We start from the raw sequence: 122,144 nt of genomic DNA, 5'->3' as shown, positions 1-122,144 counted from the left end.
TATGCATTAATGTATTAACTTTGTATGCTATGTGTATGAAATGCTATATTGTCTATTACAATATAAGTGTATGAATAATGTATTAGTGTTGTATGTCGTATATTTTTTAATATTATTAAAAGTATTAAAGCTGTATATTTTATGTTCTGATTTTGATGTTTATGAATTAATGTATTGGTACTGTTTGAGTAGTAGTTTATAGTTTAAAAGTCATAAATTATTATTTTTTAAAAAAAATTAAATATGTAGTAATATTGTATGCATTGCGTATGAACTGATGTACAATTTTTGTATGCTTTGTGTATGAATTGAATTGAATGTCCATTTAATATACCAGTATATATATGATTTTATATGACATTATATAGTATGATAAATGTATTAATTTAATTTACCAATTTTATAGGAGAAGAAGATACAAATACATTTCTCTTCATGTATTAACATGAATGTGTTTGCGGATCTGTTGACCTTCCTAGGTCAAGACAAGTTTCAACAATTCTTATAAGAAACACCGTTTGAATTTTTTTATGATTTGCATGACATAAAAATCTAATGTCAGATGTTATGACATATATTTATTCTTGAAACTAAAAATGACAGGGATGACATGTTTGTTATGAATGTAAATGGTACAAAGTTACATCTTGGGTTAAAAGAATTTGTTGCTGTAACCGGTCTAAAATGTGGACCAATTTTTGATATTGTATCTGTACCTATCAAAATAATTCATACAAACTTCATACGCATTTAATATATCATTCACTGACATATACACTATTTCAATTAAACAAAAAGAATATAGTTTCTATACAAAATTAATACAAAATATATATTATAATTTCAACAGAAATATATATTGTGAGTTTAACAAAATATAGATTTTCATACACAATTAATACAAGTTCTTATAAATTTCATACACAATTAATACAATTTTCATACTTCACCAATACACAAAATTATATCTTCTTACTTTTTGAATATTATCTGAGCAGGTTTTACCATTAAATACAATTTTTATATAATTTTCAGACATTATTCATACATTTGTAATACTTCACCTATACAAAGAATTATATCTAATTATTATTTGTCTAGTTAATAAATGTACGTTTTTCTATTTTCTTCACAAATCAAATAATTTAATTACACGCGAATCTTCAATTTAATTACAACTCAAATACATTTATATTTACTTATTGTTTTTCAAAATGTCATACGTAACTTGATTGTTTATCCAAAAAAAGAACATACAAAGTATATTTTAGATCTAACAATAATTTAAAAAAATCGAACACTTTTATACATGTACAAAACAATAAATATAATTAAAACCAACAATTCATAATTAAAACAACAAATCATAACAAAAATCAATATGATGAATTCCATTTTCCACCATGTTTTATTAATATCGACACATTGTTCTCCATCAAATCAAATCAAATTGTTTTCAACGCCAAAATTTATTCAACTACTAATAAAAAATGAAAATAAAATCTGCAAATCTCAAAAAGATTGTGAAATTTTGGAAAGCAAAATGACATGTACGTTCATGCCAATTTGGTAGAGCTTTTCAAGAAATTAAATCAAAAATTAATATCATTTAAACTAATTTGAGAGAATTAAGGCAACTAACTAATCTAAAAAAATTTAAAATCCCTTAAAACGTGCTAATTTATTAACAGTAATTAATAATTATATTTAATTTATTTAATAAAAGATCCCATTTTCCATTATTAATTTGTCCGTTTTTTTAATTTATTTTTTATTTTAACAACTCTTTTTAATAATTTAAAATTAACATTATATATTTTTTTTAAATGCTATAACTTGAGATATTAAATGTTATACAATGAAATTCAAACTCTAGTGCTATAACTTGAGAATATTACTATAAAAAAATGCTATATACCTAATTTACACTTATATACAATTTTCCCTTTAATGAATTAGGTTTCTTAGAAAGAGGAAACAGACGAATAGTGAAATTGAAATTGCGTTTCTTGATTATTGATATGCAATTTAATGGCATTAACAATTTAATAATGCATAATTGTGCCTATTAACTTAGCTTTATTTTATATTTTTGCCCACAAGTAGATACTTAAACTTATATAAATAAATAAATACAAGTCTTATTGGCACAATACATGTGTAGGACATAAATTGCTATGTAGAATATCACACAGAACGTGTGTGTCTATTAGTCCAAATTTATATAAATTTAAGTCTCTACTTATGCACACCCAAAAATATTGAGAAAGGCAAATGAGATGAATTGTTTGCCTTTTAACAACTAACAACAAAAAATTGATAATTGCCAAATAATCTTTAAAATGAAATGACGTAATCCATATAAATATTTTTAGCTTGGCTTCAATTGATAACTATGTCCTTCAACTTTGAGTGCACAATAAACACTTAAATTTGTATACAGTTGAATAAATAGACACAATTATTTCACATGACATAATACATGTAGGAGTCAGTAGGACGCCACGTATGACACAAAATCGTAATGTATGGTGTCATGTAGGACGAATGTGTCTATTTGTTCAATGTTATACAGTTTAAGTGTACTTGTGCACACCAAAAATTAAAGATCATAGTTGTCAAAATCAAGTTAAGTGTCAAAATTAAAGATCATAGTTGTCAAAATCAAGTTAAGTGTCAAAATTAAGATCATAGTTGTCAACAGGGGTGTACATAATCGGGTTAGTTCGGATTTTTTAAATATCAAACCAAATCATTCGTGTAAAACTTTTAAATTATAAACCAAACCAAAATAATGAAATTTGGATTTTTTTGGATTTTTCAATCTCAGGTTGGTTTGAGTTTTTCAAATACCAAACCAAACCATTATGTCAAATTTTAAATTTACAAATCAAACCAAACTAATAAACTTCAAATTTTTCCTGATTTTTAGATTTTCGGTAAGTTTGCATACAAACATATAACTAACTTGTGCTCCAAATATATCTTTAGTCAACAAAAATACAATTATCTAAGATGTTTCTTAAAAAAAATAACACAAAATATGAGATAAGCATTAATGACACGAAAGTATTCAATAAAAAATAATAATGAAAACATCGTACAAAATAAATATTGTAAAGTCATAACGAAAATAATCATAATTTAAAAGTAAATTATGCTAAATTAAGTTTAATAAGTATTATTACATTACTTTATATTTAAGAAAAAATAAAATTAGATTATGTATTTTAATTGTCTAAATTAATGTAAAACCAAAGAACAAATATTTAACATCATTGTCATTCTTAGCTTTGAATTGATTTTCTTTTTGCATTAGAACTAGTTTAATTTTGATTTAAGTTTTATTATAATCATCAACATCTATGAACTATAATCATTATTGAACCATTCCGAATTCTAAGTTTTAACCTTGAAATAATATATTAAATAATAAAAACTATGAAATAGTATAAGAAATATTTTTAAATGATTTCGAAGTAAATAATGTTATTTATAAAATAAAAATTTTAAATTACATATATAATGTCGGGTTGATTTAGTCTTGTTGATTTTTTTTAGTTAAAATCAGATCATCCCAAATATAGTTGATCTTTTTTTCAATACCAAACTAAGTCAAACCAAATCATTAGTCGAGTTTTTTTTTTTTTTAACTCAATTTGTGATTTGATTCAATTTTTTACAACCTTGGTTATTAAAATTGAGTTGTGTCATATTATATGAAATGAAATCATTAGCCTCCTTCACATTTACTAGCTTTTCCCACACTCAATTAATATTTGTAGTAATTATTGTTTATGTATTTTAAAGAATAATTTTCTTTAAAAAAACATATAAGAGTAATGAGCAAAATGAATAAAGTTATCTCAAGAACACCTATAGTGCTACAAAAGTTCTATTTTCAGACACGATTAACTAAAAAGTTGTTTATATCGATGTCATTTTCTATATTAGAGTTTATTTATACGTTCTAGAAAAAATCACTACAACTTGAAAGCATGATAACATAAAATCTAAGTTATCATTATATCAATATAATAATAAATATGTTTTAAAGCAAAATAATAATAATTAAAAAAAAAGTTAACTTCTGAGGCATGCGTTTTTTATGTTTGAAACTTGTGCTCCTAGATTCTAGAATTTATGCCCTATGAATCTACATCTTCAATTTGTGCACCGAAATGTGTTTGATATGTCCCATCCCCAGACTCACCCTAATTTTTTTTTGAAAACATCATTAGCAGTGACAAGTAAAAATGAAATCTAATTTTAGAATAATGGATAATTAAAAGTAAACAAAGAAAAGTATTTAGACATATATAATTTTGGCATAATATATAAATATGCTCATTAACCTGACTTCAGTTGATATTTATACTTTTCAACTTTGAATGTACATAAGTAGACACACGTGTCTTATGTGACATAATACACTTAGAATGTCATGTAGACACAGAATCGCCATGTAGAACGTGTGTCTTGTAGGACGAATGCGACTATTTGTTTAATTTATACAAATTTAAATGTCTATTTGTGCACACCCAAAGATCATAGTTAACCGTTAGAAGTCAAATTAAGCATCATGGTTACTTAATTGAATGTTCATTCTACTTCTTTGTACAAAATTTTTCATAGGTGTAGTGTTTATATAATGGGTAAAATAGTCCTTCAATAATTAAGAGATATTTTGGTAATTTTGCTTTTCAATTTAGTTTTTTCCCACTTTTACAATGGTATGATAGGGTGATAATATGATATAAAGGTCAAATGCTCATTTAGGAATTTGACACATGATTTTGGTAGGTACCACTGAGCGAGCTCCGAGCTAGCGTTGAGTATTAGGGGTATGTTTATAATGTACAATTGGACGTCTAAGATGAAGTTTAACGGAACTAAACCCTACACATGAATCTCAAGATGTTTTGTCATTGTCCATCTTGAACGAGTCCCTAAATAATCTTTTAAAACAGAGATCTAGATTAGGAGTGTTATTTGTAGTTTTGATGATTTGACAAACTTAGGGACCTCATAAAGGTACCGGATTTTCTACTTGAGTATTGCAGGTGTATTGTTCGAAGTATTGCAGATGAAACAAAACTCAGGGACCTAATGGAGGTACCAGGCTCTCATGATGATGAGCCAGTCAACAGCCAGCTGGAGATGGTGCAGAAAGTAGGTGCACACTTCCCGATGGCGTCAGAAAGTGTGACCCTTCCAGCCAATGACAAAGAAGTTTAGGAAAGTGACTTGCCTATACAAAAGGCACTTTCCTAAACACTTTTCTTTAGTTTTTGCAACTTGACAAACACTTTTCAAGAACTCTTGCAAAGACTAACACAAAGCATATGCAGAATCATTCCTAGGACAACAGCAACATCTGAAGCCTTTCGTCTAGTTGTCTAGGAATTTATTCACTTGTTCTTAAATTGTAAACCACTCCTAAATCTATAAAGGAATTGGTGTGTTGTGTTAAAAGTCTAGGTTGTCCAGGTGGGATAGCTTAGTGGGTAGAGTGTTTTTCTACTTAGGCTTGTTGAGCAATAGAGGTCTATTGCTTAACGGTAAGATTGATAACTCTTTCTTACGTTTGGTGTAATCGTGTTTCGCTTTTGCTTTTGAAGATTAGTGAAAACGATTGAAAATCCTGTGAGACAGGTCGTGGTTTTACTCCCTTAAGCAAGGAGGTTTCCACGTAAAATCATTGTGTTGATTTTATTGCATTTAACTTTCTGGTAATTTTCTGAGTTAAAGTAAGGGACCTGGTCCATTACTCGTTAAGTAAATGCATTCATTCTATCAAGTGGTATCAGAGCAGGCACTACCTATTTGGTTAACACCAAGGAAGTGATTTTGTTCTAAGAATGACAGCTCCACTTAACCTCGAAGAAGGTCAGTCATCACACAGACCTCCTCGTTTCAATGGACACTTCTACAGTTGGTGGAAAGTTAGAATGCACGACTATCTCATGGCTGAAGATAGCGAGTTATGGGATATTATACTTGATGGACCCTTTGTTCCAATGATGGAAGTAAAGGATGGAGAAAGGACCATTACTGTTCCAAAGCCCAGGCATAAATATGATGATGCTGACAGGAAAAAGATTGAAAAGGGTTTCAAAGCTAAAACTCTTCTGGTCTGTGGGATAGGACCTGATGAGTACAACAGAGTGTCAGCCTGTGAGTCTGCTAAAGAAATTTGGGATTGCTTGTTGACTGCACATGAAGGAACTAAGCAAGTCAAAGAATCTAAGATTGACATGCTTACCTCAAAATATGAGAATTTCAAAATGAAGGAAGGAGAAACAATACATGACATGTTCACCAAGTTTTCTTCTATTACAAATGAGTTGCGAAGTTTGGGTGAACCTATAAGCATGACCAAACAAGTCAGGAAAGTGCTTCGAATTCTTCCAAAGTCTTGGGAGAGCAAAGTTGATGCCATTACTGAAGCTAAAGACTTGAAGGTGCTGACCATGGATGCCTTGATTGGCAATCTTAAAACACATGAGATGAATCGAAACTATGATTTGGCAAAAAGGGAAATCAAGAAGGACAAATCTTTGATGTTGAAGTATAAATCGGATGAAGATTCAAGTGATGATGATGATATGGCATATCTCATCAGTAGATTTCAAAAGATTGTGAAAAAGAACAAAATGTATAAAAGAGGGACAAATGGGACTCGAAATGCTGCTCAAGGAGATACTTGCTACAAGTGTGGAAAATTTGGACACTTCATCAGAGAGTGTCCTTTGCTCAAGACTGAAAACAAGGAACATCAAAAACACAGGGGTGACAAAGAAAATAGAAGGGACCTGGTACTTGGAAACAGAGATCGTAAAGCTGCTGCTGATATGGTTGTCAAAAGAGCTCTGGCTGCATGGGGGGATTCTTTTAGTGACTCAGAAGATCCTGATGAGCCAAAAGATGTGTCGATGGTTGCTGTGCACGAGGAGGAAACCGTCTTCAATGAAATGTTTGCTCTCATGGCACACAAAGACAATGAGGAAGAAGACAATCAGGTAACTCTTTTTGACATGAAAATTGACCTGGATAAAAAATTGAGGACCTTGGCAAAAGTCATATTAGATTCTGTGATAGAGTTAACATCTGAAAGAGATACCATGATTGCTGAACTTGAAATTTTAACTGAAAACAAAGGTCAATTTGAAGACATAATGTCAAGAATGGTGTCTCTAGAGTTAAAAAACTCTAAACTTAAGAACCAGTTGTGTCAGATTACTGAAGAAGCTGAAAATCTGAATGGAAAGCCAAATAGTCTGCAAGCTGAAATTCAAGAGAAATTGAAAAACTCTGAAAAAAATCTTAGTTTGTCACTTGAAAAGAATAACAAATTAGAACAGGATGTTGTGAAACTTAAGAAAGAGCTTGAAAATTCTTTTAAGTGGACCAAATCCTCAAAGTTGCTGTCAAATGTGACAAATCAGAGTAATTTCAATAAGAAAGGACTAGGAAGTCTGAACATAAGTCCTCCTTATAATCCTCATAGTAAGTATGTGTTTGTGTCCGATAATTTGTTGTGTCTGCATTGTGGTAAGAATGGACATTTGAAGAATGAGTGTGTTAGCTGGAGAAACTCATGTGAAAGATATTCTAGGTATGCTGAAAAACAAAATGTACCAAATGAGAGACTTGGTTCTACAGAATCTGTCTCAACTCACAGATTTTCAAAGAAAAAATCTGTTCCTGCTCCTAGGTCCTTTGTTAGAAAGATTCAAAGTCTACCATATTGGGCCAAGTACAATCTGATCACTCCTTTGTCTGCCTACTGGGAACTCAAGCTGAAATGAGTTCCCAAGCTTAACAAGTGATTTTTGGTACAGGTGAGTGAGAGGAGCAGCAGTCAATGTTGGTATATGGATAGTGGCTGCTCTAAACATATGACTGGTGATGTAAAAAACTTTCTCTCACTCAAGACCCTCCAAGGTGGAGGTGTCTCATTTGGTGATGGCAAGAAGGGGTACATTTTGGGAGTTGGCAAAGTAGGAAGATCCCTTGAAGATTCAATTGACAATGTTTACCATGTAGATGGGTTGAAGTACAGCTTACTAAGTGTGTCACAAATATGTGACAAAGGAAATGAGGTCAAATTTACTTCTGAAAAATGCACTGTGGTGAGTTTAACTACAAACAAGGTAATTCTTACTGCACACAGAAGTAAAAATATGTATGTGGCAAACTTGGAAATCTCTCATGGAGATGTCTTAACATGTCTCAGTGCTCAAAATGAAAATGCTGATCTCTGGCATCGTAGGCTGGGACATGTGAGTTCATCTTTATTGAATAAGTTGATTTCAAAGGACCAGGTCCGAGGGTTGCCCAAAATGAGGTTTGCTGAAAATAAAATATGTGAAGCTTGTGTTAAAGGAAAACAAATCAGATCATCATTCAAGCCCAAGAATCAGGTTACATCATCAAGAACCTTAGAGTTGCTTCACATGGACCTCTGTGGACCCTTGAAGGTTCAAAGCAGAAATGGAAAGAAGTACATCTTGGTGATTGTTGATGACTATTCAAGATACACCTGGACGAGATTTTTGAGATCAAAGGCAGAGACAGCTGATGAACTGGTGGTATTCTTCAAAATGATTCAAACCAAATTGAATCAAGTTGTTTGCAGCATTAGATCTGATCATGGCACAGAGTTTGAAAACTCAACATTGGATAGATTCTGTATTGAAAATGGTACAAGCCACAACTTCTCTGCTCCAAGAACTCCTCAACAAAATGGAGTGGTGGAGAGAAAGAACAGAACCTTGGTGAACATTTCTAGAACTATGATTATTGAATCAAATCTTCCTCAAAGTTTCTGGGCTGAAGCTGTTAACACAGCATGTCATGTAACCAACAGGTGTCTAATAAGAGCTGTGTTGAACAAGACTCCATACGAACTGCTCAACAACAGGAAGCCAATGCTGAACTATCTTAGAGCTTTTGGATGCAGATGTTTTGTGCTGAATAATGGGAAGGATGATCTGCGAAAATTTGACCCTAGAAGTGATGAAGGGGTATTTGTTGGATATTCTTCATCCAGCAAATCCTACAGAATATTCAACAAACGAACACAATGCATTGAAGAAAGCATTCATGTTATTTTTGATGAAAATGGAAGCTTGAAGAATGATGGATCAAATGATGATGATGATGTGTTCAAAATGCTAAAATTCAAGAAAATTGAAGATGCTGAAACTGATGCAGATCAACAACTCAAAAATGATTGTGATGATCAGAGTCCCAGTCTACCTGAAGAGGATGCTGAGGTTGAACAGGATGATAGGGTACCTGGTACTACTCAACACTCCAGCCAGAGTACATCAGACTTACCAGATAATGATGTTGCTCCTGACGAAGAAGATCATGATGATCTGCCAAATCAGTCTGCTGCAAGGTCAGGATGGAAGCATAGTTCATCACATCCTCTTGATAATCTCATTTCTCCCTTGAATTCTGGAATTCAAACTAGATCAAAAACAAGAAATCTAGTTGCATTCTCAACATTTATATCATCCATTGAGCCTAAGAATGTTAAAGAAGCATTAGGTGATGCAGACTGGATCAATTCTATGCAAGAAGAACTTCATCAGTTTGAAAGAAGTAAAGTATGGTACCTGGTTCCTCGATCTGAAGACAGAACAATAATAGGAACCAGGTGGGTATTCAGAAACAAACTTGATGAAAATGGAGCTATTACTAGAAATAAATCCAGGCTGGTGGTGCAAGGATACAATCAAGAAGAAGGAATTGACTATGAGGAGACTTTTGCACCTGTTGCCAGAATGGAAGCTATTAGAATCTTAATAGCTTTTGCTGCTTTTATGGGGTTCAAGCTGTATCAAATGGATGTAAAGAGTGCATTTCTGAATGGAGATCTCAAGGAGGAGGTGTATGTCAAGCAACCTCCTGGTTTCGAAGATGCAGAGCTACCAAATCATGTGTTCAGATTGAATAAGACATTATATGGTTTGAAGCAAGCTCCAAGATCTTGGTATGAAAGATTGTCTAAGTTTCTGCTGAAGAATGGTTTCAAAAGGGGCAAGATAGACAACACTTTGTTCTTACTAAAAAGAGAACAAGAATTGCTTATCATTCAAGTTTATGTGGATGACATAATTTTTGGAGCCACTTCAGAACATCTCTGTGAAGAATTCTCATCACTGATGGGAAGGGAGTTTGAAATGAGCATGATGGGTGAGTTGACATTCTTCCTGGGGATACAAATCAAGCAATCATCAAATGAAATTTCAATATGCCAGGAGAAGTACATCAAAGAGTTGCTGAAGAAATTCAATATGTTTGATTCCAAACCTATTGACACTCCTATGGGAACAAATTCCAAGATGATAGTAGAAGAATCTGATCCTCGTGTGAATCAGACAATGTACAGAGGAATCATTGGCTCCTTGCTATATCTGACTGCTAGCAGGCCTGATATTGTTTACAGTGTTGGAATGTGTGTCAGGTTTCAAGCATGTCCTCGTGATTCACATCTGAAGGCTGCAAAACGCATTCTCAGATACCTGAAGAAAACAGGGGACTTGGTTCTCTTTTATCCTGCAGGTGATACTTTTGATCTGGTTGCCTTTGCAGATGCTGATTTTGCAGGTTATCAAGTTGACAGGAAAAGCACCTCTGGAATGGCTCATTTCCTTGGATCATCACTTGTCTCTTGGGGCACTAGGAAGCAGAACTCTGTAGCTCTCTCAACTGCTGAAGCTGAATATGTAGCTGCTGCAGCTTGTTGTTCTCAATTGCTGTGGATCAGGCAACACTTAGGAGATTTTGGAATCCATATCAAAACAATTCCTCTCATGTGTGACAACACTAGTGCTGTGAATATGGGCAAGAATCCAGTTCAGCATAAAAGAACAAAGCACATTGATGTCAGACATCATTTTTTGAGAGATCATGTTGAGAAAGGTAATATTGTGCTTACATACTGTCCAACAGAGGAACAGATTGCAGACATCTTCACCAAGGCTCAGCAAGGATCAATTTGAGAAAAATAGATTAAAATTGGGAATGTTGATTCCCAAGTGATGCTTTTAGCTTCCAACAGTAGAACTCCCTTGATGGTTAGAATTGCAGTGCAGGTATCCTTTGTGTGAATTTTAAATATCTGAACAAGATCAATCTTTGTATCTTTTGTAGGTATACTCTCAATAGGGACCTGCTCAGCAAAAGAAGAGGCTAGAACAATCAAGGAATGAAGTTAAACTCTATCATGGTACCTGGTGCCTCTGTCCAGGTTAGCATTTATACATTAAATTTTAAACTAAAATTTTGACCGTTGAAAAAAGCCACGTGTCAGTCATCGGTTACTCTGACCGATAAGTCCAATCGTTTCTCTCTCAAACGACGCATCTACTCAAGGACCTGGCACCTTTTCACTTCGTATTAAAAGGGAGTCTTTTCTTCTTGAAACTCTCATCCGTCTTTTAAACTTTATCTCTCTCCTCTATCATTAAACTTCTCTCATTCAAAGACAAATCTGTCTTCTTCTTCTTCTTTCTGTTCCTTCAACGACCCCTTCTAGTATCACAAACATGTCTTCTTCTTCATCTTCTTCCAAGAAAATGTTGGATGCCCTTAGTGAGATTGAGCCTCTAGCATTCTACTCTCCAACAACTGCTCAAGCCAGACTTCCTCCCCCATCCAGTTCTCCTCAAAATACTCCGGATAACCCTTTCTTCTCCATAGATCTAAACACTTCTGCAGTGCCCACTGGACCTGGTCCATGTGAAGACATGTTGCCTGACAACATGTTTGAAGGAGATTTACCAAAACATAGGGCTTCCGAGTCTAATATTCTGGCAGCGAGTGAGGAACTCGTGATTGAAAGTCTGGCAATGATGCGAGAAGAGGCCAGAGTAGAAAACACTGATGTTCTGAAAGGAGAAGAGGTCAGGCCTTCTCAACCCATTTTCGATAAAACCCCCGATTTGGGGCGGTATTCTTCTTCCTCTTCATCTGAATCTTCAAATGAGGAAGTACCATTAAAATGGAAGGTTGAGAGTCGAAAAGGGAAAGAAAAGGTCGTGGAGGAGACTCCTAAGAGACGACCTAATGCAAGGTCTGCTGCACAAAAATTGATGGTAGATGCCTTGAAGGCAAGCGCACGCTCTGCTGCTGCAGTCAGAAGTGCACGAACCTTCAAGGTATCAAATTTTAAGATACCTAAAGAAAAATTGGTTGAGTTGTCTGGGGAAGAGGTTGAAAAGAAAAATAACAAGAAGAAGTCAGAAAAGAAAAGGGAAAGGGTTACAAAGAAGGTTGAAAAGTCACAGTCAAAAGGGAAGAGATCTGAGAAAAAGAGAAAGCGGACACAGGGACCTGGTCCTCAAGCCAGGAAAGTTGAGAATGTCAACTTGCAGGAGGTAGTCGACAGTCTGAGGAAACAAGCAGTTCTCGCTGGAAGAGTGTTTGATATGGGGATTATTACTCTTCCGGGCATGGACTCTCTGCATGACATGATAGAGATCCAGTCTTGGCTGCACCTGTTCAACAAAAAATCCCCCATCCTCCATGAAGAAGAGGTTCGTGAATTCTATTATAATGTTTAATTTCTGGAAGATGGGAGTCTCCTCACACGTGTGAACAATGTTGCTATTTCTTTAAATGAGGAGGTGTTGGGCAAAATCCTCAGAGTGCCTACAGAGGGGACCCGATCCGTGCAGGGAAAAACTTGCTCTTCAGAATTTGCATCTCTGATTTCTAAGACTCCCACAACCAAGGTTGCTGGGATTTATAAGAAAATTATGAAGAGTGACTATCAGCTGGTCTTCGAGTTTGTCAACAAAGTGATTCTCCCTCGCACTGAAAAGAGAACACTTGCTACTGCTGCTGACTTGTACGTCATGGAGATGCTGTGCAGCTTTGAGGCTCTGTGCCTTCCTAGTCTCATGATTGAACACATTCACAAAACAGTGATTGAGAGGAAAGGAGTACATGGAATGGGGTATGGATACTTTCTCACTAAAGTATTCAAGCACTTTCAGATTCCTCTTGGTGTTGGCAAGGTGGGGACAGTTAAACAAACTATCTCTGAGCATACCTTGTTTGAATGTGAATGTATCGAAGGCAGAGGCTTACCAAAAAGCAAGATGGCTCAACTTCTTGAGGACCTGGATCAGCTTAAACATGAGACTGAAGAACTCACTGTGCGTTTGAGTAGTAAAGAGGCTGAAATTGCTGTACTCAAAGCAGAGCTGCTTACTGCACAAAGTGAGGGACCTGGTTCTTCAGCTGTACAAGCACTGGAGAGAGAGAACAATGAGTTGAAGGCGACGATAACTGCCCTGCAAGAAAAGGCCATCAAGGATAATGATGCTGCCAATGCACGACTCACTCTTGTTATCCAGTCTCTATCCAAAACTCCTCCCTCTTCCTAAACTGTGATCTATCCTTCCCTGTGTCTTTTTTTTGTTGTGTGGCTAATCATCGTGTTAATGGATTTTTAGTTTGTTTTTAATGTATTTATGTTATAATGGCATGTTGGTTTCTTTATTCCTTTGCTGTTCTTTCTATGTTTTTTTGTGAATGCTTCTCCTCTACTGTGTTGGTTGCTGATTCGCTCTGATCCTGTTCAGTATTTATGTTGGCTCAATGGTTTACTGCATATCTTTTTTATGATGCCAAAAGGGGAAAGTAAACTGTAAGTAGCTAAATAAGGGAGATCATACATTAAGGGGGAACATACATTAAGAGGGAATATACAGAAAGGGGGAATACAAAGTCAGGGGGAAATACAAAGTCAGGGGGAACGATTTTGATATCATTGTTTGTCATCATCAAAAAGGGGGAAAATGTTATTTGTAGTTTTAATGATTTGACAAACTTAGGGACCTCATAAAGGTACCGGGTTTTCTACTTGAGTATTGCAGGTGTATTGTTCGAAATATTGCAGATGAAACAAAACTCAGGGACCTAATGGAGGTACCAGGCTCTCATGATGATGAGCCAGTCAACAGCCAGCTGGAGATGGTGCAGAAAGTAGGTGCACACTTCCCGATGGCGTCAGAAAGTGTGACCCTTCCAGCCAATGACAAAGAAGTTTAGGAAAGTGACTTGCCTATACAAAAGGCACTTTCCTAAACACTTTTCTTTAGTTTTTGCAACTTGACAAACACTTTTCAAGAACTCTTGCAAAGACTAACACAAAGCATATGCAGAATCATTCCTAGGACAACAGCAACATCTGAAGCCTTTCGTCTAGTTGTCTAGGAATTTATTCTCTTGTTCTCAAATTGTAAACCACTCCTAAATCTATAAAGGAATTGGTGTGTTGTGTTAAAAGTCTAGGTTGTCCAGGTGGGATAGCTTAGTGGGTAGAGTGTTTTTCTACTTAGGCTTGTTGAGCAATAGAGGTCTATTGCTTAACGGTAAGATTGATAACTCTTTCTTACGTTTGGTGTAATCGTGTTTCGCTTTTGCTTTTGAAGATTAGTGAAAACGATTGAAAATCCTGTGAGACAGGTCGTGGTTTTACTCCCTTAAGTAAGGAGGTTTCCACGTAAAATCATTGTGTTGATTTTATTGCATTTAACTTTCTGGTAATTTTCTGAGTTAAAGTAAGGGACCTGGTCCATTACTCGTTAAGTAAAGGCATTCATTCTATCAAGGAGGACAACAACAACACTTAAATGTAACATGACTCTCAAAGAAAGCAGACACAGGAATGTTAATACCACTCTATGCTTTTTTATTGTTTATTACTTCAGGCACTTTGTCAAGGTCAAGCACATATTGCTTTTCGCTCTGCCACCTCATTCCAACAAGCGGTGCTTGATCTCGAGTTTTACCCCACTCTAATTATATTTGTTTAAATTATATAAAAATATTTTTTATTTACGTACTAAATACGAGAAAATAAATAATAAACTATTTAATTTTCGAACATGGAACAGAGACTCTACGTGTTTGACTGTTTCTTCTTGAAATAATTCCACAGTACATGGCCCACGATAGTACCTTGAGTCTTGACAGTCATGTACATATTAGAAGACTTGTGAATCTTTCTAAGTCTACCCGTATTTTACAAGTTGAGAACTAAACGCCACTGACTTGCAAAGATTGGCTATAATTCATGACAATATAAATACAAGTATAACCATGCACAACTTCATCACAAACCAAAAACAATCTTTTAATTATTAGCAAATGATGATAGTTCCCACAATTTTTAATTTCCTTCAGTGTATTACATTCTTATATCTTTTCGCGGTTACATTTGCTACCACTGAGGAAGCAACTGCTCTTCTAAAATGGAAAGCAACTTTCCAAAACCAGAACAATTCTTTATTGGCTTCGTGGACGCTAAGTGGACCTGCTGGTACCAATAGCATTGGAGCGGCGAGTTCTAATGCATGTGAGGACTGGTATGGAGTTACATGTTCTAACGGTAGGGTATACATGTTGAATATGACAAATGCTGGTATCAATGGCACACTGTATGATTTTCCATTTTCATCACTCCCTTTTCTTGGTTATCTTGATCTTAGCATCAACAACTTCTCTGGCACTATCCCACCTGAAATAGGAAAGCTCACTAATCTTGGCTATCTTGACTTGTCCTTCAATCAGATTTCGGGCATAATCCCACCACAAATCGGCTCATTAACAAAGCTTGAGACCCTCCACATCTTTAACAGCCAATTATATGGTTCCATTCCGGAGGAAATAGGTCACCTAAGGTCTTTGACTGAGCTAGCTTTGAATTCTAACTCTCTTAGTGGTTCAATTCCTGCTTCATTGGGGACTTTGGACAAATTGTCTTATTTGCATCTGTATGAGAACCATCTTTCTGGTTCCATTCCAGCAGAAATAGGGAAACTTGTCAATCTCCTTCAACTTTTTCTTGATTCAAACAAGTTAACTGGTCATATTCCTCCAGAAATTGGAAAACTTGTCAATCTCCTTCAACTTTTTCTTGATTCAAACCAATTAACTGGTCACATTCCTACTTCTTTTGGCAATTTGAGAAACTTGCAAACTTTGTTTCTCCGTGTCAACAAACTTTCTGGTTCTATACCAAAAGAACTTGCATATTTGGACAACTTGGTTGTGATAGAAATGGATGAAAATCAGTTTTCAGGCCATTTGCCTGACAATCTTTGCCAAGGTGGGAAACTTGAGAACTTCACAGTGAATAGTAACAAGCTGACAGGGCCAATACCAAGAAGCTTGAGCAACTGCTCCAGTTTCAAAAGGGTTCGCTTCAATAACAACAGCTTTACTGGGAATTTATCTGAAGCTTTTGGCATCCATCCCGAGCTGAAGTTCATTGATTTGAGCGACAATGATTTTCATGGCGAACTCAGCAGCAACTGGGGGAAATACAAGAATTTGACTACTTTTTGGATAGCCAGAAATAACATTAGCGGTAGCATACCACCAGAGATTGGAAACATCAAAGGTCTTTTGGGACTTGATCTTTCAGCAAATCATTTGGTTGGGCAAATACCAGAGGAATTTGGAAAATTAACCTCTCTGGTTGAGCTCTCATTGAAAAACAACCAAATTTCTGGCAATATACCTCAGGAACTTGGGTCACTGACAAATTTAGACTCCCTTGATCTATCAGACAATAGATTGAATGGGTCGATCCCAACGTTTTTAGGAGATTACCAACACCTGTTTCACTTGAACCTCAGTTGTAACAAGTTTGGCCAGAAAATTCCAAAGGAGATAGGGGTATAACTCATCTTAATGTACTTGATTTGAGCCATAATCTTCTGGTTGGAGAAATACCCCCAGTTAACCAATTTGAAGTACTTGGTGAACTTGAATCTGTCCCACAACAGCCTTTCTGGCCACATTCCTGAAGAATTTGATAGTTTGACTGGTTTGCAGGATGTTGTATTGTCATACAACGAGTTGGAAGGGCCAATCCCTAATAATAATGCTTTTATGAATGCCTCATTAGAAGGTAATAAAGGTCTTTGTGGCAATGTGACTGGATTCCAACCTTGCGAAAGGCCATCTTCTATGGTGAAGAAGCACTCAATGGCGAAGGGACATAAACTCATCCTCATCACTGTACTTCCTATTCTGGGAGCATTAGTGCTGCTTTGTGCTTTCGCTGGTTCTCTCTTTATGTGTGACCAAAGAAGAAGAGTTGGAGACGTTGAAAGACGGGATTCCATTGACAAAGATGATGGTCTGCTTTCAATATCCTCATTACATGGAAATTCATTATACTGGGATATCTTAATAGCCACAGAGGAGTTTGATGCAACATTTTGCATTGGGAAAGGAGGGTTTGGAAGTGTTTACAAGGTAAATCTTCCATCATTGGGAAATGTAGCTGTGAAGCGACTTCATTCTTCACTTGAGATTAAGCATCACAAGAGCTTCATGAATGAGGTAAGCACATTGACAGGGATTAAGCATCGGAACATTGTGAGACTCTATGGCTTTTGTTCTAATGCACAACACTCGTTCTTGGTTTACGAGTATGTGGAGAGGGGGAGTTTGTCTAGTATTTTGAGCAACGAAGTAGAGTCCAAGAAATTGGATTGGCTTACAAGGGTGAATATCATCAAAGGTGTTGCTTATGCTTTATCTTACATGCACCATGATTGCTCACCACCAATTGTTCATCGGGACATGTCAAGCAGTAATGTTTTGCTTGACTCCGAGTTTGAAGCTCGTGTTTCAGATTTTGGCATAGCTAAGATTCTGAAGCCAGACTCATCCAATTGTACTGCACTTGCAGGCACATATGGCTATGTAGCACCAGGTAAGATCTAACTTCTTATCCTTTTTTTAGTTCATGAACTATATCTGCACACTACACTATATATTGTTTCCATCTCATTTGCAACTTTATTGTTTCAGAGCTTGCCTACACATTGAAGGTGACGGAGATGTGTGACGTCTACAGCTTTGGAGTATTAGCATTGGAGGTAATCAAAGGAAAGCATCTTGGGGAATACCTTGCTCTTCTAGCAAATCCATCAACAAGAGATGTGCAGCTAAGCGATTTGCTAGATGAACGCCTTCCACATCCTGAGGATGAAGTAAAAGAGTTTTTGGTTTTTATCGTCAAGCTAGCAATCTCGTGTTTGGTTGAAAATCCAAAATCAAGGCCAACAATGCACTTCATTTCTCATATGTTATCAATGGATCCACCCAATCATCAGATTCCATGAAAGTGGGATTCCTCGAGATGTAAGGTGCCCTAGTATGGAAAAGGTTATGCTCGGCACCAAGTGGTTGTGAAGTAGTAACAAGTTTGTTGATCAGAACTTCCATAGCAAAACATTATTAAGACTTGCTTTTTGTATTGTTGAGTTGCTTATATAGATTACTTATTTTAACTTGAAAGATTCAGAGCCTCCGTACTAGAATATATACAAATTAATAGTATACTATATACTGATGTTAAGTAATAAAAGCAAGTTCCATGTTTTATGAGTACTACTGATGTTAATTTAAATAGTGAAAAATCTTGAACTGTGAATGCTTCTATAATTTGAAACACTTTGTAAGTTAAGTGTCAATTGATTGGACACTCTGGTTCACCCCACTAAGCACCAAAGCATAGCTGCATTCCCTGATGTTAAGAACTTGCCACAAAAGCAGCATCACATTGATAATAATTGTCTAATAACAACATCTTTTTGAAGTTGATCAAACCACATTTCACTGTTAGACATTTTGCTGATCCCTATAGAAACTAATTGACAATAATAACTATAGAAAGCTAAAGCCTTCAATTAAGATTCCAAACACGAGCACCATATTGGCAATGAAATCCTCAAGCATGAAATCCCACTCTCGAGTTGAACAAGTAGAAACATGTGTCTAGCGTGGGAATTTGTGTACTACTAGGATGTATGTGTCTACTTATTCAATTTTATACTAGCTTAAGTATCTCTTCATGTCTATCTAAAGTTAGAGGATATAAATATCTAAAGTTATCCTTTAAGGCCAAATCATTAATTTTGTGTACTATTACATATTGCATGACACCATCTCTATGGTGAGCATCTCCTTCAAGGAGAAAATTATATTATTATCGTCATGATCAAAATCATTACGAGCAAGACGTCTTTTTGCTTTACTTTTGTTGTACCATAGGTACACAACCAATGACAAATTTGTATTGCCACATAATAATGACCACAATCCTTATAGGCAAGAACCATTTCTTTCTTTTGCCCTTTCGGTAGTTCACAATAAACATACCATAGTGACGTATAAAACGTACAATATAATTAGCTATTTCTGTCAAATAAAATTTATTTCCTCTCAAATCTCCCGTAGAGATGAGAAATGACATATATCATTTTTCTCAAACCTTCCATAGAGGTGAGTTGTGGCATATATCCAACATATAATGATTTTATCACATCTGGACCAATTCTCTTATAGAATGGTCGAGTATTCACGATACTCATCACAAGTCACATTGTCTTCAAGGAATGAACTAATTATTTATATGTACTTCATAAATTTGCATTATAAGCAAATTGTCATGGCTTTAAAATTCATCATATTTCCATAACACACCTCAACATCACTTTGAAAGATCAAGTGTACCATTACTTTATCTTCTTGTATCATGATAGAGGATTTATAAACTTGTCAAATTATTGGGTTGACAACATTCACAAGTCTAATGACATTTCATACCATTTGGATAATAAAAATTGCCTTCACATTTTGAAGGATTATTTGAAGAACTTATAGTGTTCTTCCTTCTATCATTACCACAATGATGACTATTATAATTTTGTCCCTCCACGCCCTTATTCATATAATTAATTATTTGTCATCTTTCAGACTAATCATTCACTGCTACCACATTCATATGATTGAATGGAGCAAGTCAACAGACGGATTTCAGAGTTATCACATGTTGCTACCACATTCTTTTAAAGGAATGGAGCAAATTCAATCTGATGAATTTCAAGATATTTCATCAAAAATATATTATTTTTCTTAGTCATTATTTTATCATCGCTATGGTGCATTGGCTAGAACTCAATGTCTTACCCATATAAGGCGTGTTACGCCATAATTCTATGGGACTTGAACCCAATCACAGTGCATCAAAACTCTAATTGATGTCTTACCCTTTTGGTGCGATAGAACTTGAATCTATCGTCTTATCCTCAAATATTTTTCATTATGGTGCATCCGGACTTTAACCTGATGTCTTACCCTTTTGGTGCGATGAAACTTGAATGCATCGTCTTACCTTTAACCAACGGTATAATAAATCGAAGTACAACATGATTTATTCTTTGAGTTTTTCAAATCAATCAAAATAATATTCAAACTCATGCTATTAAAAATTTATAGTTTCTTCCATTTAAGAAGTTTTGTATAGCATGTCATATTCAACCAATAGTAGTATATGTCTTCGGTTCCTGATAATTTATAAGTGACTGATACTATTTTATTCTAACTAATAAAATATTTTAGAAAATACATACCTGATTTTATGCATATAATACTTTGATCTTCATAACGAGATTAATCAAAATATGAGCTAAAGAAAACAAGAACTCACTCTCAATTAGATAGAGACTCGTGCTGATAACGTGTTATAAAATCAAGCGCATAGAATATAATTATAAAGAGAAGAAGACAAGAGAAGTAGATAGAAGAAGAGTAATTTTCTTCTTATTCAAGTGTATGTAAGTCTCATCTGTATTTCATACAATAGTGAATGAACAACCCTATTTATAGGTTGAGAAATCACTCCAAAAGTCATCATATTAAGTACCATAATAAATAAATACATTCTTATACAAAAAAGTTCATGTATAAACCAAATGGTCATCCATTATTCAATGGATTTATAACAGTGATAGATATTTTTACCACATTAATGATTTAGGTTTCTTAGAAAGAGGAAAAAGATGAATAGCGAAATTGTGTTTCTTGATTATTGAATTGTAATTTTAATGGCATTAATAATTTAATAATGTGTAATTGTGCCTTTTAACTTAGCTTTATTTCATATTTTTGTCCACAATTTTGGATGTACACAATTAGACACTTAAACTTAAATTAATAAATATAACAGTCTTATTGGCACAATACACGTAGAATATAAATTGATATGTAGAATGTCATATAGAACATGTGTGTCTATTAGTTCAAATTTATAAAATTTAAGTTTCTATTTGTGCACATCCAAAAATATTGAGAAAGGCAAATGAGATTAACTATTTCCCTTTTAACAACTAATTAACAACATAAAAATTGATAATTGTCAAAATAATCATTAAAATGAAATGGCATAGTACATAAAAATATTCTTAACTTGGTTTCAACCGATTATTATGTCCTCCAACTTTGAGTGTGTACAAGTAAGCATTTAAATTTGTATAAAATTAAAAGACACACTTATCCTAAATGACATTATACATATAGGACGTCACGTATGACACAAAATCATAAAGTATGGTGTCATGTTGGACGAATGTGCCTATTTATTTAATTTTATACAGTTTAAGTGTACTTGTGTACCCCCAAAATTAAAGATCATAATTATCAAAATTAAGATCATGGTTATCAAAAATCAAGTTATGTGTCTCATAATTATCAAAATTAAGATCATGGTTATCAAAATCAAGTTATGTGTTATATTTATATATGACATAATACATATATTGGACCCTAAACTTGGTTTGAAATTTTAACTTTAACCTCCAACTTTCATAATGCACAAACAAACACTTTAACTATCCAACTTTTAAATAAAAAAACACATGAATATTACATGATAAAATGCACAAAGGACAAAAAATGACATGTAGGACATGTATATCTATTGTTCAACTTTATGTAAATTTAAGTATCTACTTTTCCACACCCAAAATTAAAAGGCATAAGTGTAATTCAAAATCAAGCTAAAGGACATAATTATATATGGTGACTTCATATATTATGTCAAATGAAATCATTAGCCTCCTTCACATTTACTAGCCTATCCCACCCTCAATTAATATTTGTAGTAATTATTGTTTATGTATTTTTAAAGAAGATTTTTTTTTAAAAAAAAAAATATAAGAGTAATGACAAAAATGAATTAAGTTATCTCAAGAACATATATAGTGCTACAAAAGTTCTATTCTTAAGGATTTCAGACACGATTAACTAAAAAATTATTTATATCAATGTCATTTTCTATAAGAGTTTATTTATATGTTTTAGAAAAAAACACTACAACTTGAAAAAACATGATAATATAAATCTAAGTATGATTACATCAATATAATAATAAAAATATGTTTCAAAGCAAAATAATAATTAAAAAAAAAAGTTAACGTCTAAGGCGTGCGTTTTTAATGTTCGGAATTTATGCCTCAGATTCTAAGATTTACGTCCTATGAATCTACACCTCCAATTTGTGCCCCGGAATTGTTTGGTATGTCCCGTCCCGAGACTCACTCCCAATACGTTTATGAAAACATCGATTAAAAATGACAAGTAAAAATGAAAATCTAATTTTAGAATTATGGATAAGTAAAAGTAAACAAAGAGAAGTATTTAGACATATTATTTTGGCATAATATATAAATATGCCCATTAACTTTGAGTGTACAAAAGTAAACAATTAAATTTATATAAAATTGAACAAGTAGACACATGTTTTCTATGTGACATAATACACTTAAGATGTCATGTAGACACGAAATCGCCATGTAGAACGTCACGTAGGACGAATATGTTTATTTATTTAATTTATACAAATTTAAGTGTCTACTTATGCACACTAAAGATCATAGTTAACCGTTAGAAGTCAAATTAAGCATCATGGTTACTTAATTGAATGTTCATTTCTACTTCTTTGTACAAAATTATTCATAGGTGTAGTGTTTATATAATGGGTAAAATAGTCCTTCAATAATTAAGAGATATTTTGGTAATTTTGCTTCTCAATTTAGTTTTTTCCCACTTTTACAATGGTATGATAGGGTGATAATATGATATAAAGGTCAAAATGCTCATTTAGGAATTTGACACATGATTTTGGTAGGTACCACTGAGCGAGCTCCGAGCTAGCGTTGAGTATTAGGGGTATGTTTATAATGCACAATTGGACGTCTAAGATGAAGTTTAACGGAACTAAACCCTACACATGAATCTCAAGATGTTTTGTCATTGTCCATCTTGAACGAGTCCCTAAATAATCTTTTAAAACAGAGATCTAGATCAGGAGGACAACAACAGCACTTAAATGTAACATGACTCTCAAAGAAAGTAGACACAGGAATGTTAATTCCACTCTATGCTTTTTTATTGTTTATTACTTCAGGCACTTTGTCAAGGTCAAGCACATATTGCTTTTCGCTCTGCCACCTCATTCCAAAGAGCTCGTAACGAGTAGGTGCTCGATCTCGAGTTTTACCCCACTCTAATTATATTTGTTTAGATTATATAAAAATACTTTTTATTTATGTACTAAATACGAGAAAATAAATAATAAACTATTTAATTTTCGAACATGGAACAGAGACTCTACGTGTTTGACTGTTTCTTCTTGAAATAATTCCACACTACATGGCCCACGATAGTACCTTGAGTCTTGACAGTCATTTACATATTAGAAGACTTGTGAATCTTTCTAAGTCTACCCGTATTTTACAAGTTGAGAACTAAACGCCACTGACTTGCAAAGATTGGCTATAATTCATTACAATATAAATACAAGTATAACCATGCACAACTTCATCACAAACCAAAAACAATCTTTTAATTATTAGCAAATGATGATAGTTCCCACAATTTTTAATTTCCTTCAGTGTGTTATATTCTTATATCTTTTCGCGGTTACATTTGCTACCACTGAGGAAGCAACTGCTCTTCTAAAATGGAAAGCATCTTTCCAAAACCAGAACAATTCTTTATTGGCTTCGTGGACGCTAAGTGGACCTGCTGGTACCAATAGCATTGGAGCGGCGAGTTATAATGCATGCGAGGACTGGTATGGAGTTACATGTTCTAACGGTAGGGTATACATGTTGAATATGACAAATGCTGGTATCAATGGCACACTGTATGATTTTCCATTTTCATCACTCCCTTTTCTTGGTTATCTTGATCTTAGCATCAACAACTTCTCTGGCACTATCCCACCTGAAATAGGAAAGCTCACTAATCTTGGCTATCTTGACTTGTCCTTCAATCAGATTTCGGGCATAATCCCACCACAAATCGGCTCATTAACAAAGCTTGAGACCCTCCACATCTTTAACAGCCAATTAAATGGTTCCATTCCGGAGGAAATAGGTCACCTAAGGTCTTTGACTGAGCTAGAATTGAATTCTAACTCTCTTAGTGGTTCAATTCCTGCTTCATTGGGGACTTTGGACAAATTGTCTTATTTGCATCTGTATGAGAACCATCTTTCTGGTTCCATTCCAGCAGAAATAGGGAAACTTGTCAATCTCCTTCAACTTTTTCTTGATTCAAACAAGTTAACTGGTCATATTCCTCCAGAAATTGGAAAACTTGTCAATCTCCTTCAACTTTTTCTTGATTCAAACCAATTAACTGGTCACATTCCTACTTCTTTTGGCAATTTGAGAAACTTGCAAACTTTGTATCTCCGTGCCAACAAACTTTCTGGTTCTATACCAAAAGAACTTGCATATTTGGACAACTTGGTTGTGATAGAAATGGATGAAAATCAGTTTTCAGGCCATTTGCCAGAGCGGCTTTGCAATGGTGGGAAACTTGAGATTTTAACAGTGAATCGTAACAAGCTGACAGGGACAATCCCAAGATGCTTGAGCAACTGCTCCAGTTTCAAAAGGGTTCGCTTCGATAACAACGGTTTTACTGGGAATTTATCTGAAGCTTTTGGCATCCATCCCGAGCTGAAGTTCATTGATTTGAGCGACAATGATTTTCATGGCGAACTCAGCAGCAACTGGGGGAAATGCAAGAATTTGACTACTTTTTGTTTAGCCAGAAATAACATTAGCGGTAGCATACCACCAGAGATTGGAAACATCAAAGGTCTTTTGGGACTTGATCTTTCAGCAAATCATTTGGTTGGGCAAATACCAGAGGAATTTGGAAAATTAACCTCTCTGGTTGAGCTCTCATTGAAAAACAACCAAATTTCTGGCAATATACCTCAGGAACTTGGGTCACTGACAAATTTAGACTCCCTTGATCTATCAGACAATAGATTGAATGGGTCGATCCCAACGTTTTTAGGAGATTACCAACACCTGTTTCACTTGAACCTCAGTTGTAACAAGTTTGGCCAGAAAATTCCAAAGGAGATAGGGGGTATAACTCATCTTAATGTACTTGATTTGAGCCATAATCTTCTGGTTGGAGAAATACCCCCCAGTTAACCAATTTGAAGTACTTGGTGAACTTGAATCTGTCCCACAACAGCCTTTCTGGCCACATTCCTGAAGAATTTGATAGTTTGACTGGTTTGCAGGATGTTGTATTGTCATACAACGAGTTGGAAGGGCCAATCCCTAATAATAATGCTTTTATGAATGCCTCATTAGAAGGTAATAAAGGTCTTTGTGGCAATGTGACTGGATTCCAACCTTGCGAAAGGCCATCTTCTATGGTGAAGAAGCACTCAATGGCGAAGGGACATAAACTCATCCTCATCACTGTACTTCCTATTCTGGGAGCATTAGTGCTGCTTTGTGCTTTCGCTGGTTCTCTCTTTATGTGTGACCAAAGAAGAAGAGTTGGAGACGTTGAAAGAAGGGATGGTGATGGTTGGCTTTCGATATCCATGTTAGATGGGAAGGCATTGTACAGGGACATCTTAAATGCCACAGAAGAGTTCGATGCAAAATTTTGCATTGGGCAAGGAGGTCAGGGAAGTGTTTACAAGGTAAACCTTCCATTATTAGGAGATATAGCTGTGAAGAGACTTCATTCTTCATTTCAGAATACACATCCCAAAAGCTTCATAAATGAAGTAAGGGCATTGACTGGGATTAAGCACCGGAACATTGTGAGCCTCTACGGCTATTGTTCGAAAGCACAACACTCACTCTTGGTTTACGAGTATGTGGAGAGGGGGAGTTTGTCTAGTGTTTTAAGCAATGAAGTTGAGTCTAAGAAATTGGATTGGCTTAAAAGGGTGAATATCATCAAGGGTGTTGCTTTTGCTTTATCTTACATGCACCAGGATTGTTCACCACCCATTGTTCATCGAGACATACGTAGCAGTAATGTTTTGCTTGATTCTGAGTATGAAGCTCGTGTTGCAGACTTTGGAATAGCAAAGATTCTCAATCCAGACTCGTCCAATTGCACCGCGCTTGCAGGCACATATGGTTATGTCGCACCTGGTAAGTTTTAAATAGTTGATGAACTATATCCAAGCACTCCATTGTTTTCTTAATCTCATTTGATTGTTAGTATTGTTGTTGAAAATTGTATTATCATTCAGAGCTTGCATATACAATGAAGGTTACACAAATGTGTGATGTGTATAGCTTTGGAGTATTATCATTGGAGATAATCAAAGGAAAGCATGTCGGGGAATACATTACTGTGCTGGCAAATTCATCGACTATAGATCCTGAGCAGCTTAGCAATTTGCTGGATGAACGCCTTCCATATCCTGAAGATAGAGTAAAAGATGTTTTGGTTTTTATCATCAATCTAGCATGCTCTTGTTTGCTCCAAACTCCAAACTCAAGGCCAACAATGCACTTCATCTCTCATAAGTTATCATCAATGGATGCACGTCCACCTGTTCATCAGAGAAACCACCATGCAAGGGAAGCAATATAATCCTTGATATGTTTGTATTGTTAGTTGGTTTACTCTATAATTTAATGCTTATACTCTATTGAACATCTGTTGTTGCTGTTAGCTGATTGCTTATCAAACCGATCCTGCTTTTTGATGTTGATGGTTTGCTTGATTTGTTTAATTGATTTTTGAGAAATCTTGTTAAAATATCTTTTGATTTTTGATTTTATACTTGGTATATAGTTATAATTTCAAAAATAATAATTTTATTAAAATCTTATAAAATAACAAATAAAGCTATTAAATTCTAGTAAAAGTTGTGCGGGTTTGGTTATGACCCATTATTAACCTGTTATCTAATTTGTTTTGGCCCAAACTAATTTGGGTCGGATTGAAATAGGATTTGACTCGTTTATAATTTTTTTCTCATTTTAACCTATTTAAATTTAATCCAACCCGTCCAATTGTCACTCCCATATATATGGGCGAACTAATGGGTATTCCTGCCGAAAACTGTTAGGTTTGCTAGGCATGGAGCTGGGACATTTATAATTTCTTCCGTCTTTTTAACCTTTCCAATTGAAGAATTCCAACACATAAATCTTATCTGGTGAAGAATTTGTCACATTTGGTGTTTACAATAATAAACCAATAGATACATGGTTTGTTTACATATGTATTTTTTCAATTTTTACAGATTTGTATCTAATAGTTTATGGTTTGGCGTAAACGTTAGTAAGTTTATATATCTCTAATAGCTGGAAGTTTGTAATTCTATGATATACCGCATTTTTTGTTGCTCATTTTCTTTTTACTTCCAAGCGGTACCCAAGTTCAGTATCGCGGGTAAGGGTGTACAAGATCGAATTAAATAAAAAATCATGTTTAAGTTTTTCAAGAAAAAGAATTAATTATTCATAATATATTTTATTTTTTTTCTTTGTAATACTCACATTTTTTAAAAAAAATTTAACTCCTTATGCACTCTATTTCTTTAAATATTTGATAGTTAAAATAATCTTCTCTAAAAAATATGAATCAATAAGTGTTGGACAAACTAAATTACAAATATTTTTTTATTTCTTTGTAATTTTTATATTAAAGTAGGATAATCAAGTTATCAACTTTTTGAATCAGATTCTATAATTCTTAAATTCTTATCTTTATTTAAAATTTATCATCTTATTACTTATAGAACTATATTTTTTATTCATATAATAATTTTCTCAATAAAATAATGTTTTTAATGTTGAATTGATAAAATCTTGCTTAAAAATATATTTTTAAAAAAGTATTTGAAAAATTGTTTATAAAAATGAAATCTAAAAATTTTAAAAAATAAATAAATACAGATAATTTTTTTAAAATTTTTAGGCCTCTAACTAAAATTTCACTTTAGGCCTCGGATTATGTTGAGCTCTCCCTGTTAATACTTATTAGACTTATTTTAGCAAGATTTAGTACTTTTAAAATTATGATCATTTTCATTTTGACTTATCAATTCACAATATTTATTTTATAAGATTTCATTATTATTTTCTTTATTTTAGTCATCACTTATCTCATATTTTGTGTTATTTTTGAAAAAACATCTTAGATAGTTGTATTTTGTTTGGACTAAAAGAAATATTTGTAGCACAAGTTAATTATATGTTTATATGAATACTTTACTGGAAAAATTCAAAAAAAATTGAGGTTTATTACTTTGACTTGATTTAAAAATTTTAAAAAATTCAACACAAATGATTTGATTTGGTATTTGAAAAAAAAACAAATCAACCCGAGGTTGAAAAATTAGAAAAAATCTGAATTTTATTAGTTTGGTTAGGTTGACAAAACTAAAAATTTGACACAAATAATTTGATCTGCTTTTTGTAAAATCCGCACTAACCCGGTCATGTACACTCCTAACCACGGAATGTGTGTGAGACGTTTCTTCTTCATGGGTCATCCAGACAAAAATTTCAATTTTCCGCTCTACATATTGATAAGGTCATTAACACTTGTGTTCTTATAAAAGAATTATAGCACACTATTAATTCAAATTAAATGCTATACATATAGTTTGATTTAATTATAACCCATAGCAAACTGTTGCTATTTCGCTTCTCTCCTGTTGAATCTCGCTTGCTACTCTCGTTCTCTCTCTCGCCTCTTTCGCATTTTATACAAACACAAATATACAAAATCCGTTTGTATTTGTATGAAGAGAGAGAAAATTGTATATATACATATATTTTCGTTTTCCCTCTTCAGAAATTGATTGCCACTCTCCTAGATCTCGCTCACTCGCCTCTCTCACTTCATACAAAAATGAAAATGTATAAAATGTATTTATGTTTGTATAAAGAGAGAGAAAATTGTATTTATACATATATTTTCGTTTCCCTCTCCCCCCTCTCCTAGATCTCATTCGCCACTCTCCTAGATTTTGCTCGCTCACTCGCTTCTCTCACTTTATACAAAGACAAATGTACATTGTGTTTGTGTATAAAACGATAGATATTTGTATATGCATATACAAATGCATATATATTTTCGTCTGATACACTTATTATTATACAAATACGATCTTTCCCTACTCAGTTTTTTTGTCTTTCTCTCTTTCTCGCTTTATACAAACAAAAATTATACAATTGATCTTTTGTATATGTATTCCAAAATATATTATACAACTGATTTTTTTTGTATATGCATAACGAAATTATACAACTATTTTCTTTTGTATATGTATAGCGAAATATACATATTTATGTTTGCTATGCAGCGTATAGGTTGGCTTTCGATATCCAGGCATTGTACAGGGACATCTTAAACGCCACAGAAGAGTTTGATGCAAAATATTTCATCGGGCAAGGAGGACATGGAAACGTTTACAAGGTAAACCTTTCATCATTCGGGAATGTAGCTGTGAAGAGACTTCATTCTTCATTTCAGAATACTCATCCCAAAAGCTTCATCAACGAAGTAAGGGCATTGACTGGGATTAAGCACCGGAACATTGTGAACCTCTACGGCTATTGTTCGAAAGCACAACACTCGCTCTGGTTTACGAGTATGTGGAGAGTGGAAGTTCGTCTAGTGTTTTAAGCAATGAAGTTGAGTCCAAGAAATTGGATTGGCTTAAACGGGTGAATATCATCAAGGGTGTTGCTTTTGCTTTATCATACGTGCACCGGGATTGGTTTTTATTATCAAACTAACAAGCTCCTGTTCGCTTGAAACGAATCCTATAATATAAGCACTGTACTTCCTGTTATGGGACCTGTTCGCTTGAATATCTCTCTTTGCATGAATGAATTAATTTGTTGTTTGTCATGTTGAATATATCAAACATCAAAAGTTGATACAAATGACCAAACAACCTCGTCCCTTCTGATTGGTGTGGTACACTAAGGACCTCATCAACCTCTTATGCGGACAGCTTTCCAGTTGTATAGCTCAGGGGCCTGGACGAGCATACTATGCAGAGGACCCGATCCCTCCAACTAAAATCGAAAGGGCTGTATCACATCGAGATGTCGATTCGTTTTCCGCCCCCAATGAGATGGGGAATTTTTCACCCCCTATTTAGACTTTTGGGCCCTTCATCTTTCTGAATCGAGACCCGGCCCGGCTCGCGATTTTGACATCATAATCTTTTTGTATTTCATTTTTTCACCGGGCTTGGACCATGTCTCCCGAACAATCTCAGTACATATGGCGCAAGACGATTCCACATATCGAGATCGGAATGGGATCGGAATTGTAAGGAGATCATCAAAAACATCTTGAAGCATTAAGACTTATCGTGAAGCAAGTAGTCTAATTAGAAAGCCACTAAAAAAGATATTACTGGTACTAGTATTGTTGAAGATAATTATCTAATTCCCTCGTGCCAAAAAATAACTAAAACAAAATTTGATCATGTTTGCTAAGTGCTGAAGTTATAATAAGATTACTTTCCATAATTCTTATAGCTAATGAAAAATCTCAAATAATTAAAATATGTGCATAAATATGCCTCTTAAAATTATGCCTTTGCTCTGCTTACCTACCCTTCTTTTTCTACTGTGTACTATGTACAAGCTAACATTGAGTTGACGGAAGAGGAAGTTTTACAGCTAAAACTCACCAAAAATTCCTTAATCATTTCCATTTATAACAAAGTTTTAAGCGTCTAGATTTGTAGCTACTCTTTCCGTCCACAATTGTTTGTCAGGTAAGTTAAGTTAAGTCATGTACTTTCCTCAAGGAAAATTTAATACAAAATGTATTTTGACTAATATAATCCTACTTACCAAGAATATCAAAAATCTACTTAAATGTAACATGACTTTCAAAGAAAGCAGACACAGGAATGTTAATATCACTCTATGCTTTTTTATTGTTTATTACTTCAGGCACTTTGTCAAGGTCAAGCACATATTGCTTTTCGCTCTGCCACCTCATTCCAACGAGCGGTGCTCGATCTCGAGTTTTACCCCACTCTAATTATATTTGTTTAAATTATATAAAAATACTTTTTATTTACATACTAAATACGAGAAAATAAATAATAAACTATTTAATTTTCGAACATGGAACAGAGACTCTTACGTGTTTGACTGTTTCTTCTTGAAATAATTCCACAGTACATGGCCCACGATAGTACCTTGAGTCTTGACAGTCATGTACATATTAGAAGACTTGTGAATCTTTCTAAGTCTACCCGTATTTTACAAGTTGAGAACTAAACGCCACTGACTTGCAAAGATTGGCTATAATTCATTACAATATAAATACAAGTATAACCATGCACAACTTCATCACAAACCAAAAACAATCTTTTAATTATTAGCAAATGATGATAGTTCCCACAATTTTTAATTTCCTTCAGTGTGTTACATTCTTATATCTTTTCGCGGTTACATTTGCTACCACTGAGGAAGCAACTGCTCTTCTAAAATGGAAAGCATCTTTCCAAAACCAGAACAATTCTTTATTGGCTTCGTGGACGCTAAGTGGACCTGCTGGTACCAATAGCATTGGAGCGGCGAGTTCTAATGCATGCGAGGACTGGTATGGAGTTACATGTTCTAACGGTAGGGTATACATGTTGAATATGACAAATGCTGGTATCAATGGCACACTGTATGATTTTCCATTTTCATCACTCCCTTTTCTTGGTTATCTTGATCTTAGCATCAACAACTTCTCTGGCACTATCCCACCTGAAATAGGAAAGCTCACTAATCTTGGCTATCTTGACTTGTCCTTCAATCAGATTTCGGGCATAATCCCACCACAAATCGGCTCATTAACAAAGCTTGAGACCCTCCACATCTTTAACAGCCAATTATATGGTTCCATTCCGGAGGAAATAGGTCACCTAAGGTCTTTGACTGAGCTAGCTTTGAATTCTAACTCTCTTAGTGGTTCAATTCCTGCTTCATTGGGGACTTTGGACAAATTGTCTTATTTGCATCTGTATGAGAACCATCTTTCTGGTTCCATTCCAGCAGAAATAGGGAAACTTGTCAATCTCCTTCAACTTTTTCTTGATTCAAACAAGTTAACTGGTCATATTCCTCCAGAAATTGGAAAACTTGTCAATCTCCTTCAACTTTTTCTTGATTCAAACCAATTAACTGGTCACATTCCTGCCGAAATAGGGAAGATGAAGTCACTTCAGGAGTTAAGTATAAGCTCAAACAATTTTTCTGGTCCAATTCCCAAAGCTATAGGAGAATTAACTGAGCTCCATCTCTTGTACCTTCATTCAAACCAACTTTCTGGTCCCATTCCTAGTGAATTGGGGAACCTGAGACAACTGAATGATCTGCAGTTATCCACTAATCAACTTACCGGTCCAATTCCTACTTCTTTTGGCAATTTGAGAAACTTGCAAACTTTGTTTCTCCGTGCCAACAAACTTTCTGGTTCTATACCAAAAGAACTTGCATATTTGGACAACTTGGTTGTGATAGAAATGGATGAAAATCAGTTTTCAGGCCATTTGCCTGAGAATCTTTGCCAAGGTGGGAAACTTGAGGCCTTCACAGTGAATAGTAACAAGCTGACAGGGCCAATACCAAGAAGCTTGAGCAACTGCTCCAGTTTCAAAAGGGTTCGCTTCAATAACAACAGCTTTACTGGGAATTTATCTGAAGCTTTTGGTAACTATCCGGAGCTGCAGTTCATTCATTTGAGCGACAATGATTTTCATGGCGAACTCAGCAGCAACTGGGGGAAATGCAAGAATTTGACTACTTTTTGTTTAGCCAGAAATAACATTAGCGGTAGCATACCACCAGAGATTGGAAACATCAAAGGTCTTTCGGGACTTGATCTTTCAGCAAATCATTTGGTTGGGCAAATACCGAAGGAATTTGGAAAATTAACCTCTCTGGTTGATCTCTCATTGAAAAACAACCAAATTTCTGGCAATATACCTCAGGAACTTGGGTCACTGACAAATTTAGACTCCCTTGATCTATCAGACAATAGATTGAATGGGTCGATCCCAACGTTTTTAGGAGATTACCAACACCTGTTTCACTTGAACCTCAGTTGTAACAAGTTTGGCCAGAAAATTCCAAAGGAGATAGGGGGTATAACTCATCTTAATGTACTTGATTTGAGCCATAATCTTCTGGTTGGAGAAATCCCCCCCCAGTTAACCAATTTGAAGTACTTGGTGAACTTGAATCTGTCCCACAACAGCCTTTCTGGCCACATTCCTGAAGAATTTGATAGTTTGACTGGTTTGCAGTATGTTGTATTGTCATACAACGAGTTGGAAGGGCCAATCCCTAATAATAATGCTTTTATGAATGCCTCATTAGAAGGTAATAAAGGTCTTTGTGGCAATGTGACTGGATTCCAACCTTGCGAAAGGCCATCTTCTATGGTGAAGAAGCACTCAATGGCGAAGGGACATAAACTCATCCTCATCACTGTACTTCCTATTCTGGGAGCATTAGTGCTGCTTTGTGCTTTCGCTGGTTCTCTCTTTATGTGTGACCAAAGAAGAAGAGTTGGAGACGTTGAAAGACGGGATTCCATTGGCAAAGATGATGGTCTGCTTTCAATATCCTCATTACATGGAAGTTCATTATACTGGGATATCTTAAAAGCCACAGAGGAGTTTGATGCAACATTTTGCGTTGGGAAAGGAGGGTTCGGAAGTGTTTACAAGGTAAATCTTCCATCATTGGGAAATGTAGCTGTGAAGCGACTTCATTCTTCACTTGAGATTAAGCATCACAAGAGCTTCATGAATGAGGTAAGGGCATTGACAGGGATTAAGCATCGGAACATTGTGAGACTCTATGGCTTTTGTTCTAATGCACAACACTCGTTCTTGGTTTACGAGTATGTGGAGAGGGGGAGTTTGTCTAGTATTTTGAGCAACGAACTAGAGTCCAAGAAATTGGATTGGCTTACAAGGGTGAATATCATCAAAGGTGTTGCTTATGCTTTATCTTACATGCACCATGATTGCTCACCACCAATTGTTCATCGGGACATGTCAAGCAGTAATGTTTTGCTCGACTCCGAGTTTGAAGCTTGTGTTTCAGATTTTGGCATAGCTAAGATTCTCAAGCCAGACTCATCCAATTGTACTGCACTTGCAGGCACATATGGCTATGTAGCACCAGGTAAGATGTAACTTCTTATCCTTTTTTCAGTTCATGAACTATATCTGCACACTACACTCTATATTGTTTCCATCTCATTTGCAACTTTATTGTTTCAGAGCTTGCCTACACATTGAAGGTGACGGAGATGTGTGACGTCTACAGCTTTGGAGTATTAGCATTGGAGGTAATCAAAGGAAAGCATCTTGGGGAATACCTTGCTCTTCTAGCAAATCCATCAACAAGAGATGTGCAGCTAAGCGATTTGCTAGATGAACGCCTTCCACATCCTGAGGATGAAGTAAAAGAGTTTTTGGTTTTCATCGTCAAGCTAGCAATCTCGTGTTTGGTTGAAAATCCAAAATCAAGGCCAACAATGCACTTCATTTCTCATATGTTATCAATGGATCCACCCAATCATCAGATTCCATGAAAGTGAGATTCCTCGAGATGTAAGGTGCCCTTGTATGGAAAAGGTTATGCTCGGCACCAAGTGGTTATGAAGTAGTAACAAGTTTGTTGATCAGAACTTCCATAGCAAAACATTATTAAGACTTGCTTTTTGTATTGTTGAGTTGCTTATATAGATTACTTATTTTAACCTGAAAGATTCAGAGCCTCCGTACTAGAATATATACAAATTATAGTATACTATGTACTGATGTTAAGTAATAAAAGCAAGTTCCATGTTTTATGAGTACTACTGATGTTAATTTAAATAGTGAAAAATCTTGAACTGTGAATGCTTCTATAATTTGAAACACTCTGTAAGTTGAGTGTCAATTGAATGGACACTCTGGTTCACCCCACTAAGCACCAAAGCATAGCTGCATTCCCTGATGTTAAGAACTTGCCACAAAAGCAGCATCACATTGATAATAGTCTAATAACAACATCTTTTTGAAGTTAATCAAACCACATTTCACTGTTAGACATTTTGCTGATCCCTATAGAAACTAATTGACAATAATAACTATATAGAAAGCTAAAGCCTTCAATTAAGATTCCAAACACGAGCAGCATATTGGCAATGAATTCCTCAAGCAAGAAATCCCACTCTCGAGTTGAACAAGTAGAAACATGTGTCTAGCGTGGGAATTTGTGTACTACCTAGGATGTGTGTGTCTACTTATTCAATTTTATACTAGCTTAAGTATCTCTTCGTGTCTATCTATAGTTAGAGGATATAAAATTAGTTAAAGTTAAGTTAACGAACATATTTGTCTATTATGCTAATTTAGATGCAAAGCTAAATGTTGGAGCAGCCTTCATTCTTGAACAGAGACCTCTGCAGTTCCAACTTAATCAAGCCGTTGAAATTTTCTACAATTAACTTGTTTTCAAAAATATTTTTATTTTATGTGAACGGAACTTGCAATAATTCCACCCCATATAGCTCATGAAGATGATACAACTCATGTTAGTCAATGCCAAAGACTTGCAAAATTTCCAAAAAAAATGATAGAAAATCTCCCATTATTTCCACAAATTGAAAGCTTGGCCAATTGAAATGTTTCTACAAACATTTGTTTTTCTTTGGTATTTACTTTCATGGATAGTGAGACCATTGAGTTGAAGTCGTTCTACACGTAATTCACAAGGTGAAAAATAAATGCTATTGACTCACCTAAACTTATAACACTTCTTGAAGTTATACTAATTAAACTTCTTTTTAAATTTTTTTTATCTTATATTTAATATTTACATCACAGATAAGTTTAAAACTCAAAAGGACTCAACTTTAAGACCTCATATTAAAAATAAAAAATTATTTACCAAACTACCACAAACACTTATTTTTCATTTTTTTTCTATTGACACTAAGAAATCCCCTAATTTGTGCAGTCTTAAAACGTATTATTAATAAAACATTGATGGATAAATTTGAAAATAAAATCTTGGGTATTTCACGTTAGAACGCTATCAATGACAAAAAACAAATAAGAGATGATCTGCTAATAATAAAGATATGAATTGACCAAAAATAAGGCAAATTTATTGTTGAATGCCTTGAATCGGACCCGCTACAAACAGAAAGGACGGGGGTCTCGCTGCCCGGTCAGCGAGTCGGGGGATCCAGGGGGGCGACGCGCCCCCTGGCCTGGGGTCCGGGGGCGGAGACGCCCCGGCCCGACGGTATACAATGTTGTTGTATTGAGCCCTTAATTTTCTGTTGATTCTGTATGTTGGGCCCAAGCCTGTTAGGGCGTAGCTTAGCACTATATATAGACGCTATGGAAACCCTATTCTGTAATTCTGTTTTTGCCTCTCCATAATAAAACTGCTCCCTCTCTTCCCGTGGACGTAGCCAATTTATTGGTGAACCACGTAAATCTGTTGTCTTGTTTTTCGCGTTTATATTTTCTCGTATTATCTCAAATTTCGCACAACATTTATAAACGAGAATTAGCATAAATTTGAGACGATTTATTAACGGAAAATGTATGAATAGACGAAAAGTGTAACAAGGGCACCATTCATTAATGGCAAGACCAAATTTGCAAAATGTTGTCTTTCAAATTTGGTTAAAACTAAAATCAACATGACTAAGAGCCTGGATCAACATATTTTATGTTTTGTAAAGTTGAAATAGTTTTAAGTAATTTCATAATGTTTGAATAAAATAAAATAAAAAATATTTAGAAGCACTTGTTTTTAAGTTACGACTAATAAAAGTAAGCCAAAAATTAATACAAACAGGTTCTAAAAACTTTCGAATGGAGTTATTTTTAAGTGATTTTAAATCAAAGTAGCTTTTAAGCATTTTTATAGTGTTAGAGTATTAAAAAAATATGTTTTTTAAGCACTTGTTTTATGGGCAACTTTCACATATAGCAAACACAAAACTCAAATTTGTATGTTATAGCAAAATTTGCATAATTGCGCTCCATAGCAAACATCTATATGTATAATTCGGTATACATATATAACTGAAAGCTATGCCTATTTCGCTATACAATTGGACAGGAAATATACAATTGAATCGAATTGTATAAAAAGAAAAATTATATACAATTTGAATTGTATAAAACGAGAAAGAGAGAAAGGCAAAAGAGACTTGGACATGGAAATATTTGTATTGTATAATTATAAGTGTGTGAGACAATTATATACAATTTGAATTTGTATAAAACGAGAAAGAGAGAGGCAAAAGAGGCTTGGGCAGGAAATATACAATTGAATCGAATGGTATAAAACGAGAAAAAGAGAAATTATATACAATTTGAATTTATATAAAACGAGAAAGAGAGAAAGACAAAAGAGACTTGGGCAGGGAAATATTTGTGTAGTATAATTATAAGTGTATAGGATGGAATATATATATATTTGCATGTGTATGTATAAATTTCTCTCGCTTTATGCAAATAAAAACACAATTTATACATTTTTATTGTATAAAGCGAGAGAGGCGAGAGACAGAGAGCAAGCAAGAATATGAGGGAGAGAGGCGACTGACAAATAATTTGCTATGAAACACAAATAAATCAAATGATAGCTATTATATTTATTTTACACTATTATTTAGTCATTCTATGCAATTATCCCAAAATTTCATAGACGACAAAAACTGCTTAATTACATGATCAACTCTTATCTGACCCTTTCTACGTCATATAAAGACATGGAATAATACTTTGATCCTCTATTTCAATTTAGGTGTCTTAGTTACTATTCAGACAATGAAAAAATATAACATTTTTACCTACGTTTTTTAAAATACTTTCTAGATATTTTTTAAGTGCATTATGCTTGATAATACTATATTTTTTTTATGTAGTTCCCTAAATAAATCTTTATTTTAATAAAATTAAGAAATTCATGTACAAATTCATTTGGAACATTATTTAGTTCAAACCTCTTATTCTGGATTAAGATAATCTTTTTCGGAGAGAGGGGGCAATAGAATTCATGGAAATATATTTTATATAAAGGCAAAATTATTAATCAAATGTTTTTTAAAAAAGAAAAGTAAAACAGGAAAAATATTTATCCCTTGATAAAAAATGGCCACTAGAGCAAAGTTTCCATTGGAAAAGATTTTCTCTTTTTATATTTCGTTTTTATTTTTTAATCCAACTTTAGTTACCGACACTAGACCCCAATTAAACATGATTAAATATGACTTTAATTCTTAAATAGTACTCAATAATTACTCCCCCGCCTCTAAAAGGCAATTGATGTTGTGATTTTTGGAGGCACAATACATATAATGCTATCATTACTTAATATGAAGATCATATTTTATATCATACTATATAAGTTATAATAATACCTTAAAATGAAAAACCATATATATTTCACTAACCAAATTCATTAGGAGAGCTTGCAAGGTATTTAATCAGAAGATAATATATATACACATATTAATAGTGTTTAATTGCCTTCTTTCCCTTCGATATCACGCTAGTTGTATTAACTTTCTGTTCTTTAAAAAATAATATAGTTTGATTTGATATGAAGTTTTGAATAAATTAAGAAAAATTTTCAATCAAAGGTTTTAAAATAAAATTATATTAAATGTATTAAATATTATTTAATTTTTTGACCTAAAATATCTTATATAAAAAGCTAAAATTAAAATATTATAAAAAAATTAAAACCATACATTTATAAATCGATTTTTTTACAAAAATAAGTCATTATTCTTTAATTATTTTAAAAGAAATAGGAGAGTAACTATTCTAATACCGGTGTGCAAATAAGTGAAGTGAAGAGCATAACAAACCAGACTATCAATAAGATGCTAAATATTAGAATCTTATAAATATGCAACAAGCACATAAAATTATGAAACGGAAAACATTTGTGGTGCCGTTTTTTAAATCAATTTATAATATGCAATGAATGATTTATCATGGTGTATTATTTTAATTTTACTATTAAATATTTTATTATTATTTTTCACCGTTTAAGTGATAAATATTTAATAAGGATAATTTGATAAAATTATTCTTAGCACTTATGACTATTTAATATCTATATCAAGTTAATACTTTTTCTATTCGAATTTGTTTGTCATATTGTGCTTATCGAAAGTTAATTTGATTAATTTTCAAATGTAAATTAGATTACATTAATTTGATATTTTAAATAAAAAAATTAGATATTCTAAAACTATATGAAAAGTACTATAAATTATAATTTTTTGCATATTAATATGATGAAAAAATTCATCTTAAAATGTTAGTCAAAGTTTTTATAGTTTGATTCTAAAAATAGAAACTATGACAAACAATATTGAACGGAGAGAATTGTGAATATCTATTATTGAATTAACCAGTAATATATTTTTTAAAAAAAAGAAAAAAGTGAAATAAATGGGAACTAAACAACTTTGTAGGCATTTGGTGAAAGGGATATGGTGAGTAGGGGCCACGTGTGAGGATATGTGGATCTTTTATTTAAGATCCATATACCAGTAACTATATAAATACAGTATGCTTATTCATTAAATAAATTAAATTAAAACACGTACATATGGCACGTAGTGGCATGTGATGTGGCCGGTTACTACGAAAATGATTGAAATTTCTACAATCATAATATTACTTTTAATTTAAATTAATTAGGTTTGATTTTTGGTTCAAATGTGAGATTTTTTAATCTTACAAATTTTGTATATTCACCGGCTTTTCTACTATTCAGTATACAATATTTTGTAAATACATACTCCCGCCGTTTCATAGATGGCTGAAGTAACATGAATATAAACATAAATAAATTATAAATATTATGATATATGATATTATTTTTATAAACTCAACGAGATTGCTATAATTTATATTGATATGTATAATTTAATTTAATTGATTGTGTTACCACTCCACGCTAAAAATTAAAAAATAAACACGTAAAGAGGGCCCTATTGTAGATCAAAAGTGATCTTTGTGCGTCTTTAAAAAGGGAAGAAGGAATGTGTAAAAAATTGACTCCCTACTCATCACCCTGCATTTTCGAGTCTTGACAATCATATCCTCCTCCTGCCCACACAGAGAAGAAGAAAAATGGCAAGTCTTACAGTTCCGGCAGAAGTTCCTTCAGTCGCTGAAGACTGTGAACAACTCCGATCTGCCTTCAAAGGTATTGAAGTCAACTTATAATACCATTAAATCTCTCAACAACGAATATACAGATTCACTACTTTGATTTTTCTAGCATATTCTAAATTCTGTTTACTATCTTTTGCGATTATAGAGATCTTATATTTTTTTAGATTGATCGGTGATGTTAACATCAAAATTGATTGAAGTTTTAACTTCTGGAATGATTTGATTGTTACAGGATGGGGAACGAATGAGAAGTTGATTATATCAATTTTGGCTCATAGAAATGCGGCTCAACGCAAATTGATTCGACAGACTTATGCTGAGACTTTTGGGGAAGATCTGCTTAAAGAGTTGGACAGAGAACTTACTCATGATTTTGAGGTCATTTTCATAATTACAGAATAATTTTTGAATTCTTAGTTGATTATTTGAGTTTCTGAGTTACTCTGTGTGATCAAAGGCAGATCTATGATGTAAAATATATATATACACATTATCCGTATAGTAAAACCATGCTAATTCTGAACCCGATACTCTAGATCATGGATTCAACTTCGATTTTATCAGAGACAGATCTATGAAAAATATGTATTAGTATGTCAAAATATGAAAATGTGTACATATATAATAAAATCATACGTGTTTTGAATTCACTGACTCGAGATCCTGGATTTGCCTTTTGACTTTTTGATCGTATGTGAACTTTGATCAGAAATGATAACCAACACTTGTACTTGTGTTTTCTCTTGAATGTTTCTCGCAGAAATTGGTGGTAGTATGGACACTGGATCCTGCAGAACGTGATGCCTATTTGGCTAAGGAAGCTACTAAGAGATGGACAAAAAGCAACTTTGTTCTTGTGGAGATAGCTTGTACCAGATCTCCTAAAGAACTGGTTTTGGCAAGAGAAGCTTATCATGCTCGTAACAAGAAATCTCTCGAAGAGGACGTTGCTTATCACACTACTGGGGATCACCGCAAGGTATATCATTCAAAGCATTCTAATTGCAAGTAGTCTCATTTGTAGCTCTGTATCCGAGTCCTTAACAATAATTCATTAAGTTGTTGTCAAATTAAATGAGGTTTGAATGGTGCCCATGAAGCATTTGCTCTGTTTTTGGAGATCTAAAGACATATAATCGACAAAGTACAACTTTTTAATCTATAGTTCTTGTTATCGTAACATATTCTCAAGGCAAGAATGTCTTTGTGCCACATTGCAATGTAGGGTATATCTAATGTTCATTGAACTCCATGTTTGTTTGGATGAATACTGACAGTGAATTAACTTTGTGTATTGATCATTTAAGTTTCCAACTTCTTACAGCTTTTGGTACCTCTTGTGAGCTCCTACCGATATGGGGGAGATGAGGTGGACTTGCGACTTGCTAAAGCAGAATCTAAAGTGCTGCATGAGAAGATCTCCGATAAGGCTTACAGTGACGATGAGGTCATTAGAATTTTAGCCACAAGGAGCAAAGCGCAACTCAATGCTACTTTGAATCATTACAAAGATGAATATGGTGAGGATATCCTAAAGGTACAGATTCATCCGTTGCTCCATTTCTTTCAGTCATACGCCTTTCTACTGTAGGACTGGCTTTCTATTTCTGCTATATTGAATTATTGAGTTCTTTTGTCAATGTGCAGCAATTAGAAGATGAGGATGAGTTTGTTGCACTGTTAAGGGCCACCATAAAAGGTCTTGTCTACCCCGAGCACTATTTCGTGGAGGTTCTTCGTGATGCAATTAACAGGAGAGGAACAGAGGAAGATCATCTAACCCGAGTTATCGCTACAAGGGCTGAGGTCGATCTGAAGACTATCGCTAACGAGTACCAGAAGAGGGATAGCGTTCCTCTGGGTCGCGCCATTGCCAAAGATACAGGAGGAGATTATGAGAATATGCTGGTGGCTTTACTTGGACAAGAGGAGGAATAAGAAGCGGATTGGCTCACTTCTGTTTTATAATGACCAGAATAAATATGCCATTCTCCCATATATTTCAGAGTTGGCATGTGTTTGATGATTGAGTGTGGTCTGTTTCACATGAGCTTTTAGTCCTTTTCTTCTTGTGAGAAACTTTGAATATGAATCTTTGTGCTGTCTAAAAATGTTCTCTAATGATTTGCATCCACTACAATAATCTTCAACTACGCGTAAGTTTCAAAAAAGTTGAGATCTATCAATGTCTCTTCATCTAATCTAATCTTACTTCAGTTTATGCATAATACAAGACAAAGCTAACTCCTTGATGTTAAATACACCAGATAAGCACGAAAATCGTAACCAGTAATAGAAAACAGCAACTTAATTAAAGATGAGTCAAAAGACTGTCACCATCCCTTACAATCTTACACATCTTAAAATTTGAGCAAAAAAGCATCATACAAAGAAGCATCAACCAAAATTGTTGCATGACATACAACAGTCTAATATGTTACTGATCACCTTAATAGGATCATAGATAAGATACATTCCACATCCAGTTACCTAAATAGATAAGGTAATAGTAAGAGAACAACAACATTTTACTCTCACTTGGAGCATTACTTCTTCAGTAGTCGACGAGAGAAGATCTTCTTGCAGTATGGACTGGTTCGCAGGAGAAGCATGTGAGGCCGCACAGCATGAAGCAACAAAGTTCGAACCGGTCCCTGATTCAACGTAAAATGTACAAGGAATAAGAATGCAATCACTGAAACAGTCACCTGGTTTTTTTAAACAGATTTTCCCCATGTAACTACTTTGAACATAAAAATTAATGACACTTGGTATTAAATCAGAGCTTGAAGAATCCTAAGTATATGGAAACAAGAAGTTTAAAACATGCAAGTGTCACAGAAACATAACAAGTTCAAATGCTAACCTTAGTAACGCCAAGTGCAGACTGAATCACGTAGTTAGCAAAGGGATCTTGCAGTAATTGATCAAAATGTGGTTCTGAGACTAACTCATTGATGATTTTCGACCTTCCTTCTTCAAAACACTTCAGGAGCTTTTCAATAACATGACTGCTAAACTTTTGCCTTGAGAGGTATACATAATGCCTTTCAAACTGAGAGAGCAACATGGCAGCAACAGAGGGTATCTTTAACTCTATTATGAATTGAATAACATAATTCCTGTATCATGAGTTGAGAAAATTCCAATAAGCTCTAGTAAGGGAACGGAACCGAAAGACGCCACAAAATGACTATGCAGGCAATACCTCATGTTGCAGCAAGGAAAAGATAAAAATCACAGAGTATATAATTCTCTTGATGTTAAAAAGAAAATATTTATGAAATGCAGGCATAGTTCAAGAATACAAAGTAAAAAAGATTGAAGAGTTGCTTGTTTGTGGTGCACTTGGGGATTATATCAGAGGCAGAAAATGTCACCATTGAACTCCCTATCATGACCAAAAAGAGAAAAAGAAAAACTCCACTACCAGTAGAGTGAAACAATCTGGACCACTCATTCCTTAAGCGAGTTCTGGTAATGAAAGTGCAGAAATGGGATTACCTCGCAATATAGGAAGGAATGTGTACGAGATAATCAAATGAATTTTTGTTCAGATGTTCCATTAAAAAGAAGTCCAAAAACAATCAAGTACTATTCGTCTCGGTAGTTATTTCCGAGTTTGTTGGAATCATCTTTCCAATGGATGACAGTTAAATTTGTCAATTGAATACATACATAAAAGTTGATGTGATATACAAAACCATAAGAGGCCAACTGCTGAGCCATATTCTATAAACACTCTCACACACTTCTATGAGTCTGCTGGCATTTGATTACTGCTAATCTATATCAAGAGGCTAGTGCCTTAAATGTGGTAACATGGTTATTTAACATGATCCTGGAAAAATATAACACTTACAAGGGTGCAGATAACTTGAAAATATGCAGGCATTCTAAATGTTTCCAAAATTTGAACTAGTAGTACACACATTAGAACAGTAGAAAAACACAGTGTGCCATCATGTGATACTTAATCAGAATGAGTTTTTTCAGCAAGTCCCTTTTGTCTCTAAAATATCTTAGGAAGGTTCTGAGCTAAAAGATCAATTAAGTAAAGAACCAAAGTAGAAGTTCTGAAGTTTACCCAAAAGGATCTTGAGCAAGCTTAAGCCCATTAGAGCAAATCTCAGCAAGCAACTTGTCACGTTGCTTTCCAGTTGAATAAGTGATGCATTTATTCAGCACGCAGCAACCATAACGATGTGTTGCAATATCAACACAATGCTTAGTCGCGACATCAAAAATAAGCTGCAAGTGATTCATTGGACAGACCAATTTTAGAATAAATAATTAAATACTTTAAAAGCAAATCAGACTATATATATCTTGAGTAGATATTGTACAGATATGGAAATGACAATTGGTTTACGTGCTCAACTAGGGTGATCTCCCCAAGATACTTCGCACTCATGTAGATATTCTGTTCCAATGAATTCCAACAACAACAAAATAGTCTGTTTCAGATACAGTACATCCCATGTGATAAGAAACTAACTTGATGTTGAAAGCAAAGGGGTACATATTTTGACTGAAAGTCTTCAGGGTGTTGAAACTATCAACCTATGAAGCAAAATACCTGAAGAATACAGGTTGTTCAAACTATCAACCTGTGAAACAAAATACCTGAAGAAAAGCACATAACATGCAGATAAACGATTGCAACTCCTTTCACCTTTCTTTATAACTAACAGTATTGAGTTCTTTGTGAATTTAGTGATTATTGCTTTACAAACTTTGTCAAGCACACACAGCGGCACGCGTCAACATGTACATGTATACCTTCTCAAATCTCAACCCCATCAAAGAAGTGTACATGATTATCACGTCAAAGGAAAACCTTAAGGCCAAATACTAGTTGAGTATGATAGGAAAACTTAATCAGATTAGACAATTTAGAATAATGGAAGAACCAATTGCAACAGAATATCTAGTACACTAGAAATGTATCAAAACGAGAGTATTTTCCCTCTGCTTCTAATAATCAAGCTCTAGCCTGATGTTCTTATTTTGTTAGGATGACAAATTTTGTTTAGTTCCATCTTGATGACTCTGCAGCTCCAATTATCCTCAAGCACTCATTGATTTTCTGAACAAACATCTGATGCTGACATGCAATATTTTGGTGTTTGGTTGTAGCATTGGTCAACATGTGTATTTCCACTCCATGTTAAAGTGTGGAAAACAGATGAATGACTCTCTAGAACCATCAAGTCAGAATGTAAATTTAATAATACTGCTTTTCAGAAACATTTGTTAGCTAATCTACTATGTTTCAAGACATTATCTTGCCTTCAAGTTGTGCCAACAAGAAGGTGGTCTAATGTTAAGCCAGAGAGAATACTCCCAAACAAGTAACTTAGGCACATGAATATATTTTGTTTATCAGATTCTCCACCTAACAAGTCCACTTATGTTCAATAAGAAAATGATGGCACACCTTGTTGTGATCCTTGTTTAAACAATGCAAGCAACGCTGAACCACATGATTTCCATTGACATCCATCATGAGATTAAGAATTCCAGGTTGAAGAGCCCTTATAACTAAGGAAATTTCCAGCCTGGTCTTCATTGTCTCAATTAACTTTTGCACGACACGGGTCCTGAAACGACGAAATGATTGCAACTTAGTTGAAACAAATGACAGTTCAAGAATCAATAATATGAAAAAAGATTGAGCAGAATTTTGCTGTTCTTACCCATGTGTTGTCCTAGATGTTTTCACAAGCTCTCCTGGATCTTTAGTCACCATGAGCACAAACTCAATTCTCTGCTCATCATTACAGACAGACAATAGTTTCTGCACGAGATAGTTCCCAAATGGATCCTTCATTAACTCAAAGATATGATGAATGATGCCATTGAATATTATCTGAACATCTTCAGAGGTCCCTTCATCAAATATCCTCTGTAAATACCTACACCCCAGCTGATCTTTTGCTGCCAAATACACATGGTTCTGTATATTTCCATCCTTTAAGGCCAAATCATTTCTACTAGCTCCTCTTACTTGGAATTCATTCTCCCCTAAACCAACTTCACAAGATTCTCCAGAATGCAATAAGCCATTTCTCGCCGGTTTCTTCTCTTGCAACCTTTCCATTTTAATCTCACTCCTTGTTTTTTTCTTCTGACCCTTTAAACCTCTCTGCTCAGAAGCATATTTTAAGCATTCCCCTTGCATAATGAAACTGTCTTCACAACTGTAACTATCTAGGCTTCTTGAACTTGGCAATGGAGATAAAGGGTGGTTCATTATGCTAGTAGGCCTTTGCTTTGCAATGGAACAATCATATTCAGAACTTAATCCCATCAACTGAGAGCCATGTAACGAGCTAAAGAAACTCCTATCAACACCAACATCATCAAATCCACTGTGCTCTGAGTATCGAACGCCCTCGTTACTACAAGGCCTATTCATGTTACACCAGTAATCATAGTTAATTTTCTCTTTCTGATACTTACAGAGGTCTCTAGACAGAGGATTAAGATGAACAGACCCCATTGAATCACACAAATTCTCTCTCCTATGGCCTAATGCTCCTCCTCCACCTCCTCCACCTGACCCTTGAAAATCACAAAAACCATGATGAGAATTTCCTGTTCCATTGAAGAAATGATCAACCTTATCATCAATATTCATCCCATAGAATCGCTGAGACAGACCCATATCAACAACTTTATCAAAATTTTGGTCATTAAACATGTTAGAAGACCAACCAGAACCTCCCAGGTGTAGTGGATGATGAGTATTATCGAGTACACCACCTTGATGAATATTCTGATCAAATACATTCCAAGATTCATCACCATATGAACCAAATCCACCAGACAACGAACTCGAACCCGAAGACGAAAACCCCATCATCGCTGTCGCATCACCTTGATCATGATACTGATGATTCAAATACGAAACGTCTCCCTTCAACATCCAAAGCATTTCTTCATGACCCTTCATTTTTCCCTCAATGCCCTTCTCTTTACCTCTATACATCACAACCCAACACTCTTTTACAAGCTAATATTATAACATAAATTACACGTACAACTATTGTAAGACGTTAAACATAGATAAAATCAAGAAACCCAGTAATTAAAACACCCAAAACAATACATTCATATCTTTGATATGTTGGAGAATTTTAGGTACAAAAGATTAAGTTTGTCATTGGGAATTTAAGAAGATCTTTACTCTGTTGTTTTGGGGTTTTGGGTTTTTTTTTTCTGAAGAAGAAGATAACAGATGGGTATTTGGTAATGAGTGGGAAGAAGAAGAGGACAGTGCTGGTTATGGTTGTGCTCACGCCATTAAAATGAAGAGCAAAGTTTCGCAGTATTTGTATTGTATGTACTCAGTAATCACACAGCCAGTAGAAAAAAGGAAAGAGAAAGAGAGAGAGAAAAGGGTGGCTCTGAATCTGACAAAGCAGGTTGTTTTTTTTTTGGTAGGGTGTGTTTGGTGTTAAAAAAAATATTTTGCTAAAACATACGTCTTCTAGTATTTGAGTATTTGATATGCTAAGTAAAAAAATTCTTTTATTTTGTATTGTAATTTAATAAAACGTTCTGATGTTTGGATAGGAAAATGGGGGTTTGGGGATTATAGAATGAGATTAGTGATCAATCTTGATTGTTTTACCTTTTTTATCGCGTTACGATATTTGTAGTTATCGAGTGGTGTGTTTTGCTCGATTGATTTCTCTAGATAAAAATTATATAATGGTTAGATTTGAGGATCCACAATTCTACATTTCGTTTTATTAAAGGGCTAATGAAAGGGAGCTCGGGGTAGCTTTCTAGTGTTTGATACGTAAGTAGAAATATTTATTTATATGTAATTTAATAAAACATTATGTTGTTTGGATAGAGAGATGGGGTTTCGGGGATTGCAAAATGGCATTAGTGATGAATCTCGATTACTCCGCCTGTTTGTAGTGTTGCGACACCTGTAATTAACGAGCGATGTGTTTTGTCCGATTAGTTTCTCTACATAGAAGTTCGTCTAATTGTTCGATTTGAGGATCCACATTTCATATTATTTTGAGAATTAAAGAGCTAATGATGGGGCGGATCGGGGTTAAGGGCACTCGAAGCGTATCTTTCTTATGTTCAATGTGTAAGTAATATTTTTTATTTATAAGTAATTTAATAAAATATTATGATGTTTGGATTAAAAATGGGGGGTTTGGGATTACAAAATGGAATTAGTGATTAATTTTGATTGTTCCACCTCTTTGTAACGTTACGACAACAGTTCTTGTCAAGCGGTGCATCTTGTCTGATAGAAGTTGTGTAATGGTTAGAAAGTTAATTAGCGAGCGAAATGGTAAAAGAATAATGTCCTTCGCACCAAACACACCTTTAGTAATTTCTTGTTCCAACTTTTTTTTCTTAATAATTATGGAAAAGATAAAAGAAACGATTTTTTTAATTGATGGTGATTGCTGAGAAATTACAGATAATATAATTTAGATTTAACTAGTTTTAGTATTTCTTAGCCAAGCTTTGATTTTTCAGTTATTATACTATGTTTAGTAGCTACTCTAAAGCCTAAGCTTAATCAACTCTTTTAACCGACTTGCTATTTTTTCTCTCATCAAGTGAAAGAACAAAAAAAATTCTTTAATTATGTCTTAATAATGTATTAAGAATTTAAAATACGTAGGAGATTATTGTGGCTAGTAAATTTATTTGATCTTGAAAATTTATATCTCATAACATGTTTGACCAAGCATTTAATAGTTTCTTATTTTAGAAAATATATTTTGTAATACTTTTGGAAAAAGAGCTTTAAAAAATAGTATATTTGACTAACTAATTTGAAAAGTACTTTTTCTAATATTAGGACAATAATTTGAGCCGATCATGGTTTTAAAAAATATTTGAATCACTGTTTTTTTGTGTTTTTTTTTGCTTTTTCTGCTTCTAGGAAAAATAAAATTTTTACAATTATTCAAAAAATATTTATTATTATTTTTCTAAAAATGTGGTGAAACATTTTAACTCTCTAAATAAATAAATAATTGTCCAAAACTTAGTTGTTAGTACCTTTGATTCTGGATCTAATAACTAGTAATCCGTTAATAGAAGTATAGAACCTATTCTTCTGTAAATCTAATCATAACAAGATTTTAATTAAGAGTTAAAAAAAATCACCTTATTTAATGTACATTTGTGTGCTTTTATTTGTCTACTTGATAATAAATTTAAACTTAATTGTTTAAATGTTCAAAATGTAATACATTTTTTATGTGTTCCTCTTGAAAAGTACGAAAACAAGATATCATAATTCATAGTGTTAATACATAAAAAAAAAACGAAACGAAAAATCATACTAACCCTTCTCTTGAAACTCAACATGACAATTTATTGATTTAATGTTTATTTTTATTTTAAGCGGACTAAAAATTTCATAAATAACAAATAGATACAATTTTATTAATTGCGTTTTTTGTTTAAAAAAAAAGAAGTTAGTTTTGGTTTTGTGAAATGGTGTGGAGTCAATAATAACTTTAAATATCGGATAATTTTTTTAAAATATCTATATCAATAAATATATTTGGCATAAGTGATTTTGGCCCGATCTTATTTTAGGGTTATTTTCTTTTAAGTCATGAAATTCCTTTGTCTCATTATTCTTTACTTTATATGCATACCTTTTAGATGAATCTATTTGATTTTTTGAACGGGAGAGAAAATCTCAAGATGTAAAATTAGATATTTACCTATGAGATGAATCTAAATAGGTAACTAATTCGATTATTAAAATTTCTTAGTTGATATATTTAGATTATAATCTAATTTTTATGTATTATATTTAGTATAATTATGTCGTTCTTATATTCTCAAAGACGTGAGGTCTATTTATCCAACAATTTTATACTCGCATTTTCTTGAATATGTAGTCATTTATGTGTGCACTTTTGAATTTCATAACTTGGTGAATTAATAAACTAACTTGTTGTATATATGCCTTTGTATTTTTAATTTTTTATATGAAAAGATACTTTAAAATAAGTAATGATTTAGGTGATCATTTAGTTGAATTAATTTAAAATATTAACTAGTTGTAAGAATTTATTCTCCTATTCATATTGAAATAATAAAATTATTACCTTATATAGAAAATACAAAGATGAGATAAATTAATCTTACAAAATATTCCACCATTTCATTCTAATATAGTAGAAGATACTAAATATTAACAATTAAAAAAAAGGAAGTAAATTACTCTCATGAAATCAAATTCCACTACATAATTTGCAAGAAAAAGTCAAATTAAAGGTACAAATTAATATTATTCTAAAAAATGCCACAAAAATTAATTGAACAGACCGATGATTTTTGGTTTAATTATATACACAAATCATCATATTAATATACTATTTGATGATAGATAATATGTCAATATTATAAAAGAAAATATTTAAAAAATGAAGATTGCAACTGGAGAGAAATTATATATTTACGGAAAAGAAAATATTATAATTATTTGCCACTAACCAACTTTAAGTTTCTTCGAAAAAGACTATTGCTTTATTAAATATCGACAAATCTATATTACTTAAGCTGAAATGCAACTTGAGGGCAATAATTTATTCATTGAAGTATAATAGTTCGTAGAATTTTTCTAAATTAATACTCAATAAATTTATAATTTTTAAAAAATTATAATTTTCTTTGATTTTCGGTTTGAGTTAGTGATTGATTTCAATAAAATAATGTATTTTTACAAGATCTTTATATAAATATATGATTTTATTGATAATATAAATTAAGAATTATAAATTATAAAAATATTTGAATAACTTTGTGGAATATAATTTTAATATTTTTTAAATTATTTATTAAAATTTAGATTTAGTTGAAAAAATTCTAATTTTTTTTATTGCTTCTAAAAATTTCGATATTGTCTTCTCGAAGTGCATCAAAAGATTATGAAGATTTCGAGTAATGACAAGTGGTTCTTTGTAAGTGATTGGTTCAAAGGTATTGTATTGTCTTCAATGTTATCATGAACATTATTTTCTTTGATGATATCTATAACTTTTTTAAGCTCTAAACATTTAAAGATGTATCATTTTCATCTGTATAATTTAATGGACTATTGACATCCATTTTATTGTAATAATTTTACTGAGACTACTATCATGACGTTAAATTTATGTAAATTATTATAAGTGGGTTCATTTGAATTCCTTGAGGCTTCATCCCAGATGATGTAATTAGAACTAATCTATATTGAATTTCAAAATATTTTTAAATTAATATTTACAATTTATTGATTAATTAATACATCTACAAAATAATAAAATTTTATAATTTCAATATTATAATATCAATTTAGAGAATTCTACTGTAATACTACTAATTCTCATGGAATTCAATACATTTATTTAATTCATTATTTATTTTTTTGAATTAATTATCTCTCTATAATAATTTCTTTAGAGTATTAGTTGTAGACGTAAAATGAAAAAAAAAATTATTTTATTTGAATGTATTCAGGTTCCTATCACATCATGTGAATTTAAAAAGAGATTGTTCTTTAACCAATTTTTTTCATATTTCATTTTTCTTATTAAGCAGTAACCATGATTAAGGCACCAATGCTAATTATGCATAGAACTACCAATCCAAAACACAATTAATTGATCAAAAATTATTTTTATTTGATTTCTTCATTCAAATTATTGTCTTAAAACACTTTTACATGTATTTTTTTTTTCTCTATAAAATATGTATCAAAATAATATCTGTTCCAATTAATTTCAAACGAAAAAAAGGGAGTACTTAAAATGGAAATTTTGAGTGTTCATTAATGAAGGGGACAAAAGAACAAAAAGGACACAGCCTGATTTACTGAGCCAGTTAATACTTCAGAGCCTGTCCATCAAACAAACCAGAAAATAAAGGCCTGAAATTTGTTATCCAAATATTTTTTTGAGTTTTATCATTATCATATATAAATGAGATTTTATTATGCTATAACATTAAGTTTAAAAATTTCTAGTAAAATAAAATAGTAACTAATATGCAATAATAATTGACAAAAGAAATTGTTGCTATATATGACTCCAAGGGTTGGGAATCCACATCGTAATGGAGTTTCTTCTTTATCACCGAATCAATATAGCTCCTTTTTATTACATATTCTTAAACATTAATTCCTTATATAAGTGAAAAAAAATATAAATTTTTCGAAAATCGCATATCCAATATCTTAACATGAATTTGATGAAATGATCCATTCCTCTATTCAGTGTAGCATAGTTATATATAGTGTACAATCGTTAATCGACCAATCTTCATTAAAAATATTATCTTCATACAAAATATATATATATATATATTAAATTTCTTTAATAAAATTTTTAAATTCGCGTAAATAAGATAAATTATACTAATTATAATATGACAAATGGCCAAATGTTCAATTTCTTGGGTACTAAGTAAAATAATCTGACAGAGTCCCCACTATCGTGCACAGCAACTACCTGTAATTTTATTTTTGCGCAGTATCTCGTACGTACGTACAAAAGGCTGCGGGACGTGGCTATTTTTGTTTCTTTTTTTACTTAACTATTTTTCTGAACTACTTTTTTTCGTTTCAGAAAATTTGTTATTCCAGTCCAAGTGAAATATTGATTCAATTATTATTTATTAAAATGATTTTATATGAGAAAACCATTTTCTGATTTGCAGAAACCATAAATATAATATTGTTAAGTAGAAAAAAATACTATGTTTATCCTTTGATGATAGTTTTTATTTCAATAATGTCCTTGCCATTATCTAGAAGAGGGGTTTCTTTGTTTATTCCATCGTGTTTGCGTTGATATGCAAGTATAAATATTTATTAAATGTACTATAGTAAAATATTATGTTGTTTGGATAGAAATATAGGGTTTTGGGGAGTACAAAATGAGATAAGTGATGAATTTAGATTATTTTGCCTCTTTATAGCATTGCGATATTTGGAGTTATTAACTGTTAAGCGATGCATTTTGTTTGACTGATTTTCCTACATAGAAGTTCGTGTAATGATTGGATTTGAGAATCCACTATTCCACATTTCATATTATTTTGAGAATTAAAGAACTAATGATGGGGTTAAGGACACTCAGAGGGTAGGTTTCTAATGTTCGATATGTAAATAATTTTTTTTATTTATATGTAATTTGATAAAATATTATAATATTTGGATACGAAAATGGGGGTTCAGGAATTACAACATAAAATTAGTTATCGATCTTGTGTTCTGCCCTCAATAGCTGTCGAGCGATTTCACAATGTGTCTTATATTTATTGATTTTATTGTCTTTATTGATACTTTAGCTGAAGTTAGAAATTAATTATATATCCAAGAAAATTATACAGATTCTTATTTACCGATAATTTGAATACTGTTGGAGCTGTTCGTTTCTCCGTTAAATAAATTGATATAGTTTAAATCTCAAAAAGCTAAAAAGCGTTAACACTAAAATTTTGATCAGAAAAGCACAAATCATTTATTAAAATACCGAATCAAACAATTAAAAATCTATACTGAGATGCTAGTAGTTAGTATCATAGTTTTAGAAATATTTTGTCCTTAGTAATTATTAAATTTGTAATCGATCCATTTAAAAATTATTTATTAATATTATTTTTCTACTTAGAAACAAATATAATTTTGGTAGGTACTGTGTGTCGGATCACGGAAAATTTCCAGTAATAGAAATAAGTCTTCGCAGTGTTCATTTCTGCTCTGCGTTAAAGCTGAAATGCTGGAAATTCAAAAGAAATTGAAATAATTGTACATCTTCAAACTTAGTTTTTCAAGTTTATCAAAAAAAAAATAAAAAAATTGACCTTTGAAATCGTAAAAGTTTGTAGATAGAAATTGTAGAATTTGAAAAAAATTTAGTGATAAATATTGGTAAAATAGAGTTGTATTTAGATGTGAATATAAGTTAAAAGTATATTTTTGAATCTTATGAATGAATCAGACGAAAGGTTATATATTTCATTGAAGAATATTCCATAACTCTTCAATGTTCACAAAAAGATAATAAAGACATCAATATTGTATTTTATTTCTCAAAGAAATCTAGAATACTCCATAATTTTTTTTATATTTATAAAGAAATCACGAAGATATCAAATATTGTCTTTCTCAAAGAAATCTCAAATATTCGATACTCATTTGCTTATTCATAAAGATAATATCTGGAATATCATGTGAACTCTTTGGATATTCATAAGGAGAACAAAACTTACTCACATCATTTTATCAAAAAAATTATATTTTATCATATTTTATTTATAATTACAACTTATTTTTAAATTACTTTAAAAATCGTTACGAATAACAGTACTCTATAAAAATTTAAAATTAAAGCAAAATCAAATGATATAAAAAATAATGTGCATAATTATTACTAATAATCCTTATTCTTAAGTTAAATATAATTTAAAATTATCTTGACATCGATAAACAAATCATCATTCAACCATCCACATTAGCCATTCACAAAAATTTGCACTTCATATTTTTTTTTTATATATATAATCACTATATCAAAATATTTTTTTAAAACTATAAATATTAATTTATAAAATTGTATACTACTTGAATAGAATATGTACCTAATTACTTATATATAATTACTTACAAAAAACCTGCAATTTAATCTCAATCAACTCATAAAAACCTGCAATTTATTCTTGATATATAATTACTTACAAAGAATATTTTTAAAATATTATTATTTTCTTAAAATATATGCCAAAGTCTAACTTTTAGGACATCTAAGAATTCGAACTTTAAATTGATATGATTATATATATGTCTTTATGTCAAATTATCTTCTCGAGCAAATTAACATTTTATATCTTATGGTATTCCAAAACCACTATACCAAATGAGAAATAAGACAAAATTCTCCAATTTTTTGGCATGGTTATATAACGTGACTTGAAATTTGGCACAAAATAGCTTACGTTTACGTTTTGGCATTTGATAGCTTCAATAAAAATTTTCTTTTAAATATTTGGCATTATATAGTTTTTATTTTATTTTAATTTCTTTTATAAATTAGATAGCTAACCGTTCTCTCTTCTACTAGAAAAATCTGGTTTCTTATAGATTATCATTATTATTTTCTCTACTTTCATTAGCGATACCATGGTTGGGGAATTTGTCAACAGTCACCGATTTTTCAATTTCTATCTTGACGATCAATGAAGTAAAGCAGAAAAAGATCCGCGACAAAATTTTCCCCTCTCTTCATATTTTTATGTACTGGTTGCTACAATATGTCGCTTATTAACAAATTTTAGCACGATACATATGGGCTGATTTTGTTGTTGCATAAGTTATCCTTGTATATCATAGTGTATATATTATAGAATTTATCCTTGTATATCATAGTGTATATAGTATAGAATTTATATAAATGTTTATATATCAGTTACTTAAGTAAATTTAAGAATGATATACAATATACATGTGTTGATTTTTCCTTCAAAATGTGTATACCTGTATAAATTATCTTCATAGATGTATATCAAATTGTATGAAATGATATTAATGGATAGATATTTAAGAATCAAGAAATAAGGAAAAAAAGTTTTCCCTTCTTCGTAAAAATACACACTGTGACAAGGCAGATATGGAATTTATGTTAGGGAAAGGGGTTATAATTGCCATTAATACTATTAGAAAAGGGTTACATTTACACTTTGGTCATATTTTTTTTTTTGATATATTTGTCCTTGTCATCCAACTTTGAGCAAATATTTGCTTTTAGATAGTTAAGCATAATGTGACCACTTCTATTATTATCTTACGTGGCACTTACATGGCTGGTAGAATATATATTTTATGATAATTAAAAGTTCACTTCCTGTTTAATATTTCACTTAATAAAACTCACTCACCCAATTTGAAAACCCGTTAACCCTAATTCTAATATTCATCATCTCATCACTTGACCCATCAAAAACATCACAAATAACATTGATAAAAAGAGAACTAAGATTAAGAGCAAATCTAAATTAGAAATTATACGTTTACAAAACTATAATGTCATAAAATAAGAAAAGCATTATATTGCTTCCATCCACAAAGTTTGTTTATTCCATCAAATACCATAAGATTCCATCAAAATATTTTCCAAGTGAAGAATTTTGTCTCAATGATGTCGCTTTCAACAATTGTCTATTCGCATTTATTTTCTTCAGATTTGTCTTAGTACAAAGATTTAATTTCTTTGATAATCCATACAAGTGTCTAACAAAACATACAGTTAACACAACTTTTTTAAAAAGACAATATGCATAAATTTATGTTCAAAAGCCCGCTAACCAAAGTATTTATATAATGGTTAGGTTTTCTTTTTCTTTTTAACTTTAACACAAGTGTGAGTCCAAACAAGCAAAGAGATGTTACAAAATGTAAAAACCCAGAAAAGATAAAGGACACAAATACTACTTAATTAATTAATTGAACTCAGATGACACATTATCACAAAAACAAAGTCCACCAGAAACAGAGATTTATGAACAACATACAACCCAATTAGCCAAAAGTTCTTAGTTCTGGTTGACATGTCAAATAAGATCCTAGGGACATAATAAATTCCAGAACACTGGTCAAATCACATCAGAATCAAACCCCAACTACAAATAATGGATAATAAAAAGGGAAACACAATTAATGATGTAAATTGAGTTAGACCTAACAAGTTACACCAATGCAATGCTGCTCTCACCACCTGGAGGCTTGCGAACCCCGCCATAGAAGTCTCGAGATTCTACTTTCCCATCTGCAAATATATTGCTTCCACTCATTTCTCGCAACTTTGCTGAACTCAGGTGCTTCTCAGCTGATGTTGGAGGATTATCGCCCTTGAATATGTCATTTCCTGTGAGCTCTGCAAGCTTCTTTTCAGGAATCTTCTTGGCTGTCTTGACTACTTGTTCGTCACCAGACGAATCACCCTGTTAAAAGACCAAGAAAGTAAAAAAGAAACAAAAATGAGGCTGAACATAATTTGCTGATAAATGGTGGAAGGAATCAGAAATCAGATGAGATGTTAAGCAAGACCATAAATTGATTAACAACCCATCCTCAGGATAAGCATAGTTATGCCTACATTTCTTAGAGAAAGCCTGATAACATGCACTGATATTCTCTCTAATTATAAGTTTAAAGACAAACGAGGTAATCAATAGTTTCTTTGTGGAAGTAGAACCATTCAGATAGTCCACTAACACTAAGAATAGTACTACTGGACGGGATCTAAATCCAGCAGATCTTTACTATTTCAACTATACTGCTGAAGTATTGGGTAAAGGTGACCCTATACAGCGCAAACAGAATGTGGGATTTTGCAGTTATTTGAGCGAACATAAAGAAATTGATAGATGTACATACATTTGTTGGTGCAGCTTCTCCAATGGTAATGCTTTCTCTTAATGCCAATGCACGAGCAGTGGATGGACGAGGTTGAATTTCAGGTGGAGGAGCAAAAATGTCATGTCCGACGAGCTCCTTGGTCTTTGCATCAGAAATTTGTTTCTTCAACTTCATCTCAGACTCACTTTCTAGAGTTCCACTTAGTTCCCTCTGCTTTGCCACTTCAGGGATAGTGACTGGCTTCTTTGGAGACACGGTGTCTTCATCACCAAATGAAATTTGACTTATACCAGATACAGCTTGCTGGGGACAAAAAGCACGTGTAAGAGTCCAGTCCTGAGGTTATATATATAGACCATTCGTAGTTCATAGATGATTATTCGGTGAGATATAAACATAGGCTGCGAAGACCATTTATGATGAATTGATAAATACTTAGATAACATAAACTGGGAAGTGTACCTGATACATCCTTCTATTTGGAATGGGATTAGCACTGTCAGATTCTAAAACGCCATTTTCTCCATCAGCTACAAAAATACCGCTACCTGTCATCTCCTTTAGTTTATAACCAGAACAAGGTTTCCTGAGACAGTGCCAAACAGTTTCAGCTTAAGGAATACAACTTAAGCAACAAATAACAAGGAAATTGCAGCATTCCAATATTTCATTACTCATATGTATCAGGACACATTGAGACGCCAGGATTATACAACAGTACAACAAAGAATATAAATCATGTTTCAAATATAATACGGAAGCAGAAAAAATTATAGTCCCTGGAGGATCTCTGCAAAGGCATTTCAAAATAACATAAGCAAAAAATACCTTTCGTACGACAAACTACCATGACTAACACAATCAAATATCTATCTGGTTGTCTAATAGTATATGACTTAGTGTCATAGCTGAATAACAAACTATGGAGATAGATTTATCGACAAGATGCTGAAAATGGACTTTTAGCAATCGCAACACGCAGATCTGAATGCATGAACGAAATTGTTTGTCAAATTGATACAACTAGTACAAAACTTCATTAAAAACTAGTTAGGATCAACTATACAAATCATTTTAAATCAATTATACTCATTTGAGACTTGTAAGCAAATTAATAGCAGGATCAGAAAGGAACAAAAAAATAACAGAGAAAAATGCATTGTTGAGACCGTGAAGAATAAAGCCAAAATATAAGAGGAAAACAAACAAAAAATACTCGCAATCAAACAAATTCTCCGTACTATGATTGCTCATTGAAGCATTTAATATCCTCACTCCTCTCGTATGCTCAGATAAATAAACAAAATTAAAAAAATATACATACATCGAAAAAAACAAAAAACTAATAAATAAAAATCGCAAAAGCTGAATCATTCACCTCTTGTTCAAACTCTCAACTTCTTCATCAGTCACTTGACCACCAAATACCACTTTTTGGATCCCATCAGACGGCTGCCATTTCACCAACAAAAAAAATCAAACAAGGAGTAAAATAAAATATAAAACTCTAAATTTTTTCAGAACAATCATCCTCACCTGACGAGACCGGGCAGCGGAAGCAGCAGAACCGATTGCCGGGGAATTTTCCGGCGGATTTTCCGACCAAGTGAGCAGATCTGCAGTGTTAGTGTGAGATTTTCGAACTGGAGTGCTTTTCTCCATTTTTTTTCCTGATAACCACAAATGCTACAAAATAAAAACAAAAAACTAGAACAAAATCTTATTCGAACTAGCTCTCACGTCTCTTCACCTGAGCTTGTGTGAATGGAAAGGAATAACTTAAGAGATCTAATAAGGACTGAATTAAGAAGGTATTTTTTTAGTTGCTTTTTTGTAAGGGTGGGCTTTGTGCTTCCTTTAAATCTACTACTCTCTGCTTGCAGTGAGTGTTTGTTGGGACTTGGGAGCTACGATAGATAGAGAAGGAGAGAGAGAGAAAGAGGAAAATGGGGAAATTAGATACGTTACTGTGTGTGAATAAAAGAGAGAGAGAGAGATTTATTCAGGGGTTTTAAATTTTTTTGAATTTTTTACTCCGCCAGATTTGTTAATTATTTAATTAACTTTTGGGAGTGGGGAGTGGGTAGAGGGTGCGGGGGTGAAAGCATGTGCACAGCTTTGATAGGCACGTGTCGGCAGGTGGGTCCCGATCATTTTTTAGCGTTATTACAAGAATGCCCTCCTATTATTTTACACAACTTAAAAATTATAGTAATTTTTATCAAAAACAATATATGTTCACTTAATAAAATTAATGTATAATTTTATACTTAGTTTCTGATTATATTGTTTATTTATTACATTTTTAAGATATTATTTATTACTCGCTTTGATTTAATCGATTGTTCACTTTTGAATTGACATATATATTAAAAAACAGTAATTGATATAACGAGTTTATCATTTAAGTCATATTAATTATGAAGTGAATGAATCAAAAATTTAAGATTTCAAAAATATTATACTTCTAAAATAATTAATTGAGGATATAATATGTAAAAAAAATTCTTTGTTGATTTGTTAAATGAGCAAGTAAAAAGGAATAAAAAATGAAAATTGGACAAATAATTAGAGACAAAAAATTTATATACAAAAAGTGATATAATAAAATCAACCTTCTATTTATAGTTTTTTAAGATGTGTATAAATCGAATAGAGAATAAGTATTTTTTATCCTATCAAACGTATAAGTATTGTTGGACAAAGAGAATATATTTACCAAAATATATTTTTTCTAAAATAGATTTTAATTCATCACTTTTAACATATCAGATAATTATCAAGAAAAAATAATTATCTTTTCGTGTTTTCCCTCAACACTAAATGCTCTTTCTTCAAATTAGTTTACCAGGCTTAATATTAAAAGTTTTTTAAAAGCAATAGTTTAGCAAAATACATACATTAATTTCTTAATAAATATGACAAGTAAAAGAGAATGGAAGGAACACTATTTATGTTATTGTCTCCTTTTATTTCACTTGAATAGAAGGTTTTTGAAAAATATTTTTCTATTTTAATAATAAAATATGTGTATATTTGATTTTCTTCATATCTGTAAAATTTTTAGTGGTGAACATTATCATTTTTTTTCTTTGGATAACTAACGGGATTTTATTAATCACCATAGCAAACATTACAAACTCATAGTTCAGCCACATCCCAGTTGATTATCTTCGATAAAAGTTCACTAAACGTTATTATTGTTGTATTTTCTATTTATGCGTGTTATCCGTTGATAGTAAAATTAAACATTGAAAACATTATGATTTTATATATATATATATATATATATATATATATATGAGATACCAGTGGGGTAATCCTTTCTTTTCTTTTTCCTCTTATGGCTTTTTCTTCAAAATATGGCAAATTCAAGTTAGGTCTTAATTGCGCCACAATTTTTGAAATCATGTCTTAATCTTTAAGTGATAGAAATCAATTAAGATAAGATGAGGTTAAAGGTATTATAATCAGTTATGTTTAAAATATGATAACTTTATCAAATTATTTACTAATACGTTCTTAGAATTTATAGAAAATCGAATATATTAGGATAAAATTGTGTGAATTTATGCTGAGATTATTGATGAGGCTTCTCGCGGTTATGTTAGAAGCCTACGTCTACGAAGATGTTGGTAAGGAAAATTTCACTTTTACGTAAGATTAATAATATTAATATTTATGTATATGTAATAAATTTATATATTAGATGAAATAAAGGAGTATTACATGTGAAGGGCATTTTGCGTCTCTATGAAGTATATAAGAATTTGTTCTTCTTTTCTTTTCTAGTGCTTTTATACATGATATATATATGCTCATGTGACCTTGTTGTATGATTCATGTGACCCTAAAGTTACCAATTGTATCAATATCTATTGCACTCTAAGTTTTCCAATCTAGGTGGTCCCTTTTCCAAATTCTTCTGAGTTTTGTATATGTATGAAAAAATTTGTGGGGAGGGGGGAGGAGTATCACCTATGTGTTGATATTTATTTCAATTACCAAAATTGAGAAATTTGTCTATTAAGAATCTTAAAATAAACCCAAAGCATTTGAATGAACAAGAAAACTTATAGTTATTCGAAGATGATCGATCATATTTGATACAGATGACAGTAGTAGATATGAAGATAAAATAAAGAAAGATTGCTTCAGATTGATGTGATTTTGTTATGTCTGAAGTCGCTCTTCAAACACTCTAATCCATAAATGTAGATAACTATAAAATTATGGTGACCGAAAAAAATATTAAATTAGAATGAAATAAATTTTAAATCACGTAAAATCAAAAGAAAAAATGGTTGAAAAAATCTTTTAAAATTCAAAACTAACTAGAAAAATAGGACATAGTAGTAAGAAAATTCCAAAGGAAGTTACACAAATTAATTTCTTTTTTCAATTTTTCATCTTATATCTAATATTTACATCACAAATAATACGCTCTCTAACAAAAGAAACTATGCATTTAAAACTCAAAAGAACTCACCTTAAGACCTCATATTAAGAATAAAAAATTATTTACCAAACTACCACAAACACAATTATACAAATTAATTGTAAACCGGTAATTAAGGCCTTAGTCTAGGTAAGCATTTACTCTTGTTAGTTAGAAGATAGAAACTTTTAGCTAGCGCTAATTAAATCAGTATTACTTAAACCATGTAATACGGATTAAATCAATACTTCCTTAATCTAATTTTTTTTTAATTTTTTTTTTAACATAATTCTCATTTTATGCTTAAAATAATGGATAATTATATGATTTGAGATATATAAAGAAAAGTAATTAAAATTTTATTTTTAATTATTATTTCTTATAGGTGAAAACACTATTTTAAATCTATAATCGTGTTTTCCCAGGCCCAATGGGAAAATGTCATAACGATTTCTTGAATTTCCAACAATAGTAATAAATGATATGCCTTAATAAATAAATAAAATAAAAGGATGTACACTGGTTTGGTGCTTCTGATTATACCTTACTCTGACTACAATATTTTAAATAGTTCATCATTTTAATAGGTGAAAAAATAAATAAAATAAAAGAAGCTACTTACTATAAGGTTTGCTGGATAAATAAAATAAAATAAAATAACCTAAAGTCTATAAGAATGTGAAAATTGTCAGAGAATGGACCCCTACACATCATGTGGGTTATGATCTAAAATTAAAATTAAAATTCAAAGTTAAAACTCCACTCTTCTCCTCCACGTTGTCTTCTGCAACTATAAAACTTGGAAAACACACAAAACATAACGAACAAAATTCAAGATACTTTAAAGTTTAATTTAACTTTTAAGTTTATGTACTCCTTATTATTATTGTTAATATTATCCTTAAAATGATTAACGTAAAGTTTATAAAACCTTGTTATCTTTTATTAAAAGTTACTTCTTCTTACTTTTGAAAAAAATATTTATACAAAATAATCGATTAAATTTTTAATTATTCTACTTTTTTAATTTGATATACGTTGTTAATATATATATTATATATGAAGCGCTCACTACTTTTGGTAGGCCTTTATATGAACCTGGATAACTATTTCTCGGGATTTAGCTCAAGTATTATATATTTACATAATATTAAAATTAGGTTTACTCATATTTAAGCTCCCGACCTAAACTTAAGTTGTCCTTCAAGGTATAAAGGGGTATTAGAGTGTACCAAAGTTTTACGGAAAATTAAGTAATAATATATTTATATAGATTTGAATCATTTTTTTATAAATTAGCACTTAAGAACGAGTTGACAGAAAAATAAACTGAAACGAATCAATTAACATCTATCGCTATACTGAATAATTGAGAATTAGCTAGCTAGGGGAATGTAGAATATTGTCCAACTACTACACATGACATTTCACATCTTTTTTCATGAAAAAACTCAAAGCGTTCCTATTATATGGTTTGCTCATGTTTACAACAAATAAAGTAATTTACAATACAATTTCTATAAATTCATTTTTTTTCCACATGTCCTCTAATTTTTGTTATTCCTACCTAGCTATAATCTATTATTATGTGTGACATACACTCGTTAAAAATAGTAGAATTAGGAAAATTGTTTTTAAATAAGGAGTGGTTGAGCTTGGAATTAATGCCCTAAAGGTCAAACCAAAATTGACACGTCCAAAATTTATGGCTTTAATAGCTTATTATTATATCTTATTAAGAAATTAAAGCCAAATTCTTTGGCTAAAATTGAGACTCTGGTTGATCTAATTTTATTAAAATTATTATAAATTATGATCTGCATTTTTTGTTCTTCTGTCATCTTCTGCGATTTTGACCCCATCGATTATTACTAGATCGGCTACGAGCACCAAGGTTTCTATTTCACCAAATTTAATGGATAAAAAAATAAGGATTAATTTCACAAACCTTCCTTGAGTTTTCACCTTTTAGCACATATTTTTTATTTATTTGAATAACACACATATTTTTTTTTATTTCACATTTAATATAACGAAATTATTTCAGAGCAAAAAATTCACAAATATAGCTCTTATTGTCAAGTTTCTTGTTTTCTTCTATTTCTTTTGTGATTAATCTTTGTTTTTTATTGAATATATGAATTTAGCATGTTATAAACTTCTCTACGATTTTTTTAATGCTAATCTAATGAAACAAATGAATCTTAAAAAATAACTTAATAGTTCTTACGTATGCGTTATTTTCTTTTAAAATGAGAATATAATATTTATTTATGTAAAAAATAATTGTTTCATTTGTACGTTTCTTCTTTCATAACAATTTTCGTGTCTTTTGTTTTAGGGCTTACGTTTTGTATCTAATGATATTGAATTTGCTTTTTCTTTTCCTTATTAAAGATTTGGATTATTTGATTTTTACAAATTCAAATACAAAATACAATTTAAAGAATTCGATAGACTCCGTAAATTAAATACATACAATTTCAAATTTTTTAACGAAAAAATAGTTTTGTATCACAAAATAAAGAGAGAGAAAAACATAGAATGTATCTATATTATTGCATGCTAACATATGAATTTGTGGATCATTTAATGGTCGATAAACTGCTCTCTAACCCATGATTAGTGCCTACTCGGCTACTCCGTTAGGGAGAAGGAGAGAGCCTTCTACTAGTTGTATTTCTAGTCGAGATATCTTTTTTAAGAGATTCATTCCTAACTATTTCTTTTATTGTAATCACTTCAATCACTCCTGAACCAAAAATCGAAATTAAGATCTAGAAATAGCATCGAACCATCAACAATAACATTCCTTTCTCTCACACCCGATCTAGTATCTTTTAGATCGATCTCGAACAACTCAAATAAAAACAATAAATCATATAACATGTAAAAGATAACGAACTAAAAATTTAAAAGGATAATCGATTCAAAGTAAAACTAGGAGAAGACAAAATCTAAATGTAACACTACTCTAGGTGCAAGTAAAATCATATGTTCATCAAATTATTAAGTTTTTTTTTATATCTATATTTAATTGTAATGTAAAGATATACTCCATTATGGAGATAAATTTGCAGGACATAGATTATAAAAATTAAAAAAAGTGATAAAAAGTCAAGATGGCAAAAGAAATGGATCCAACACAACATGTGGTTATAATGACCCACCCCCACCCCCCACCCCTCTCTTTTTACCACCCTATCACTGCAAATCAAACTTGGAACACACACAAAACGAAAAAAGAAAAAAGAACACAACGAACAAAATTCAAGATTCTTCCAGAACCAGTTTTATTTTTTTCGCACTCGAAATCTATATTGTAGTCATGATCAAAATTTAAATTGTGTATTGCACGGTTTATTAGAATGTGATGTATATAATGAGATTTTCTCTATAATCAGTGTTTGAATTAAAATATTTTAGTTAAGAATAAAACAGTCTCACGATTTTATAACAATTCATGTTGATTTTCCAAAACAGCTTTAAAGTTAAATACGGCCCTTCAATTTGTAATCTTGATCATTAGTAACTTTATCCTTAAAACTAATTTTAATTAACATAAAGTAGTAATTATCTTTTCACTAAGTAAACCTCGTCAAAAAGTTAAATTCTTTCTTAAAAAGCTAAATCTCCTTCCAACCCCACCTCCATTTGACGTGTCAACCCCCTATTGATCAAAGATTAACGAAGAAAAATACATGAAAGGGAAAATGAATCGATACACATTCCTAGATTGATATATTGTCACATAACCAATCGTTACTTTTTGAAAATCGCGGAAAACGTATAACTTCTGTCATAGCCTTTATCATTTCAGTGAATCGTATTTTATAAAAATTTATTTTTAGTGTAATAGCTCATAAATTACACGAGAGATACAAACCGCATTAGATAAATCCTATAAAGGTTTGAAATATTAAGAGAAACTTAAACCTTTTAACTGTGTACAGCTATAATTGCTTCATATAATTTATTGTGTTTTGAATAAATTATTTATATATATCAAATAAATTTATAAGATTAGTAACTCCGCCTTTGGGTGGGTGGTAAGGAAAACAAACTGTTTTGTGGTTGGTCAACAATATAATACATACAGCACATGGTACAACAAAGAAATTAAATGAAAATTATCACTTGTGAAAAAGGAGTTTAAAGTAAACGGTAATATATAGTTTGGGATTAATGATTTGATTTGGTTTAGAACGAGTGCAAATCATGATAGATGGTTTAATTATCTCAAATCGGATTACTGATTTGTTTTTGTTTTTTCAGAAAATGGAAGAGGTGTCCCACCATCACCATGGACATTGATGAATGACCAAAAATGGGAGAGTTGGTGGGAAACTAGGAATAGGGGTTGGTTACTTTATGAAACTATCTAGTAAGTTTTATTTTAAAGCCATTATATTACTTTGTCTTAGAGCTAAGGTAGTGTCTGGGGATTAGACATTTTTTGTTTGGTGAAATGATGATCACTCAACCTCAAATCTAACTCAATTGTCGGTATTATACCATTCCGTCAAACTAATTTATCAACATGATCGAAATAAAATTACTGTATATATTATGTATATTATATGTATATCTCGTATAAAGTATATACTACTTGTAAGCTTTGTATTTTACAATCTAGTTGGGATAAAGTTGCAGCATCCTCTAAGAGGACAACCTTTGAACTAGAGACGTAAATTGTGCTTTTAAGATTCTACTCAGGTCGCTCACTAAACCTAAGAGGTTAAGTGTTTACCAGTGGCCACTTTTATCCCGACACGTGAAAAAGCGAAAAACAATCTACTAGATAAGCCAAGTAAAGCAATTCCACATAGAAAAAACAATCAAAATGTGAGAATGCATTTCAGCAATCATGAAATTCACATAATATATACTCTTTAAGAAGAAATTATCTATGAAAGAATGCATAGCAACCCAGATATGGACATGTACAGACTGAGATAATAGTACTACTCTCTATACCGTATATATGTTATCAAACTAACCTTGAGACTTCCATTCTCAAGAACCTATACTACAACACAAAAGAAGGGGTTATGATCAAGGTGGGAAGATGCTGTAAAGATGTTACATGTAAGCAAAAGGGAAAAATCTATCGCCCATAAACTATTGATCGACTGATATAAGTTCATACTAGATGAGTGATCATCCATGTAAAATAGAAGCCTTTCTTGATATAATGACTACTATAGATCCAGTTGAGAAAATGTCTGATGGTGATTGACTAATGTCTTCTCATCATCATCGTCGAAACCAAGTTCATCTTCTCCATAATCCATTTCAACAATGATTCTGTCTTCAAGGTTCTCTTGGAGTTCAGATGATTTGACTTGTGAATATGGTTGATTTGCTGGAGGAGTACTATCCAAGCCAATGATTTGCAACTCTGATTCTATCAGTGCTTCCATTTGAGCCCGCGCCTTATCTCTTGGATAGGTGCAATAGAGGAAAGAGTAAATAACACAACATAGTGCCATTGGAGTTCCGATGGAAGTGAACAACGCTTGTGCCAACGCTTTAGCGTTTTCTCTGTCTGTGGCAATACTTTGAGTACCTTTAGGTACTGGTTTATAACCATAAACATTTTGGGCCAGTAGTCCAACAACTGGAGGAGCAAAAGATGATAATACAGATTCAAATGATCGGTCTAGAGCATATATACTGGTTCTTGACTTCTCAGGCACAATCTCTGCAAAAATTGGACTGTTGGCACTTCAGTATAATACGTAATGAAGACATTCAATACTGAAAATGCACAATGAGTACTGACTAACAAACGCTAAAAGCCGAGATATGGATAATTTTAGTCTTGTAAGAAGATCATTACTTGTTTGTGGCTGGAGCATTCCAAGATATGCAGAACCCTGTAATAAACAGGACCAGACCATGCATGAATGCTGCAGAAGGATTATCAGGCAAAGCCAGCAGAAGGATCGCCGTGAGGGGGATCGCTGATGCTGAGCTTATTTGAGCCAGAATTATCCTACCACAATTAGGTAGACGCTGGGATAACATGTCTCCCATCCTGCCTCCAAAGAGTCCGCCAATTGAACTGCCTACCACAAACAAGCAAATAAGAACACCAGTCTTCTCATGGGAAAGTCCAGTAAGCTCTAACCACATTGGCGCGAAGGACAAAGCTGACCAAGGAAAAGAACCAGTAACACCCTGTGCTACAATAATCTGGAAGGATCGAATATTTATTACCGTTTTGGCTTCTTGAACGAGACCTAGCACTTCTGACTTAAAGGATCTACCAGGACCTTCATTAGTGGCTTTCAGATGGCCATCAGGGAAGTGAGGATCATTTGCAAATAAGCGAACCAAAATACCAATGATAATGCTGATGATACCAACTAGATGAAAGGCGAGCCTCCAACCAGGAATTCCCAAAAGAGTAACGGGCGCTATCATTAAGGAAAACAATCCACCAATAATTGAACCAATATTGCTAGTAAGCTGTAGCCATCCAAACGCCATCCCACGTTTGTCATCATCAGTCGAGTCAGCTACAAGAGACTGAATAGCAGGTGCAACAATGGCAAGGCCTATCCCATTTAAAGCTCTCGATACTGCCACCTTATCAAGCAAACATGCCTAACTTTAGAGAAGTTGTTGTTCACAAGCGACCCAAACATTCTACTTTGTACTAGATGATATTAATAACAGGACATTTTGACTTCTATCTCGACTTATACACGAGCACATTGATAGTAGTAAAAAGACACTAAGATAATGATCCAAAAGTCTACGTCAAATATTTAGAAACACGCAAACATAGAAAACCCAATATAAAACTAGGATGGAACTCAGGAAGAGTACAATACACTCTTTGTCCTTTCCAATAGTTCTCATTTGAGAAATAGAACGAACATTATTGAATTGTGAACCAGATTATAGTCTAGTAAGGTGATAATATCACATAAGTAATTTTTTTATTGACAAATTAGTGTGATATATCCTGTCAGTGACAACTTCAACAAGGATAAATGGTAACAGCACCTGACATGAATTATAAATAGACTTCATGCTATGATTAGACTACACCACAAGCTTTCCATATTTCTTCTCTAATAATAAAGAAGTCATTAGACATCCATCGACTTGCAATAACCAGTTCCTGGTAGAAACTGCAATGGTGAAAGGCTGAGGGAAGAAATTACAAGGAAGGGTGACATTGAGACAGTGATCACATCAATTTGACTATCCCAACGGTGGTAAACAATGTTCCAATGAGATTGGCCTATTCACGATTCTAACTTAAATCAGTTTGAATTCGTAGAATGCGATTCACATATATACATTATTAATGCACAACAAATTGAGGAATGGTGGGGAGGTGCCGCGAACAACAACAATAACATATCCAGTGTAATCCATACAATGAGGTCTGCGAATTGTAGACCTTACACTTAATAGAACAAATTAAAAACCATGAAAAATCGAAATTTCCTACACAATTATCAACAAGATCAACTACACCTCAAGCTCAAACTAGCATTAGAAGAATTTAAAAAATCCCAAATTACATGGAGTTGACAACATGAATCATTTACCATACATTCCCCTAAATTAAATTGGGGCACACATATGTCAAACAACAGAGATCCAAATTTCACTATAAGAAAAAACCCATAATATAAACAGAGAAATGAGAGTAGTTGGTAAGCTGACCTGCGTGAAAGTGGAAGAGAAAGCTACAAGAAAAGTAGCGGCAGCCCAAAGAAAAGCACCATAAGCAATAACATGTGCCCGATTGTGTCGAACAGCAAGGTAAGCTGCAAGAGGGTAGCACAGAGACTGAACCATGGATCGGAAAAGCGTGAGTGAACCCAATCTCGTTGGATCAGCATGTAGTGCTTCACCAACTTCCTTATACACACCAGGTAACAAAGATTCGTCTGCTCTTTCCATAATTCCGGCCAAATTCACCAGCACAAGTGTCACCGTTTCTGCCTTCATTTCACTAAGATTTTGGATAAACCCCAATTGCAAAATTCATCAAAATAATGGATTAAACGGCGGTAGCTGACAACTGCCAAGTGGGGATGAAGACAAAAAACCGCCGCTTGCGAGGAAGAAAGGGATAAAGGATTGGCTTTTCACTTGTTGACAAAATTCAGTCACCAATTTTTGGGTCATTTTCATATTAAAGTCTCAAATATGCTTTGAATTTCAAAAATTAGGAAACATTAGTCCACGATACCTGGGATATTCTGTTAGAATTTTAATCTGTTGTAAGCTGAAATTTATTTGTCATATTTTTCATTTCATATAATTTCAAATAAACTTAATTTTCGTTATACTTTTCTTATATCATAATTCTACGGTTTAATTAGAATTTATATAATTTTATTTTAAAGTAAATAAATATATTATTAAATTAAATTGAACAAGGAAAATTTCATTTTGGTTATAACGAACCAATTTTGTTTGGAGGTGAGAAATTGACAAATGTGGAGGGAGTCTCTTCAACTTGTTTGCCAAATTTATTGTCCTTGTGGAGCCTACACTAACCGACTTTCCGTTTGATCTCTTCAACATAAATTTAATATTTTAGTTGAGGAATATAAATTTATTAAATCTTAATTATATAATAATGTTAATATAATTTATTTAAAAATTACATATATTAAATGATACACTTTTACTCAAGTATATAGGTGAAGTGTACAAATACCTAATTTGATGTTATAATTTTAGCCATGTAAATTTATAAAAAAAAAATTTCACTTTAGAGTAGTATAAAGTTAGTTTTGCTAAACATAACTTTAAATGATATATGTAAAATTTTATCGACGAATATTTAATAATATTAATTTTATCTCTTTGAACCTTTAACGACAAATATTACTTTCAAATACCCTCTGAAGAAGTAAAACTGAAGCAGGAATGCTTTATTCTAGCGGTAATTTCATATACAAAAATTGAGAGAGATGAGCGAGATCGCGAGAGAAAGGAGGAGGGAAAGAGGTATGAGTTTGGGCTTTAAGTTGTCATTATTTTGGGCTGAAAGTGCATTTAGAGATATATGGATCAAAGTTGGGCCATTTCCAAGTGGGCCTGACAGCTTACATCAAAGTGGTTGATCCATTTTTCTTCACTATTATGGGCTTATGTGAACTAGAGCCTAACGAATTGAAATTAGGAAAAATTATATATTATAGCAAACTATTAATTTAAATTAAATGTTATAATTATAGTTTGATTTAATTGAACCCCATGGCAAATTATTGCAATTTCGCCTCCCTCTCTCGCTTTTATACAAACACAAAAGTATAAAATATGTTTGTGTTTTTATAAAGCGAGAGAGAATTTTATATATACATATATCTTCGTTTCCATCTCTCCCTTCTCCCGAATCTCGCTCGCCTCTCTCACTTTATACAAACACAAATGTATATGTTGCGTTTGTATAAAGCGAGAGAAAATTGTATATACAAATACATGATTATACAAATACGATCTTTCCCTGCCAATTTTTATTATGTCTTTTTCTCTTTTCTCACTTTGTACAAACACATATTATACAATGAATTCTCTTGTATAAGTATATTGAAATAGATTATACAATTGCTTCTTTTGTATATACGTATAACGAAATAGTCATAGCAAACATAAAGTTTGTTATGGAGCGTAATTGTGCAAACTATAGCTACAACATACAAATATAATTTTTGTGTTTGCTATATGTGAAAGTTGCTCTTGAAAGACGTCCTATATTCGTAATCCAAACCACACTTGTTATTTTGGGCTTTGATGATGCTGAATTATAAAATGTAACATTTCTCAGTTGCCAACTCTTTTTTCTACAATGTAGGGTAATAATGATAATTAGAACTTTCCAAAAAGTAAGGACATAAAATATTACGAGGCAAAATAGTTATAGTATGATTAATTACGATTCGTAGCTACATGTCAGAAGGTGAGTGAAATTGACAGGTCAACTCTTCTTTCTAAAATGTTGGATAACAATGCTTATCCAATCAATAACATTGAGAGGTCTGTTAGTTCCCCAAATGGCTATTAACATAACTTGACTTAGGAGCAATACATGTAAATGGATTTACCTAGAAATTAAATTTGGATATTAAAATGTGAAAAGGACATGATCTTTTAATTTACAGAACTTGGACATTTTCTGTGAAAAATGGTTATAATGAAAATGATGCATCTACAAATTCATTAATAGTTTTGGGCCTAAAAAGTGACCCGAAAAGCCCAGATGTGAAAAGACGTGAAGGTCGTTATCGTAATCAATTGCGGGAATCGTGCGGTGGTACGGACCTATGAAGTAGTGGGCCGCCAATCCCTATCCTAGGTTTAGGCCCACACTCTTGAGAAGACATAAAGAATACTGTTTTGAGTTGTGTGTGGGGGGGGGGGGGAGGGGGAGGGGGTGCGCTCACTTTTGAAAATAAAAAGGTTTTATTTTTATTTGATGTAGTTGTAATGTAAATTAATCTACACAAATTAAATAGTGATGAAATTTCATAGTAAAGAGTTTAAACTTTATAAGCTTTCGTAGCTACAATTTGCCTAGTGAGGCCCAATAGCAATAATTCTTTGTTACGTAGATCATATAAAATCATTTGTTGATATACAAAAAGAGTAAGTATATATAAATTTTGTATTTATTTATTGAAGATTTTTTCAGAACTTATACAAATCAAATATATCGATAAGATAATTATATATAAGTTAAAGTAACCGTGTACGATTTTTAGATCTAACATTTTTTTTTTGTATTTATACAAATGAGAACTGAATTATATAATTTTTTAATGTAGGTCACATAATTATGATTATAAACTAATGACAAGTAACTATAACTATATATTAGCTAATTAAGTATAGTAAGAGTCTTCTTTATGTATTCGTTTTAGCTCAACAAAGTTATGTAGAAGATAATTATTCCTTTAGAAAATTAAGACTAAAGTTATATTGTTTGCAGATGTAAACATAACATTAAAGAAAAATCAATCTTAACCTTTATTAAATAGTACTCTGTAAAGGTTTTAGCCGTCGAGCGGCACCACCTAGAGTTAAAAGCTAGAGAATATAGCTTGTATTTATTATTTTTTCTTAATATACACAATAATAAGTAAAATATTATTTATCATACTTTTTTGTCTATTTTTATTTATCTATCTATTATTGATTTAGAGTACTCTAAAAAAATAACAAAATTTTATTAAATCATTCTTAAATAAATTAAAGTTAATGCTTTAAAAATATTTTGTGAAACGACAATAAAATTAAATTAAAAATCAAGTAATAAAAATCATAAATTTTTCGATAAATTAACTCGAATTAAAACTCACCCAAAAAAAGAAAAAGAAAAAATATGTATTTTGGATAAAGACTTACCAGCACCAAATATTCACACCAAGTCAATATAAAATGTATTATTACGTAATTTAATAAAATAAAATAAATTATAAATTTAAACATATTTCATGCATAAATTGGCTAAGTGTGACGAGCGGGTGCGAATAAGTTTTATCGGATATTTTGGGAAAACCCATAGTATGTATCTAATATCTATGGGCTATGACTTCCTTGAATGGCGGCTTTTATCCGCTGGGCCGTCGCTCTCATCGTAATGTAAGCATCTTATGTTAATCAACGTCATTAAACACTATGATTAGAATTTAGAGGTATTAATCTACGTCACTAATCTTGTTTTAGTTCTAATTTATCATGGGTTTATTTGAGAATATTAACTAAAAGTTAAAGACATATTATTTCTCCCACAGAAATATGAGATAGATAATCTCAATTGTAATTGTGTTAGAATCGTATATGAAGATGGACATATGCAGGAACTCCATTAATAGAGCAGAGTATGAATGTGAGAGATGAACAATAAGAGAGCAGATTGTTGAGTTTTGAGAGAAATGAAAATTGCATGTTCTACATTACATGAGACTAGTATTTATACATGTGTATATAATGAACTTCTAACTAACTTCATCTAACTAACTAACTAAAAGAATCAGTTAACTAACTAACTCCTTTACAATGATATAATTAGTTGAATTAAGTATAACTAATCTTAACACCCCCCCCCTCAAGTTGGAATGGATATGCTGCCAGACAACTTGCGCAAAATAGTCGAATGCTTTGGTCCAGTGAGGCTTTTGGTTAAAATATCAGATAGTTGTTCATCAGTAGGAATGTGATGCAGAGTCACAAGTCCTTCATGTAGTTTGTCTCGAACAAAATGGCAGTCCACCTCTATGTGCTTGGTTCTCTCATGAAACACGGGGTTGTTTGCAATATGAATGGCTGCTTGACTGTCACAGAAAACTGATATAGGTCGAGAAGGTTTTTCACCTAATTCATAAAACAAACGTTCCAGCCAAACCAACTCTCCAACCACTTTTCTTATTGCCCTGTACTCTGCTTCTGCTGAGGAAAGTGAAACAGTAGTCTGTTTCTTAGATTTCCAACTTATAGGACAGTTCCCCATGAGTACTATGTATCCACTTACTGATTTTCTGGAATCAGGGCATGAAGCCCAATCTGAATCGCAATAGGCAGTGATGGTATAGTTAGGATCTTTGGATAAATAGATTCCCAGTGTATGACTATTCTTCAGATACCTCAATACATGGAACGCAGCCTTTAAGTGAGGCTCTCTGGGTGTTTGTAAAAACTGACTGAGATGTTGTACACTGAATGCAATATCCAATCTAGTATTTGTAAGAAAATTCAACTTTCCCACTAATTTCCTGTAGTATGTTGGATCAGTTAACAGAGTTCCTTCATTAGACTTCAACTTAATCCACATTGTCGAGAGGAGAAGTAGTTGGACTATAATGTGAGCAATCAAACTCTTTGAGTAAGTCTGTGGTGAACTTCTTCTGTGTAATGAGTACCCCATCTTGTCTATAGAGAATCTCCAACCCCAGAAAATAGTGAAGTTTTCCTAGATCCTTAATTTTGAACTGGTCATGTAAAAATGACTTTAAGGATGTAACCTCATCTAGATCAGTTCCTGTCAATATTATGTCATCAACATACACTGCTACAAACACCTTAGTTGACTTATCCTTCTTGTAGAACAATGAGTAATCACTGGTAGAATGTGAATATCCCCTTGAATACAATGCCTTCGCTAGTTTTTCATACCATTGCCTATTAGTCTGTTTCAACCCATACAAAGACTTGTTAAGTTTACAGACAAGTCCTTTTCCATTCACCTGCAGTCCCTGTGGAAGTTCCATATAGACTTCCTCATTTAAATCTCCATGTAGAAATGCATTATTCACATCCAGCTGATATAGATCCCAACCTTTCTTAACAGCTAGACTGATTAATAGTCGCACAGTGGTCATCTTCACTACTGGAGAGAATGTCTCATTATAATCAATACCAGCTTGTTGAGTGTATCCCTTGACTACAAGTCTAGCTTTGAATCTTTCCACAGTTCCATCAGCCTTATGTTTGATTTTGTAGACCCACTTGCATCCAATTGGTTTCTTTCTTGCAGATAAATGAACTAAACTCCAGGTATTGTTAGCATGCAAAGCTTCAAATTCAAGTGTCATTGCTGATTGCCAAGCAGGGATCATGGCAGCTTCTCCATATGTACTTGGCTCACTATCATGAAATATGTTTTAAACTGCTGCTGACTTTCAGTGTTAAAACTAGTAAGAGAGAATTGTTGATCATTGGTGTTATTGATGCCATTTGAAGGGTGGTAAATTGATGATTGAGGTTGTAAGTTGGGAAGGTTATATGTGTATTCATTTAGGTATTTTGGTACAGAATGTGTCCTACTAGTTCTTCTAGGTATATTTGTTAATCTTTGTGAGCTGGAAGTGGTAGTAATAGGTTGTTGTGAACTGGAGATAGAGGTATTAGAAATGGTGATATGTGGAGATATTTCTAGATTAATTGATGGAGTAGTGTGATCAAGTGAAGTATCAGCGTGTGGCACGTTGGCTTTAACAGAGTTATTAGTGACAGTAATTAGGGTGTTTTCATTCAAATCATGAACATTATGCAAGGGACTGTTTGTGCAGTTCCACAATTCAGAGTTAACATCAAGACACCTCAATACAGAATTAAAACTAGAATCAGGAAAAGAAAGAGCAAAAGGAAAAATACTTTCATGAAATAAGACATCTCTTGAAATATGTATTTTCTTGGTGCTCACATTTAAAACTTTGTAGCCTTTTGTGTTGAATGGATATCCAATGAAAATATGAGGAACTGATCTAGGTTCGAGCTTATCCTTGTGAGTTTTAAGAGTGGTAGGATAACAAAGACAGCCAAAAGATCTTAAGAGGAGTTTTGTTTTAAATAACTTTGGATGGTAGTCTGTTCACTAGATAAGTTGCAGCTAAAATGCATTCTCCCCAGTAATTCATGGGAAGTTTTGACTGATACAATAAGCTTCTAGCAATCTCAAGTAGGTATTTATGTTTTCTTTCTACCACACCATTTTGTTGTGGTGTGTATGGACAGGTTCTTTGATGTGTGATTCCTTTGTTTTGCAGAAAATTAGTTGTTTCTTTGTTGACAAATTCCATACCATTATCAGTCCTTATTGTTTTAATGGTGATACTGAACTGGTTTTCTACCAAGGATGTGAAGGCTTTTATGGCTTGAAGGGTGTTACTTTTACAGCTGATAAGTTGAGTCCATGTTGTCCTGCTATAATCATCAACTATTGTGATGAAATATTTTTAATTATCATACGTTGGTGTATGATAAGGTCCCCATAAGTCTATGTGGAGGAGTTCAAATATATTTGTAGAAGAAGGTGTTGAGTTTGATGGAAAAGGCATTCTTGCTTGTCTTGCCATGGGGCAGACAGTACATATAAAAGGTTGTTTGGGTGAGAATTTAACAGGTATAGTGTGGATACCCTTCATCTTAACAAAAGGAACATGTCCTAATCTAGTGTGCCATAAGTAGTCTACATTATTTTCATGAGATGTACACAATGAAACAGATGAATTCATGTTACAACAGGTTGTTTTATTTCTTGAACTAACAGATGAGGAAACATGATGTAAACCTTGTTCACTAGGAGCATGTGAAGAAGAACAATGAGATAATGGTGTAAAAGAGCAGACAGAATTGGGACACCTTGAGCAGATGAAGTAAAGGCCACTCCTTGCTCTACCAATCACCAGAAGGCTCTTCAGTGAAGGGCCCTGCAAAGAACATGATTTATCATTGAAAATAACTGCACTTCTAAGATCAGAGGTCAAACAATGTACTGAAATCAAGTTAAATTTGAAGGTAGGAATAAACAATACATTGTATAAAGTCACTATTGAATTCAAACATGCATTCCCAATCTCTGTCACTTTAACTCTATAGCCATTAGGTAGTGTTATTAGGAAAGGGTAAGGTAATGGTCTGATGTTGGTAAGTAATTTCTTATTGAAAGTCATATGGTTTGAGGCTCCGGAATCAATGATCCATGATTCAGCAGTTAGTTTTAAACAATTACATGAAAGATTACCAATGTCAGTGATGGAAGAATGACATGCTAACATACCTGCAAAGTTTGCAGCTCCACCCATGATGTTATCCAAAGTGTCTTTGCTGCTGTGAGATGATCCTTGCACCTGAAAATTTTCAAGCAATCTCACCAGATGATTATATTGGTCTTTGGTTAGATTTTGAGTTCCATGAGCATGTTCCAGTGGTGTTTCACAATTGCTGTGAGCAATTGCTGCTGATCCATAATTCCTTCCCTTAGTGAATTTGAAATTTTTGGGGAAGCCATGCAGCCTGTAGCATTTCTCTTCTGTGTGTCCTGCTTTCTTACAGTAATTGCAAAATAGATTTGCTTTGTTAATATCAGGAAAAGGATAAGTCCTATTGTCTTGCTGATGCTGAGAATGATCTCTGTATGTGCTTCTATTTGTGCTTTTATCTTGAGAGTAATTTGTTCTAAAACTTCCTCTTCCAGAAACAGCACTTAGTGAAGTAGAAGCTCCAGAACTAGCATCCAAGTTCATGCGAGTTGATGGCCTGACTTCTCGTTGCTTCTCTTCTTGTACTAAAATAGAGAAGGCTTGTGCCATAGTTGGCAATGGGTTCACCACAAGAATACTCCCTCTAACGATTGTATAGACCTTGTTAAGTCCCATTAGAAACTGGATAAGTTTCCGATCCTGCTCTGCCTTGTGCATTTTGGTTTTACCACCACAATTGCACAAACAAGTACATTGAGTATTGGGATCTAGAGTATTAAGCTCTTCCCAGAGTCTTCGAAGCATGGAATAGTACCCTGTGATATCAAGATTTCCTTGGGTGAGATCATTAATTTCATGTTGAAGTTGGTAGAGTTTCGCACCGTTCGTCTGATCATACCTATCCTGCAGTTCCTCCCACAATTCTCTTGCATTATTAACATACTTCAGACTATCAGCTAAATCCTTTGATAGAGAATTGAGGATCCATGATGTAACAATATCATCACAACGTTCCCACTGAGCAAATGTGGGTGAATTTTCAGTTGGTTTCTGCACCTTGCCATTAACGAAGCCTACTTTGTTTTTCACAGATAATGCACGAAGAACTCCACGTCGCCATGATCTGTAACCAGCTCCGTCAAAAATCACCAGAATTATAGCAGATCCAGCACTTTCTGATGGATGCATGTACAGTGGCTGACTAGCATCGATGACTCGCTGATTTGGAGTTGGAGGGACATCTGCATTTTGATCCATGAGATTGCAAGATGTTGATGAAAAATTGTGCTGAGCCTTCGTGATCTAAGAACAGAAATCGAAAAAAATTTCGAGAAGATGAAGAACAGTTGCTTTGTGGAAGAAAATGAAGAATCGATGAATGCTGCAGAAGATGAAGAAGAGATCAATGTCTTCGCTCTGATACCATGTTAGAATCGTATATGAAGATGGAGATATGCAGGAACTCCATTAATAGAGCAGAGTATGAATGTGAGAGATGAACAATAAGAGAGCAGATTGTTGAGTTTTGAGAGAAATGAAAATTGCATGTTCTACATTACATGAGACTAGTATTTATACATGTGTATATAATGAACTTCTAACTAACTTCATCTAACTAACTAACTAACAGAATCAGTTAACTAACTAACTCCTTTACAATGATATAATTAGTTGAATTAAGTATAACTAATCTTAACAAATTGTAGAATATAATTCTGATTATAATTTGAGAATAATCTGATTGGACTCTCAAATTAAACTTCCCACACTTAGATTCTTATATGTTTACTTATCTTCAATTTAATTATCTCATTTAGGCAACACTTTACCAAAAGTTGTTATAAAATATAATATATTAACTTTAATTTAAAAAAGTTAAGATTTTTTTTTTTTAAAAAAGGAAAATTTTGGACTATAATACCCTGATTAAGGTATTATTAAATATTTAAGTAACAGAATAATAAATATTGAGAAGCTTAGAAAAAAACTTTTTTTTAGATAATATGATCTAATATGTTCAAAGTTCAAACGGTCAACAATAAGATATAATTAATGCATCACTTTGAGTTCAAATACTTGTAATAATAATAATAAATTTAACATGTTATTCATGCATGGCATAAACGTCGATATATATTAACAATTCTAGATGTTAGTCATTAGCCATTTTATATATTTTGGTAATGTGTTTGTATTTGTATAAAGCAGAGAAAAATGTATATATATAAACACAAACACATATATTTTAGTTCTATACAATTATACGTATAAAAGTATAAATTTTAATTATATAAATTATAATGTATAAATGAATTTATATAAAATTGAACAATCTGAATAAAATTGATTATATGTAGCGAATTATACAAATCAAAAGCTCTATAGCAAATATTAAATTTGCGTAATTATATAAATTATTACAATAACATATAAACTTTTTATATTTATTATTGTTGATCAGTGAATAATATCAACAAACTTATGGTGTGAAGAATCTATTAAAAGTTAGTTAGAAGCAAGTTTAGTGTGAGTTAGTTAGTTAGTTACAAATAAATCATTAGATTAGTATTTGTATAAATAGAGTTAGAATGTAGTCCAGATTCAATGTAACAAAAATACTCTTCTCTTTGAATATACTTCTTCTTCCTCTTCTCTGCAAAATCTCTATAATTCAAACTCCTTCTATGGAGTTATCATGGTATCAAAGCCATTGATCGTAGCTAGCTTCTGCTAAAATCAACTTCAGATGTTTAGATTCACCAACAGATTCAGGTGATTTCGAAGAAGAACAACATTCAAAGTATGGCAGTTAATAGCTCTAGTGAAAGAGAAATAACTGGTAATGGTGGAGCTGGTAGTGGTACTACAAGCACAGCTTCATTTCCAGCAATTGATCATAATCATCCACTCTATCTTCAACACACTGATACTGCAGGTAGTTCTTTAATTTCCCTACAGCTCACTGGTTCTGAAAATTATGCCTTATGGAGTAGATCCTTCAGAATTCGGCTGATAGGTAGGAGCAAATTAGGATTTGTTGATGGAAGATTTCCTAAATCTATATTCGAACCTGAATTACATGATCTGTGGGAGAAATGTAATGCAGTAGTACTAAGCTGGATAATGAATGCTGTCAGACCTGGTTTGATTAGTTCTGTTGTATATGCATCAGATGCAAGGAAAGTATGGATGGATTTGAAGGAACGATTTGATACTGTTAATGGATCTAGGATTTTTCACTTACATAGAGAAGTTCACACTCTGATTCAAGGCACTTTGTCTATTGCTGACTATCATTCTAGATTAAGGGATCTTTGGGATGAGTATGACTCTCTAATGCCATGTCCTAGTTGTCCTTGTCCAGAGTCTAAGAAGTTTGGAGAGCATTGTGAATATCAGAGATTATTGCAGTTTCTGATGGGATTAAATGAGTCCTATTCTCAACCTAGAAGTCAGATTCTAATGATGAGTCCTATTCCTACACTTAATAAAGCTTATGCACTCTTAGTTGATCAGGAAATTCAAAGAAATCTGAGTGTAGGTTCTAGCTCATCTGGTGTAATTGAAGGAACAACATTGTACTCTAACAGAAATGGAGCAAGTACATCTAAAAGCTCTACAGGCAGCTTGTATTCAGGTTCTACAAGCAATTCTTATTCAGACAATGCTACATATGGATACAGTCCTCAAGGTGGAGGTTACAGTGGTGGTGCAAGTTCTTCATCTTTTGGCAACAAGAGTAGGAAGTTTCTTTTGCAGTGTGAACATTGTGGCTGCAGAGGTCACACCAAGGATCAGTGCTACAAAATTGTTGGTTACCCTGCTGATTTTAAGTCTAAAAGAAAACCTCTTAAGTCTGGAGTGTATGCAAACCAAGCTGAACATGTATACTCAAATGATTCTGAAGTTAGAGGAAATACTACTCAAAGTGCAGGAGTTATAAATGCAAATTCACAATCAGGAGCCTTCTTTACTCCAGATCAGTATAAGCAAATTTTGCAGATGTTAACTACTCATGGTCATGATTCTACAGCTCAGTCTTCAGTCAATGTAGCTGCTGTTGATAATGCAGGTAGTTCTCTTAAAGCATTTCTATGTGCATATGAAGGTAATAGGTGGGTAATTGACACTGGAGCCACTCATCATATCACTTCTAAGCTGCAAACATTTATTAATGCTAAGCAAGTGCATGCTCATACAGATAGTAGTGTCCATCTACCTGATGGTAAAGTGATTCATGTGTCTCATGTTGGAACAACCAGTGTGTTAGATAATCATTCTATATCCAATATATTGTTCTTGCCTGACTTCAAGTTTAATCTACTGTCAGTATCCAAGATCACTAAAGAGTTACATTGTATGGTTGGCTTCTTTCCTGATTTTTGTATATTTCAGGACCTCTCCACTGGTCAGGTGAAGGGGATTGGTAAAGAAGAAAATGGACTCTACATACTACAGGAAGGACCAAGTCATTCTATTCCAAAGGAGCTAGTCAATAGTAATAGAGGTCTTGATCAGTCCAAGTTCAATAAAACTGTTGTTAATTCTGTGTCTCAACCTGTTGATCTTGATGTTGGCACAAACATTTAGGTCATGCTCCTATTGATATTATAAGGAGGCATGAATCTCTTAAGAATCTCAGAAGTACTAGTCATTCACATTGTACTGTATGTCCTCTAGCTAAACATACAAAACTTCCTTTTCCTGTCAGCTCTCATATGTCTAAGAATGTGTTTGAATTACTACATTGTGATGTTTGGGGTCCCTATAGGGTACCAACTCATAATAATAAAAGATACTTTGTTACAATTGTGGATGATTTTAGTCGATACACTTGGATATACTTAGTTACTTCTAAAGCTGATACAGTTGTGGTGCTGAAACATTTCCTTCTTCAAGTTCAGAATGTGTTTTCCACTAAGGTTAAAATATTGAGAACTGATAATGGATGTGAGTTCTTCAGCACTGCTGTTCAAAGTTTATTGAGTGAGTTGGGAATTCTTCATCAGAGTACATGTGTTTATACACCTCAGCAAAATGGGATAGCTGAAAGAAAACACAGAACTATTCTAGCTGTGGCCAGAGCTCTCAGGTTTCAAGCCTCTATACCTCTCAGATTTTGGGGTGAATGTGTCATGACTGCAGTGTATATTCTGAACAGACTTCCATCTAGGCTTCTAGCCTACAAGTCTTCTTTTGAGAAACTCTATATGCATTCTCCATCACTTACTCACATCAAAGTATTTGGTTGCCTTTGTTATGCTGCTTGTCCAAATGTGCAGGACAAATTTTCATCCAAAGCTATTCCTGCGGTGTTTTTGGGATATTCTTCCACACAAAAGGGTTATTTACTATATGATTTACATAATCACTCTTTCTTTGTGAACAGAAATGTAGTATTTCAGGAACATATATTTCCCTTCAAACATATCCAAGCTTCTTCCAACCCAATGTTTCCAGTTCTTGACATGTTACCACCTGATGATGTTTCCTTATCAACACATATATCTACAACTTCTACTTCAGACAATGTTACTTCTTCCCCTAGATCTTCTTCTCCTCTTTCAGTTGCACCTCTAAGAAGATCTGGCAGAACAAGTAGACCTCCATTATGGCTACAGGATTTTGTGACACATACTATGAATACTAGGTGTTCTTATCCCCTATTCAATCACATTACTTACTCTAACTTGTCATCTGGCTATCAACAAGTGTTACAAGCTTATTCAGCTGTAAGTGAACCTACTTCCTTTAAAGAAGCTGCCTCTGATCCTGACTGGGTGAAAGCAATGGAACTTGAAATAGCTGCATTGGAGAGTAATCAGACTTGGACTATTGTTGATTTACCACCTGGTAAGAAGTCTATTGGTTGTAGATGGGTATATAAAATCAAATTTTTAGCATCTGGAGAAGTGGAGAGATTCAAGGCTCGACTTGTTGCCAAGGGTTATAATCAGAAGGAAGGGGTTGATTATGGAGAAACCTTCAATCCTGTTGCTAAAATGGTGACAGTTAGAGCTGTTGTGGCTCTTGCTGCTTCTAAAGGCTGGTATATCTATCAAATGGATGTCCATAATGCCTTTCTGAATGGAGATTTACTAGAAGAAGTATATATGGATATTCCTCTTGGTTTTGCTAGACAGGGGGAGTGTAAGAAGGTCTGCAAATTAAACAAATCTTTGTATGGTTTAAAACAGGCACCAAGGCAGTGGAATGTCAAATTAACTGAGGCATTAGTACAGATGGGGTTCAAACAAAGTCACTATGATTACTCATTATTTACAAAGAATGTTGATGGTGATATTGTGATTGTGTTGGTATATGTTGATGATCTACTGATCACAGGAAGCAATCATCAATTTTTGAATGATACTAGACAAGACATTCAAATGAAGTTCAAAATGAAGGATTTAGGGGAACTAAAGTTTTTTCTAGGAATTGAGTTCTCTAGATCTAGTGAAGGTATCTTGATGACACAAAGGAAGTATGCACTTGAATTAATCTCAGACTCTGGATTAGGAGGAGCTAAACTTGCTGGCACACCACTAGAAGTCAACAAAAAACTCACCTCTCTTCAATATGATGAACAGGTTCCTAATGAATGTAGCAAGAGTGACAGAGTTCTTACAGATCCTACAAAGTATCAGAGACTTGTAGGCAGACTTCTTTATCTCACCATGCCAAGACCAGACTTAGCTTTCTCTACTCAAGTTTTAAGTCAGTTCATGCATTGTCCTAAGGAATCACATATGGAGGCAGCACTGAGAGTGGTTAGGTATATCAAAGAAGCTCCTAGATTAGGATTGCTAATGCCAACAGGCAACACTACACAGCTTACTGCTTTTTGTGACTCTGATTGGGGAGCATGTATGGAGACTAGAAGATCAGTTACAGGTTATTTGGTTAAGCTAGGAGAAGGATTAATCTCTTGGAAATCTAAGAAACAAGAGACAGTTTCAAGAAGCTCAGCAGAGGCAGAGTTTAGAAGCATGGCTGCTTGTGCAGCTGAAGTTACATGGCTGATAGGTTTGTATAAAGAATTAGGAATCAATGTGAGTCTTCCTGTGAATATGGTATGTGACAGTAAAGCAGCTATTCAGATTGCTGCAAATCCAATCTTTCATGAAAGAACAAAGCATATTGACATTGATTGTCATTTTGTTAGAGAAAGAATTTGTCAAGGAATGCTGAAGACAACACATGTAAACACCAAGGAGCAATTAGTTGATCTGCTTACTAAGAGTTTGGGAAAGATACAGCATGATGTACTGTTAAGTAAACTGGGAATGAAGAATGCCTTTCAACCATAAGTTTGAGGAGGAGTGTTGATCAGTGAATAATATCAACAAACTTATGGTGTGAAGAATCTGTTAAAAGTTAGTTAGAAGCAAGTTTAGTGTGAGTTAGTTAGTTAGTTACAAATAAATCATTAGATTAGTATTTGTATAAATAGAGTTAGAATGTAGTCCAGATTCAATGTAACAAAGATACTCTTCTCTTTGAATATACTTCTTCTTCCTCTTCTCTGCAAAATCTCTATAATTCAAACTCCTTCTATGGAGTTATCAATTATATATAAAAGTTGCTATTTTTTATACGATACTATAGGTGTAGGTTTGAGCAGGCCGCCAAAGGAACTCGCTGAATCGCCAATTGGCCGTATTGTTATTTGTTGGTAACCTAAGTTTCTGAATGAAACAATTCTAATACATTCATAAAATATAAAATTTTATTGTAGTCGTGATGGAAAAACAAATATATTCAACAAAGTAGAAAAGCATAATTATTTTCTTTTTTTTTAATGTGTATTGAACGTTGAAATGGCACGTTTAATTGGTGATAAATGTTTAACTTTGAACTTATTTCATAACTTCTACCTTTTATTTCTTTTTTGGGGACCAAGTGGGGGTGGTGGACCTATTTAAATTAAAATTACTCAAAACTACTCGTTGTAAATACATTTATTAATTTTCTCTAAATATGGAAAACGTTAAAAATTAATTAATGGTAGAATAAAATAGTTTTATTTGCAAATTCCAATAATCACTGCGCTTATGCATAACTAAAAGGCATAATAAAGATTTTAAGTTAACCTTAATTAACGGCTAAATTACGTGCCATGCTAAATTTCTTTTCGTTTTTACCCCTTTTTAAGAACCTTTTGTCATTTTTACATTTCACTCTAGTCTCTTGATATTCGAAACTCTCGGATTAAAAATAAAGACTATCAAATTAATATTATATGTTAACGAAAGGTACAACAAAGATAAGTCAGAAATACTAAATATTCTCAAAATTAGAATAATTAATTGTCAAAAAATAAACATAATGAAGTATTCCCTTTATCTCTATTTAGTTGTCCATTTTAAAAATGATTCATATATTAAGATAGCAATATTTAGCATGATGAAGTTATAATTTTACTTTAATTATGGTTCCAGAATTAAAACTTAGAAATTTTCTAGAAATTTAAAATGAAGGTATAATAGGATTTTTTTTTTATCCTTTCTTGATTTATCAAAATAAACAAGTAAATAAAAATAACAAAAAAATATAAATAAATAAATAAAGACAGATGAAATACTTAACTACAACTATATATTATGCCAAACCTAAAATATATATTCGAATATTAAAGTGAAAGTCGAACAATAATATCTTATTAGTTCCGAATGGCCGTTATATTAATAGCAATTTCCCAATGCTGATAAAAAGTGTTCTAGTGGGAGACAAGTGGGGTTCTTTAGAATCATATTGGGCAGTCAAAAATGCCCTCAAAATGTCCCTTTAATAATCTACATAATTAGTTCTTTTATCTATGGTCGTTTTATATTAATTGTTACATTTTTCTTTACACATTCATAATAAAACATTATAAATAAAAGAATTTTTTTTTATTGTTATCTCTTTTCAACAAAATTGAGTAAAAAATTCATTGCTTAATTTAAAAATTGAACAAAATAAAAGTAACATTTACTTTTAAATAGAAAACAAATAAAAGTGAACGAGTAAAAAAAACAAGCTAAGCATTTTTATTAACTCTGATAATTAATATAGAACGGAGAGAATATTAAATAAAAAGAATAATAAAGTTCTTAGTATCTATTCAGGCAGAAGAATATAAGAATACCAATCGAGTACCACACAGTCACATCATATTCATATATACATTCACTTTCCACTTAATAGAGGAAAATACTTAGACAAAAACAAACAACCAAACAAAGTCTATTTGTTTGTTTATGTTATGTATTTCAGCATATATTTGGTTGAATTAATAATATTTTAAACGAATTTTATAAGTGGGTGATCTCGGTCTAGTTGTTTTGATAGGAAATGGAATTGCACCTTTTTTTATATTTAAAAAGTTACATTTAAAAAAATAGATTGAATTTAACCATATTATACAAAAATTACCTTGAATTTTAAAAATGAAAATATAGAATTTGTAGTCATTGATAATTATTGTTACTTGTTATTAATAATAAACTTCATTTATTATATTAATATGATAATTATCTTCGTTCTTTTTATTAATTCTTACACTTTTTAAATTTATTTATTTTAATAAATTAGGATAATTTTATTATTTTCTTTTAATGTTATTCATATCATTATAAAAAAAAAAACTACATAATGTATTAGTAGAATTAAAATTGAAATTTTCAAAACGTAATTAATAAAATAATTTGGTAAACAAAATTCCTAAATTATTGGCTCCACTTGTGATTGGTCAAGCAACATTTATTACCAATTATATCTACTTGAACCGACCTCTTATATATCGACCCAAAAAAGAAGACTATTAAAAGGACACATTCCTATTAATATCCACCAAATGTACAAGTGGCGCATGGATCTTAAAAAAAAAATATTTTTCAAAAAAATATGGTTAATTAATTAGAGGTTTTGAGTTCAAGTTTTTGGTATGAATTTTTTTTTTATATAGAAAATGTTATCTTCGAATGATCCTTGTACAGCGCAATCAAATTTAATCGCAATTTTAATATGAACTCCAAACATCCAGTAAAAAATTTTAAAAGAAAAAGAAAAAGATAAGATATCATAGTAAGTTAAGAAATTTACTAAACATAGTTAAAATTTTAACACACAAATGTAGAGAGTAATTGAAATTATATATATGACATAATTTTTCGATGAAAAATAGGAACATATGCTTCAATTAAAGCTTTTTTCATGCTAATAGTTTCTAAGGGGAGAGTCCTTTTAATATTTCTGAAACTTGAAAATAAAATCTGTAAAATATATAAGAGAATTTGATAAATAGATTGTGGTCACACACATGCTAGCTACAATGAGACATCATTTTCTTTTGTTTTGGGATGGAGAAAAAGGCCCCTACCTTCATCATATAGTAGATACTAGCTAGCTAGAACTTCCTAAGTTTTAATTAGTGTTTGGAGTAGAATATTTTTTTTCGTTTAAGAAAACTTTTATGTATACTAGTAAAAATAAAAAAATCAGTATTTTTTTCCATAGAAAATTATCTCTAGAAAATGTTTATATTAGTCTTATTTCTATAGATAAGAAATATGTTTTTGATGAAAGAAAGGTGAAAAATTTATGATTCATAACATTGTTGATTCGTGAGGAGAAACATATCTCTTTCTATATATGCGTGTGTATAACTTTTAAAACCTTCAAGAAGTCGTAGGTTCATTTGCATATTCACATTTTGACATTAAAATTTTGCTACCACATTACATTTTAGTTATCGTTTTAATGTTTTCTTAATTATGATATAGTACTAACATGATTTACGAGGGACTAATATTTTGAAATCTTTATTAATTAAATTAAATCATATTATAAAATGAAAAGGAAAAAAAGGTATACTTGTTAAGGGAGTAGTCAAAGTTAAAACAACTTAGGTATGTTTGGTAGGTAGAGAAATATATATTTTTCAAACTTTTTCTCGATTTGATTGGTAAAAACATTTTAGAAAAATTATTTTTAATTTTTTTTAAAAAAAATTGAAAAATGAGAAAAACAAATTCCTAACAAGTGACATTTTAAGTTTTGTCTCCTTTCATTCATGCATCCAACACAATTAGCTCCGCTCCTTGACCATTCAACCCTTATCAATCCCAAAATCATACTCTTCGTGGTATTATTCTTATAGTATTTTTCTATATTATATATAATTAAATATTTTTTAAAATTATATCATTTCACTTATTTATCAAAAATTACAAAATAACTAAATTTATTAAAAAAAACATAATTATTTTTCATAAAAAAAAATTCCATTAATGCCAAACACTCAACAACTATTATTTTACATATATATCAATTTTACCAAAGCAGTCTAACCAAGACCATGACCTGGAGGTTTAGTTCTCTAATTTTGACTAACTTAATCACGTCATATTTAATTTTGTTTTCATCATTGCTTACGCATATAAAAATATACTGTAGAACTAGAACAACATTAAAGTAAATGAAAAACAATCATTAACGAATTAAATTGAAAATAAAGAGGCTTATTATTCACATGTACCACTAAGCTCATCATGATTAGAGGCTAATCACATAGACCTTAACATAAACAGCCGATAGCTATAGCTAGTGATGGAAAAAAAGTTTCACTAAGAGTAAGAGGATTTAAATATGAAGAAGTAAATAAATTTTTTTACTAAGAATAAGAGAATTTAAATATGAAGAAGTAAATTTATGAAAAAGTCGAAGCAGATTCAGAATTTGTCATACATATAATCATATTGTATAAATAATATAATTTTCTGCCTAAAGATCCCTTTAGTAGCTCCATCCTTTTAAGTGAAATATAACTAAAAATCTAAAATAATAGCGAAAATATACGAGTACTCCCTCAACCTATGTCCGAAATCTCAGAGACACATTTATACTATACTAAGGTTCTATTACTCCTGAACTTATTTATAGACAATTTTCTAACCTTTTTCGGCATATTTAGAATATCTTGTATGCCCAACGTGTATTGACATTTTTTTTCAAGCTAGTGTCACGTAAGCCTAAAATGGATAAAAAATTATTTATAAAATAAGTTCAAGAGGTAATAAGACTTTCGTATAGGATAATTGTTTCTAAAATTTCGGACTTAAATTGAGTAAGTACTTATGTATTTTCCCAAAATAATATATGTAATGAATTGTAAATCAAATCTCTCCCACATAATTATGTCTAATATGTAAGAATTAGCTCATAACAATATAATCTCTCAAACTTATAGTGATTTGAGAACATTAATGATATTCCTATTTATTAACTTAGCCATTTTAATAGCTGAATCCCACTTATTTGAAAATTAGATTGATTTAAGCTTTTTTTCTCTCATTTAAAAATTTGTTGTAACCATAATTTGGAACGAAAGTTTTGTTTTGATGATTAAATGAATTCTACCAAAAGAAACCATGAAATTTAAATTATACAAATTAGATTATATGACCTAATATTTAGTTCATCTTAATTCAGTATAAAGAAATTCAAGTACATTATTAGACCAATTATAACTTAATTGTCTATTTATTTTAATCGATCACCTAAATACTATTTCAACTAACACATTTGACATTCTTATACACGACTATACTTTTTAGCTTTTGTTTTATAGACGGATTAAATAAAAATTGGATTTGTATGACACAGAAGCACATTAAACGGGTCGGGTTGAACAGAAGTATGCTCGGAGTCAAAGAGTTGATATCAACCCTTGGTACGAAGGAAATTATTTTTTTATTTTCTCATATTTTACTGGTCAATTTTTTTGAAAATATTTTTTTTCTAATAAGAATTTTTTTCTAAGAAAGTAAATTATTTTAAAAAAAGGAAAATGATTCCTTAACAGAAGCAAGATAAACAAGTTATATATGTGACATTCCACGTTATTATGTTCCACCACCTTGAGCACATTTCATTATAATCTTCATTCTCACTCGACGCCTGTAGTATCTATTCAGATTATATGTAAATATTTTTAAATTGATATTTTTTCTATATACAAACACAAATATAATGAGGATGTGGAAGAGGGCCCTAAGCATATTCCTATGCTAAGTATAACATATAAAAAGTCTTAAGTATTGTCATACGCGATCAAGAGGACCCCAAATATAAGAATTGAGTGGTAACTATAAGTATATATTCTTCCCTATTTTTAGATTTTAGTTATAAATGTGAAATTGTTTTTAGCAAAAAAAAAAAAAAAAGCTCCACTTTTAAAAAATGAAATATTTCGACTTAATATAAATTTAAATTAATTGAATTTTACATGATCACAGTAGATAGTCTAAGAAAAATGTATGTACATATACATTTTTTATTTTGATTTTAAAGATGATCTTGGTTTTTCTTTAAAAAAATTTAAGAGAGTTTAACAATTTAGGAACATGTTTGAGCTATAGTTACTTACTCATGTTTATGCAAATAAGATTCTTTTTATTACACAAATTTTGACTAAACCAAACAGCCCTAAATCTCGAATTAAGCCAAACGATTTCCAATGATTTAATACTACGTATCCACCTCTACTCTTCGTTCAGCTAATTAAGGATTAGTCATTAGAGTTGATTTGAGCTTATGATAATTAAATTTTTCTTTTTAAATATCCACCGTATATACAATTTTTAATTTTAAAAAAGAAATTGTGAAAAGACCTACAACTATTTAGTTTTTTATTCTTCCTACTTTTACCTCACTGCATTTCAAGAAGTAATCATGCCATTGCATGCTCAATTACCCTCCCCCCTTCCCACCCCACACCCCTTATTTCCTTTTGTTTTTTTGACGAATTCTAAGTTTTTCCAAAATTGCATCAAGTATAAGTTTTTATACGAAAGAGAATATATTATTCAAAACAATTAAAATATTTAAAATAGTAAATGGAAATGGTTTAATAGAATATGATACAAATTATTTATATAAATTTAATTTTAATATTAAACTTAACTAGAAAAAGAAAATATTTTCAAAAAATTATGCAAAAGGATTTATGCAGGGACGGGTTGAAGTAAAAAAATTTGTCACGCAGAGTAAAACGAATAAAAATTTTATGGGTTAAACTCAACCTATCTTGACCCGCCCGCCCCACCCCGCGTCGCCCAATTCCCATCCGTACCCTTACCCTTAACCCATCATTTCCAAAACCACCTCTACGTCCATAATGTATTTATAAACTACAAATAAATTTATTTGAGATATTGTTTTTCTTAGTTATCAAATATTAAAAAATAAATAAAACGTTACAACTATTACTATGTATTTTGCCAAGAAAACATATATAGGAAAACGTTCCATGATTTTTCACTCTTCATACCAAACACTACTTTTAAAAATAGCAAAAAGAAAATCTAAAATAATCGGCTTCAAAAATAAATTGGAAAAAAGCAACCTCATGAAGTATTTTTTTAAAATTATCTTTTAACAAAATAAAACAAAGTCTTGAACCTACAAAATCAATTGTGTGTGGTGATAAAAATATATCCTACCACCCTAAAATGGGGGTTTCAAATCCTAGATAATGCATTTTATCATGTAACAAACAAACTCATGAGGTTGATTTTTTAGAACAATTATTTTTTAGTAGTTGAGATAGATATAAATTAAAATTGATGGATAAAGATATATACTATAGACTTGCTAAATATTGTAATAATACATGGTGTGTGAAGCAATTAATAATCATTGCTAAAGATCAGATTATTCTGTTGGAATTGGGGCCACCATGATTTTATATACCTTTCTCACATGTCTTCTATCCTTTCAAAACTTGAAGAAAAAAAAAAATCTCATATATAATCATCTCTTCTTTCTTTTTCACCTTTAATTTTTTGCCCCTCCAATCCCCTTTTTCTTCCTTGGTAACATTCACTATCATTTCTATTTTGAAATCAAGATAAATTATTATATACTCATTTTATATTTTCTCTAATCTCCTTACTAATCATTTCGTCTGAAAATAACAATTGTACCATACTCCTTTTCCTTTTCTTTTCTCATGTACTAAAAGAACATGGCTATTCCCTTACCCTCCTAGTCAGAATACTTCAATTGCACATGTGAACTAGTAATAAAGTGTTTTAAATAAGAAACGTTGGGGTTATACGATTTATTATTGAGGTGAATATGTATAATTAAAGCGAATGTCATATCTTATGTTTAATTGAAATATCATTTACTTTTTCATGTCCAAATGAAATATCTAAGAGATAAACTATGCATTATTAAGCCTTTTAAATGGGTTGAATCTAAAATAACTCAATGTGATATGATTCTATTTGTTTTAAGCTAAGTTCACACAATGATTTTCAAGAATGACAAAATTGTCCCTATTGTTTTTTAAACGAAAAAAAAACATTTTATATATGTCATACAATGAAATAAAATCTTTTTTTTTAATATAAGAAAATGAATTGAAGGTCAAGCATAGAAATGAACTTTCTATACATTTGTAGTAGAAGTTTGACATGAGAATAAGAAACAACTAGTACACTTGCAATTAATATGAATTGTTAGATCAGCTGTGGGGACACTCTACAGAAAAAATAATAATAAAAGTTTCAGTTAACTAAATAGCCCACGTACTAAAATAATAGAGACTTGTAACGAGAATGGTGGGTCTTAAAAAGGGGGTCTTATAAAGGTTCTTAATAATGCTAATTAATTTGGTACCCACTCCATATATTATTATTATTATTATTATTATTATTGTTTGCTTAATATTTAAGAGATAAATTTTCTGTAGATTGTAAATCTGTTGGTGAAAATGTAAAAGGTCATAAATTGCACTAATTTCTCTGTTGAAAGAAAAAAGTATGGATTCTGCCGACTATTCTAAGAATATATAATAATATACATGACATATATAAGTAATTGGAATTCAAAATATATAAAATAAAAATTTAAAATTCAATTTATCTTTCTTTATATATATATATATATATATATATATATATATTCTAATTTTTCGTTATAGGTGTATGAATAAATCATCTACACGTTCCTAGCTAGCTCTATCTATACATACATATGGTGTCATTATATCTTAGCTTGTTATAATGGATAACCTATTTTTTCTCAAACATTATAATCCTTAGTTTTTAGTGACAATTATTTATAATTATTATAAATACATATGGAAATATATACGTGATCATTGATCAATGTGTTGAAGTTAAATACGAAAAGAATATTAGGGGTTAGTAGGTTAAAGTTTTTTTCTTCTTTCAATTCCCATATGACAATGTGAAAACAAGAACTTATACATTGTAATCTAGTTAATAATATTCTAAACCTAGGAATTTACACTTCTGTTTTTTTGACTTTTGCAAGTTTGTTTGGCTGTCTTTAGTTGACAAATGAAAAAGGTTCAGGTTAAACCAACCGGTAATATAATTTGTGGAAATTAAGCCTCTAATTAAGTGGTAATAATGGTTTTGACTATAAAATGAGAAAAGTTACTGGATGAATATATCATTAGATGAATTTATTAGACTAAAAGTAATTTAGGACCTTCCTTTTACTTTTTATTTCTTTATTTTTTTGGTTTGTGGGTGGAGAAGTCCGTTGAGATATTTCTGGAAACAATTAATTAAGCAATACTCATAGTATTTTTATAATATATTATAAATATTCAAAGTGCTTTATTTTGCATAAATTTCTTAAATACTTATCTGAAACTTATCCAAACACAACGTATAGTATCATTTTTTTCTTTCTTGTAACTATGGAAAAAAATGGACGAGATCTATAAAAATTGACTTGTCTAAAATGTTTCTGATGAATTATATTATCTAAACAAAAATTATAAATTCTTAATGGTGAGCTAAATTATTTATGAATATCCCCATAAAATTTGTGCCATACAGGGTATTTTATCCATGCTCCATAAGAAAATCTTCTAAGTAACAAATAAAACTGGTTAAAAATTTAAAATCACTCATTTCCAAAACTATTTCTATAATTAAATCGGTAAGTACTCCGCATGCCATTACTAACCAATTTGATTCTATTATATTAGATAAAAAAAATATATCTAAGGATTTGTTCTTATTGAAGTTTAATAATTGTCAAAGATTAGAGCTCTACCTTTTAATAAGAGCGGTGCATATAAATACCAAAAAAATAAACAGAAATTAAACCAACTTAACATAATTATATGAAGAAGAAGAAAAAAAAAACAGACAAGATATATAATACTACAAAATTCAAAATTCTCATTCTACCAAATATTTAAACATCATCAAAAAGAGTACGTAGTACAAAATATCTACATGTGTATTACAACGTATATAATTAAACCAAAAATAAATTAATAGAAAGAAAAAGAAAACTTACCAAATTGATCTAATAAGTCATCAAATTTTATAGTCAGCAACAATATTTTTTTCTTAAACAAATAATAACAATAATAATAATTCTAATCAATCAGGACAAGTCCATGAAGAAACTGGTCCTTCACCAGTAGAACACACATTTTCCAAACCGTTATTAATCTCAGGATGAAATTCTGATGTTGAAGAATTACCTGAATTTAACTTGTTGTAGTTTCCAGCATTACTATTATTCCCATCGAATGATCTCAGCCGTTGATTTTCTTGACCCCCATCATGATTATTATTACTATTTCTCCACAATCTTGAAAGATTATTTCCATCATTTCTTCCTTGACTACTAACATTATTATTACTATTATTCCCTCCTTGAAATCCACTGATCAGATTTGCACTCACTTGTTGCTCATGACTTATTCCAAGTTCATCTAACGAAGGAACATTCATCGTAGTACTGCTTCCGCCTCCTGAAGGCTTTGTGTTGAAAATGGTTGATCCAGTATTGAATGAAAGAATTTGATTCTGCATGTTGAACAAGTTTTGCGCTTGTTTTTGTATTCCAACATGATTTGAATTACCTAACTGGAAATTTGTTGAAGTAGAGGTAGAGCCCGAGGTAGTACCAACCATAGAGTTGTTATTTCCAGGCATTAAAGCATCAATCATGCTAGAACTCAACGAAGATGCAGGAGGAGATGATAATTGTGACATAAATGGAGATACTTGAACCTTTTGTGCTGATGGCCTTAAAGGGTATAATGGTCCAAGTGAATCCAAATGTCCCGTCCTCATCCCCGATCCAGCTGTCGAAAACAGATCAAGACGGCGAGTATAGGGTGAACCAGTGAACGGAGCCGTAGGGATTCCGGTGAATTCCTGAACCATTTGTCGAAAATTCGTCGTGTCTGTAGTTAGCACGGTGGTTGGCGCTCTCCGTGAGGCTCTTGTGCGTTTCTTCGGGTTCTTCGCTACATTGGGCTGTTGATCGGGCTGGGCCGAGCTTGAGGCCCGTGCAACATTCGTTGGTTCCATGGATGGTTGTTGCATTGCTTGTAACGAACTTGAACCCGGAAAAGGGTTTTGATTAGGATGATGAAAGAGTTGACCACTAGCAGTAACATTTGATGATGGAGCTGATGAGATAAAATTCAAACTCTGATCAGATCTTAAAGCCCGAGATGACGATGTTGTTGATGATGATGACCAAATGAGATCGTTCGCGTTGAACGGAGGATTTGAACTTTGTGGGAACAAACTAGCAGCAGTATCAAAGAAAGTATTATTCGGGTTGTGTTGTTGATGGTGATGAGAAAGAAAAGAAGGATTATTACTATTATTATGAGATGGAATTGAACCAAAATGGGCAAGTGAATTATTATTACTACTATTATTCAAAAAAGTAGAAATAGATTCTCCACGTGAATCATCATAATCTTCATCACCACCACTTGAAGATTGCATACTCCCACTATTCCCAGAATCCATACCTTTAATTTTTCTTCACTAAAAAGACAATTAAAGAAGAAAAAGTCTAGTATTTACTAAAACCTGCAAAATAGAAAGTGATAGTTGCAAAGTTTGAATAAGATTCAAATCTAAAAAAATAAACAGCCAACAAATCAATCAAACATATTAAATTTTAAAAAAAGTACCCATATGTTGAACTTCCTTGAGTTGGCTTCTTGGACCACATCCAATAAAAATAAAACCAAATAGGTTCATAACTTTATTTTTGATGAATTAGGGTTTGAAGAAATCGAAAGGGAGAAAAGAAAAGGAGAAAGGAGCGGTTTAAATATAAGGATGGCTCTGAAAGAGATGCAAGGCTAGTAAAGTAGAGAGTTTTTTGGTACTCTTTTGAGTTAGAAAAGGAAAGATAGTATAGGTGGGTGGGTGGTGGGGTAGGACATTGGAGGGGAGCAAAGAAGCTGCCGGTAGGTGGCAACGGGTCAAACTCAAAGAGATAGAGATATGTACATACAAATACATAAGATAGTGAGAGATTGGTATATCAAGAGAAAAAGAATATCTTTTTTTTTCTTTTAGATTTTTTGTGTGTGAAAACAAGAAAAATGAATACTAGAAAAGTTTTATGGAAACATAAAAGGGAAGAGAAAAAAATATATATAAACTACTATTAAAGTGAAAATGATATTAAAAAGAACAATTTAATACTTAAAGAGTAGGTAGCCAACTAAACTTGCTTAAGTTGTCTTGTGAACATCATCCACCTCAGGAATAATCAGGGTCACAGTGAGATAGATAAAATTAAAATTTTTAATTTTTGAATTTTATATATGTATTTAAAAGTAATCCTAATAAAAAGTTGTAACATTTAAACTTTACATTACTTATGTTTTAATTTGTAGAAATTTTACTATAGATAACTATTACATCAACTTGCAAAACTAAAAATAAATTCAATTAATAGGGATATGTTGCAATTGTAGAAATAATTTTTTTTTTGCCAATAATAATTATAGAGTACTGAATTTAATCTTAGTTAGAGGATTTAATATGCGAGAATATAAATTAATCGTACCAGTATATTTTAAATAATAAAATAATTAAACAAATAAGGTAAGCGTTAGGGGTGGTTTAAAAAATAAATATCATTTGCTACGGCGCGCCGTATAGTCACGTTGGTTCAATATATTAAGAATGTTCTTTAAAAATACGAAGGACTTGTCTTATATGAGAGTTAAAGAAAATAATTAATTTTTGTAACATCCTTAATAATTCTTGTCAAAACTACATTTAATTGTAAAGTAAATTCATTTAGATTATTCATTAAGCAATCATGTGTAACTCTCAATTTCAAATATAATAAGGTTGATCGGTGAAATTAATCAATACATATATTATTATTTAAGGTTCATCTTTTATAAAATTTCTTTCTTAAAATTTTTGTTTTTTATTTGCTCTTTTAGTTTTCTAGTAATTAATATATTCTTTTTGTTCCATGACTTATTATATGCACTGTCTAGCTTTTGTGCAACCTGTGAGTTCCAGTGGTTACGGAAAATCTGTTTGTGTGACTATTTTTTTAATTAAAAAAATAACATGCAAATAATGCAATCCATCCAATATTTTAAGTTAAAAGAAAATTAATAAAATTTGATTTACAGATGAAATATTATTGTGTACCTCATCCTTTGACCATGTCAGAATATGGACCATCCAGAAACTTGAAAAATTATAAAATAAATATCATTATTATTATTATTATTATTATTATTATTATACGGTGTAATAATTTGACGTAGAGAATCTTTTGGTATCGACGTTGATAAGAATATATATTATAATTTTTTTTGCTGATGATTTTTTTCTTTTGAGATAATTATTAGATAAATGACTATTTTTTTTCTCTCTCTTATACCAATTTTTTATATTATATGGTCTAAAGTTCTTTTGTAAGAAAGTAATTTTTCATGCTCTAAAATTTTATGAGTTATAACAAAAGACATTTGATCATCCCTTCTTTGTTGAAGTTCCTACATGTGTGAAGGGATCAAAAAAATTAATGAACTCATTGGACAATTAAATATTATTTTGTCATGAATATTCACATGATCTTTGAACCTATACTTTACTAAATAAATACACTTAGATATATCTACCCTAATCATTTATAATTAAAATGTCTTTAAATAAATAGGCTTCATAGTGATTAGTTCAACCACATTCTAGTTAGCTGCAACTACATTTTAAAGGGACCAGAGGATATAAAAATAAAATAAAATTATAGCGCCCATCTCTTTAGCTACTTAATAAGTAGCAACAAGTTGATAATGTAACTGAGGAAACATGGTAAATTTCAATAAGATCCGTGTATATTATATCATGCACGTATTCTACTTATAAAATTATAAAAAATATATCATTATTTTTTTTTTCGTAAAATTTTTTGCTCTATATATATGTAATAAAAAATTAAAAGCAAACATAATTATGGCTGATATTTTTTCCAAATATAACTTTATGAATAATATTATATATTGTCCTTTTATCTTTATTTCTTGTCTTCATTTATATATGAATAAAAATATTATGTTAATGATCCTTCAAAATCAGGTACTGAGGAGGGTTTTAACTCGTATGACTAGCTAATCTATATAAAATACACGTCCTTTTAAAAAAATTAAATAAGAATAGAAATTTGTATGCTTTTTTAAAAAAAAAAAAAAAAGGGGAAAAGGATCTGATATATCCCTCAACTTTGTCATTTAGAGCTGATATACCCCTTGTTATGAAAGTGACTCATATATACCCCTACTTGTAAACAAATGGCTCACATATACCTTTTTCCTCTAACGGAAATGAAAAAAAAATAATTTTAATCTAAATTTTTATTATTTTTTTCTAAAAAATATAATCCCATATGAGTAAATTTAATCCTTGTCAAACATATTTTTTTGACTTTTTTTTGTTTCAATGACTAATTTATAATTATTATTTTGATAATCAAATTTATTTGTGTTTCACTAATATTCTTGTAAAATTTATTGTAGATAACCAAATTTTTTCTTCGAATACGAAATTAAATTACAATACACACAAAAAAAATAGTTTAATTTTTTATTCTTTAAACTAAGGAATGAAAGAAAACAACAAAATAAGAATAAGAAATTCAAATAATTATAATAAAAGAAGTCAAAAAATAATTTATGTATTAAAAAAATTAAAATATACCTTAAACTTTGATATAAGAATCATATATACCTCTAAATAATTTTTTTGAAAACATTCGAAGTAATAAATATAAATTTAAAACTAATTTTTTAACTTCCGTTAAATGAAGGGTATATGTGAGCCATTTTGTAACGGCAGGGGTATATGTGAGCCGTTTGTATAACGATAAGGGCATATATGAGCCACTTTTATAACGAGGGGTATATCAGCTCCAAATGATAAAGTTGAGGAGTATATCAGACCTTTTTCCCTTATAAAAAGAAGAAAAGTAGCACACATGAGGATTATGTAGCCAAGTTGGAACTTGGAAGTGATCGGTGATTATAAGGACTTATATTCATATATAAACAAAGATTAATATAATTATGTGATTTCTTTTCCTCTGTTCTAGTATTGATGAAAAGATATTCAATATCAATTGTTAGTGACAAAGAACAAATTAATTTGAATATAATTTATTTTTTTTAAAAAAAGTTACAATATAGCGTCTGCGAGAAAGGCATTATTATATTCTCTTGTTATGGCTATTGGCCAAACCCTAAGCTACGTATCAAATCCCAAACTAAAAAAAAGGATACGAATTGTGAATACGAATATTTAAATTTGCGGCCATTATTCTTTCGTCTTTATCCACTAAAAAAAATGTCTTTCTTTCTTATCATATTAGTATACATTATATACTTTGATTATTAAGACGTAAAACACACTTTAACCTTTTTTTTTGTTTTACTAAAATTATAATTATTGATGGATGGCTTTTAATAATAGATAAAAACACTACTAGAAATTAAACAATAGTATCTTCAACGAAATTTAAGTAATATGTTAGTTGAATTTCCAACAATTTTTTATTGTATTGATCGATGATTCTTATCAAGACGACAAGATAATTACTATAAATTAGACACACGTATTTTAAACGAAACATGTATTAGTATGTTCGTTAAAATTATTTTCAATAACTTTTCATTATTTAAATTTTAACAACATTTCAAACTCTGATATTTATATGAAATCAATAGATATAGAGAAATGTATCTTTTCAATCAATTACCAAAACTTGCAAGTTAAATTATGTTTAATTATGTAGCGTATCATTAATCAATCATAATCATAATATAAAGCCTTAATTGCGATAGAAAGAATACAGAATATCTAAAAATCGCGGCCATTAATGTTTTGTCTTTATATATCTTTTGAAGAGTTTCTTGTCAAATTATACACCATACATATTGTTATATTATACCTAAAGTATATAAAGAAAGATTTATTCATATTCGAGATTTACTTCAAATTAAGAAAAGTATATTTATAATCACGTGACACGTCATTCATTAAAATAATTGAACATTTAAATTAAAATACCCATATTATTTGTACAATAGGAATATTCTCTTTTCACATGAACAACTTTTTACAGAGGGCCAAATCAACCCAACTTGTCTTGTCTACAAGCCACGCTACTTAAATTAGGCCAGGCAAAAGAGTGGTTTTTGATATATATATATATATATATATATATATATATATATATATATATAAAAGAAAGCGCTTTTCATAGATTTTTCAGGATTAAATTTAAATAAGTCGAATTTCAAAATGAATGTTTAAAGTTTCAGAAATGAAACTCGAGGACACTTACTAGTACTTCCTAAGTGTCTTAAACATGTACATTATATTACAAATGTTACTATACTAGATAGATCTTTTCATCTTTTGTTTAACAAAATCTTAATCTACAAATGGATAATTAAGCTTAAACTTGATGTATTTTTTTTTTACTTCTATATAACAAAACAATGAATGTTCTTTGACTATAAGACAAGATGGAACAAGGTTGGTTTATATATGGGCCTCATTTTGGGCTTATTGTGATAAGAAAGTTGAGAACTGTAATCAATATGGGCCTAATCATTAGGTCCAGTTATGTTGGGCCAGCTAATTAATAAATTTTTTAGATGGGCTGACCCAATCCAAGACTAATTACTTCATATGTTCACTTTTATTTGTCACATTTGACGTTGACACACTCATTAAGAAAACAATGATTAACATGAATATTTTAGGGCAACTTTCACATATAGCAAACAAAAAATTCATATTTGTATGCTATAGCAAACTTTGCATAATTGCGCTCCATAGCAAACATAAAAATTGTATAACTCGCTATACTTATACAAGTGTATAATTCACTGGCCTAAATTGTATAATTCGCTGGCCTATTTCGCTGCAATTGTATAATTCGCTATCCTATTTCACTGCAATTGTATAATGCACAATTGTATAATTCACTACCTATTTCGCTGCAAAATTAAGTGCATAGCAAGAAGATATATGTTTTTCTCTCGCTTTATACAAAAACAGAAACACAATATATACACTTCTGTTGTATAAAGCTAGAGAAAATTGTATTTCACTGCAATTGTATAATTCACAATTGTATAATTCGTTGACCTTTTTCTCTGCAATATTTGAAGTAAAATAATTGTAAATTATATAATTAAGTGTATAACACGAAGATATATATTTTTGCATGTGTATATACAATTTTCTCTCGCTTTATACAAAACAGAAACATAATTATACACTTCTGTGTATAAAGCGAGAGAGATGAGCGAGAATGGAGAGTGGCGAGCTAGATTTCTGGGAGAGAGACGCTGGCAAATTTTAGCTAACGTTTGCTATGGAGCACAATTAAATCAAACCCTAACTATTCCATTTATTTTAGGTTATTAGTTTGCTATTATATACAATTTTTCCAATATTTTATCACACTACCCCTATATATTGATATTTAATATTAAGTTTTGTAGAATAAATCATTAAAGTTGGGGTAAAATATGGAAAGCAATATAGTCGTAAAAATTGACAAGTAAAAATAACAGGAGTGTATTCAAGTTGATGTTTCAACGATAAACGGATAAATGCTTCTAGATATCTAAACCTAATTAAAATGTTCGTTCAAATCTTGATGTCTACAAATTTTGGAGTACCAACAAAATAAATTATTTTAGACAAGAACAGCTGGATTTTTTTTGAAAATATAAAATGTAGGAAAATTCGTTTTGATAGACAAAAAGGGATGGTAATGGTGGTTGTCTAAAAAGCAAGATATAGGAGTTGTTGTGATGCTTTTTGAGTTTTGTCCCATAGCTATGTCCTAAGATCACATTTATATCTTCTTTATTATTTATTATCGGGAATTTAGTGGGCTAATTTTAATTGTTCCAATTATTTGTTAAATATGACTTTAACGATTAAACCATAAAATATGAACAACGGTTGTATATTTGTTATATCCATTTTGAATCTCTCTAAAATAAAGTAAATTATTATCACGAACTAAATGTCTCGTTATTTTGCCATTTATGTACCAAGTTTTCGACCTCCATCAAAAAGGAGGGTTGATATTCTTATTTAATCGGATCGGGTCAGTCCACTTGAAACTGTTTGACATCAAATAGTCCAACATGGCAATTTTTGATTTGGTTGGTATATAGTCATTTAAATTTGAATTTTTTACGAAATTATTCATCTCATTATTTAGTTCAAAATGATTATAAAAAAAGTAAAATAAAATTAAAATCACACGAACTGAATAGGGGATTAGATATGGGAGGTGGGGGTAGGGATGAGGGGGAATGGCGCTACGTAGTAGGGATAAAAATGAAGTGTATTGAATGGTATGAAGACATAATCAATACGAAATAACACTTAAATTTGTTTATTCTACTTTTATTTGAACAAACAATTTCCTAATTTTAAGGAACTTATAGACTTACATATGTATTAGCAAAGAAAGTTAATTCCGAGTAATTCCAAATGAAACTTCCTCTCTCGCCCCAATTATATCGTATATTTTATCTTTTGAAGAATTATTTCGACTAATATTTAAAATTTAAGTGGAGTAAATTAACTCAATATTTTTTAAAATTAAAATTTAAACATTAAGAAACTTCAGAGAAAGAAAGTTATAATTTATCTCATGTTAATACATGAAAAATTCTATTTTAAAATATAAATCAACATTTAAATAGTTTACATTTCAAAAAATAAAAAATATCACATAAAAAAAAGTTTGGTTCAAAGTATAAAGTGGGAAGAAGGGATGCTATAATTAGGATTTTGAATAGATTAATTTATTTTTCGTTTTCAAAGTAATAAGAATAAAATATGTATCATGATAATAAATTATTTTATCGAATGACCTCCTTCCCACAATATTATTATTATATATAGTCAAACCATCAAAGAGATAAATTAATGTGATCTATTTATGCTTAAAGCACCTAAATATCAAACTAATAACAAAAAATTAAAGATTTGAAAGGAAAAAAATATTATTAAGTAATAAACCCAATTCTTAATGCAAAATATAGAATTGAGACCTAAAGAATAATAGAATAGGCAAATCGTGACATAAAATAACTTTTAATTTTAAAAATAAAAATCACAATTTGAAAAAGAAAGAAGATATTAGGTAGATTTGTGTATATTGTCCTTTACTAGTTCAAAACTTTGACTACCTTTTGGGCAAGAAGTACAATTTCGAATAACTTCAATTTTGTCGGCAAACGGAATTGCATATGACACCATATTGTGTTTGGTTCCAAAAACAAAATAAAATTCTAGCAACATATATCTTTTTAAAATGAAAATTAAGTAGTTTTTTTTATATATTTGAAAAATAAATAAAAAAATTATTTCAAACAGTTATCTAACAAAACATTATATGTGAAGTGCAAGGCAGGTTCAGAATTGATATGGAATGAAATAATTGAGAATGAAGATTAGAAGCGTCGATGATTTAAGCGAAAAGTGTAATATATATATATATATATATATATATATATATATATATATATATATATAACTATTGTGACTTAAGGGAGTAAGATAAAAATTCAATTAGTCAATGTTACAAGATTAATGGAAAAACACATATTGATTAATTTTGTTAAAAATGGATGGGAGGCACCGACAAATTTATAATGCCATGCAGCAAAAGAAAAAAATAAAGTGTATAAAATCAAGCTGCCTAAAGTTTTTTTAGTCAATTTTTTGGGAATTTAAATTATGGCCTCAAAGTGAACACGGTATATTACATAAAGTTTGAGTTCCACAAGTCTACTAAAAAATATCAACAATCATTTTTTTTAAATGGATCAAAAATGCCTTTAAATTATATAAAAGGAATAAAAATATTCTTCGTTTATAGTTGGTTCAAAAATATTTTACCGTCAATATTTTGTTTCAAAAATGCTCTTAAACTATGCAAAAGGAATAAAAAGGCACCCCATTTGTAGTTTGATCCAAAAATGCTCTTGCCATCAATATTTTAATTCAAAAATGCCCTTAGTGTTATTTAATAGGTCAAAAAAGCTCATTTTTCAAATAAATATATTATTATTTTCTTTTCGACACATTTTTTCAATTATTAAAAAAAATAGCAAATATTTATCTTACTTTAATTTAGAGAAAATTAAAAATTAAAAATAAATTTTTATTTTATAATATTTTTATTGTTATATAAATATAAATTAATGATAGATATAGTATGATCTTATATATATGAAATATATTATCTATCGAAAGGGTAAATGAAATTACTTTATTTTAGTTGATAAAATGAGATCAAAAAGAAAAAACATATCTCCTAAATTTTTATTTGTTAAAGTAATTTTAGAAGAAAGAAAATAAGAATAGTGTTTCTTAATAATATTTCAATAAGGAAGAAAATGTGTTTACAAAGAAAAAAAATAATATATTTATTCGGAAAAAAGATATGTTGAGCGATTTTGTAATTATAGGGGCATTTTTGGATCAAAATATTTATTGCATGGACAATTTTGAGCATAAATGTTGATAGTAAAGACATTTTCAAACTAAACTATAAACAAAGAACATTTTTATTACTTTCACATAATTTAATGACATTTTAAACTCTTTTTTATTTTCCGTTTGCTGCCAAAATTTTACTGTACAGTGCTCTCATCCAACAAATTTTGTTGACATGTTATGTTCCTTTTCATTTCAATAGATATCTTATCCATTAATTAATGACAAGTTTAATTGGAAATTAGAATAACCACTTATAGTAATAACTTAAAATAATATTGAAAGAGAACTTGTACTAAGCACATGCCATTTAATGTATTATTGCGATCCTCTCTCTTTTCTTTCTTTCATTGATTAACAATATTCTCCAATTTTAGAACATGAATTTAATAAGGAATACTACTTTATGTTCAATGAGTAATTATTTTAGGAAAACACTTATATTCCCTTTTAATAATCCACTATTTTAGCATAGATATACTTGTAATAAACTCACACGTAATGCCTTATTTGATATGTATTTCTAAAATGTTTTAATTAGTAAATTCTATTTAGTATAATTTCATAAAGTGAGATTTACTATATAAAAAATTATTGTTAGCGCAATTAGCACTTTTTATATATGTCCTTAAAGCTTTTAGCGACATTGGTTCTAATGACACTTAACTAATGTCGTTAAAGACTTTACACTCTTTATTAGTGTCAATATTTGTTGCCGCTAAAAGTTATATTTTTTGTAGTGATCTTAGGAGGGTAGGTGTACGCAAACCTTATCCAGATCCTATCTTGAAAGTAAGACTAGTTGTTTATGGTATAATCGTGACTCGATGAAAAAAACAGATCAAAAGAGTTCCGAGAAGGAAATAACAAAAATAAAGAAGTCATGCCAAAATACAGTAGAAAGTATGACAAAGCACACATTTTAAACATAACCATATAAAAAAAAATATGACGACTGAAGTGCAACAAACAACGGATAATAATAGAAATCGAGGAACAAGAAACTACATGAGTACTACTAGAACTATTAGTGTGAAAGGATAATCAAGACCACGATCCACTACCTGCTAACCTATTACCTAATTTTTGTCTTCCACAACGTTTTATCTAAAGGTCACATCCTCCATAAGATGAAACAACGGCACGTCTTATCTAATCATCTCTCCATAGTATTTTTCTGACCTACCTCTAACTCTTCCAAAATCATCCATAGTCAACCTATCACCCCCCCCCCCCCGATCCGCACTGGGTATCTTTGCATCTCTTCATACATGTATGAAACACACATGTCTCGCTTCCCATCTCTTCTTAAACTGAAGTAACTTTCACCATGTCACATATATCTTCATTTTTAATCCTATCTCTCTCCTAGTATGTTCATACATTCATTTCAATGTCATCATTTTTGCAATTTTCATCTTCTGAACGTGAGATCTAGTTAGACTATAACTACCAAACTCGTTAAAGTTCAAACGAATTAGGCAAATTATATATACTTTAGGCACCCCGAGTAGCGTGTAAGCATTAGTTTCAGTAAGATGATAGTTTTCACTAAGGTTTGGTGAATGAAACAATACATGTTTGCACGTGTGATATTCAACTTTGATATGATTGATTCCAGGGTCCTACTAGTTTGGCACCAACAGGTGACATAAATCTTAAACAAAATTGTTCCAAATAACACTTTCTTGATAAGACATTCAATCATACTTTATTAGAAAATTAGAAATGATATATCCTACCCAATAGTCTTGTCCCCTTTTGGAATTTTGTTTTTGATAAGCCTAACCCCTTTAGTTTCAAAAATGAAAAATAAAGTTGGTTTCTTAGCTTCCACTCTTAGACCTTTGAGTAATATATGTATATAACTATTACATCATTTCTTCTAATCTAAATAAGGTCCTATCACATTGAACACTTGATATACAAGTTTTTATTTGACTTCTCCCTCCACTTTTGATAAAGTCATCTTCCATTTGTAAAATTTGATTGAAGAAGAAATTATGGCAAAAATTGGAGAAAAATCAGTCGAAATTCAATTGGGTTGTGGTCTAGTGGCAGCGATATTTCAACGTGGAAATTGTAAGCCAATTAAACAACCAGTATCACAGATTTCCAAAAAGAAATTATCTAAACCTCAACCAAAACAAACCTCAATTACTCTGAGGAATTCGATTTCACAAGATCGAAAACACGTTAGGAGATCAATGTCTGATGATACACGAAGCTGCTCGAAGATCAACCAATCGTCGAATGCTTCGAGTAGGAAGAAAATGTCACAAGTTGTCAACTTGGTGCCTAATACTCACAATCTTAGGAGGCAATCAACGAGTGACTTGAGCGCGAATGGAACGTTGAATCGCGCTTCAAGCACGGGGAACATTATGTTGTTAGGCCAATCAGGGAACTTGAAGCAGCAGAAGAGAATCCAACATGTTTCAACTGATAAAAAGTTTATTCTACAGAAAGGCAGAGTATTGATGGGGAACATAGTAAACAAATTGGATCCTGATGTACTCAAATCCATGGGAAATGAACATTACAAAAATGGAAGATTTGAACAAGCTATTGCTTTATATAATCAAGCAATCGCGATTAATCCGAAAAATGCTTGTTACTACAGCAACAAAAGTGCAGCTTTGTTGAGTTTGAACCGTTTGATTGAAGCAGTAATCGAATGCAGAGAGGCCATTCAGCTAGATCCTTTTTACTACAACGCGCAATATCGCCTTGCAAGACTATATCTCAGGTACTAAAATCAAATCAAAACAGAATTCTTTTCGAGTATTTTTTTAAAAAAATTGTAACAATGTTGTCTCTTAACAGATTAGGAGAAGCAGAGAAAGCATTGGAACATTACGAAAAATCAGGACCAAAAGTTGACAGAAGAGACATTTCTGAGGCTCAAAATCTTAAAAGAATGATACACAGTTGCATAGAAGCTCATAGCGTAAAAGATTACGTCACATTACTTCATATGAGCGAAAATGCATTGTCATCTGGTGCAGATTCAGCTCCACAGGTTGAAACAGCATTGTCCATAATTTTATCGTCAAGTTTAATTTCAGCATTACGTATTTATCAATATTTACCCTTTGTTTAGATATTTGCAATGAGAGCTGAAGCATTGATGAAATTGCATAGACATGAGGAGGCATACACCATCATTCAGAAGGGACCTGATTTCAAAACATGTCTTTCTACTCGTATTATTGGATCAGCTAAAACAGCTTATTTCCTAATGATAAAAGCACAAGTTTACACATTAGTAGGCAGGTTTGATGATGGAATCAGTACAGCTCAAGAGGCAGCAAAACTCGATATAAGCAATGAGATAATCGCGATATTAAGAAGAATTAAAGGGGTGGCATCAGCTCGGGTAAAGGGTAACGAGCTTTTTAAGGAATCGAAATACATTGAGGCTTGTTGTATGTACACAGAAGGACTAGAACAGGATCCATACAATTCTGTTCTGTTATTTAACAGAGCAACTTGTCGAATCAAGCTAGGACAATTCGAAAAAGGATTGGAGGATTGCAATGCAGCTCTTGTGTTACGTCCTTCGTATACGAAGGCTAGAGTTCGTAGAGCTGATTGTTACGTAAAGGTAAAAATTTTACTAATGTTAATCGAAGAATGTGTCAATAATATTGCACAGATTATATATTTGACCAATTCGATTTTTTTTTTTTTGAATTTTATTGTACAGTTGGAAAGATGGGAGGCTGCAATTCAAGAATTTGAAATGATGTTACAAGAAAAACAAGGGGATGAGGAAGTTATTAAGAGAGCATTGATTGATGCAAAAATTCAATTAAAGAGGGAGAGGGAAGAGGATCAAAAACAAAGAGAGCTAAGCAATGACTCTAACTTAGTGTTAGTTATTAGCAATTAATTTTGTTTTAATATTTTGCTTGTTTATGAAGAAGCTTGATTTGATTATATCATGTTTGTGCAATGTATATAGCTTCAAGTCAGTATACCGGTAAATTATATATTCAAGTCATCATTGTTAAGAAATCATATAGTAATTTGTTGGAGTCTCATCTTGTTTGTGGGATGAGAATTTGGTTTTCGATAATTATCTCCTCGTTAGCTAGCTTTTAGGATTGAGTTAGGTCTAATATTCATTTTAAAACATCCATCTCAATTTATTGTCTATGTTGTTGGCACCCCATCTTATATTGTTCATGCTCCAGATGTCCAGTTTTGGGTGTGTTTAAGTCCTATAACATTTGTGAAATAGAAATTTCGTTTCCTAATATCATATTGGATAATTCTTCCATAACGAGTTAACTTTTATCATGAAACTTTTTTCTTTTTCGGATTGTTTGAACTTTGAACTTATCTTAAACTCCGTTATTCATCTGATGTATGATATATACTCACATTAGAATCTGACTAATTCAGACTTGAATACATAAGGTCCATTAAAGTAGAAAAACTGTTCCCTATTAGAATTAAAATAGAATATTCAGAGTTAAAAACTCGAGACCTTTAATTAATGATCACATTTCGAACACGACCCTAAGATAACATACTTTGACTAATCATGATTCATGAGTAAGTATAAAGATCGGATAATAGACTGTCTTTTTCTTTCTCCAGCATTCAGAAACTACTTTTCGTTATTTTATGTTGTCTTTTTGTGATATTTGCATGCACAAAGAAAGTTGGTATGCCCCTTTTACATGTTATATAATTTCTATTCTTTAAGCTTTTAATTAATTAAGTGATTAACTTTAAAAAGAAGCGCAATTTGAGGGGTTCATTTAGAGCTAAAGCAACACATCTGATTTATCCTTTTCAAGATTGGAAGGAACGTTTGAAAAAATATTCCATTTACTTTAAAATTAAAAAAAAAAAAGAAACATTAGGAACAAAGAAAAGATATGTTGCATTTTTTAAAAACAATTTAGATACTATTTATTTATTTTATTATAGATTATGAGTGAATTAGTTGTCAAAGAAAAAGAGATGTTGGTATTTTTCATGCTAATTGGATCTACTATGTCAATAATTTATTTTTATTTTATAAAATTAGTATTGAGAATGTTATCATGTACATAATAAATTTGTTAATCATTAAATTATACTTTGTTAATACACATTTTTATCTAATTTATGACTTATTCATGATTAATTATCTGCACTCGATATTTATAGTGATTCAATAATTTATGAAACATGTCTTTATATACTTCTTATCACTAAATTATAGCTAATTGACATATTTTTAACTAAATTTATAACTTAACAATAACAAATTAGTATGATCTGATATAAAAAATAAGCGGATTACATAGTGAATATGATATTCCCTCCATCTACTTATACTTAGTTTGTTATATTAAAAATAGTTGTTTATTTACCTTGTTTGAAAAGTTAAATGAAATCGTTCTCATAAATTAATTATCTTTATCATTTTTAAAAATATTAAATTTATTATATTCAAACTTCATCTTTTTATTAGGAAGTGTTGTTTGCTTTTGAAGGAAGAAAAATTTGAGCCTTTCCCAAGTTCCCATATTGGATTTGAAACGACTTCAACAATAAAACAGGCTTTACAAAAGGCCTTTCTCAAATCTCTTTATACAGAGGTTACACTTGATTAGAATCAAGAAATGCTAATCAGTAGTTCATCAACTAACTACATGCTAAATAAATGAAAAATTCATTAGTTATTCTCTTTTTCATTTTAGTTTAGTTAATTAAAAATAATAAGTGAGATTGTATCGCTCGAAAAATAATACTAAGCAATAGTTTAATTTGTCAGTAGTGAATAGTTAAATCACAAATGACATATATATATATATCCGGATTCAAAATTCTAGAGTATATTATTTGTATACTTACGTGTGCATTTAATAGCACACTTAGATTAATGATTCTTGTCTCATTTCCAATGTACACTTTTATCATTTAAGCTTGTGCAATTGTGGATCAATTTTCTTATTGGCAGTGCTTAAAAAGAGAGAGTAGAGATGTTGTGAATCAAGCTAATTATGTAAGGGCGTGTGTGTTAGAAATGGTAAACGTGATTGGATCGAGTAAAATATTAAAGTGTTTTATTTGATATTCATACCTAATTAACATTTTGTTAAAAGGGAGAGAATTTGTAAGAAGGGCTTATGTATATTGAAGAAAAACATTTATTCCTCTCTTCTTAATTTTAGAGTCAAAGCTTGTCATTCTAATTTCTAATTACTCGTTATTTCAACATTTTTATGGTAATTCAATTGTTAAGTATTGCAATTACGATTCTAAAGTTATAACCACATTCCAATTCTCTTATAAATTTGAGTTTGTTACGAAGGAAGGTCGCAAAATGTCCTCACCAGCACCTCAATGTGATCAATCAAGTAGTGCGTATATTCTTTTTGTACCTGTGTATTGAGCTCGATGTTTAAATATTTAACTTTTTGAAAAATGTTATTGTGTTCAAGTAAATCATTATTAATCCGTCAATCATTTTCAATATGCATAAGTTTGCTATTCTTTAACCTAGTTTCAAGTTTAAGTCGATCTTCGAACCATTGACAATTAATAGAATTTTAAATTTAAATCGACCTTTGAGCCATTGACAACTGAAAATTAGCAATTCTCAAAAATTTTGCTAAGCTCTAGCTTGAAGGTAAAGTACCTTCGCATGTATTCTGTTTATTTAGAATCGTCAAGAATATTATTTTATTCCGAAAAAAAATTCAATTATTTTGTCAAAGATATAACAGAATTGCAATATCTAAGACTTTGCTTAATTAGTTTTTGAATTTGAAGTCAACTATTAAATTGAAGTTTTAATTTTTATGTTTCATTGATAATAATTCAAAAGCACTCATAGTAATTTGTTTGTGTTGTCAAATCCTTGTTCTTTTATTTATTCTTCTTCTCATCCGATAAATTTAATTCTTGTCGAAAATTAACACTTCGAAGCATACTTTATGCTACTGCTCACATGTTCTTTTCACATGACGAAAAAAAAAAGTAGGCTTCATGTGAAATGCAAAATAAGTTTTAAGTTTTACTGCCCCTTTATAATTTAGATTTAGATTGAGTACTTAAAAGGAAAAATTACGCAACAAAGCAAATTTATTTATTTAATTATTTATCGTAGCTATAGTTTGCTATAATTATCACTTTCAACTAACATTATACATTAATTACATGGACTGACTTCGAGTTTGTATAATTAGTCATGTTTGTATATGTATAATTTGCCTAAATATACAAATACATATGTATAATATACAATTATTTAACCTATTTACATATACAATTCATCTCTCTCCCACTCTCTGTCCTCTCTCTCTCTCGGCTCTCTCCTCCCTCTCCCAATCTCGCTTGCCCTATATACAAATACATATGTATAATATACAATTATATACATATACAATTCACCTCTCTCTCACTCTCCGCCCTCTCTCGCTCGCCTCTCTCATCCCTTCTCTCCTCCCTCTCCCAGTATTGCTCGCCTCTCTCCTCTCTCTCCCACTCTCGTTTGCCATATATACAAATACAAATGTATAACATACAATTATCCAACCATATACATATACAATTCACCTTTCTCCCACTCTTTTCCCCTCTCTCTCCTCTCTCTCCCAGTCTCGCTTGCCTTTATCCTCCATATAACATGTAGCTACGAATTTTAATTATCAAATCATAGCTTTGAAAAATAATTAAGCTATTTTTAAGGGGTTATATGTGAAAGTTTTCCTACTTAAAATACAAAGTATCTTATGGGAATGCTTTTTAATTTGAGTGGTAGTAAGATTGGATCCAAGATATGTGTCTGCTCTAATATCATGTTAAGACTTTGTGACTATCTGATCTAAGAGCTTAAACTATTAGAGAGAACACACTTTTATCAGTTACTTATATTTTCAATAATATCGTATAAATAAATACTGTATAATGTGTATATATGATGTATAATATATCATAGATGTATATATATCTATACACACTATCATACAATATTTATACATAGCAATAATTCATCTTCTTCTCGAGCTAAAATTTTTAGAGATCTCGACCAATTCAAATCTCCTTTAAATCGTCACAAATTTTAGATATGAGCTTCTCTCGATGTATCGATTCTTTTGATATATAGATCATTCAAAACAATTTATGTTTGTGTCAGTTTGAATTTTAAATTTGAGCTTTGATTCATGTTGACACCCAATTTTGACCCGCGTCGGTATGAGTTAATTGGTTTTATAAATCTTGCGAAAATAAGATAGATATATATATACATATATGTATATACATATATGTATATGTATATGTGTGTATCTTAAAAGCTTCCCTTCCAACAGCCCATTTCCCTTTTTGTTTATTTTCAGCCCACCCCATTTCTCTTCCCCTTTTCTAGCCCAACGCCCAGGCCCAATCTCCCTTTCTTCAGCAGCCCACCCTTCCAAATATCCCAGCCCACTTCTTCCCCATTCAGACGGCCTAAAACATTTAAATAAAAAAATTACCCTTCAACCCAGCCCCATACCCGCTCCGACCCAACACCTAATACCCGACCCGCGACCCCCTTCCCTTCTCTTCTTCCCCACACGACCCCATTCCCAGGAAGAACAGCACCCCCACGCGACCCCCTCCCCACGCTCTCTCCTCGCTCTCTCCCTTCCTCTTATCCTCTCCCCGCGTCTCCCCCACGCTCGCTCTCTCCTTCCCCTCTCGACAGAAACCCATAATTCCCCAGAAATCACGCGAAAAACAGAGAGACTCCAACAACCCCGCGTCTCTCCCCACACTCTTCTCCCTTCCCCTTCGCGTGAACGAGACGGAATGGCAGAAACCCATACCCTGTCAAGCAGGTCTTTGAAACGTCGCAGTCATCCTCGCCAGCACGCGACGTTTACCTTGTGGGGTTTGACCCAAAGGGATTCCAAATTTCGAACTCGAAAATAGGCCGAAACCGACCTCAAATCGAAGCCCTAACGTTTTCTATATAAACCCCCCACCCTAGACTGAATGGGGGGGGGAATTCTTGGTGAAAAAAAAAATTTCAGTTGAAAATTTGAGCAGTAAAAATCGTGAGTTAAGGATAATCGAGAATTTCTCATAGCGGTTCGAACAAGAAGAAACCATTTCGTCGAGAGTCGGTGTGACGTTCTAGTTCAAGCGTGCGAGGCGGAGGTGTGGTTTCGAGTTGGTTGGAGCATCGCTGTTGCTGCTCACCCGTCCCAGTTGCTGCTCGTAAACAGGTAAACCTCCCCTTCACGTAACTTTCTTCTCTTCTCGTTTCCAATGTGATGGATTAAGGGTTGAAAATTGTGTTGTACGTTGCTGGATGTTTTGTCGCTGTTAAATCGATATAATATGGTGTGAATTCTGGAGTTCGTTTGATTTATTTTTTATTTACATATAGAACTCGCACATTCTTGTATATTTCATTTGGTTGAATATGTTATTCGGTTGGAGCTAGAGGCTCGATGGCTTGATCAAAGACGACATTCTCTTATCCTCTTCATTGAGCATGTTTTTGTGTTAATATATTTGAATCTGAACTGGAGTTTAACATCCGATGTCTCATCCCTTTATTCTTTCACCTCAAGTTGAAAGAATGAATTAAGACATCAAAATTTGAGACTTCGCCTGTGGCATTTTGATTGTTTGAAGTTTGTGTTGCATTTGCGGCTCGTCTTAATGATTTTGTGGTTCAAAGATGATTCTCAAGTTCGATCTCTAGCATCAGTGTTGCATTATGTCTCGAATGCCTTTATGATATTCCCTACTATATCATTGCCATTATGTGGCTAAGTGTGCATCGATTTTGTTAAATTCTCAAGTTTTGTCCAGATTAGTGAAACTTCAAGTATAAAAATGGATTAATAACTCGACTAATTTAAGTTTTGTTATTTCTCTGTTCATCGTTGATCATTTTTCCTTAGTATGAGATTTCACTGCTTAATAGGATACAAGTATTGATTTAAGTTTAATGTTTTCTTTGGTTCCCTTGTCATGTTGTGATGCTTTAATATCTTATTCTTGCCTTAAGTTGCAGAATGTTGGCTTTGAATAATGGGCATGATAGTCAGTCTTTATTTGTTTGAAGCTGCAGAATGATTTAATTAAAATTAGCTTTCTGTTTATGGTGTTAAACATTTGCTTTATGTAGTAAATTTTTTTTTCTTTTTTTTTCCTCTCAAGTGTTGGCATGTAAGATATTGGCAACAATGTGACCCATTTGCTTGGATTTAATTTCCTCCTGTTGTGTTCCAAATTATTTTCGCTGACTAATTTGGTTAATGTCATCACTCAGCAATTTATTATTCGACTATGGCATAATTGTTCGAGTTGATGAAATATGTGTCCTTTGCTTGCCCAAGTTCATTAATTAGTCGTTTTAATCTTTATCGTTTTGTTTTTTTCTTACATAAACGCCCTTTGAATGAGTCATGAGGACTCTACTCTTGCATACCCTTGACTTCTCCATCGAGTCAAGCCCTGACACCGACGAGAAGATCTGAAGTTCGAGGAGTCGGAGAAATTTGAAGAAATGGACTAGGAGACTTCTTTAGTTTGTTTTTTCTTTATTTTTCATTTTTATTTGTAAAGGGCATAAGCCCTTGTCGTTTTTTTTATTATTTCTCGTATTTCATTATTTTGTATGTTTAGGTTAGGACAGGTGAATGGGTCAAAATCCAAAAACAGGTGGGTCCAAAACTCGGTCAAAGCGAACAGAACCCGAGTTTGGACCCAAAAGATCTCTCTCTCTCTCTTTACTATTCGTTTTACATGTTTGCTTGAATATCGTTAGTTAGGGTTAGAAACTCCAAACCCCATCGAAACGCCTTTCAATTTCTCAAACTTAAAACTAACTTCTAAATGATAATTTGTTTCAAATTCGTAAGGCTTGTTTAGATAAAACCTTAAGTAAGCTTAACTTCGAAATGGTTTTGTAAACTTACAAGATAAGCAACAAATACTTCAAAATTGTAAAGTTTGGCTAAATAAACTCTAATAAAAGTTCAACTAAAAGATTGCAAAAGTTAAAACAAATATAGTCAAATAAGTTAATCGCCGGAAAACCGTGTTTAAACAGAGTGTCTTAGGTGCCTTACACCTTCCTAAGACACTAATAGGAATCCCGAACCCCTTAAAATGTTTCAAAACAATTTTTCTGTTTAAGTTGTTTAGAAACGAAGTTTTCTTGATTTTTCTTAAAAATTAAGTGGTGACTCCTAAAAGCCTAAAAACAAACTCTTTTCGAAAATCACCCTTTTTCGACAAAATAGAAATGGCGACTCCGCTGGGGACTTGGAGGATTCTAACCTTAAGATTAACGTATTTGATTATTTGTGATTAACTGTTTAACTGTTTAAATTATTTAGATTTTTTAAGCTGTTGCATACATAGCATACATACTTCCATCAAACGACACTTTTTTCATTTCCACTAAAGGACGATTATGCGGGTTCGCAGTCGTTCGTTAACCAAAAATCTTCTCGGGGCACCCTGACGAGTGTAGTTGATTACTTGATAGTCAACGATCGTTAATTGTCCCAGCCCAAGTAGTCCGCTTGGGTTACCCATTCCACTTCAAATATAACCAACTCTTAGTCAAACTAGGATAGAGTGAAGCCAAATCCCGAAAATAGTGCATTGGCCTAAGATGACCCGACACCCAAGGAGTGTCGGGCCCTTTAGAAAAGTCCACCTTGAGTCCAAAGAGCCTGCGGCTCGATAGGACGCTCATGTTTGTTGTTTAAATTTGAAGGATGTATTGCGTGTTTAACTAGTTTTTGTATCGGGGGGATTGAAAATTAACTAGTTGTATGTTTTTGTAGATGTCAAGTCAGTTCCTTCACTTCAAAATGGTCACCCAGGCACCCGACATTCTTCGAGTATGGTGGGGCAATCTTAAGGAGTGTCAGAAGAGAGAAATCTCGATTTACTTGGGTCACCTACCTTCGATAATGGACTTCAAGGTATGGCCCACGTTTATCGAGGTCATCACCCGATTTTGGGACGATAAGAAGATGGTCTTTCGATTTGGAGATGTCGAAATAACACCCATATTAGAAGAGATCAAAGATTGCCTTGACTCGATTGGGACGTGTGGCAAAAGGAAAAAGCGTCCCGATCATCACATTCTCCTGCCAGATAGGCCAACCGAGACTGAGCTAAGAGACATATTATCCTTAGTGAATGCGAATTGGCTAGAGACCCACAACATTCCACTGATGAGGTTTTTCGAGAGGTGGGGGCACGACAATTATTTTAGATTGTTCCCGGACGAATTTCATGATCACAGTACTTGGAGGCAAACTCAAGCTATCGCTTTCTCCGCATGCCTCTTGGGAACTATGGTGTTCCCTAAAGACGAAGGAAAAGAGATTGACACCAGAGTAGTGATGGTAGTGAATGCCATGTTCAGAGGAGTCGGTAGAAAATCTGAAGAAAAGAAATATTGCTGTTTGGCCCCAGTCATCTTGTCCGACATTTACCGATCTTTGAGCCTGTGCAAGAATGGTTTCCCGTTTTTCCAAGGTTGCAACATCTTACTTCAATGGTGGTTGACGGAACATCTATGCAAAAGAGACAACCCCCAACTACAGGGTTTGGCCGAACCGAGTCAAACAAGTCCTCTTGATAATTACGAGTTCTATTTGAATATTCGCAAATTTCCAATTCACACCACCAGGGATGCGTGGGCAAGGGTGTTTTATGACTTGAAAGAAGGAGACATACAATGGGTATTACCGAGCTTCAGGTCTCAGATGATAGCAGCCCAAGGGGCCAAATTGCCATTTTTAGTCCTTCCCGGCATCAGAGGATTGCGCCCTTACAACCCGACGAGAGTAATGTGGCAATTTGGAAAAGTCCAAATCATACCCGCCCAAGGAGATGCCAGTTCTTTCATTGTCGATTACAACGAGAAGGACAAAATACCTTTCGCTAAAATTATCCTCCAGGAATGGGCCGGGCGTGTCAACATAAAGGGGGAGGTTACCGAAGATAGGTGTGAAGCTGGATATGTTGACGAATATAAGACATGGTTGCATAATAATTTGCATGGTGTAGTGGATCCGACACCACGCACAAGTCGGAAAATCGAAGACGTGGAGGCAAGGCTTCAGATTCACGCGTACCATTTTCAGCAAGAGTGGGACCGAAGGGAGCAGGAATTCTATAAGAAAGAACAGGAATTTCAACAAAAAGAGCAAGCATACCAACTCCGGGAATTAGAAAATCAGAAAGTTTTGGCCCTAATGTCACAAGAATTAGCTGACACAAGGACTTGTCTAATGCGTTTGGACACTATTTTGGATGAGCAGATGAACACCTTACAGGCCGTACCAACATCTTCCAAAGCTGCGTTCGCTGAGCCATACGTGTTCACCAGCAAGTGCATTATCCGAGAAGAAGTGGAGAAGGCCAGAAGAGGAGCTGGATCATCAACCCTTTAACTCCCTTGCGTGGGATTGATTTTATATATGTATTTGCATTGCATCCCATTCCCAAGATGTATCCCGTTTGATTTTGATTGTGTAATGAACGCTATGACATCTAGTGAAATTTGTTTCGGGGGTACAATTACTTGTTTAAATGGCGCAATACATCCTTCAGATCGCTAGGCCTACCCTTGGCACAAAGGGTCACATGCATGTTTAGGACACGATATATTTGTTTAAATGTTTATGTGTTATGTTGCTTTGAATGAGGATATCGTAGACCCACTCCTAGCCAAAATTCAAAAGAGTATACAGAAGCCAACATTACAAATGTCCGACCAAAATTCCCGAGTCTCAAGTTTCTCACACAAAATCCATACCATAAATCCTAAATACTGCTCTATCATCTCAGGAATGTCGAATCACCGCTATGGACAAAGGCAAGAACGTCCAGACGGAGCTCACTGAGGAGGAATTGCGAAGAAAAATCGAGCGAGTTACTCGAGAGATTCAGAAGGTTAAGGAGGAAGGGCTCAAAGTAGACATGACCACGGCGATCTACAAAGCTGCGGTCACGACCTTGGATGAAGATCTGGCGTCACAGATAAAAAGAAAGAAGGAGGTCGAGATGGAAACTGAAAGCCTAAGGAAAAGGTTGAACTTGCTTCGTTTGGAGATACACGAAGGAAAGGCGAGAGAGGCGAAGGTAGATATCGAGACTGCTGTGTTGTTGGCCAGAAGCGCGGCGCTCGACGAGGAATTGGCGACCCATAGCAACTCAAAGGGCGGAAAATACCTCGCCCATGATCGGGGAGCAGATAACAGTGGCCCCGACCGTGAAGTGACTGAGGAGGATGATGAAGAAGAAATCGTCTACAAGCCTCCATTTTCGACTGTCTGAAAGGAAAGGAATGACGCAGCCACAAGACAAGAAATCTCCGAATGTGGTCTTCTAGAAATCTCAATGTTGTGTTTCAATTCCCTTGTAATCACAACGAAAGAATGAATGGAAAATTTTCATCCTAAAATCCGAACTACGTTGGGCCTGAATTCTCCCCGTGAGATACGTAGGCAGCCTTCTCGGCCCGACCCCTATCACAGAAAATTTTCATTCTCCTCCATGTTTCGGAGATACGAAGATAAGATCAACGGACGTCGCAAAGCAGCTGCAAGAAGACCATAGCTCAACGTGATTCAGATTTCCCAAGATAGCGCCAAATAAACAAATTCCTGTTTGTTCAAAATATATATCCGTCCTTATTCGTGGGTTAAGATATCCTCAAACAAAACGACTTGTGTGTTTATCTGTTTTATGTGCGATATTATGCATTTTGTACTCTAGATATGCACTAACAAATTTGCCTTTGAGTTGTTTTTACCTCTCAGGTACCTTTTACTGATCTGTGTCGATAAAGCTGGCAGATCATCCTTACTTCACCAGGTCAAAAGGTCCTACAAATTCCTTCCCTCGATCAAATTCAGACAAAGGAAAAACAATTATGGGAGACAACAATGACGAAGGGCGTCTTACTGACGTTGTGGTGGCTCAGCCCACTGTAGTGGAACAGAACGAATTGATCATGCAACTGATGCAACAGATTGCTGAAATGAAAGTTGAAATGCAACGGAGACAGGATGCGCCTCCACCTGGATTTGGTACTAATATTGCTGATGCAAGACCTCCGGTCTACTTCCCTTCATCAAACATAGATCCAACTCAGAACCAGCCTTCCACACCTGTGCATAATCCGTCTGTGATTGACCTCACAACCCAAAACCCTCAATACGCTTCAGCATCTTACCAAACTCCTTCACCTCTTCTAAATAACCACCCTCAAATACCACCCCATCCTCAGAATACTCAAACTGCCCCACCGCCACAAAATCAAAACCAAACTCAAACTGCCTTCAATACCCAAGCATTTCATCCGCATTTGAGCCAGAACACCAATCCTCAGGCCTACCCACAGAACTACCAGACCGCCCAAAACGTTCCAAGTCCCTCTATAGCTCCACCCCTCCCCAAAAGAGCCACCTTCCAAGTTCCCGTTCCTGCCGAGCACGAGGTGCACGATTCTGAGTTGGATCACTATGAAGAACAGGAAAGAGAATGGAAGGCGAAAGAAGAAGTGAAGATCGATATAAAGGAAGAAATCAAAAGGGCTATGAAAGAGCTACAGTGCATCCCAGACGCCGTCGGACTTAACTACGCAGAATTGTGCATCCATCCAGATTTGAACCTTCCCGAAGGTTTTAAAATTCCGAAGTTTGACACCTTCGGAGGAGTGGGCAATCCTATGGCGCATTTGAGAGCGTATTGTGACCAGCTCGTGGGAGTTGGCAGGGATGAGGCCTTGTTGATGCGGCTTTTCAGCCGAAGTCTGTGTGGGGAGGCCCTCGAGTGGTTTACTTCACATGAAACCAGGCAGTGGCCCAGTTGGAATGCACTGGCTAAGGACTTCATTGACCGATTCGCCTACAATGTTGAAATAGTGCCCGATCGGTATTCTCTAGAGAAGATGAAGCAGAAACCAACTGAAAGCTATAGGGAATTTGCCTATAGGTGGAGGAAAGAAGCGGCGAGGGTAAGGCCACCCATGACCGAGAAAGAGATTGTGGAAGTGTTCGTGCGGGTACAGGAGCCTGAGTACTATGATCGAATCATGTTGCTGGTCGGAGCTAAATTCGCTGAGATAGTCAAAGGTTGTGAGACTATCGAAGATGGTCTAAAATCGGGGAAGATAGCCCGTGTATCTGCGTCGCCTGGGTCTTCAGGATTGATAAGAAAGAGAAGAGATGAAGTCGCCGCTGTCTCGTATGGGGGAAGAAAAACCCCTAGAAACCCGTCACATTTCCAAGATCGTTCCAGGCCTTCCCCAAAGTCTCACCGATCCTACTACCCACAACCCAATCATCCTAATAACCACAATACTGTCCCCACCTATCAGAATGCTCAAATTTCGTCGTACCAAAGTCCACCCTCTAATCTCCAAAATTTTTCTCCCATATACCCAAATTACCCTCAACCATACCAGATCCCATCCCCTTATCATAATATTGCTCCCAACTGTGCCAACGTACAGTCGAGCTACCGACCACCTCCGTCCACTTATCAAGTCCAAGCTCCATTATACCAGGACCCCCTCCCGAATTACCAAGCTACAATGCCAAATTTCCAGGCAAACCCT

The 122,144-nt window shown here is 32.4% G+C and overlaps 10 protein-coding genes and 2 pseudogenes across 12 annotated transcripts in view; 7 read left to right on the top strand and 5 right to left on the bottom strand.

The window, feature by feature from the left end:
- The first annotated feature begins 5,861 nt into the window (after nucleotides 1–5,861).
- On the top strand, nucleotides 5,862–7,811 carry LOC138348219 (uncharacterized). The gene has a single exon (XM_069296849.1). It carries the CDS (start codon nucleotides 5,862–5,864, stop codon nucleotides 7,809–7,811), a length of 1,950 nt encoding a protein of 649 aa, XP_069152950.1.
- A 7,330-nt stretch (nucleotides 7,812–15,141) lies between these two features.
- LOC101266119 (MDIS1-interacting receptor like kinase 2-like) lies at nucleotides 15,142–18,438 on the top strand (annotated as a pseudogene).
- Nucleotides 18,439–23,704: 5,266 nt separating this feature from the next.
- LOC104644309 (MDIS1-interacting receptor like kinase 2-like) lies at nucleotides 23,705–26,934 on the top strand (annotated as a pseudogene).
- Nucleotides 26,935–31,413: 4,479 nt separating this feature from the next.
- On the top strand, nucleotides 31,414–35,028 carry LOC101265539 (MDIS1-interacting receptor like kinase 2-like). The gene is made up of 2 exons (XM_010321865.4): nucleotides 31,414–34,349; nucleotides 34,448–35,028. The coding sequence occupies exons 1-2, from the start codon at nucleotides 31,550–31,552 to the stop codon at nucleotides 34,759–34,761; spliced, it is 3,114 nt and encodes a 1,037-aa protein (XP_010320167.1). The 5' UTR covers nucleotides 31,414–31,549; the 3' UTR covers nucleotides 34,762–35,028.
- A 5,232-nt stretch (nucleotides 35,029–40,260) lies between these two features.
- Nucleotides 40,261–42,502, top strand: AN34 (annexin p34). The gene is made up of 5 exons (NM_001247175.2): nucleotides 40,261–40,409; nucleotides 40,611–40,756; nucleotides 41,139–41,357; nucleotides 41,703–41,915; nucleotides 42,026–42,502. The coding sequence occupies exons 1-5, from the start codon at nucleotides 40,334–40,336 to the stop codon at nucleotides 42,314–42,316; spliced, it is 945 nt and encodes a 314-aa protein (NP_001234104.1). The 5' UTR covers nucleotides 40,261–40,333; the 3' UTR covers nucleotides 42,317–42,502.
- A 166-nt stretch (nucleotides 42,503–42,668) lies between these two features.
- On the bottom strand, nucleotides 42,669–47,848 carry LOC101265233 (pumilio homolog 9-like). Its single transcript, XM_004238475.5, has 5 exons — nucleotides 46,078–47,848; nucleotides 45,819–45,981; nucleotides 44,466–44,629; nucleotides 43,245–43,500; nucleotides 42,669–43,032 (listed from the first exon to the last, which is right to left on the bottom strand). Exons 1-5 carry the CDS (start codon nucleotides 47,370–47,372, stop codon nucleotides 42,925–42,927), a joined length of 1,986 nt encoding a protein of 661 aa, XP_004238523.2. The 5' UTR covers nucleotides 47,373–47,848; the 3' UTR covers nucleotides 42,669–42,924.
- Nucleotides 47,849–56,837: 8,989 nt separating this feature from the next.
- On the bottom strand, nucleotides 56,838–59,753 carry LOC101251468 (uncharacterized). Its single transcript, NM_001348290.1, has 5 exons — nucleotides 59,319–59,753; nucleotides 59,161–59,234; nucleotides 58,245–58,368; nucleotides 57,801–58,085; nucleotides 56,838–57,364 (listed from the first exon to the last, which is right to left on the bottom strand). Exons 1-5 carry the CDS (start codon nucleotides 59,442–59,444, stop codon nucleotides 57,110–57,112), a joined length of 864 nt encoding a protein of 287 aa, NP_001335219.1. The 5' UTR covers nucleotides 59,445–59,753; the 3' UTR covers nucleotides 56,838–57,109.
- A 7,323-nt stretch (nucleotides 59,754–67,076) lies between these two features.
- Nucleotides 67,077–70,521, bottom strand: LOC101251177 (uncharacterized). Of its 3 annotated transcripts, none has more exons than XM_004237852.5 (3): nucleotides 69,910–70,521; nucleotides 68,063–68,814; nucleotides 67,077–67,938 (listed from the first exon to the last, which is right to left on the bottom strand). In XM_004237852.5, exons 1-3 carry the CDS (start codon nucleotides 70,195–70,197, stop codon nucleotides 67,422–67,424), a joined length of 1,557 nt encoding a protein of 518 aa, XP_004237900.1. In that variant the 5' UTR covers nucleotides 70,198–70,521; the 3' UTR covers nucleotides 67,077–67,421. The 3 variants fall into 3 exon arrangements, with proteins under 3 accessions (XP_004237900.1, XP_019069170.1, XP_025886590.1); XM_019213625.3 differs by having other exon boundaries at nucleotides 68,063–68,807; XM_026030805.2 differs by having other exon boundaries at nucleotides 67,077–67,924; nucleotides 69,910–70,456.
- A 6,852-nt stretch (nucleotides 70,522–77,373) lies between these two features.
- Nucleotides 77,374–78,938, bottom strand: LOC101264623 (uncharacterized). The gene is made up of 2 exons (XM_069296848.1): nucleotides 77,759–78,938; nucleotides 77,374–77,408 (listed from the first exon to the last, which is right to left on the bottom strand). The coding sequence occupies exons 1-2, from the start codon at nucleotides 78,936–78,938 to the stop codon at nucleotides 77,374–77,376; spliced, it is 1,215 nt and encodes a 404-aa protein (XP_069152949.1).
- A 15,933-nt stretch (nucleotides 78,939–94,871) lies between these two features.
- On the bottom strand, nucleotides 94,872–97,085 carry LOC101250686 (uncharacterized). Its single transcript, XM_004237850.5, has 2 exons — nucleotides 96,664–97,085; nucleotides 94,872–96,559 (listed from the first exon to the last, which is right to left on the bottom strand). Exon 2 carries the CDS (start codon nucleotides 96,494–96,496, stop codon nucleotides 95,102–95,104), a length of 1,395 nt encoding a protein of 464 aa, XP_004237898.1. The 5' UTR covers nucleotides 96,497–96,559; nucleotides 96,664–97,085; the 3' UTR covers nucleotides 94,872–95,101.
- A 10,222-nt stretch (nucleotides 97,086–107,307) lies between these two features.
- On the top strand, nucleotides 107,308–109,625 carry LOC101264322 (inactive TPR repeat-containing thioredoxin TTL3-like). The gene is made up of 4 exons (XM_004238473.5): nucleotides 107,308–108,293; nucleotides 108,371–108,566; nucleotides 108,648–109,151; nucleotides 109,254–109,625. The coding sequence occupies exons 1-4, from the start codon at nucleotides 107,548–107,550 to the stop codon at nucleotides 109,437–109,439; spliced, it is 1,632 nt and encodes a 543-aa protein (XP_004238521.1). The 5' UTR covers nucleotides 107,308–107,547; the 3' UTR covers nucleotides 109,440–109,625.
- Nucleotides 109,626–120,455: 10,830 nt separating this feature from the next.
- Nucleotides 120,456–122,144, top strand: part of LOC138337094 (uncharacterized) — a 3,048-nt gene continuing 1,359 nt past the window's right edge. The window contains exon 1 of the mRNA XM_069296847.1: nucleotides 120,456–122,144. This exon is cut by the window's right edge and continues 1,359 nt beyond it. Within this exon, the coding sequence (XP_069152948.1) occupies nucleotides 120,456–122,144 (1,689 nt within the window).

Source organism: Solanum lycopersicum, chromosome 4 (assembly GCF_036512215.1).
Source record: "Solanum lycopersicum chromosome 4, SLM_r2.1".
Classification (NCBI taxonomy): domain Eukaryota; kingdom Viridiplantae; phylum Streptophyta; class Magnoliopsida; order Solanales; family Solanaceae; genus Solanum; species Solanum lycopersicum.
Note: the sequence above shows the minus strand (reverse complement) of the source record. Positions and strands in the feature narration are given on the sequence as shown.

Excerpts from the sequence above, each read along its gene's own strand:
- LOC138348219 (XM_069296849.1), top strand. The coding sequence starts at position 5,862 with ATGACAGCTCCACTTAACCTCGAAGAAGGTCAGTCATCACACAGACCT.
- LOC101265539 (XM_010321865.4), top strand. The coding sequence starts at position 31,550 with ATGATGATAGTTCCCACAATTTTTAATTTCCTTCAGTGTGTTACATTC. Across the intron at positions 34,350-34,447 it reads ATATGGCTATGTAGCACCAG|AGCTTGCCTACACATTGAAG; the intron begins GTAAGATGTAAC and ends TTATTGTTTCAG.
- AN34 (NM_001247175.2), top strand. The coding sequence starts at position 40,334 with ATGGCAAGTCTTACAGTTCCGGCAGAAGTTCCTTCAGTCGCTGAAGAC. Across the intron at positions 40,410-40,610 it reads ACTCCGATCTGCCTTCAAAG|GATGGGGAACGAATGAGAAG; the intron begins GTATTGAAGTCA and ends TGATTGTTACAG. Across the intron at positions 40,757-41,138 it reads AACTTACTCATGATTTTGAG|AAATTGGTGGTAGTATGGAC; the intron begins GTCATTTTCATA and ends TGTTTCTCGCAG.
- LOC101265233 (XM_004238475.5), bottom strand. The coding sequence starts at position 47,372 with ATGTATAGAGGTAAAGAGAAGGGCATTGAGGGAAAAATGAAGGGTCAT. Across the intron at positions 43,501-44,465 it reads CTTGCTCAAGATCCTTTTGG|GAATTATGTTATTCAATTCA; the intron begins GTAAACTTCAGA and ends CTCATGATACAG. Across the intron at positions 43,033-43,244 it reads CTGCACTTGGCGTTACTAAG|GGACCGGTTCGAACTTTGTT; the intron begins GTTAGCATTTGA and ends ACGTTGAATCAG.
- LOC101251468 (NM_001348290.1), bottom strand. The coding sequence starts at position 59,444 with ATGGAGAAAAGCACTCCAGTTCGAAAATCTCACACTAACACTGCAGAT. Across the intron at positions 59,235-59,318 it reads CCGCTGCCCGGTCTCGTCAG|CCGTCTGATGGGATCCAAAA; the intron begins GTGAGGATGATT and ends GTGAAATGGCAG. Across the intron at positions 58,369-59,160 it reads GTTGAGAGTTTGAACAAGAG|GAAACCTTGTTCTGGTTATA; the intron begins GTGAATGATTCA and ends GCACTGTCTCAG.
- LOC101251177 (XM_004237852.5), bottom strand. The coding sequence starts at position 70,197 with ATGAAGGCAGAAACGGTGACACTTGTGCTGGTGAATTTGGCCGGAATT. Across the intron at positions 68,815-69,909 it reads TCTCTTCCACTTTCACGCAG|GTGGCAGTATCGAGAGCTTT; the intron begins GTCAGCTTACCA and ends TTGCTTGATAAG. Across the intron at positions 67,939-68,062 it reads AATGCTCCAGCCACAAACAA|TCCAATTTTTGCAGAGATTG; the intron begins GTAATGATCTTC and ends AAGTGCCAACAG.
- LOC101264623 (XM_069296848.1), bottom strand. The coding sequence starts at position 78,938 with ATGGATCAAAATGCAGATGTCCCTCCAACTCCAAATCAGCGAGTCATC. Across the intron at positions 77,409-77,758 it reads TGGAGCTGCAAACTTTGCAG|GGCCCTTCACTGAAGAGCCT; the intron begins GTATGTTAGCAT and ends TGTTCTTTGCAG.
- LOC101250686 (XM_004237850.5), bottom strand. The coding sequence starts at position 96,496 with ATGGATTCTGGGAATAGTGGGAGTATGCAATCTTCAAGTGGTGGTGAT.
- LOC101264322 (XM_004238473.5), top strand. The coding sequence starts at position 107,548 with ATGGCAAAAATTGGAGAAAAATCAGTCGAAATTCAATTGGGTTGTGGT. Across the intron at positions 108,294-108,370 it reads CTTGCAAGACTATATCTCAG|ATTAGGAGAAGCAGAGAAAG; the intron begins GTACTAAAATCA and ends GTCTCTTAACAG. Across the intron at positions 109,152-109,253 it reads GAGCTGATTGTTACGTAAAG|TTGGAAAGATGGGAGGCTGC; the intron begins GTAAAAATTTTA and ends TTTATTGTACAG.